The sequence below is a fragment of the Ostrinia furnacalis genome, unplaced genomic scaffold (genome assembly GCF_004193835.3).
Source record: "Ostrinia furnacalis isolate ACB-3 unplaced genomic scaffold, ASM419383v2 OfSCF4153, whole genome shotgun sequence".
NCBI classification, from domain to species: Eukaryota; Metazoa; Arthropoda; class Insecta; order Lepidoptera; family Crambidae; genus Ostrinia; species Ostrinia furnacalis.
Genome location: NW_021134392.1, coordinates 51,668 through 166,215, shown reverse-complemented (window position 1 = coordinate 166,215; position 114,548 = coordinate 51,668). Strand labels below are relative to the sequence as shown.

The following is a 114,548-nucleotide window of genomic DNA, read 5'->3' as shown; positions in this document are numbered from 1 at the left end:
AAGTTCATTGTTACTTTATCATTCAATAAGTAAACAAAATTCAATATTTGTACGGCGCTTTTTCTGATAAAATCGTTCGGGTTGTGTACGTTGAATGTGTTATCGCATATCGCTGTAATATGTCATGCCTATTTGATATTACCGAGGATTTATTGTATTTATTTAATTTAATAAGAAACAGCAACATATTAACAATATTATAGAGTCATTTTATGTAAATGTTATAGATGGTATTTTACATTAAAAAGTACTAGATTATTAAATTGAATTCAGATGTATAAATTAGTTGATATTGAAATGCCATGTCAAGAGCTCTACTAGTCAGCCATTGATAAGGATAAAAAGCTCTAGCTAGACGATGTAATTAATAAATTAATAGTTATGAATTCAAAAAGACTAAGAAAGTAGTTTTAATGCAAACCATATTAACTCTCATATGATATTAGCAATATTCTCCCATACAATATTAGTTTCATGTTTAGTTAGTTAGCAATTAGCAATAAATAAGGTAAATAGGTTTTATTAATTCAAATAACTTTCTTTTGCTTTCTACAATTTCGTATAATGTTAAGAATAAATGAATATAATAAGTAATTTACATAATCCTTTGTTATATCTTAGTATATTATGTATGTACCTAGTTCTAACATCGTGTGGTCTAGTTTTGCTACCAGTATTTTACATGCGTTTCTGCGGTTATGTTAATAGACCATGACACCTTTTGCATTGGCTTGAATTTCTATTACATTCATTAAGTATTCTAGTTTTTTTTTCATATAATAATAATATATAGAAATTGATATATTTTAACTGTCCTTATTCCTATTTGTGATACTGGCAGGTTGTGTCCATCAATCCAAATTGAAATGTGTCCCCATAACCAAATGATATACCAGTTTCTCTTATCGATTCTATATTAAAATTCAATAACTTACGTAGGTCCGGGCGTCATACAATGTTTTATGTATTTGGACCACCATCAAGGAGAGCTCCTTATTCCTAATGCAATAAGATCCCTTTTCTCGTGGAAATTGTGGTTTGTTTTCGCTGAAGAACTCAATTTTGTATGGATGCATAAAACCTGGGACAAACAAGGTTCCAGTCCAGTCCGTGTTTTCGTCTTCTCGAAGTCCCTCGGAACGTTTGACCCTGCCTCTTAAAATGGGAGTGTTCTCAATGAAAAAGTACGTAAACAATTTTATTTCATCAATTTAATATCTTCGGTCTACCACCTATTAAAACACCATGAATCAGTTTTGTTTTGTTCAAATAATCAACTAATTGATAGTAATTACGTGTAAAATTTGACTGATTTATTAATTCAATTCAAATTGAAAGCGTGTAAAATTAAATGCCATAAATTGTATTTTTCCTATTTTCTATAAATAAAGGCGTCATGCCTAATTCAATTGAAATTGAAAATATGATTATTTTTCAAATGAATTATTTTCTTCCTTATTTGATTTTATAATTTCTACTATGGTTAAAAATTCTAAAATAATATTTTTTCAGTATTCCTTAGCACTATTTTTTCCTTCTAAGAAAGAAAAAAAATCTTCCTTTAGCAGAAGCGAATTTTTCATTCGTTCTTTTTGAATCCTGTTTTTAATCAGCAGCCAGGGTTCGTATTTGTTCGCGAACATGAAATTTAATTAGAAACGTAGCCGAGATAACTCTTAAGAAGTCCGGAGTTATATAAATAATTTAAAGATTAAAGAGGAGTGTCTTGCACCTTTAAATTAGGTATTCTTACGAACAACGTGCAAGAAATACAGTGTTGAAATGAATTAATGAAGGTTTACGTAGAGTCTTATATGTTATTATTTTCATCACTAGCATAATATGATAGTCTACTGCTAGACATAGATTATTATGCTTCCCCCAGTGGCTCCAGTAAGCGTCATGCGGCTTGTCGCATCTAGATTCTGCCAGGGCTTTTCACAAGTCAAAATAAAATAATAAAAGATAGAAAATAAAATAATAAAAGCAAAAAATATATTAGAGTAAAAAAAATAATTAAAGACAAAAAGAAAATTATAGAAGATAGAAAAACAACAGATAATCTAGAGCAAAAATAGCAGACGTTATGAAAGATGTAAAAAGATGGTAAGATACATTATCCTGCTTTCGCCTCCGAGATTTATTTTACCATGTAGTACCCCTGTACGACAACCCAATCCGCACACAATATTCAGCGTAGTAGTATTAAAAAACAAAAGAGCGGGCAACCCCACCCCTACCACGCTGTGGGCTCGGTGTCCGAGCGGTCTCATTCCTTTGTGCGCACGCGCAACGACCGCACGCAGTATAAGAANACAACGAGCATAATTAGAAGTTTATCACCTTTTTATCATCATGAATAAGTGCAACTTATACTCATTGCAGGCTAATTTAGGTACCGATGACTGGCTCTGATAGATAAATACCATTTAATAGTAATCAGAAATAAATATTGTCTTTATGGCAGTAAATCTCTGATACTGTCATTAGATTTCTTAAAAGTTGTTTGTTACAGTCGTCATCATAATTTATCAGTTTCGTATCCGCTTTGTTATCAGATCGAGGCGGTGCGATGTGGCACCGGCCCACTGCCCGTGTCCAAAGTCACTTTGAACAGTGCGCGCTCAATGAAAGAATATCAATGAGTCCGAAACAATGAATGAATGAAACGAACTTGAAACTTATTAACGCGATAGTTAGCAGGACAGACTAGTCCAACTGCAATGAGTCGCGAACTTGTTTGCATCAATTGACACCGACCGTTTGTGGGGCCAAATTAGAACTATCGTGTTTGTTTGCGCATTATCGCGTCCATATCTCAATACGTATTGAAACTGTGTTAGTCAATTGTAGAGTCAACATTGATGTTATCTCGCTTGTTTGTGGCCTATATAGTAGTCTAGTTAAACTAGAGCGGCAGTAGTCCAAGAGACAGTTAATTTATTATACGCTCAATTCTCTTTGGATTAATTATTAATAATTTTAAATAAACTAAGCTCACATTTTTAGAAAATTAACTTTAAGAACAAAACAAAAACTAAGTTTAGCAATGGGAATTCCATGATTGACCTGTTAAAAAAAATGTAGAATGCTGGCTGCTCCCTGCCACTGCACGGGAACTTGGAACTTTAAAGGGAACAGAACGGAATGTTACCTTAGCGATGAGAATTCGATAATTCCATGATTGACATTCGATTTCACCGATGTAATATAGCTATAGCATAGAGCGCTGTCTTCTTCAGTGAATACCTTGAGATCGTTTTAAAGTGGCCATTATTTGCAGGTGACTTCGCCGAGTTCCACCGCGCGTACCCCGAGTGGTGCGCAGAGGCGGGCGCGCAGCACGTGCCGCATCTGCCGCTCATGGGGCTGAGGTCAGTACCAGAACACCATAGGGAATACAATGATATGAAAGAATACTATAGGGACTAGGGTACATGCACAAGAATACCATTAAACTTCGCGGAATTCCACCGCGCGTACCCTGCCGCTCATGGGGCTGAGGTTAGTACCAGAATACCATAGGGAGGATAGAATACCAATAATACCACAATGCGTATACTAGAATACCATAGGGAATACGATACATGTACAAGAATATCATAAAGCTTGCAGCGCAGCACGTATCACACCTGCAACTCATGGGGCTGAGGTCAGTACCAGAATACCATAGGGAATACGATGTGTATACCAGAATACCATAAAAAAGCAATGCATCTACAAGAATACCGTAGGAAAATACAATGTGTCTACAAGAACGCCACACAAAGTACAATGCCTCTTTCTTCAGCATGTCCTCCTGACTCATCTGAAAGAGCCTTCAATAATGTTATTGTATGGGTTGTAAAAATTAAGAACACAACCCTGATGGCAGATTTTATGACCCGTCAAAGGCGTTTAATGTGTCCCATAACTGTAGCACGGAATCATGTTTCTTTTGGGAATGTCCTCACCAATCTGAAAACCTTTACCCCTTAAACTAACACAGGAATCCGAGATAATAATGGCGTTATGTCCTAATTAAACACTTAACGACAGAATTGTAATTCTTGATAAAGAAGCACATTGTTAGGCAGAGTCGATACCCAATCGAATTAATTGCAAACGAGCAACATTACAATCCTGCTCTATGCTACTATTCTCTGTTATTTTCCCACGATAAATGCAATCCAGTTCTGTAGACACAGTCGTCTTTCTCAAGTGACTTCAGTGCTGCTTTTCTTTTCTAGTTTCTTTTCATTAAGGAATATTATGTACGAATACAAAGAGACATCGCAATAGACTACAAGGCACGTAACACAGATTTATCAATAAATGTGGTCTGTATTCTGCCAGTTGTGAGCGAATATGCTAACGAGGGATATCTCGCATATCATTATCACCACACAATGGGCTATCCATCCGCACAGCAATTTTTGTACAGCGATAAAACGGGTGATGTCATCGCTGACGACCTAGAGAGGTCATTCGGTTACATACACGTGAACATGTACACAACAGACGCGTCATTTCCTCAATAACTAGTCCTAGTAGCTCTGATTTGTTAAACGAATTGTTTTGTCTTACACGTGATTGTTTTCGAGCGTTGTTGACAAACTGTAGCTTGTTTAACTTCATTATGGTTGACAAAAGTACAAACCTAGTGGATGCTCTTTCTCAAGTACTACACGACACGTGTTCATTCAACACATTCTTTATTATACCGTCAATGTACCTTCTGTTCAGTGTCGAGTCGTGTCTAATGGTAATGAAGATATTCATCAACGTTTATTCATTGAAATGGCTTCCAATGGGTGCAGGCTGTCGTGAATAGTTCTTACTGGGAATAAATGTTCTTTTCCTATGTGTAGCAGTGGGCTTCTAATGCGATTATGGGTATTATAGGGATGATCAGTAGTAAATTAACTAGATCTATTAAATACCAACGTTAAAACGAAACCTCTAGCAACATTAATTACGTGAACGAGGAAACTCGCGCACGCGTGGGAATCCGATTTCTTGCGCGTGAGACGTTTCCCTTAATCACCTCGCGAACGACGGAAAAAGCCGCTGGGCGACCGAGCGATTCCGGCGCGACTGGATACCGATACCGGCTTTCTCAATGCGATCTTGTTGATGAGCTATTTAATTTACCTGCCCATGAGAAGCGCACGGTTGTTGGAAACTTGGAATAATGCAATGGACAGCTCAAGGCGCAATGCAGAATCACAAAACGAAAAAAAAAACTGACTAGATGAATTCAGATTAACATCTTTGTTTTCTTTGATTCCATATTCAGTGCAATGGGTTTTTTGGCAAAAACTGCTGTCAGTTTCTTTTTAACCTACCATTGGATTATGATTTAGTACATAATTCATTAGCTTTGATCTATCGTCGTCTATAAATTGACTTGCATTTAGTAACACGGACCTCATTCTCATTAGTGGCTACTGTGTTAGTGGTCTGATTTCGCTGGTGTCACATTTCAAAGCACTAATCTTGATAACAACGCGGATGTTTGAGCACTTAATTTGAGGATGTAGGCAGATCTTTTTTGGAATACTAAAATTAATGACACGGAAGTCAAGTGACTCATTGAGGCCAGTTCCCATCGGTGCCGGAATAAGCAGTTACTGGCGATTTACGATTATTTACCGATACATTCTTGTCTTGCGTCTCCATTCCGAGAATCTGTGGTGCGATTGTCTAAGGCAATCGTATTCATTTGACAGTTCATAACGTACGTTATGATGTGTCAAACGGCTAATTCTAATTGTGTAAGGAGTTCATAAAACGATAACGATATGATAACGATTTGATCGCTGATCACGGCTTGATTCATTAATATTTACTTTTTGAATCCGCAATACAAAATAAGACGTGACTCCTCTCAAATCTCAATCGTTTGTATATTTTCCGTACTTTGATCAGAACGTGTGGGTGCAAAAGTAAACTTAAAAACGTTTTCTCAGAATTCATGTTGTAATGAGTGGCGATGATGGCTGATGTTACTCATAGCATATAACAGGTTGGGTTGATGTAAGTGATTCTTGTTTTTGTTATGTGGAAAATGCCAGCGTTTTATACTAAGCGTTCTTGTGTGCGAGCACCATGTCATGTTCATGATACCAGCGCATGTCAATAGATGGGTAGCATGCTCACCGGCGCGTAGGTACAATACGTCAATGTCAAATAATATTTCGATTCTACGTCGCTACATTTGTTCAGCTGGTCTGGGTAGCTCAAACTCCGTTGGAAATTGTTCAAAATTGACCTCTATTCTCATTGGAATACCAATGCAGATGTTTGTTTAGTAGTTGTTAAGTACAACAATGAGGCTGTTCACGTGAATTAACATAACATGGCTAAAATTACTATACCTGTTAAATACCCAAGTATAGCGAACGCATTCTTTGAGAGTCTATTGTGTAAATTGTTTTTATAAAGCCAGAAGCATTATCAATTTAACAATAACAACTAATAACAGGCGTAATGCCGTAATTAATGCTGATACACTTCAACGATTGCTCGACACTTAGACGCATTATTAACTGTACCATGCAATCAGATCGAGGCAGGTAAAAGAGAGCGTAGGCAGTTGTTCCATGGGAATGAATATGAACTCGGTTGAGTTCGTAAGCAACAATGATCATTGATGAAACGCTCAGAAGCGAGCGGTTGACGCATTGCAGGCGGCAATCGGCACGTAAAAACCTTGGTTAATAAACTCATTCATCATTTGTGAGTGGCGCTGTGGCGTCGATGGAGTTAGCTAACCGAGTGTATTGCATTAGAGCGGCGGAACTAGGGTTGCGGAATAAGTATTTTTGAGGAATTCGAGTTCCGAATGCCTCTGCGGATCGTACAATCGAACATTAAACATAATCAGTAAAGCATGGCACAATTTGCACACCTATTACTTGAAATAATTATAAGTTACCTTACATTAAATCTAGTTTCCATGCATGAATACTTTGACTCAAATGGTTCAAAAACATACTATCCCATCAAAAACAATACTTGTCAAAAAAACCAAGTCTCGCAACTCAGTTGTTCTACGGTAAAAAGTTGTGAGATCCATGTAATAATACCAAGTCCAGGCCAGGAAATCTTTAACGTTTTACATAAATTATTGACTTGGCCATCGCACTAAATAATTTAATTTACACGTGTTTTCATGCGATGGCCAAGTCAATATATTTATGTAAAACGTTAAAGATTTCCTGGCCTGGACTTGGTATTACATGGATCTCACAACTTTTTACCGTAGAACAACTGAGTTGCGAGACTTGGTTTTTTTGACAAGTATTGTTTTTGATGGGATCTCATTTCTTTTTGTATTTTGTAGACAGCAGTTATGTATCTAGAAAACTGGACCGAAATTGAAAAATTTTACTCGACTTGGCGGTTGCACTACCGTGCCCCCAAATATTTTAGTTTTTCCTTGATTCATACACCAAACACTACTTATATTCCAAATTTGAAGCTTCTAGGTCTGCTAGAAGTGCCTTAGAATTTTGATGATCGGTGAGTCAGTCAGTGAGTCAGTGAGTGACAAAATTAAGTAACTTTGACCCGTTATAATTCTTAAACTACTGGTTCAAATTGAATGAAATTTTAAATATACCGTGTCTTTACAATGCCTGCATAGCTAATGAAAATTCAGCCTTCTAGTTTTATCCACAACGAAGTTACAGGCGGTCGAAAATGGCCTGAATTGCTTCGAGAAAAGGATGGTACGGCCGTGCCGCTTTTTTGCTCGACTTGGTGGGGGCACTGCCGTGCCCCCAGATTACCATTATCGCCGGTTTAGTTCTGTCAAGAGAGGACTTTAAAGAAATGAAACCCAGCTGTGGTTTGAGGACAAGTCCCTCAAATATCGAATTCAGTTCATCATCGTTGCTTAGCAACAATCGTGATCACTTTTGTAAAATATTCGAAAACGTCGCAAGTTCGCAACCCTGGTGATACCTATTGCGATTGCGACTCAATGAGGCGGCTCCATTCATGCCAGCGGGCCGCATGCGCATTTGCGCCGTTCACTACCGCTTGCGAATACGCCACTACCACCAGCAACCGCGAGGCGGCGCCACCGCTGCCACTATTTAGTCAATGAACTACGCTGCTACGATTCATTGCGAATGATAATACTTTCTGTAACATCATTCAGAAACCGCCAAGGCTGCTGACGTCGCTGTTGAAACAGCGCGTCTGCAAAAATAGCATTTATGATTAAGCGCACAGAACATATTGTCCAGCTCCACTATGAAGCTTCTCACTTTAACATTCATAAAATTAAATTTGTACGCTTAATCGACATTCACTTTGTTCTCAAACCATGTCTATTTAAACTTACCACCACAATATCTTTAATAAAATTAAATTACAAGATACAAAAGAAAAATGTGTATTCAATGAAACATCAAGAGCCGGTTAAAATGCTCAGAATACGGAACAAACCAGAAACCGTCAACGGGCGTAAATGTGTATTCATATAAATTACTCCAAATCGCACTAATTTGACTTTAGAGCAATTATAGTCTATCCAATATAGCTTGATTAGAATGACAGCTGCCATCAAAAGTAACGACATAACTTTGTAGTAGCGATCAATGAGAGCTAAATATTGGCGGACAAGAAATAATTCACGTCTGACCTACAAACAATATTTTCGACGACAATGCTTCCAATAAAAATGTTAATTTCGTGTAAATGCAGCGTTAAATTACACCAATAAGTAGTAATTCAAAATTATAAAAATCAAGCTACAGTATTAACGACGTCTCTACAAGGTTATCTCGAGTTACAAAAATGTTAGTGTTGGGACATATCGACAAATGTCATATTAAATTAAAACTATTTATTTATTTATTTATTTATTTATTTATTTATATTAGGAAGACCAGGGTTTACATAATTGATTATTTTACAGTTAATAACACTTAATTTTTTTAACATATTTAACAAATTTTTTTCTAACTAATTTTTTAACATGTTTAAATCAAGTTATACGTTTTTCTAAATGTTCACTATTAAAAACCAAAAAACATTTCATTCTTAAATAATCAAACATCGGAAATCAATCACCGGTAATTTTTTGGGTATTCATAGCACCGTTGCTCTAGAAGAGATGCCCACCGCCCTCTAGCGAGAGGAAAAAACCACTGAAGAACACTGATGATAATGACTACGACTTAGGTTGTACACCCTTGACATGAATTTTAAATTTTACTGTCTTTAAATTTAAATCATAATTGTCATTTTTATGAATAAAGATATGAAGAAAAATTGGGTGCATTTTTTTATATCATTTTTTCGAAAACTTATCGATACATCTATGTGAACCGTACGAAACATGCCCAGCACTAGTCACATTCGTTTGACAGCCGTCATTCTAATCAAGCTATATTGGATATGGCCGGCGCGCGCATTGTTTACATATCCGTCAGATTGACACTTTATAATTAAATTATGCCGTCTTGTGCCATTCCAACATGTAAGAATGCTACTGGAATTACGAAGAAAGTGCATGGGATCATGTTTTATCCGTAAGTAGCACATTTCCAATTCATTTTAATTAAATAATAATTTTCAAAAAAAATCACGGTTGTATTTTGTAAGTGTTGCCACAGGTCAACGGAATATTTTGCCCTACTTTTTTATATTGAATTACATTTGTCTATAAAAAATTCACGCGTTAATTTTGTTAGCGTTACCACAGAATAATGGAATATTTTCCCCATCCTTTTTGTTTTAATTAGTTTTTAGTGTAATTTCATCAATGACATGACAACCTGATTAATTAAATTATAAGTGCCACTTGTGGTCTAAACTGAATAAATATTTTTGATTTTGATTTGATTTTAATATATTGAATTAATTTATAATATTACTCCCTAATAATGAGGAGATAATAAATTACTATCGTGAATTTCATACTTTCCCATTTATTCAAAAGTAAGGCATTGGTATCAACAGATCAGCAGCAGCAATATTTGTATATTTAATAATAATTTTAAGCAATTAATTATTGCTTACATACTTACTCTGATTTTCTTTCAGGATACACAGCCAGAGTTGCCTCGCAATCAAATTCAAGTATTGGTGATGTTTTTGATTTGGATTCTGTTTTTGACTCCAAGAAAAGTTAAACTAAAAGCACTACTGCGCCGTAAACAAATGTTTTGTTGTCGATATGTTTACATAATAAAGAACCTTAAGTTTCTTTTTTGTTTTACTTGGCATTCTAAAATTTATATTCGACTTTTGTAATTGACTTTTAAATAACATATTATACCTACATGTAGTATATTACACTATTTAATAGAAATAAATAATCATCTACACTTAGTTACTTCGGAGTAAAAATTAAATTCATAGGTAGGTAGGTACTATCTATGCCTATGGCCAGTCATGTCGTCTCGTTCTATCGCAAAGAATCACCATTTGATAAGAGCGAGAGCAAAAACGGAAATGGATGGTTAACACTGTGGCCGTGTGTACTTATTTCACTTACTTATTTTTTACTTGTTTAACATCTCTTTAGAAAATTACATAATTTTACCCCAAAAATGGGGGTGTCACACGGCGCTAGTAACACTAAAGGGGGTAGAGGGGCGCGGGAGGGGAAGTATTTTGGACACAAGTTGCTGCGTAGAAATGTTATCGAACACTCCTTCTGGTTTGTTCTGTATTCTGAGTTAAAATGCAAAAATGAAGATTTTACCTTAACATTTAATTTGAATTCAACCTTGAGTTGAGGTCGGAAAGAAATGAAATATTTCAACCTTCCACGCTTGTTAAAGGGAACTTCAATTTATCTATTTTCTTTCCATTTAGCCTTGTTAATTAAGCGGTCTCACACATTGACCCTCGTTGCCGGCGCATAGTTTCTATCCCAGAGTTAAAAACAAGGGGCAGAGAGCCGCTTCCTGGCGCCTGCTAATCGCGTGACGGTTTCCTTTCACGATAACATATATAACTATAAATAGCAACATTGAAAATGGTGTAAATGTAATGACGCCCACGGCTGGGGCGGGCTGGCGAGGCGCGGGGCGGGCTGCGCCCACTCGGCTCTGCTACGATTACATCAATCAACAATTCTATTTTTAACGCGTATCCCATAAATGGAAACGCGGACCTACCCGGCCCGGCCATCCTCCGCGGAGGACGATACGGGGAAGTTGGAGCCATAAATCAACATAATTCACACTAACTTATTTATAGAAATGTGTTTTTGAACAAGTTTCAATTGTTATGATAAGCACAGCCCACGAGACAAGTCTGTTCGCTGTTGTTTCGGGATAATCAGCAAAGTTTCTCGTGTAGGTATAGCAATCACTGTACAAATCTTCAGCCCACTGCGTCTTTTCGCACTTAAATTAAATCTATAGTTCATTTCAAAATTGAATAGAAATTAAGCTAGTTTGCTTATCCGCCCCATTATGGTTGGAGTGAGACCTTTCTCCTCCAGTGGGTAGTACCTATTCTACCTATACAGGCTTGCTTTGCAATGTTTCAGTAATTAGGTGTAGTTATTTATAAAAGTGGCTCGTCGCTCCCTGAAGCTCGAAGCCTTGGCACGGTTGGCGCGGGTTAGCCCGGCCTCGCCGATCCAGATGGCCAACCCTCATTAAATTCGCATTACGACCACTGCCTCAGCTAACAGGCTGTGACATTTTCATCCATTTACCAGCACACACACTGTAACTGTAACAGCATTACAATGCCGTGATTCTTTGGAAAAATCAAAGGTCACAGATGTTTATCGAAAGCCGTTCGCTAACAAGGACTCGAAATCTAAGTTTAGCCCTTTTATGTTTGACAGAACAGGAGCCAGTCACGCAACTGGAGGACTTGTCGATCTGTAACGTGACGTCAGCGTGTACCTACGTCATTCGATGCTTGATGGCTTGAAGCCGCCACACACATTATTCTACTAATATCATAAATGCGAAAGTAATTCGCTATCTGTGAGATGGGTTTTGTTGTATCGATTAGATAAGAATAGATTGAACCTCCCAAACCTTTTGACAGGACATCCCTTTGTCACAAGAAGGAAAGGGGTGAAATTGGGAAAGAAATTTTGATAGGGTAGCCGGTCATCATCATCATCGGATCATCAACCGGCATATGAAAATTTTGAAGTGCTTTTGGCAAGGTGTTTTTTGATATGATAGAGAATATTAATTTTATTGTATGTACGCATAATCCGGTCTTTGATTAAACTTGATGTATTGTAGTTTGAAATTGCTGAAACATTTTGAAAGAAATGACAAGTAATTATTCTACGTAGACGAGGTCACAGGTACCAGCTATTGATATTTTAGGCAAACGCCGGCTCGCAGGTAAAATGAGGGTCTTGCTGAATTGTATTTTGATGTATTTTTAGACGACTTCCTTTATTAATTCAATTTGAAAGCTCATGTTAAATGTATATTTAGGAGTTTCATATTCCATATCATATTTTAAATTACAATGAGGGGTTCGTTGAAAGTATAATTCGTGGCGATGTTCATTTCGCTGGTAAACAGGTCGCGTCATAAGTCAGCTTTGAATAATTCGTTTTTGCTGTATGTAGCTTGGTAGCGATGAGTAAAAAAAATGATGAAACACAAGATCCTGGTTGTGGCAAGGAGGTTATTATCGCGGTGACGTCGCCGGCGCCGACGTCAAGCCGTCGCTTCGCGTGAGTTCATTCACGAATTTTATCCGTCCACGGTCACGGCCGCCGAATGTGTTTGCCTGCTTTATCTTATCAAACAACTCAATTCAAAGTTCATTTTCAAAATAAATGATAGCGACAACGACCCAACTTTTTAAAAATCAATGAGCGACTTGATGGAGATTATGGGATTATCCTGTAACAACGCCCATCTGAATTCCTGGGGACTGGGTCTGCGGGTGTCTATGCAGTAATTACTTACCATCAGGTGATCCGTCTGCTCGTTTGCCTCCTGTCATATTAATCATGTGAAGTGGAGAAATGTCTCCGTTAGAACAAGGCTAAGATGGGTTGACATATTGAAATAAAATTCTTAAATGAAACAATCTGTTTACTAGCTCATTATTCATGAAAGGATGCACGCACTTCCTCACCGACTTATCAACTCATTAAAAAAGTTACTAGTGTAAGCCACAAAGTAATGCGTATTTTTTCCTTCATGAAGGTAATATAATACGTGTACCTACTCATTAATATTCAAACGTCGCTAGTGAGGTTACTAAAAAAATAGAGCGTTGGTAATTCTACCACTTACTCTACCTTGCGTATTATATGCATCCGTAGGTGTGAGTGGCCTACGACCTCGACACACTTGCTAAAATACAATAACATTCTCATTAGACCGCGTGTCGTTATTTCTCGACGTGGAGCCATCAAATAACACAGCGCATTATAAACGTCCCTTTGTCCGAGTGGCTCGGCTCGTTAAAAGTCCTGCCAGGATGGGAACTAACGAGTCCGGCATTAAAAAACCGTCCCTTGCAGGCGGTCATTGGCAGCGGGTGGGTCGGGCCGCATTCCTGTGCGCCGGAGCACTCGCCTACACGCTCCACGCCTACCCGGCCGGCTCGCGGAGGCCCCGGCGCACGCCTCGCCGCATAGAGACCTCCTGTCACGACCACTCGGCCGGCTTGCACCGCTTCGTGGAGCCACCGGCCATACATACTTGACTCGTTCATTAATAACACGAGCGGCCGTGTCGCGGCTTCCGGCGCTCGCCGCCATACAAAATATGAATTGGATTCGCGCGAAGCCGTTGTCACCCACACAATGCTCGCCACAAGTAGCTCGGTACTCATTGTAGCGAACGCTCCCATTGTTTCAACGAAGAGGCGACATTTCTGTGAATGACGGTGTAATGTCACGCTAGGCTTACACTATCGGGGTTTGCGTAATGGGATCGGCTCACCCACATGAATCTAAAATCAAAGCGACTACTGTCGATGCCATTATCAGATCATTGGGTATGGCGTCGGTGCGTGGGCGAGCTCCCCTGAATGGACGTATCGGGCTCCCACGCGCCGCCCACGCACCACGGCCACGCTGCCTACTATGTATATGCCGGCTCGACATAGTACTTTATTATACATAGCTGCTCCCTGCCCGAGCCCACTCGCACGCCGAGTTAATTGTCTAGCTGACCATTTACTTGACACTGATCTAATTGCTTGCCATTCGGTAGGAGTCAGTCCACGTGTAGGTTTGCCTGACGATGACGAAATGACGATCCTTATTTGTGAGCTTTCCTATCTTGAACTGGTTAGCAGATTAGGAGCGGTGTTGTTTTGTTTCGCATATTGAATAGAAGATAAAATTTGCTTATCGTGTTTGCTAAACGGATTAAGAATTCGTTGTTTATAATTTTCAATATTAGCATGTCAAGATAGTGAGAATACGTCACAAGCTGTCATTACACGAGGCAGATAATAAATGAGTAGGACATTCTTCAAATCGACCCTTTTAGGTAGTTTTAATGCTCAAACAAAAGCACTTTAGACATATCCATCCACAAGGTGGCTGATGTTTCAGGTGTTTATTGACGATACCGAGGTGCGTGGGCGAGACATCGGCTGTGCGGCGACTTGACAGGAGCGTGCGCCTAATTTGATTGCTTTCAAAACAGCAAACTGAATGGCGGCGAGACGATTGAGAGGGCGAATTTGGAAAAGTGTCGCGTGGGATGAGACGCGTTGGAGCCTCTGGCGCGGGCGGCGCGGGGGGCGAGGAGAGAAGGACGCGTTGTGTGGGCGGCCATTGAGCCGCGGGGGCAGGTGAATGGTGAACCCCCGGCCTCTTCCCCCATTGAGCAGGCTGCGATCGATCGCCGCCTCCGCCCGGGCCGCGCCGACATTGAGCCCTAAGCCCCCGCACGGCGATACGGCTCGTGCACGAGCTTGCAGCCCTTTGATCATTTTTACAGATTAAGAACACTGAACGGCTATTATCGATGCTCATGAACTTATGTTGCCCATTGACATACTTTGGACTGTCTTCATACACTCGCAAACTATTTCGGGGCAACAGATATAAACTTGTTTCAGCGTATTCTTAAAAGATTATGATTATTACGTGGTAGTCTTGAGATCGCCTGCCTGATACATGATACGATACCTATAACATGAGATATACAAGCTTCTATGGCTATCTGCCTTTCAGAACTTCCATGATAGCCATTATAATTGCGTGGTCGTAATGAATGAAGCTATTACAACGGGCCACTTAATGGCTTCTATGAATAATTCGGGAGCCCAGTTGGCCGAAGACGACAATATGACGAGGGCATGTAGTAAATTAAGTTAGAGTCGGTTCCATCGGGCGTCCGCCGGGCCGGGCACGCCGTGGTCGCGTGATTGATACTAAACGCATTAGCTATGTGTTTAATGGCAGCGTTCGTTATTGGATTATCTTGTTCATTAGGTTTCGCCGGCAGCCGCGACACGCTCGGCCCGGAAGCGCCGGCTCTTGCGTAACGTAATTACGCTCAAACGCTGTGAACGGGCCCACATAATCGGCGCGTTCGACAAATTCAATCAACCCTTCGCGTTCGCTCTCAAGGTTTTGCTAGACTGCCACGAAAGTTCATTGATGTTTTTCAATGTCAATACTTGGGTGTCACATTCATTCCAAGAATAACTAACCTGTACAATTTGCTGAATATTATGGAAGGTTGGATGTGGCTTTGACCTTTAATATTAGGGTAGATTGAATAGCCCAGAGCACACAATGACACAAATATCATAGAAATGGAACCGAATGCTCACTGGAATCATTCAAATGTAGCTCATCGTTGTTGCCATTAGAATCTCTGTCAATTCTGATCGTAAAACTTTTGATGAAACAAATGTTGTACGAACTGTACATGAACGGAAACTGCATTTTAAGGCATTCTCAGTATCAAAAATAGAAAACAACAGCGAGAAGAGAGTAGAGGACCTTGACTTGAACAAGTTACGGTTACGCTATGTACTGACTGAGATGGCCTGTCGTTCACATCTCACATAACCACTGCAATTCCTGACGTATGACCAGGATTTATAGCTTGAACTGTCAATAAATATCCAACCAGTTAAGTTTGTCCCGCACCACGTGGCTAAAAAGTTTTACTCTAAACTTCCAGGTCGCTCCGCATCAGCGGGTCGGGCTGCGACGAGTCGCTGTCGTCGGGCTCGTCGTCGGAGTGCGACGAGGCACACACGCACGCGCCGCAGGAGTTTCCCATCGAGATCCTGCCCAACCTCTACCTCGGCAACTCCACCAACAGCGAGGACTGTGATGCGCTGGCCAGACACAACATAAAGGTGAGACAGGCACTTCTTTAACCTTCAGAAGACATTACAAAACTATTACTGGTGGTGGCGTATGCACTGGTAGCACCGTACAAACCTCTTAGAAACTGTATCGACATTGTTTGATTAAATATGAGGAACTTACCGAACTCTTCCCCCATTTTACCCCTCGTTCATATAAGATTAAGAAACTATTGTACTGGCGGTGATGCTTGGAGATTGACTAAATCTGTGGAATGGACTAATTGTGTGGAATTCTTTATTAGTTGATCATTGGACTAAGCATAATTTAATATGAATAGTAATAGAACTGGATATCCAAACCATGCGTGTTCCATCTTGACAGAAAAGTTGAATGTTCGGGTAAATCTGTGCATCCTTTTTTTCAAAAGCTTCTTACTCGCACCCGAGTAGATGGTGCTGAATTAATTCCATAGTTTCCGAATGGTGCTAATTGTAAAACATATTAATTCGATGCATGGGCAAGCAAATTTCTAAATATTGAATCTTGCGACTCGCGCCTGTCGAATAAAACTGGGTGTTGTAAAAACTTTTGCAATCTAACAAGTAAGAGAGCAAAGAACCTCTAAATTTCTTCAACAGGCTATCACGATTCTAGCGAAGGCAATAATTTGAAATTGTATTTTCTTAATTAACATGTCGTGGCCATGACAAGTGCATGTAAACTATTAACTAACGCTGACGTATCAATGGTTTACAACAACCTCTAGAATTAGCATTCTATTCATTCAGTTGGTTCCTTAATAGGTTTTTAATTGCCACAACCATGCTATTAACATACCTACGATACGTGTCTCAAGAGTCTAGTTACTAAAATTATGTATACGAGTTAGTTGATAGCCTATAATGTAATTGCAATATTACTCCCGAAGTAAATTAATTTTTTATACATGATCCAGACCTTTATTAAGAGTATGCTATTTTAATTGACTCACTAAAGCAATTTACGCAAACGTTTAAAGGTTATAAAATTTATTGAAATAATATCCTGTACGCAGAAATCCTCGTAAGATGAATCACTAAAGTGCTGACGCGAGTCCAAAGAATGCACTGAGGGAACGGTCCCTGGATTACAAAGAAATGTATCATACTCAGCCATTGCATCATTTCCGCGCAAATAACATGATCGCCGAACGCGATGACGGCATTAATAAGAATTATGTAATTTAATTCCGTTCACCAAATTGGTTTCTGTTGTATTAGTACGGGCTTACTTCATCCCGGATGACAGCTGAAACATTCGATATAACTCACTAACTCTTTTATAAAGTTTGTTAATATTAGGATTCTTGGAAGTACAAAATCTGTTCGAACTACGAGAGAATATTTTTCAGACGTTATTCGCACGATTTCTTGGTGGTTCTCCCGGCTAGGCGGGAGAATATGAGAACTGCCCGTAAAAATGTAAACTGATTTATCGCTGCGTCTAAACATGGTCCAGCATTCCCACACAAAGGCCCAATCAGAAGGCATATCGAACACAGCCCAGCATAACTAACAAACTTTTTGACGCGGAAAAAATGCTTTGCATACCGTTACCACTGCCGGGGAGCAGCATGGTGCTAGCACTGCTTCGTCCTGAAAAAGTTCTAGCAAAGCAAAGCGGCGTTCCATTACCCCGTCTGAGTATCCGTCCGAAGCCTTGGATTTTCGGGACTAACTATAGCCTATCCTTCTTGTATTTCCTTCAGTACGTGCTGAATGTGACGCCGGACTTGCCCAACACGTTCGAGGCGGAGGGCTGCGGCATCAACTACCTGAAGATCCCCATCGCCGACCACTGGAGTCAGAACCTCGCCGTGCACTTCCCGCAGGCCATACGCTTTATTGGTTAGTATGATCTTCGGAATTTTATAAAATGGCGTCTCTTGACCAAAAATGTTGGTTCCTTTAGGAGAGAATTGGACAATAGATAACATATTTTCAGTTTAGTGACATGACTTGATTAAGATTTGAACTGTTTTCAAGCTTATACAATAGAATGATATTTTGATTATATTCAATCATCGATATATCATTTTCTTCGTCCTAACTTAAACGTTACATTATAAAATGAATGAGGGCCACTTTAGTTTCTGTTACTCGCTAATAGTTAACCTGGTGCCAATAGGTGGAACGCCGAAGGGGTAGGAGAACTATCGCATTTTCTGTCTTGCTGCTGTGTATTTTGTGTTTCCCCTATACCACCAACTAGTTAGCATAATAGGTTTCATCTTTAGCACCGACGAGGACACCTCTCGCTCCCACCACTGCAACTCCTGTGTAGCCAGGATCTACAGCTTGACCGCCACAAAAACCCAACCAATGAAGGTCAAGTTTGTCCCGGGGGAAAGTTAAACTGTCATTGGACCCGCTACGAAATTAATCAGAAGAACAGATGAGTTCGAAATTGTATCGAAAATCATAAGTGTATTAATAATGACTTTGTCTTGCACAGAGGAGGCAATGTCAGCTCGCGTCGGCGTCCTAGTCCACTGCGTGGCGGGCGTGTCTCGCTCCGTTTCCGTAACGCTGGCGTACCTAATGCAGCGGCATCGTCTGAGCCTGCGCGACGCGTTTGAACTGGTGCGCGCACGCAAGACAGACATCGCGCCCAACTTCCACTTCATGCGGCAACTGCACTGCTTCGAGCGGGACCTCGGCCTCCACGAGCGCAGCGCCAGCCTGAGTAAGGTCTGCTACCTACCACCCGCACGGGGCAGCCTCTCTTGAGCGCTCATTCCGCACACTTATGATGGGAGTAACTAATAAGTGTTTGAAGAAAAACTTGTACCAAAACGCCTCATTATAGTTAGCGCTTTGTTTTGCACCAAGTACCTACAACCGCTAGTCAGGAAGTCAGGACAAAGTTCTTTTAAATAGCCATTCCTTTAAATTTAGATTTAATATCTAGATGGAAAAGAGAAAATAGACAGGCCGTATTTGGGGTACAGTCAGCGTCAAATAGTTATGTATCACGTACATAAAGTAGACAAAAAGTTGATAACACAACCTTATTTCAATTGTAACAAAGACGTGTTGCGAACTTTTTGGCTACTTTGGGCGTCACAAACTATTTGACGCTGACTGTACTATCGCCAACACTGTTAACTGCCCATTGAAAGTCATGTCATCTCGTTCTATCGCAAAGAATCGCTATTTGATTAGAGCGAGAGCAAAAACGGAAATGGATAGTTAACAGTGTGGGCGTGTGTACATGCAGAACTTATTAGTTATTCTTATGCTATTCTGCTTATTTTGTATTTGTGTTTAAAGTGTGCGTAAATGTTTAAACTGAATTAATTATTTGTTGTAAACTTGTAACATATTATTTGCTTTCTAACTTATTCTATCATAAAGAGAGGCTATCCCTACACGGCTTTTACATACATTTTACGCGTGTTCGAATCTTCGCGAGTGTTATAATTTTTTTTATTTATTATTAAAATAATGCCTTACTAAATGATGATTTTTCTAAATTAGCAAATCATGTAATTATGGTGTGTGATAGGCTGATAAAATTTTCGGGTTCAACTCCTGGCTCAAATAATTGTTTTTGGAATGTTTTGTAACTTTGAAATTTCGCCCTATTTACAAAAAGATACAGGATGAGCTGATCAATTCACTCGGAAGATTCGAGACCACACGCGTCCCTACGCTTTCTATACGTCTGTCTTCAGACGAATAGAAGCGATGTCTTGCGTGTACTAATGGTATTTTTGATCTTGAGCTAATCAATCCACTCGGAAGATTCGAGACCACACGCGTCCCTACGCTTTCTATACGTCTATCTTCAGACGAATAGAAGTTATGTTAAGCACGTACTATATGACTTTATTTGTTACTTAGGTGCTGGAGGAGCTGGGCGTTGCTGAGCTGCAGGCGGCGGAGTCGGGCGCGCCGGGCCCGGGCGCGGGCGCAGGGACGGCGGCGGGCGAGGCGGCGTGCGGGTGCGCGCGCGCGCCGGCCGGCGTGTCGCCCGACTCGGGCATCGAGTTCGACCGCTGGAGCGCCGCAAGGGACACGCCGCAATGACAGTTCTTCACGCCGCGAGAGCGCGCCGACGACTGAGCGGCGGCGACGCCCGCTGTGCGCCCGTCGCGATCTTAGCGCGTCAGCGGTGCGCTCCAGTAGCGGCGTAAGAGCGCTTGTAGACGTCCGTTTTTTTCACCGGATAACGGACCGTGTTTTTTGCCGGATTCGCGGTGGTGTATGAATTATAATGAATGTTTGTACATGCACCGGACAAATTGTTCGCCGGACCGATGTCCGGTGAAAAACGGACGTCTACAAGCGCTCTAAGGGGGGGCGGTGGGGGCGGTCCGCCCCGGGTGCCAAGCATCAGGGGGGGACACGAGTCACGCAGATTAGTACCTACTCACTACGAATCTGCGGTCTATGTCATATGAAACTTTCTTGAAACTGAAACTTTTTTGATAAGCGATTGTCTTCGAATCCCCAAAATCCTGGGGGGTACCAGGGGGTGCCTTAGGACTTATGACGGGGGGGAGGGGAGGGGGGGGGTGACCGCCCCGGGTGCCAACCCATGCTACGCCGCCACTGGTGCGCTCCAAACGCTCCGGATCCACTCTCCCGACGCTACGCTTTCGGTGCCACGGATTGTAACGCGCTCGGCGGGCGCGCTCCGATACCTATTTTTAAGTCAATTTTATAAGTTTGATATCGATAGATCGTAGTGGACCGTGGATGCGAGATATGAAAATGCATTCCCGACTGTATCTTCCGTTAAGTTATGCATTTTGTGTCCGTTCGAATTTATTTCAAGACTATTTTTATATGATGTATTTTTGTTGACGAGCGAATAATGATATTGTGTTGTCCGAATCTGTTTCCTCTGTGAGGACGAGGAGGCCGGCCCGGCCGAGTTTCATTGTGCCACATAATACGTTAAACTTAATCTGAGGCCTTTATTGTGGAACGACACTCAAAACTTGTGAGTATATGTAGATTCAAGCCTCTTGTTCGGTGCAATTTCAATGTTTAAACCGAACACAGGCTGGAATTCATCTTGAACGTTCTTTCATACTTGAGTGTCGTTTCATATACGGGCCTGAGTGTTTATAGGCATTTTTAGTAAAATATATGAGTTAATTGTTAAGCGCTAAATGATCGATGTAACATTTATGTATGTTTTACATTATTTCTCTAGTAACACAGGGCTTCTGACGATTCTTCCATTGTTGTTGATTATAAAAATGTATGTGAGTGCGAGATTGAGCGAATGAGTATGATAATGATAAGTATAGGTAAACGTATTTCTTCATATACACTAGTATCGACACGACCACTGCTGCCGCCGCGCGCCAGGCGACACAAATATTTTATTTTCAAAGTTATCGTATTGTCATAAGAAAATATTGTATAAACACTAGGAAATGTTAACTACAAAACTTATTTTTCTAATATTCTTCTGCAATCTTTGTTGTTTCATCAAAGACATATTATAACATAATAGTCAACTGTAAGTACCTTTGTAAAATTTGATTTTAAATGAAATGAAAGTTATTTGTATAAGAAATTCAAGATGAAAATGAGTATTTTTGTATGTAAGTATAAATGCAACTAGCGTACCTCTAATAATACAAAAGTGTCATCCGATAAACTTATTTACAAAAGCCCTCTGCGGGTAGTCATGCGATAAGTGATATTTTATTTAGCATTTTGTGATATTTCTATTGGCATTTATGATTTAAATGGCTTCCAAAACTATAATAGTATATATTAGTATACATTTCACAGTGTGTAAATGAAAATATATACGTCATATAAATGATACAAAAAACTATTTTAATTCTGATCACAATATTTTTGTCTTTTATTTTTATGTGTATAATATTTTCATTTACACAAGACAAAAATATATTGTTCCATCAACTTTGTGTGTACATAATGGCGAGCTTTAAAATATGTTAATTATGGAAGTAGTAATTGTTGCGTACTGTACATTTGTTATAGATTTAGGTATGTATGGTATCCAAAAATAATTTGTGTAAGAAAGTTGAGATTCATATTTTGACAATCGTTCTTTATATTTTAAGAATGAATATGGAATATGGTTAGTTTCTTGTATTATTCAATGTTTTTATTTCCTGTATTTCAATGTTCAGTGAGTGTATGGTTAAAATTAATGTTTTTATAAACTTAGTACAGCACTTGTTGGACAATTCATGAACATCTTCCATAACACGTTCACTTATCTAATGTTAATCAAGGTATCTCGAATATGTTCATTAATTAGGTAGTCACTCCAAATTACGTAAACGAGAAGTACATCTTGGTTGCACTTTAAAGTTTTATATTTATAGGCATAATGTAATATTATATTAATTGTAGTGCACAAATCCACTAATTCCCGACCGCGAGCCGCCGGCAGCGGCGCGCCGCGTCACTAATGTATTGTATTGTGTACATATTGTAACGGTTCTGGTTAATTGTAATGTAAAATACATGTTAACTGAAGATGTTGATAATGTTTTAGAAATCTTTTTAGTGCTTTTTCCTAAAGGTACCTAAAGCCACAAGGCACACGTAAATATTAACCTCAGAACAAATATAAACACTGTTAATTGAAAATTTAGTTTTCTTTCTTACCTATTCTTTACCTTTTTGCATACAATTATACAAAAATTGAGGAATTGAATTAAAAAGACACATTCGTAATGTTACTTTATTTATTTGCTCGAAAGATGAAGTACATTAATTAATGTTAATGATGATAAAATGAATCTGTGTATGTATGTAGGCTATTTCAATTACATTTCTAAAGATTACAATTTAAACTATATAACTAATTGTTCATTGAATTGTGATTATATACAATCTTAGCATAAAATAATTAATACTCCATTCTACAAATAAATCTCAATCTTTCGCTAATTGACTATCGTTGGGTCAATACTGAGAACATTAAATCATTCTCAGGAACTAAACTAAGCTACCTGAATAGGCCTCTTTACTCGTCATGATATATTCTTTAAATAAACATGTACATATACAAACAGGTGTACAAAACCGTAACATAATTATATGGATTTTACTACCTACATTATATACAATAATTGGTGCCATAGGTTGCAAATTAACTAAAACGAAACGGCCGATAGCCTGACCACCGGGTCGTGACCAGGCGACACATTCGTTCAGCTGCCAATTCATAAGAGATGATCTTCATACTTTGCCACAATGTATACGATTTTGGCACAAATATGTGCTTACATTTATGTAAAAAAAACTTACGTATTTATATACAACAAAGGCGTCACAATGAGTTATTGCTTTCTGTTGGTTCAAAATACAAACATTTAACATCAACATCGTGTTTTACACATAGACTTTACACTGGATGACTCGGAAGAGGATTAGGAATGCTTATAAAATGTAGAAATCGATATAGAATATTCTTTGGAATGTAACGAAGCTTCAGATATAAATATAAATTATGAATGATACGAGCAGCACAGTTTAGGAAACATCAAGGATATGTGAAATTATTCACTAAACATACAAAAGGCACCCACCAGCATGGCCTTCAATATTGGTCCATCGACAATAAATTATATTATTATTAAACATAATAATATCAGTAGGTATTTTAGTCATAATAATGTCATGGCACGTGTGTAAAAGTTTAATAAATCGATCTCGACGTGCCATTGCAACATTAAATATTATAAAACATGACAATCATTGTAAATATTATCTCTTGGGTATAACCAAATAATGGTCTGTAGATATAATCGAATCACAATAAAAGTTGCTCTAGCTGCTAAGGCGACATGATATAAAGGATGATGGGCACTTTTCTATGGAATCTGGGCGTAAAACCAACAGAAATGTAACTAGTATTATTTGTTAGGACTTAATATCAGAAATATATTTTCATATAAATAACTACCAAAAACTCCCGGGTTTGCTTGGAAATTGACATAATGTGTAATAGTAATAGGTGCTTTATTGCGCAAACAAAAAATATTATTAATTAATATACTTATCTACTTACATTTTAAATATATTAAGTTATTTAACCATTATTATGTCCAACAGTTCAGGAGTGGGGCCAAAAAATTGTATATTTAAACCGTGTTCTACATTATAAACGTAGGATCATACCCAGGTAGGTACCATTTAGAGAAATGACATGAACAGTCATGTTTCAATGGGATTTCTACCAGTTAAGTTGTAGAGTTGTCGCATAATCGATCACCGATCGATTATTAATCGATATTGCCAAATAACGATTTATCGATTAACAATTCGATTAATCGATTTTATTGATTAGTACCATCATTACTCATTTGATTGTTAATTCAATTCCTTATTTTCAGCAATATAATCGATTATTGCAATCGAATAATCGATTATGATTTATTCGGTATACATACTTACTAAATCGATAGTAAGATATGATACAATACTCTCAATATGATCGATAAAAGCAATCTAATTGACCTAATACTATTTTTATTACCCTAATGTAATGTGAAATATTATGGAAACTTTGCATATTCAACGACCTCTATCTCCGTATCCCCGCGTATTTCAGGATTGTTGTCATACTATGAAATGAAGTACTAGTATTAAGCTTTAATTTAGTATACTTTTTGTTTCTGTTGGTTTAACGCCCAATATGCCCATCATCCTTTATCTCCAAATTCATAAAAATATTATCGTTCGAATCAAAGACGCTTAAAAATATACATTTAAAATTGGTACTATGTTCGGTCGAAGGCAATCTTTTGGTCTCGGTACATACATTGATTCATAAAGCTCGATCCCTTTCGTTCGGGGTTCAAACGCAACCGTGATCTCTCGCGTCAGACGCGAGGCTCGCTGACGATAACAGCGAGACAAATGTTTCCTATATTTTTCGTAATTAATTTAATACTGTGATAATGTCGGGAGACTTCGTCGTCATCTACAATATTAATATCTTACGATTTCTATAATATTTTGAGTGATAATTTTACCATCATTAGTGATGTAGCGATTCGAGTTAAAATATGTCATACGTTGATCAGTGGACCGCATCGATGTCCCGCTGTGCGCGGGAAATCTTCACCTGGAACGAATAGACGTGAGTGATGAAACTGTAGTGGTAAGTTTCTTTACTTTAAAGTAATTAAAAAGTTAAGTTAATAATAATAATAATAAGCACATCGTGTTTTCCTTACAGTTCTGATAGGAATCGCAATGCGTGAAACGTTTGCAGAGTATTTACACCTCAGATCATAGAAAGAGAATAGATATGAAGTCGCGCGTAACTACAACGAGAACCAGTGTCCCCACATTTCCCCCACCACAGCTCCCACACACACATTCAACTGTGTAAAAACAAAGCGACTGAGAGTCTACGACAACATGTGCAACCGGCTTAAAAGTGCTGTGATTGGCCAGAAGGCGTGCCTTATGGCCAATCAATGGCCGCGTGACGTGACGCACACATAGAAAACGCTAGTGAGAGAACAAAGATAAAATGGAGTCGACAAGATATCGATACTTTAAATCGCTAGGGGCAAGGCTCGAAACTGGTTTCACAAAATGCTTATGTATGAAAACCTTTTTATTATTATACGTTATTATTAACTAATATCACGCATTTATTTTTTAATTATGGCGATCTGCGTACCGCATATTATGTTTATCAAAAATAATGCCTATATTAGGCTTTCAACTAGCTCTTATAGTAATTACATAGTTGACAGTTACTAATTACTTCTACTGTTATTATTTTTTTTGTAAAATCTTATAATCGCAAGTAACACATCATTTTTTTATTTAAAATTACAAAATAGAAAATTATAATTTACTTCTATTTATCGATAATAGGAAACCGCATTAGAACACGAGCACGGCACTATGTTACGACCGGCACATGCGGCCGTACTGTGTATTTTCACACGACAGTGGATATCGGAAGAAATTAAATACATTGCGCAGTAGTTGAGCATGACATAAAGTGGTTGCTAACTAAATCGTCAATGTACAAGCGTGTTAGAATTTTTATCACCACTGATATCGATATCGCAGTAACTGTTACGGCACTGAATTCGTTCGTGAAAATGTTTAGTTTTTTTTATTTATAAGCAAAATACCAATGGATTTGCAATACTTACATGTAGTAAATGACTCCATTGTTCCTGTAGTTCTTCGTTTCACTTGTTTTATTGCACGTAACGACGCATTATCCAAAATATCGGAGAACATTTCCTTAGTACGACTGAATCGCGACTAACCTAGCTACGCGGCCGATGTTCGTTTCTGGGCATATCGCGGAGACACGCGCCACGCCCCCGTTTCACATCTATTCCCTTCTATGATCTGAGATTTACACTAACTTCGGGTTTCTTGGTCCCGGAATATTCTCTTCCAGACTGTCACAAATCGGGATAATTTGATATCGATTTTAACTAATCAACACAGTTATTGAAAATAAAATAATGTCCAATACAAAATGCGAATATACCCCTGTACTCTAACTATGAAGGGGGTAGATAAAACATTATAGGTGCCATTGACCACTGGGGTGGTAAACGCCATCAATTAGTGTCAACCACCACCCCGGTGGCAAGCTCGAAGGGGGCAGATAAAACTGAATAGGTGCCATTTACCACCGGGGTGGCAAACGCCATCAATTAGTGCCAATCACCACCCCGGTGGCAAGCCCGAAGGGGGTAGATGGGAATAAAGGGTATTTTTTTAGAATACTCTTAAGTTATAGATCGTTTCATTCACGAAGACGTGCCCATCTTTTGCTAATGTTTGAGTGTTATCGGTACACGCTAAATTATTACCCATGAGACTCATGGCATGAGTGCACACACACTACAATAATGACGCTCGGATCAAATTCCCCGCGCTTCCCTCGACCAAAAATTGCTGGGGCGCGTTTTCGTGGACGAAACCATCTATACCCAGACAAAGTTCCGAATTAAGAGCCAGTGTAGGAGGTCGCATACATAGTACGCAGAAATGACAGCCGATGGGGCAGCAAGGTTCTGGAATGGAGGCCGCGTACCGGAAATCGCAGCATATGACGTCCACCCACAAGGTGGACCGATGACATCATAAAGGTAGCAGGGAAGCGCTGGACGCAGGCCGCTACCAATCGATCAACATGGAAATCATTGGGGGAAGTCTACGTTCAGCAGGGGACGTCCTATGGCTGAAATGATGATGATGATGATAGGAGGTCGGAGGGGCTTACCTTGTCCTTGGGCGTGGAGTGCTCGCCGGACTCGAGCGCGAACATCTTCATCTTCTCCTTGAAGGACAGCTGCTCCGGCACCGGCGCCGCGGGCGCGCGCGCCTGCTGCTCGGCCAGCCGCCGCGCGCGCGGATCTCTGTGATACAACGCGATACTGAGTATTGGAGTTGTAAAAGAATTTTGACACTATGCTTGTTTGACGTATCATTTTACTTTGAACATTTAAAAAAAAAATATTAGCAATTTGTATTGCCCAAATTACTAATAGTCCCGTTTAGCGCGTTCCTCGGATCTCGAGTCGGCCACTCTCGATCATATTATCTTTTATTTATTCTTATTTATAAAAGCGAAAGGTCACTGACTGATTGACTCATCACGAAATTTCAGAAACTATAAGTGCCTTAGAACACTGATGCTCACTAAGAACGGATTTTACGAAACTCGGGGTAAAACGGGATCCACGCGTACGAAGTCGCGGGCGGCCGTTAGTTTATGATATAAATAAGAGGTTCTGTAAATAAAGTCCACTTTTCACATTAATTTAAAGATTTGAATGACAAAAAACTACCTATCTAAAAAAATCTCCATAAAGCTTCGTAATAAGTTGTAGTAGTGCAACAAAACAACCTTTTCGGACTCTAATTCGAATGCATGGTAGTTAAGATTCAGCCTCACACGCGATCAGCCGGCGGGCAGCGATTGCGATCAGACTAAAGGTTTAATCAGGACCAATGCATTTAAGTCTGATCTCCATCCGGCTGATCGCGTTGGTTTGGCCGAACCTTTAAATCATTTGCATGCAAAATCATCATGCATTGATCGCCATCGCTGCACGCCGGCTGATCGTGTGTAATCGCGTTGGTTTGACTGAACCTTTGCGGTTACGCATTACCAGCTCGGTGAAGGTCGTTCTATAGTGGAGTCCTATACGATTTGATTTCTCTAGATAGTTTCTAAATTGGTATTCGGATCAGATGTAATGCGAATCTGCTCTAAAGGCTTACACAGACCAAACGCGGGTCAGAAGCAGTGCGGGTCAGTTGCAGCGCGGCTGCGGCACACTGAAGACAGCGCAGTTTCAAAGCAGTTACAACGCGGGCGGTTGTCAAGAATTTCAATATTCGAAAACCGTGAAACGCTCTGCTACCGCCCTGCGTCCGGTGTGTCATGCTAATATGGCCGCCATAGTAATACAACAGCGCGGGCCCGCGTTGGCGCCGCTTCTTTCCCGCACCCGCGCCGCCTCGTTTGCTGTTTGGCAGTTGCAGTGCGGCGCGGTTGGAGCGCGGGCCCGCGTTCAAATGGCAATGCCAGATTTTGTATGGAAGGTGGCGTCTTTTTTTTTTTCTTGCGCTGATACTGCTCCACACTGATGTCTGGAGCCTTTAATGGATGGTATTGTTTGTTTACACATACAATGTCACTATTTTGTTGCAATTTCTTACAAAATTGCGCGCAAAAAGCAAATCTAGTACGTAAAATCATCAAACTTCTAATGCTCGTAACTTAGTTCAGACTGAGTTTAGGAGGTATATAGGTACATGTCATAGTAAGTTTGGTTTATTACACTATTTTGTAATCAAAAAACAAGGTTTGGTCGATGGCCGCGCGAAAAAAAAAGACGCCAATTTCCGGCATTGTCTTTTGGTGTGACACGCTTCAAATAGTTTCTTGTATTATGACTTGCGCGGGCCCGCATTCAAACTGCGCTGCTACTGCCCCGCGTTTGGTCTGTGGAAGCCTTAAAAGTATAAGCGATCAAGCCTCACCTGTAGACCTCCTGCGCGCCGATGACGCCGGGCGTGTGGGCGGCGGGCGCGGGCGCGGCGGGCGACACGCCGCCTGCCAGCATGCTCTCCGCCTCCTCGATGAAACGCTGTGGAATGTGGATACGTGTTTTGTTTATTAATTTGAACCACAAACAGATTCACAATGTATTCTTACAAGCTAGTTTGATAGGTAGTGCTTATTATGAATCCGAAATCGCTAGTCACAATAGACATGTTGACACCACCAATCAATTAACGTACTTTTTAAAACTGTCAAAACGAAACTCTCCCATAGATTTTGTATGGCACCACAAGCAAGTGACGTCACTATTTTGTCAACTCAATCAAACTACTTTTTGTAATTTACAGGTAATTTAAAATTAATTAAGTTTTTAAGACCAGAATTAAGGGTCTTTTTAAAAAAGTTGTGGTTTCGAATTATTGGGGTATGGTGTCAAACTGTCTATTTTAAATTACATGTTTAACGGGGTGGAGCCTGTGTAGGTATCCAACGCATACTATAGTACTACTCGTACTAATACCATTATACAATGCAAAAGTTAGTGATGATGTCACTGTAATAGATGAGCAGCAACTACACACTATATTGATTTTGAGAAACTTGCATGAATAGACTTGTAACAATTAATATTATTGTACAAGTTGCGCAGCGAGATTTGAGGCTAAGGATTTGATCAACAAGTCATCATCATGTCAATATTTTTCTGCGCAATGTATCTGTATGTATACGCTCGTGACTAGTAGTAAAGCAATTACTGTGTCACTTACATTCGTTTTATTTACAAAGAGCAAAGTGGCTGTTTAATGTGTAGATATTACCAGGCCTGTTCATTTCCGCGAGTTTACATCGAAAACAAAACACGCACGATAGCCCACCTACAGGATACTATTCGACAAGGCCTCACACACGAGCGAACATTGACTCACGCACGCGTGTTCTTGTGTATGATGGAAGAAAATAAAGAAAATGGTGTACTAAATACTCTGCAGTATTTAACAGCCTAAATAATAATAAAAACACAGAATGTAATTTTTTAAGTTGCCTCAAGATACTGAGAGGTAAATATGTATAGTCTTTTTCACGTAAGATGATCCGTATGACGTTTCGAGTTTGAAAGTTATAGAGATGTCACATAACTAAACCATAGCGATTTATCTATCGATTTTTTTCTAAGAGTTAGTAAAACCTACTTTTAGAGAAATATTTTGTAATAGGTGGTATTTAACAAAAAACATGTTTTTTTAATTACAAATATTATTGTAACAATTTTTATTGATAATATTCAAATTCCATGGACTTCGTGTTCAAAAAAACAATTCCTAAAAAGTACTGATTCTATTTCTTTAAATTAAAAACTTTTAATTTATTTTCTATGCGTTTATTAAAGTCAACAAACGAAAAATATAGTTCATTTTTGTGATTTTTTAATAACTAAGTATTCACTGCAATCGATTAATGAACCGCGGAAATAATCGATTTTGTTATACAACAAATACCCCAGCACTAAATCTATTCCGAATGTTCGAAAAATTTTATAAAATCTTTAAGTGCAGTTCTCTTTCTTTTCAAAAATAAAGGAATGTTTTTTTCGAGTAAAATTTTCTATCTACAGTATTAAAAGTACTTTCCCTCCAGGTGGCATAACAAAATCCCACCCCGTATAATATCATTACTTACGTCGGGATCCTCCCTAATCTGTGAATGCGGCGTTTGCGGCGGGTCGAGCGGCGGCGGCGAGGTGGAGGGCGGCGCGGGCGCGGGCGGCGGGGACGCGGGCGCGGGCCGCTCGTGGAACGACACGCGCTTGTCGCGGCCCGCGCTCACTGGCGACCTACGGAAACAAAATTCAATTACGTATTTAGAAATCACTCACATTGTTTAGGAGGTAGACTGCGTTTTATTTATTCAAAAAAAAATCAAAATCAAAAGTATTTATTCAGTTTAGACCACAAGTGGCACTTATGAACGTCAAAATTATCATAAAAAATAATAAAAAAGAAAAGTTAACCCTTATGGGGCACTTTACATGTCTCCTTATCTTTTGGGCCCTACCAGCGCTTCGAGACAAACATATGGCAAGTGCTGAGAAGAAACGACGGAACAAACTCAGTCACCACTAATTGCCGGGAAATATCTAACGCTAAGAATAACCAAATTCGAGTACATCAAATATGTGCAGACTGAACTGACCACGCATCCTTGTCATCAATATAGTCTCGAACCTTGTAGTACCCTTTGGACATAAGGGTATTTTTTATATGTATCTTAAATTTGTTTATTGGTAATTCGACAAGGTTGTGTGGTATTTTGTTAAATATGGTAATACATTTCCCCAAGAATGAATTACCAATTTTATTACAATGTTATGTGCAAAGCACACTCCGCGCTATTTTGCTTTTTACATAATATTATTAAGTATCATGATTAGATCAATTAGTGTCCACTGAAGAAAGATAATATTTTTTATTCAACCAGTGGTAAATGAAGGACCTAACGCCTTAACGCTAAACGACATGAGTTTTATTTTCAAAAACTAAAAAATTGGTGGGAAACTTGATTCCATTAGGCCCAGAACAGACGGTGAAACGCAACTGCAACGAAACTGCAACTTTCTGATGATTCTTATGAATGAAACTGAAAGTTTCAAACTGGTCGCGTCATGTGTGGTCTCTCAACGGACGCTATGGCAGAAACTAAGATGTAACTGAAACCTTAGAGTTAAATTGAAAAGTTGTTAAATGAATTTATTTGGAAAAAAAAGCTATAAAGATAGAAATAAGAATTGAATACCAATAAAAAAAACTATCAGCCTTACTTATAAAAATCAACTAATCAACGTCTAAGCAACTAATTAACTAATGACTCGTTAACTTCTTAATCAGTAATTAAATATTTCTCACTTATAAACACTGCTTAAGCGTCACTTAACTAATCAACTGTTAATTAGAGATTTTCTTTTTTAAATCCACCTGAACCGAACTTCAGACCAGTTCTAATGCCAAAATGCCGAAAGCCAATGCTAAAATTAAGAATAATAAACGTCAAAGTTATGTCAAATGAAACGCTGTCTGTCAGTCAACTGTCAAGTCTACAACAACAAACAAAAGTACTGTAGCGACTATGTCCCACATACGCCATATTAAAATTATGTACCAATTATAATAATATACACTAGATAATTGTAATACTTCTTGTACAAACTTAAGATGTAAATGCTTTGTTAGTTTTTAGCGCAATTTTAAGGCATGGTAATTTTAGTTTCTCACGCACATGCACCCTTAGGAAGCCTTTAGGATTTTATTGTCGGAATGTTTAACTCAAGTCTTTTTAGTGTTTCGGGTTTCGCCGACGTAACATGTTGTGTATTATTAGTCCATTGAATTATTTTAACTGTGTAGGTATTAAGAAACACCAACCGTTGTAATGTCTATCTATTGTTTTCACTTTGTATTATGTTTGCGCCAACCTTTGCCATGTGTTTCATGCTATTTTTTGTGTGTATCTTCGCGCAGCGCAGCAACACAGCGCGTTGCATGGCACGTCACGCATCAGCTGTTAACTTTTTGATCCGCCATTTTGGTAATTAGGGCTTTAAACAAGGGTCCGACGCTGTTTAACTTGACAGTTATTTAAGCAGTCACTAAGACGTTGGTTAACACTAATTATCGTTTTTAAGTTAAGATATTATTTAATAGACCGTTAAACTGTGTCTTAATTTTAATAAACGTTTATAAGTAAGGCTGTATATGTTTAATTTTATAAAAATAATCTAAAGCCCGATCCGTGAGCACGAAGAATTTTGTCCAATGACCCCTAGCTACCCATCCTTATCGCTCGCGCGTAATTATGTTGCTATCGCGCTCGCACACTCACTGCGGGTGCCAGTCGCACAGTCGCGACAGCAATATAATTACGCGCGAGCGATAAGGATGGGTAGCTAGGGGTCATTGGACAAAATTCTTCGTGCTCACGGACCAGACTATACAAGATTCATTTGAAAAGAAAAAACTGAAATGGAACAAAACGATTGACAAAAATAACATGTTAAAATTGAATTAAAAACTATACTGACTGTGGCTGCGGCGGCAGCGGGTCGGCATGCTGCCTGGTGCGGCCCGCCATGACGGCGAAGGACGAGCCGCGGGCCGGCGGCGCGGGCGGCGCGGCGCCCGGCGACTGCGGGCCGGCGGCGGCCGCGGCGGGCACGATGTGAAGCGCCGACATACTCGCAGACATCTCGGTAGCGCGACGCTCTTCTGATGACGGCTGCGGCGGTTGGACATGCTGTAGTGATACAATCAATGTAAATACTTTTTACTTTAAGGTCTATGAAATAAAGGACTTCTTGACATTCAAATATGTATAAATGTAATTTTTGACATAGCTGACATAATTAATTTATTGGACATTTTATTATTGTAAAACTGTACTGTACTGTTGAAAATTGATATAATTATAATGACATTGTTTCTTTTTTATGTATTAATATTCAAACTTGCATGCTTCTTGATGTAGCAAAACATGTGGACTTATTTTATAGCTGTAACAACTGTATACCATGTTTTATGCAAATAAACAATTATTCTATTCTATTCTATGGTTCTGAACTGACTTTGATGTGTATCAAACTAAAGTCATGGTGAAAAAGAGTATACATTATATCAATGAGGGTTTTCGCGATTGAAAAATCCGCCAGATGGCGGGACGTGGATGTAGGGTCTGACTGCTGCGCGATTGGTGGATTTTGACATATCTGTCAATGTCATGTCAAAAATAACCAATCATGCAGCATTTGGACCTCGCTTCTACGTATTGCCATCTGGCGGATTTTTCAATCGCGAAAACCCTCATTAAAACATTTTCATATAAGTTTTCATAAAAGGATGAGTTTACAGTTGACAATACACTGATAGGTGTAGATATACAGTAATGCAAGATTTCTCTGGAAATATCTAGAGTAGATGTCGTGCCTTGGAAAGCTTAGGTTTGTGTATGGAAACACAGGACAAGGATTTACAAATAAAATATTATAGTGCAAAGGTTTAAAAAATACCCACTTATATGCGTAAAACTAGATCTAATTTTTGCTGTAGACAATAACAGAAATGGTCCTCAGGTCAAGGGAAAAAAAGTTGCCACTTAAGGAACTGCGCAATCTCCACATCATGCGAAATGTGGCACAGAACACACCGAAGTTTTTATTTTCCAAGCCATAGAGACCAAGACTATCATTGGGTCGCTGTGCCATCTTAGTAATTTTTAAAGAAAGTTACTTACCGCTTCCGTGGCATATCCATTTGACATATCAGTACGATTGGTCTTGAGTATTGATTTAGGCGGATGAGGGTGAACTCTCGGCTCGGGCGATGCCGCCTGAGGGGGCGCCGGCGACGGCTGGTGATGTTGGGGGGGCTGATGATGTTGTGGAGGTGGCTGATGATGTGGCTGGGGTGGCTGATGATGCTGTGGAGGGGGCTGGTGATGCTGTGAAGGGGGCTGATGGTGCTGATGCATTTGTTGAGGTGGCTGATGTAGTTGGTGGGACTGGGGCGGCTGGTGATGTAAAGGCGGAGAGAATGGCGGTTGAGGCCGGGCGGTAGGCTCAGGTGAGTCGCGGTCGTCGTCGGCGACGCCTTCTGTGTTGGCGTCCTCCTGTTATGTAAAAAAACGGAATTTATAGCTCGGGATTTAGATAGATAGACGTGTGTGCCTTAATTTGAAACTTTAAAAGACTATTGAATAATATGCTATATTATGGAAAATTGTTAAAACTTTACAAAGTTACTTTAACTTTTACAACGATCCGATAATTTGAAATAATTTGCTACAGTCCAGTTATGTGTGCATGGTTATCCAATAAATTCTAAACTATCGCTTACCTGGTCCTGCTGCGTGGCGCGGCGCTCGAAGTCTCGCTCGAGCTGCAACGCGCGAAGTTGTTGGTTCTGTACACTCGTGCGCGCCGCACCCAGAGACAGTAGCTGCGCGATTGTTGCGTCCCTGCGGATATACAGATTGTTTTATTTACATACTTTATAATGATAATATATGAGTGCACCTGCAATAAGATTAAAGTTAGGGATTTCGCCACTTAGTTATATCAGGCATACGGAAACTGCTCAAGTTAGATGGCGTTGTACGCTGTTGATTCGCGGTGGTAGTTATTGTTGACATAAAAACAAATGGTAGGCATAGCAATTTGTGTTTTACTATATAAAAAAAAGTAATTAGTAATTGTGCATAAAGGTTGTACAATAATGAAGATATTATTTTGATTTTGGCAGTTTGCTGCCAATTTGAGATTCGAGAAAGTTATTTCAATAAGCTACTTGACTTATTTATTCCTTACACAAGAATATTATTTAACTTGGCTTTCGTGACATTTTAAAGAGAACTGCGCGTCTTCTGGCAAGTTTGTATCAAGGCTCTCCATCTTGCTAGAGGGCGAGTGAGTAATTAGTTTTTGACCAATTGGACCGTAAATGACGGTCAGTCATATTAAAACACTTTAGTAATTTTCAACACTAGGCGACCGACGTCCGTTCGTTATTGCGGCACATTGCACACACCCCCGACTTTTGGATCTCGAGCGCTTCCCGAGATTTGACGTTCGTAGGAAAGCTCGGTTTCGTCTGTTTATATGAAGTTAAAATACTGTATGATAGTATTACCGTGGCTCCATCTTGCTATAGGGCGAATGATTGAAGTGGTTATTATCAGGGATGTTATGGATACGTAGTTTCGGTTATGGATACGGTTACGGATATAGGAATAATATTATACCGGTTTCGGATATTTTTTTATTTCAGATATCCGAAAGTTTCGGTTACGGTTACGGATGTCTGTGCTTTAGAATGCAATTTGCAATAGTTGTCTCACACGGTTCATTCATGGCCGCACACTTTACATCGAATAAAAAGTAATAAAAAAGAATTGATACTAGATGGCATTATAAAGGTAAATCAGGCTGTTATGCCTTTACTTAAAATTCTATACAAAAAACAATTTAAACTGCCTACATTCGAAACTATCCGAAACTTTTGTCTCCGAATCGATTACGGTTACGGTTTCGGATATTTTTTATTTCGGATATCCGAAAGTTTCGGTTACGGTTTATTATTATTGGTTTTTGGGCCTTTATTTGCGCCAACTCGACCAGGTTTGATCTATTGTGGCAGCCCTTGTCTTTAGAGTTCACTGCTTAGTCCCGTTGAGTCTATAAATTTTCAGATTCTTTGGAGAGTGATATCTGCTATCTCATCCGGGTGCATGATGTGTCGCCCGAGATGGATACTTCTTTTGCTCATAAGCGGGAAGCATGAGCAAAGAACATGCATGGCCGTTTCTTCTTCTGTATGGCAGAATCGGTTACGGTTACGGATATCCATAACATCCCTGGTTATTATTATGAAGCTCACCTCCTCGCCCTGTTGGCGGCGCGGCGCGCCTCGGCCTGGCGCTCGCGCTCCTCGCGCTGCCACGGGTTGTGCGCGGGCTGAGCGCGCGCGCCGCCGCCGCCGCCCGCCGGGTACACCGACACCGCCGGCGGCTCCAGCGCGCTCGCCACGTAGCGCTCTACACGACAAATCAAATATCACGAATTATTTTCAAGTCATTTAGGGATCTTTCAAATAAAACGTTTTGAGCCCGACTTTAGTCGACTGCACACCGAAAATTCGTTGCTAAAGCCGTAGAATTTTGTCCAATGAGCTACCCATCCTTATCGCTCGCGCGTAATTGCCGAAAACGAGCGCCCGCAGTGAATGTGCGAGCGCGACAGCAACATAATGAGGGCTATCGTTTTTATACTTAACAGTTGGCACCACTGGCGATTGACAGGACCTTACTCTACAGTGGCGCCATCTTGATGAGTGCAAATGCGATAGTCCTCCTACCACTTTAGCGCTCACAAGTTGGCGCCACTGTCTTCGCTACTAGCAAGTGACAGGACCTTACTCTACAGTGGCGCCAACTGGTGAGCGCTAAAACGATAGCCCTCATTACGCGCGAGCGATAAGGATGGGTAGCTTGGGGTCATTGGACTAAATTCTATGTGCTCGCAGACCAGACTATAGAAATGACAATAATTTACTGACGGCTAGGGTCTTTGGTACGGGGTCTTTCAAACGAAGGACTGACGTTTTCATCTTATTTGAAAAAGACCTTGGTTAGTCTCTACTGCAGGAACATGACCCTGTCCAATTTACCGGAAACAATTATTGTAGCATTTGACATCGAGAAAGCCCGATGTTTCATATTTCTCCCATATACGCCTTTTACAACACCCACAAGAAGACGAAGTTCATTCTGTATCTCATCATTCCGTTCAATCATTAAATATTTAGAGCATTTTTCCCGAGTTTAAGTTAACAAAATATTTACAAATGATATCGTGCTCATGAACTAAAATAATAAATAAACTGTACAAAAAAATCTCTTACCATCTTCTGGTTGGACAGTGCCGGTAGTTTGATTCTGCTGCATTTGTTGAAATTGTTCATCCAAATCGTTGTCTGATCTTCGAACGTTCTGCTAAAGAAAATAACAAGTTTTTAAATATGAACTTTTATGTTACTTTGAAATAAAATAACCAGTTCCACTTACTTGCGGTTTAGGAGCGACAGGCGGTTGCGACCTTTGCGGCGATGGAGGACCAGGCGGGTGCCAGTCGTATCTATCAAATCAGATCAGAAATATGAAAATTAATATAACATTCATTCGGTTCTTGGAAGACATTACTTCGACTTTTGTCACACAGTTGATCATCTTTTTCCACTTTCCGGTTCTACATAAAATATCAAATGTTCCAAATCCGATATTGATGTAGATTGCTACCACATTGACGCAATGTAATATTGCCGTAAAATTAAATGTTAATGTGGTGAAAATGGCGTATTACCTCGAAGGCTTGGCGTTCTGGTGTGGGTGCGGCGGCGGCGACTGCGGCTGCTGCGGCGCGCCTTGTAAGAGCTGCTGCTGGCTGCCCATCTGCTGGAAACAAACAATGTTATATGTGACGTCACTCATGTAAATGACAATCTTACTGCTAGTGATATTGGTTTTGACATTATGTCTATAGTCCGGTCGCCGAGTACGTAGAATTTTGTCCAATGACCCCAAGCGTTCGCACACTCACTGCTGCCGCCCGTCGCACAGTCGCGACAGCAATATAATTACGCGCGAGCGATAAGGATAGGTAGCTTGGAGTCATTGGACGAAATTCTTCGTGCTCGGCGACCAGACTTTAGTACCAAGCGTGCAAATCACTCGTTGACCGATGCTGATACGTCAAGGGGGAAAGTCGGAACTAATAACCCAGTATTGATAGTAGCGCCCTCCTCTCAATGTCATAGCTGGGACGGTTCAGTGTTGGACAACTATAAATACGACAGCATATTGTTACAGATAGCACTAGCTTTCGACACAATGATCTATTTTTATAATATTTGTGAAAATATTAAGACTTTTAAGCAATCAGAGCGAAGGTTAAGGCGCTTAAAGAACAGTAAGGTTGCGTTTCCACCAGAGATGTGCGAGGATGCGTAGCGAGGGATGTGTTTGAAAAGAACCAATAGTATCGCTTCATTTACCGAGGAGAAGCAGCCTAATGCCCTTTTTCACCATCAAACCCTAATTTTTAAGTGACCCCTATGGTAACACATAACAGGCATTTTGTTTTTATAGGGTCACTTAAAAATTAGGGATTGATGATGAAAACGGGCATAAAAATAAGAGCATATTTTTTTACATAAGTAAAAACGACGTAGACCGACGATCTGGTAAAGGTCGCGGGAAGAGCCTGGATGCGGGCAGCGCAGGACCGTTCATTGTGGAAAACCTTGGGGGAGGCCTTTGTCCAGCAGTGGACGTCATTTGGCTGAAAAAAGAAAAGTAAAAACATCTACCTGTTGATGGTTATGCTGGTTCATAGGATGTTGGTGACCAGGGTGCTGATTCTGGCCAAGATGCTGGTTCTGGGCGAGGTGTTGATGTGGGGCGGGCGAGTGCTGCAGCTGGCCAGGCTTGAGCGGCAACTGCGCCTGCATCCGCCTAGAAACTTCTTCCGACATCTCTGCTAGCTTCGCCGCGCGTACTGTCATTGTGTTTGGCACCTGGCCAAAGCAAGGTATTGTTTTGTATTAGATAAGAAATGGAAGTGAACCATGAAAATACACTAGGAAAACAATTAGGCTAAGAACTCATGGCGCGATTTTCACCCGCGCCCGCGGCGGTTGCGGGCCCGCAGCTTCTGTAGAATGCAGATACTTATGTAAAAACTAATGCACAAACTCACGACGCGGTTTTCGCCCGCAGCGGGCGCGGTTGTAATCGGGTCCCGCTCGGCGGTTTACGCCCGCGCGAAAACCGCCCGATCGACGGGCGACCATTCTGTACCATTAACTTAGCACGCGGAGTTCTTAGAATGACCGCTCCCGTGAGTTTTGAAATAAAACCGCAATTCCACAACCGCCGCAGGCGCGGGTGGAAATCGCGCCGTGAGTTCTTAACCTTAATGTTCCTTAACTGCTAGGGAAAGAGTTTAACATACCTGTTGGTGCAACGGTGACTCCGGAGCTTGCTCCGCGGCGGCGGCCGAGAAGTGCGCCGACTGGGGACGTTTGCTGCCCGTTGAACTACGCAGCGATGACCACCTATTAAATAAACGAAGTAAAGTTAGGAAAAGGATCAAAATATATTTTTAGCTGATTTCAATGTCAATCAAGCGTCAAAACTTTTTCGATACTCAATCGTTTATGGCTTTATTACATTAGCGTATTCACATTAGCGTATTCACATTAGGTATACACAATGTTGCCACAATGTTTGCCGTGAGGGTACGGGACTTATCCCACCACACTTTCCCACCACTGCAATTCTTGTATAGAATCTCAATGCAGATCCATGGACTCTAGCTTACAGCTTGATCTCCAATGAAGCCCCCAACCAGTGAAAGTAAGTCGAGTAGTTCTTGGGGATAGCTAACTGTCTTGGAATCAACAACGAATTTAAAATCAGAAGAATATAGGAGGAGTTCCGAAATATAATATCGACATCCCTCCGTTGCAAGGTGGGAGAAAATTACTGTAAAAATGGGTGTGATAAGTGAGTGATGTATTTTACCTGTCTTGTAGCGTGTGGTGGTGGGACGCGTGCACAGTGGATAAGTTCTGGTAGAAGCCACCGTCGTGCGGCGCCGATAAGTTGTGGCTGCTGCGCGACTTGTTGGCCCACGCGTTGGGCGACCCAGGGCCCGACGTTTGCGATGGGTTCAACGTTGCACTGCAATGCAAATTGTACTTTGTTATTATTTATTTTATCATCTTATTATATTAGCTGTATGCACATGATATAAATTATTTTACTGTGTGTGTGTGCTGCTGTGATACTAAACATCGGTGTAAGTTCAGACGAATGAATGAAGTGTGTCTCCAAAGCTTGATTTAGCTTTTTTCTGAGATTGCGGTAGGCAGAGTGTTTATTTTAACTTTGTTATAGTGTTACACTATTATTTAACCTACTTTTTCGGTAGGTTGAGTGTACCTGTGTTGTTGATTGTTCTCTCACCTTTGCAGCTGTGCTTTTGGTAGGAGGAGGAATAAAATTGTGATTTTACATGTATCACATTTTTTGTAAGTAAATTATGTTCTATTTTTTCACCAGTTGGAAGATGGAGTATTTTGTTACCTGTACCATAGGCACATAGTGTTTCAATACCTGTGTTATAGGTATGCGAAGTGTTATCTTACCTGTGCTGCAGGTATAGACGACGGCACGTCAAAGGATCAAACACTAGGATTCAGTCCAGGGATTGGGATACAGCTATTATAGGAGCGAATTTGCAATAAAAAGAAGAACGGTCATCTGTGACCCAGGCCCGACAGAAACGAGATATACCTCAGTTTTTTTGTCATGTCTTAATTAGTTAAATTATATATTTTTTATATTCGAAATCTATGTAGGTATAACAGTAAAATATTACCCTTTGTTTTTGTTCAGGCGTTATACAAAAACTAATACAAAATGCCTATTTATCACCAAAATTGGTAAATGTATGTACCTAAATGTCTATTACAGCTGCCATGGAATGTATCTAGGTGACCTGGAGATACAGCCGGATTATACAGGGTGGAAACGAGAAGTTACAAAATCCAAAAATTCAATGGTACCAGCTTCCATAATCTGTAACCTATTATTGGTACCATTTGAAAGAGCTCGTGAAGCACTTTCAGAATCAGTAACTAGTTTTTCGATATCTCGTATAGTTTAGAAATAATCGAGTGAGATCACTTATCGTTCCATGTGTATAACCACCCTGTATAATCCGGCTGTATCTCCAGGTCACCTAGATACATTCCATAGCAGCTGTAATAGACATTTAGATACATATATTTACCAATTTTGTTGATAAATAGGCATTTTGTATTAGTTTTTGTATAACGCCTGAACAAAAACAATGGGTAATATTTTGGTGTTATACATAGATTTCGAATATAAATAATATATAATTTAACTAATTAAGCCATGACAAAAACACTGAGGTATGTCTCGTTTCTGTCGGGTCTGGTTTTTTTTTGTATGGGGCGTGACCGTTCTTCTTTATTTGTCAGATATCGTCATAAATTATAGCCTATATGTTAATCTGGGTTATATAAACAATAATACTGTAGAGTTACAATAAAATCCATTCAGTAGTTTTTGCGTGAAAGAGTAACAAACATCCAGACATCCACACAAACCTTCACATTTATAATATTAGTGGGATATTAGTAGGATTATCAGAGTAAGTTGTTGCCTCAAATTTCGTTGAGCGACATATACATGAGTGTACTTCTCACCTGTGCTGCAGGTAGGCGGGGTGCGCGTGCGGCGGCTGGGCGGCGTGGTGCAGCGCAGGCGTGCTCTTGCTGGGCTTCACGGGCTCGGCCGCCAGCCGCGACGGTAAGTCCCGCTCCGATAAACGCCGCGCGCCGCCTACGCCCGGCGCGCTGCCTGCTCCTATACGATGGATAGGTTAGACTGGGTTTTGTTGTGGTTAAATATCTCAGGTACACTACTCGCGAATTCGGTTGAAGTTTGTTGAAAGTAGACACGCACTTTACTTCGCTTCGAGAAACGTCGCTTACGCCGTTATTCACAAACATTACTATGAGACAAAAGAAAATTTCAACGGGTTCATCCAGTGTCTAAGTAGCTCAGTTGGAAGAGCAGTCGCCCGGCAAGCGGAAGGTCGTGGGTTCAATTCCCGCCTTAGGCAGTTCAATTTTTCAATTTATTTATAATTTTCAAATTAGTTTGAGATGCGACTCCAAACGCTAAAAATTTAATAACTACATTACTATGAGGTCACACAGTGCGCACAGGGTGACACATGAACCAATCGCAGAGCTCTATTTAACGCTGTGCGTTCGATTTGCTGTCTTCAATTAAGCAAGCATCGTTTGTGAATACGGGCGTTAGCCTCGTCCGACTGTTGTCGGTATTGCGCCCGAGTCAAAGGCCCGAAGTGTTTTAGATTTAACGAAGTCTGGCTACACTACTCGGTTATTTTCGTTAAGTACCGAAGCGAGTGATGTATGTGAGGTATAAAACATACAAAATAATATTACATACTAACTTATTGTGCTAACATAAAACAATAAATAACTAATTACTACTAATATTACAAAAGCTTAAAATTAAATACTTAAGCTACGTTCTCAATTTTTTTTATGATTGTGCGACTTTTTTTAATGAAGCCCTCGCAGAAACCTTACAGTGTGTTACAGAGTTTCCCACAGCAATGAGAACGACTACGATAACCTAAAATAATACAGAGAAAGAAAAATAAAGAAGGATCTAAAACTATAAACAAAAAGAAATAGAAATAATAATTTGACTAATTTTCTTTATTAAAATAAATAATTATACAGGAAATAAAAATAGCCCCACTTGCACCTTAGTTTGTTATTGTCCAATTTCGTAAGGATTTGGGAAAAGTTTTAGGGCACAAGTGGAACTCTAACAAAATGACTAGAAAAGGCGTGACACATTCGCAAATAAAGTAACGAACTTTAGAAAAATACTGTAACTGTGCTGATAAAAAATAAAACGACGTCATGCCCGTAAATAAAAAGTGTGAGTGCGGTTGAACATACACAGATAACATCGCAAGTGCGGAACTATATCCAGAGTAAATACAAATGAGTAGGTCATCTTCATAGAAACGCACCGAGCGCGGTTTGTATGTAAGCGCGCCAATACGTATGCGGCGCGCACGCACACACTGACAAAATTCAGCGCACCTCACCGCTAATCCACGCTAAATTTAGTTAGAGTGTGCGTGCGCGCCGCATACGTATTGGCGCGCTCACATACAAACCGCGCTCGGGCGTTTCTATGAAGATGACCTACTCATTTGTATTTACTCTGCTATAACACACCTATATCATGCGTGGTGTGGGGTCTTACGCGAGGGGGGCGGGGGGCGCAGCGCCGGGCAGCTGTGGTGCAAGCTGCAGCCGACAAACGCGCTGCGGCCGCGAGCACTGCTGCTGATATTCGGACAGCTCTGCACCACCGTCGAGTACGACTCCCGCCGCGATTCTACCTTCGACACGTCGAGGAGAGACACCGACCCTTTTTCCGTCGTCCCCACCACTCTCGGCAATCGATTCTCCGAGCTGTCGCTCCGAACAGACTCTTTACTTGTTTTCACTTGTTCCGAGTTCACGCTAGACTGATTCGACTTCAGTTTGATGTTCTCGAGAGTTATCACCCGCGGCTTCTTGTCAATAATCTCGTTGAAAACGAAGCCAGTGCCCTCGGCGTGTTCTTCCGATGGCAAATTAGGCAGTTCGAACTCATTACCCTGAGCCAATGTGTCCTCGCTTCCTCGCGAGCCATACCTCGACCAGTCTTCTAGTTGGATAAGAATGCTCTTCACTTCATCGTCCGACATTTTCTCCCCTCTAGTGTCTGTGGTATCGGTTTTATTGGATTCATAGTGGATATCAGCTAAACTAGCACTACTTTGTATGTTATCTATAACTTTAAACGACTTTTCGATGCGACCGCTTAAGTTTGGACTAGATTGGCAGTTTCGTTTGTAATTCATGACGCTGTAGCTTAAATTAATATCGTTAAAGTGCTTCGTTAGAGCTTTGACTTTACCGAACGACGGCCTGTACTCGTCCGGCGATTTCCAGGATTTTCTATCGACGCAGTCGAGTATCTGTTTGGCACCAGTCTCGAGTGGCGTCTGCGCCGGGCTTTTGACTGGCGGAACATTCGACGTGTCACCGCAGGACTCGGACGTGGAGTAAGTGGACGGACCGTCGGTGTCTTCCGATTTGCTCGAAAACGACTTCGACATATTAAACAGAGCCCTTCTCAGTCTACAATGAATATTATTAAATTCCCTAGCTTCTCTTTTTACATCTAAGCTTAATTCTATTTTTCTCGGCGCGGGCGTCGGTATCGGTTTCTCTTCCAATGGAGAGGAGGGCGTTTGGCAAACGGCATCGGCGGTCTCCTTTTTCACCTCGTCGGGTTGGTCCAAGGACAGCGAAGGGAGTATTCGGCGAATTTTGGGCGTGGCGACTTCGGGAGGAGCGCCGTCGTTTTCGAAGATGACCGGTTCGGAGTTGGGTTCGTCAATGAAGGGGATCGGCTGCGTCTCCGGCTGCGGCGTGCGGCAGCAGTCGCAGGCGCTGACGCACTCGTCGACGCCGGTGCATCGCCCGCGGTAGTACTCGTGGTCCTTTGGGCGAGCGTTGAAGAGGTCTAGGGTGAGCTTCGTGTCGATGGGCCTCATCTGTGGGGGGAGGCAGATGGGTTCTCCACTCTCGCTGGACTGGTCGCAGGCGCAGGGCCGAGGAGGGGGCGGTGGCGGGGCGGGGACGGGCGGTGGTTCGTGGCTGTCGTACGTGGTGGTGTCGCTGCCGATGTTTTGCTCGTCGAAGTCCTCACACGTGAACGTGAACACTGGTATAGATCGCGGCGGACCCTCGCATTTGAGCTCGAGGGGGCAGCCGGGGGTGTCCGGTGATAAATCTTCTTGGAGCTGTTCAGTTTCCCTATCTAGGGTGATGATGAGGCGGGGTATGGAGCCGTGGTAGTGCGGGTAGCAGGGCTCGCTCTCGTCGGAGCTGGTCTCGCTGGACTCGTCGCGTAGGTGGCAGCGGTCGCCGCATGGCCGCCGGCCGTAGCCTGCAACGTCGACTGCGTTGTATTATTCCACTCCTAATACTTATTCAAATTCACAATAGCCATCAGATAAAAAGCAGAATAATAAAGCGAAATAAATTCAAACCGAAAATAAAATACTAACCATAACTGCAAATAAAACGAGGTAATTTTCTCGATCGTAGAACAAAAAAAAAACATAATTGCGGGGAGTAATTGTTTCGGCAGCAACAACACAAACAAAAGCTTGAAATTGTTGGAATGTAATTGACGTTGCACAAGACTCGAAGTCGTTAATAATGAAGTTGAACAGTTGCCGAGATAGTGTTTACAGAAAATTAAGCTAAGCCCTCCTAGCCTCTGTTTGGAGCTTTATTTTGAAATAAACCAATTTCGTAAAATGACAGTTAATTTTGAATTTCATTCAATAAGTATCGTTTATTACCGCCCATCAATTAGCCTACTCAATCCCATTCTTATCACCGATCATTCAACTGAAGCGTATTCTGACGCGCAAATATAATTGACACTAATGCCTTGATCACACGTACCGAGCAAACGGGCGAGACAGTGCTCTCGGCCGAGTACTCGGTGTGTATGAACATTACGCCGAGTGCTCGGCCGAGCGCTCGAGTATGTGACTCGCTCACCCAACTGTCTCGACCGAGTAAAAATTTTACTGTCTCGCCCGTTTATAATGCTTAATTCAATACAACATACATCTGTTTCCGCAATTTATTACACCGATCTTGTCGCGACAAGGAAAAATTTCCGTGCTTTTAAGCGATTTTGTGAAAAATATTATTGGCAGGTAGTTGCTAATTGCTCATAAGATAGGCCCCCTCAATTTAATTTATTGTCCGTGGTGCATAATCTTTTCTTAAAGGTTTTAAACCTTTGTTTGTCACCTGTCATCCGCTTTGCAATGGAGGGAAGTCGAACCTTAATTTCGAACTCCTCCTATGTTCTTCTGATTAATTTCGTTGCGGGTCCAATGACAGTTTAACTTTCCCCCGGGACAAACTTGACCTTCATTGGTTGGGTTTTTGTGACGGTCAAGCTGTAGATCCTGGCTACACAGGAGTTGCAGTGGTGGGAACGAGAGGTGGGAATAGTCCCGATGTCTCGCCCGTTTACTCGGTACGTGTGATCAAGGTTTATCGAGTGTTGTGCAAGCGCCGCGTAGGGCTGGGACACGTATTACGGGGCGACAACATCGAGTGTCGATATATCGTGCCTGCGGTGGCGAGCTCGGTGCGCGGCGAGGCGGGCCGCAGCAGCGCGGGGTGCGTGTTGGTGAACGTGCCCGAGTTGCGCCGCAGCCGGTGCTCGTACTGCACCTCCTCTGAGCGCACACCGATTAGCCGACAATTATTATTTATTGTCTGTTCTTTGATTATGTACTTAATTTAACTATAATATTTGCTGTCACTTAAAAGGTACATATCACGTGTTCATGAAACAGACGACTGATTTTAGATATATATAAGCATCCTGAAATATTAATCATCATAATATTCGCTTGGCATCGATAAAGAAGTATTATGTCTTATACAGACAACAGCACTATAAGTTAACCACATAGGCATCTTCTTAAGTTGTGATAAAGTACGGCCAACTAGCAGCGATACAAAAGGTCGATTGGACTGTCGAACTGACAATCTATTCTTTCTCTTCCCATCTTATGTATTTGTCGTAATGTCTCGTTCTCCCGCCAAAATATGTCAAAGTCAAACCCTTAGGCTGGGTTGCACCATCTTACTTTAACTTTGACAAACGTCAAAAATCTGTCAAATTCCATACAAAAAGCACCGGTTATCGTCATAGTTACCGTTAAAGATAGGTGGTGCAACCCACCCCTACTATTCCAAATGACCATGACATTGGGTTTGTTTACATTTGGTATCGCTTCTCGTTGGCCGTACTTTAGATGTTTCTTTACAACATACACGTCCGATGTGCGGTTGTCTATATTAGAACGAGGGGTCACATTACACGGGATTGTAGCGTCGCGGCGTCACAGCACTCACAGCAACGATGAAAGGTGTTGACGAGAATTCTTTTACAAGTAAAACACCGCAACGAAATGCTCGTCGCGCCGCTGCCGAAATATACTAAACAGATGTCCCTTTTAGTGCGCGTATCGTATGCTCGAATTTTTTGATACTCAATAAGGCAGGTTTTAGAATCGCGCTGACCGCTCGCTGATCGTCGGCGCTGACATATCAATATGTATGTATTGAGGGCTTTCGCGAATGAAAAATCCGCCAGATGGCGGGACGTGGATGTAGGGTCTGACTGCTGCGTGATTGGTGGATTTTAATATATCTGTCAATGTCATGTCAAAAATAAATATTTTTTTTTTTTATCCACAACGAGGAAGCTCTTAGCCTGAATCTCACCTGATGGTAAGTGATGATCAGGCCGAAGGTCGAAGCGAGCTTCACTCGGAATCCTCAACCACGGAGGAACTGGCTATCTTACCTCTAACTGCCGGAACACAACAATGCTCTTAACTTTGTTGTTATGGCGACAGACTTAGGTAAGATGGTGGTAGCTAGCCAGGCGGACTTAGAACAAGCCCTACCACCAACCAAACCGAACAGAAAAATCTGCCCCCACTGGGAATCGAACCCGGGACCTCTGTGTCTGAAGCAGGTGGTCTTACCACTAGACCACAGAGGCGGTTAATAGGACTCTTTTATAATGCGAACTGCTAGGGACTGGAATTCGTTGCCTGCTGCTGTCTTTCCCGAAAACTATAATCCGGGCCTCTTCAAGGCGAGAGTGAATAGGCACTTACAGGGCAGATATGTACCATCCTAGACTGCATCCCACTTAACATCAGGTGCGATTGTGGTCAAATACTTGCCTTGTTATGCATAAAAAAAAAAAACTACCAATCATGCAGCATTTGGACCTCGCGTCTACGTATTGCCATCTGACGGATTTTTCAATCGCAAAAACCCTCATTGAAGGGATTCCTGAGGGACGCTGATCGCTCGGCGCCGACGCTTCATACATTTCGGCTGTCAGCGCTGACGGTCAGCGTGATTCTAAAACCAGCCTAAGATTTGTTTCTACGGTTGACCCTATCGCGGCGGCACCTACCTTGCTTGTTGTAGGCGGGCTGGTGGAGCAGCGTGGCGAGCCCGTGTAGCACGGCGCCCTGCTTGGCCACCTCCAACGTCACCACCGGGCCCGTACGCATCAGGTATTCCGCCGCCTAAGGAAGAATAATTTATTTGAGACTAGCTGACCCGGCGAACTTTGTTCCGCCTTAATGGCAATAAATAACGGGATAAAAAGTATCCTATGTCCTTCTCCTGGCTCTAAACTACCTCCCTGACAATTTTCAGCTAAATCGGTTCAGCCGTTCTTGAGTTATAAGTGGAGTAACTAACACGACTTTCTTTTATAATATAGAAGATAGATTGTGCCATAATAGACAAAGACAATAGGTTTGTAAATAGCCACAAAACAGCATCGTTCGTTTGTTTCAACCAAATGACGCCTACAGCTGGATAAAAGCTACAACGACCGATGCGATGCTCACGTACAGGTGTTTCCCGCGACCTTCACTAATGAGGGCTATCGTTTTTATACTTAACAGTTGGCACCCCTGGCGATTGACAGGACCTTACTCTACAGTGGCGCCATCTTGATGAGTGCAAATGCGATAGTCCTCCTACCACTTTAGCGCTCGTTGGCGCCACTGTCTTCGCTACTAGCAAGTGACAGGACCTTACTCTACAGTGGCGCTAACTGGTGAGCGCTAAAACGATAGCCCTCATTGTCTGCTTACAGGTCAGTTAACTAAAGCTGGCACGATTAACACATTTACACATTGCGATTGTGTAGTGTCTGTGAATAAGCGCGCGGCGCACCCATTTTACTAGAAACTAACTCATCATTTATTTTTAAACATACTGTATAGTGAAATTGCGTAAGTGTGAGTACTGTGAACGTGCTTAGTTAACTGACCTGTACCCTGTTGAGAGCATATCTTCGGACATGTCAGCACCGTTCCATAACACGTTTATGGACGAAGTTTTTTATTAGATCTTCGAAATGTCAAACTTTAATTTGCATTTTAACTCGCTTAAAACAATATCTTATAGGACCTTGCTTGCTAGTACAGTCTTGTGGAGAGCTATGGCGCAATTTTTTTTTGTTAATTGATCGCTTACCTTCTCCTGGGTAATGCCGACAAGCGACTGCCCGTCGACCGACAGCAGTTGGTCTCCGGCCGCGAGTCTTCCGTCCGCCGCCGCCGCGCCGCCTGCCACCACTGATTTTATGTAGATGCCCAACTTGTTCTGACCGTAACCCTGCGGAATAAGGTTGAAAATTGAGACGATTTTGCCCGACTGAGCCTAGCGTCCAAAACTTTTCACTCGCTATCCAACTGTTTTTGAAACAATAACAACCTAAATAACATATTGCTTAATTGTACAGGGCGACTTCTAATAAGTAATATCCAAGGAATACTTGACACTGCGGCATTTTTATGTCTATGCCAACAGACTATATTTTTATTGCCAAATAGCTCTTATTACAACTGCATAAGATTCTGCAGTATTTAGCTTGACTTGATGTCATACACACAACATTAACAACAAATGATTTTTTTATGAAAGACAAGGCAGACATTTGACCGCAATCGCACCTGGTGTTAAGTGAGATGCAGTCTAGGATGGTACATAATAATATCTACATTTACGTAATGAAACATAACAAACCTTAGCAGCGACTATACTGAGTCCCATCCCAGCGGAGTTTTTATTCAGCTGTATAATATGCACCCTCGGGTCGGGCCTCGGTCTCGCGGGCGCGTGGCCTCCCATATACACGGTCCACACGCCAATCGCGTGCGGTTGGTGCGCCAGGCGACATAACCCTCCTCTTTGCAGTGGGGCAACGAACTCGGCGAGTCCAGGAGGCACACCGCGGACCACTTCTGCGCTGAATCCGTCACCCGGTATGAGGAGGCCCGTGCCTAGCCATACGCTTTCTTCTAAGCGGATCTAAAAAAGAAACACATTTTAAGTTCGAAAGTTATAGATCGTTTCATCCACGAAGACGCGCTCCACCATTCTACCGCTAATGTTTGAGTGTTATCGGTACATACATGCACTACAATAATGACGTTCGGATTACTCAAATCAAACTCCCGCAACCCGCGATTACCTCGACCAAAAATTGGTGGGGCGTGTCTTCGTGGATGAAATGATTTATATATTTTATCAATTCGTATAATAAATAAAATATTCAATTTTGTTTTTAACGAGGAACAAACTGTTGTGAATGAAATATTTTGGTGTAAACTTACCTCTCTGCCATCAGATCTGTGTAGTTCATCGGACAAGGCCCGGGCGTGCGCCACAGCTGCTTCCACTATGTCGGGCGAGGCCAGAGGCGTGAGCAGCGCTCGAACCTAAAGACGAATTATTTCATACAATTTTATTGCAAAATGCCTACAGAAAGTGCTTATGTCTTTGACAAACAGGAGTTTGACTACTCTGAGGTGTCGTTTAATAAAGTATGAATTAGATTATTGTATTACCTGGACGGAGTTGAGCTTGAAACAGGCTGAGAGCGCCGCCCGCACCTCGTCTGCCGTGCGGTACGTGCCTTGGACCAGCCGGGCTGTGACAAACAAAATCTCAATTAAAGAATGTCATCGCAAGTTATTTTATCGACAGTTAAAATCTATTCACTCGTACATGAAAGTCATGAGCGCGTCGACTTTTTTTCAGGCATCTTGAAGCCACGATAGCCGGACGGTGAAGGGGTCGGACTGGCCGACTCGTAATCCGGGGAATGCAGGTTCAGTCCCCGCATTGTGGTGAGCTCACTCGTGATACAAGCATATTTTAGCTTAGTACGAGGGGCTAACGGGACTATTAGTACCCGTCCCCTGCTGGTATACTGACCGGCCTGCATGGTGCGCGCCAGGTGGCAGTCGGCGGCGATCTCCAGCCCCTGGCGCTCGGCCCACGCGGCCAGCAGCGCGAACCGCGCCGACAGCGGCCGTCCCCTGCTGGTGTACTGACCGGCCTGCATGGTGCGCGCCAGGTGGCAGTCGGCGGCGATCTCCAGCCCCTGGCGCTCGGCCCACGCGGCCAGCAGCGCGAACCGCGCCGACAGCGGCCGTCCCCTGCTGGTGTACTGACCGGCCTGCATGGTGCGCGCCAGGTGGCAGTCGGCGGCGATCTCCAGCCCCTGGCGCTCGGCCCACGCGGCCAGCAGCGCGAACCGCGCCGACAGCGGCCGTCCCCTGCTGGTGTACTGACCGGCCTGCATGGTGCGCGCCAGGTGGCAGTCGGCGGCGATCTCCAGCCCCTGGCGCTCGGCCCACGCGGCCAGCAGCGCGAACCGCGCCGACAGCGGCCGTCCCCTGCTGGTGTACTGACCGGCCTGCATGGTGCGCGCCAGGTGGCAGTCGGCGGCGATCTCCAGCCCCTGGCGCTCGGCCCACGCGGCCAGCAGCGCGAACCGCGCCGACAGCGGCCGTCCCCTGCTGGTGTACTGACCGGCCTGCATGGTGCGCGCCAGGTGGCAGTCGGCGGCGATCTCCAGCCCCTGGCGCTCGGCCCACGCGGCCAGCAGCGCGAACCGCGCCGACAGCGCGCCGCCCCACCGCGCGCTGATGCTGCCCGCCTCCGTCACCAGCTGGGGAAACAAAAATCAAATGTAATAACAATATGTGCTGGAGCTGAAAAGAAATGGTGGAAGAAATTCAGTCACCTTTAATAGGAATGTTGGCAAAAGTTTACCAATTTAAGATATTATACAGTACGCTTCACAGGGAGTTGATAAGTTGGTTTCGGTGAAGATTGAATACTCATTAATCTACTGATCAGTGGTGTTACCAAAATTAAATCTCATGCGCTGCAAGGTGACCGATATACGTATGCGTATACGCTGCTATGCCTACAGAGACTGCATTTCTTTTAATCCTGGTTTAAACACGCGCGATAACCACGCGGTTTCTGGGTGGTTCTCTTCTCAGTAGCGATGCACTGAGGCGGTAACTAAAAAAAATAAATGTGCACGGTAGCCCGCTTGCAATCGAACATTCGCGCACGTACGCACGAACGTAACTACGGTAGCAGCGGCGAAGGAGCACCATGGTGGCGGCGATAGTTGGCAGCGCGGACGCAGTGCCTTGCTCGCAGGCGAATGCTCGCGAGCGTTACGTACCTTATTGAAGCACACTGCGTTGATGTAGTGGAACAGATGCGAGAACAGCTGGATCGTGAGCGCCGCGTTGACCCGACAGCGTCGCAGCAGGACCATAGCAGCCGCTAGAGTCTGCAGCGTGGGCGCAGTGGCTTCGGTCGAATCGGTAATGCTCGGACTACTGAGGGTCGCTAGAGCTCGGGATAACTCCTCTTGGAAACAGGTCACTAGGTTACTGGAAAGAAAAGGATGATTCAGAAATTAAAAATCAGGTACTATATTATGTTATTGTATTGTGTAAAGTTCACGGGTTGCTTACATTATAATATTATGCATGCTGTGGTTATCGTTTGTGTGGGAGCAGTTAGCTAGAGACCTTTGGCTTATTTTTTTTAATTGTGTATGATACTGTATCTCATGATGATAGCCCAATAAAATAAATAAATAAATGGCTGATAAGACAGTTTGGATTTAAAAAGTTTGAGGAAGCCAGGAGGTAAACACAAAACTAAGTTTAAGGTACTCAGGCGAAGGATACAAGGCGAAAGAAATTCCACAAACAAAAATGTATCAAGTCTCGTGGTTTCAAGAATTCACAATCTACACTAATATTATAAAGAGGAAAACTTTATTTGTTTGGTTGTAATGAATAGGCTCAAAAACTACTGGACCGTTTTTAAAAATTCTTTCACCATTCGAAAGCTACATTATCCACGAGTAACATAGGCAAAATTTTATTTTGGAAAAAAATAGGGTTCCGTAAAATATGTAGATAATGTGGTCCACGCGCGCGAAGCCGCGGGCGGAAAGCTAGTGATTTATAAATTCCTACACTTAGAATCGCAAGATATTATGAAAGAGTATTTACCTAAAGGCGTTTTGTACAGTTGTAGGGAGTAAATCCTGCGCTTGCGTTGAAAACGATGATATGTGTCGATCACATTTCAGGAAGTGAAGTAATTCACTGGCGTTCGCCATCCAGAAAGCTTGAGCTGCCGAATCGTTGCATCGTTGCTAGAAAAAAAGATATTTTTATAATACTTAGAAGTCTTTGAGCTCTTAAAACAAAACAATATCTTAAGAATAATAAATAGATTGGAATGTTATATAGGAATATCCAAAAAGACGGCTTTAAAACTACGGATGAATGTTAAAAGAATAGCTAATGAAAAAATATATTTACCTGTACAGTTTCGTGTATTAAAGTGGCCACGTGGTGCAGGAACGCAGTGAGCTTGTGCGCCCGCTCCGTGGGGGTTAACTCCGGCCGATAGTGGGTTGACGCACGATATCTACAGTGAAACAATAAATTAACTTTATTTATTTTTCTTTTTGATGTGAATCTATATATACAGGGTGTTTCTTGTAAGGTGTCAAGCCGAAGGCAGGTGATAGGTGAGGATTAGACCTATCGATTTCACCCCCATGTATGTTCTACGATTTTTCGTAGTTTAGAAGTTATCGTTAATTTTGAGATTTTTTCAAATTTTATGACCTAGTGGCTTAATTTTTTTTTAATCTTTTTTTTGGGTTAACTTTTCTCAGATTTCTTTTTTTTGACAGATTTCCTATTAGTTGCAGATATTTGAAAAAAATAATCACCTTTCTATCTTTGATGCAAGATACAAAATTTTTGCTAGAAACATAAAAAATATGCTTTTAGCAGAACATTCTAAAATTTTCAACTGAAATGTATGAGAAAAAAAAGAATTTCCATAGGTCCAAAATAATTTTAAAAACTGCGCAGTTTCCTAAACTTTCATAATAACACAAAAAAACATGTACTTAATAGGCCATTATTTTCTGTAATCGCTCCACTAAAGTGGTAAGTCGGAGATTCCGTTACATGTTTTTGACTTTCTTAGGACTAATTTTTTTTTCTCATACATTTCAGTTGAAAATTTTAGAATGTTTTGCTAAAAGCATATTTTTTATGTTTCTAGCAAAAATTTTGTATCTTGCATCAAAGATAGGAAGGTGATTATTTTTTTCAAATATCTGCAACTAATAGGGAATCTGTCAAAAAAAAGAAATCTGAGAAAAGTCAACCCAAAAAAAAGATTAAAAAAAAATTAAGCCACTAGGTCATAAAATTTGAAAAAATCTCAAAATTAACGATAACTTCTAAACTACGAAAAATCGTAGAACATACATGGGGGTGAAATCGATAGGTCTAGTTCTCACCTATCACCTGCCTTCGGCTTGACACCTTACAAGAAACACCCTGTATAAAAGAAAGTCGTGTTAGTTACTCCACTTATAACTCAAGAACGGCTGAACCGATTTAGCTGAAAATTGTCAGGGAGGTAGTTTAGAGCCAGGAGAAGGACATAGGATACTTTTTATCCCGTTCGAAATAAAAAAAAAAGTCTGCTTATTTATTGCCATTAAGGCGGAACAAAGTTCGCCGGGGCAGCTAGTGAACAATATAAAATGCATGGAGTAGCTTCTTAATTATGTAATAGATAAAGACTACGATTGAATATATCGTTCTACACTCACTAATCAAAGTTTCGAGTTACAAAAACTTCTGTGTGCGAACTTCTTTATTTAGTGATCATTATTTAATACAAGGACCTTGAGTATCTGAAGGACTATGTTATTTGTGTGCGTACAGTCACATGCAATATTTGTCAACAAAAGCAATTTCGTAAATAAGGGTCTCTCGACAACTTGGCCTCGAAACTCTGTTAAAAAGTATTTTTAGGCGAAAAGTTCTTGCAATAACCATAACTTTAACGAACCTTGCAGTACATAACTAATGATGAGACAAAAACTTATTAATGAAAAAAACTGTAGTTCATTCCAATTTATGGGCGATTTTTATCAAGCGAAGACTAAAAATCGGCTAGGCGTCTTTATAAATTACGTAAAAAGTAAAGGAAATTACGCATTAATATGGCTCGTTCGGTCGATGAAATGATATGTCCTCAGTGGATGAACTTATAAACCTTACATCTACAGTGGTCGAACAATTTTTTCTGTTGTCGTTGACACGTTTAGCGACCACTTGGCGCGACACACACTTCAGCTTCGGCCGTATAGGCCTTGATGTATCCGGGACCAGCTTTACTTTGGGAACATGACATCAAGATGCCATAAATATAGCTTTTCACCTATTACACATTATCACAAAATTAAAAGTAAAGATAGCTTTTGAACTATGCAACTTATACTATCGGCCACAGTGTTAACTATCCATTTCCGTTTTTGCTCTGGCTCTCATCAAATGGTGATTCTTTGCGATATTACAAGACGACATGACCGGCAATGGACAGTTAACACTTGCCGATAGTACATTACATACCTGGCGCATAGGTATAGTGTGTAGACGGGGGCGAGCTTAAAGGCTGGCGCGTGCGGGTCGAGCCTGGACACGACGGCGGCCAGAAACTGCGCCTGGCCCTGCTCCGGGAACTCCAGTACCGCTGGCAAGATGGCTTCCTGCCCCGGCCGTGTAGCGCTGCCCACTGACGCGCTCATCCTACAAGCGTTATGAACTAGTAAGAGAGGTGTCACTCGGGCGTTGACGTTGCGTTGCGGTGCCACAGCGGAGTCCCAACCAAAATTGTACGGGCGGGAGTGCAGTGGTTGTAAGGCACCGCTCCCGTGCCCGGGATATGCGGTCAGGAAGGAAACTAACTCCCAAGTGAGCCTAGAGCCCTATTCCCTAAGCCACTAAGTCCCTAGAGCCCTAGCCCTGCCTAACAGTCACTACGGAGCGGCACCGCAACGTTAAAACCCGTGTGGAGAGATCTAAGACAGTTTATAACAGTATAGATCGATCAAAGAAAGTTGAGGTGACCACACTCACACTGATGTTTTATCTTTCCCCTGGGACAAACTTGAAGTTGATCTTCACTGGTTGGGTTTTATTTGGCGGTCAAGTCGTAGATCCTGGCTACACAGAAGTTGCAGTGATGGGTACGAAAGATAGGAATAGTCCCGTCATACTGATGTAATATTTGAATTCAGAACATAAATCAGTCAGATTAAGAAGCGCGCCAAGCGAATACAGATACAAATCTATTTTTTATTGTCTTCTTTTGTTGATCGCCTCAACTCTTGCTGCGACACAGATTCTCAAGAACTGCATCGGTGTACAACTGTTACATAAGATTTTACTCATCCCAAGTTCATCCGTAAGTTTCAGTCGATGACAAGGTGAGTAAGATTAAGTACGAACTTGATATATGACATAAATATAATACGCTATCCTTTCTGCTCTCATACAGAATTGAAGTCTGGGTAAGTTTCATCAATCTTCATTATAAAAGTAAAAGTTGGCTATGAACTACGCTGTTATTTCAAAACTTTAACCTTTTCGGGTATGGTATCGAACGATAAAAACATTTTATTTCAAACAATTCAAACCAAACATTATTTCTGTGAAGTGTCACAAAACCTGCAGTAAAAAGGGCGCAAACTGTATTTAAAATTTTAGTCATGTGTTGGTGTGTTAAATATACAGAGTCAGTAACGAGCACTAATGAAAGATGGGTACAAAAAGCACACACAACAAAACGAATATACAGAAATAAACAAAAATGTGCAGAATACCTGTTGTCGTGTCCTGAGCCGCCGCTTTTCGCGCTGCAAATGCTTTTCGTCTCTACATTTCCGTCTAGATCGAAAGTGGTTTCGTAGTTGTCTTTGTACTGGGAGTTTGCGGTTCTGTTCGGAGTTGCATTTTGTTCCTGGTCGTTGTAGACCGAGCCACTCTGCTCGTCGGGCGCGTAATCGTCAACCGCGCCGATGACTTGTTGAGACATCATCAGCGACTCGCTGTCGAGCTTCAGCGTGTTGTTATTGTAGGGGCGTGACCCATCGTCGTCTCGGTACTGCCTCTGGCCGTTATCGTCCACGTACGGGCGGGGCGTCACGTCATCGTCGCGATACTGCCTCGAGCTGTCGTCGGCGTCGCGGTAGGGGCGCGGCGTCGTGTCGTTGTCGCGGTAGTACGTGTCCTGCGACACGGGGCTCATGGTCCGCGAGTAGTCGTCGGCGGTGTTCGCGTTGGCGTCGGCGTGCGGCTCGTGCGACGCGACCGACGTCGGCGACATCGCGCTGCTGCTGCCCGGCGACGTCGGGGATCTAACGGGGGTGACGTACACAAGCGGATGGTCGTGAGCCAGTGAGATAGTAACATGCAAAAGAAAACCACGATGATAGATGACGAACATAAAAACAACTTGAGTGATAATAGAAGCTCGAGCTGATAGTCTTATATCAGTTTCAGATAGTTAAATTATGTAGTTACATTACAAAAACATAAAATTGCTGGTGTAAGAATGGGCCTTCTAATCTGTAAACTAATAAACAAAATTGCTCTGTAAGGCTTTTGCTACAACACAACATTTATAGTGGTGGGTTACATTTAGCTTGCTTACCTGTCGTAGATCGAGCCGGAGCCGAAGTGCTGCGACTGCGAAAGGTTCCTGTTCAGGATGCTCTCCTGCATGGGGTCCACGAAGCGGAAAGTGGACACGCGCCCGAACTTAAGCAAGCATCCATGCTGCAAAACAAAATAGCGTTCAATTGAAGTGGCCGCGGGAGCACATCGAAATAATGCTAAAGCAAACAAAAATACAAGAGTTGCTCGCTAAGGACTTTTCTTTAAATATTTATGTAACCCTCGTACAGCGTTTCCATTATGTTCACGCTCCGTTTAGAAGCCCTCCAGGCTGTGGAATGGATGGGAATAAGCAAGCTGGTGAATATGTATTATTAATCTAAAACTGGGCGACAGTAAATAGCTGATGCACGTCTCGGGAGAATGCTAGCGAGCGGGATACTTTATTTCAAGTGGCGTGAAGTGATGGCAAATCAGACTCAATATTATTGCCGATTGTAGCGGTAAAAGTTTGAAGCTATTACTTTTTATACTTTTTTATGGTTAGTAAATAAAGTTAATTACGAGATAAAAAGGAACTAATTGGGGCTTTCCAAAACGGAAAGTAGACTCATATCGGACAAAGACAATTTGATCATATTTCCTGGTAGACTGATTTGGTCCTACATCCTTTTAAGTTTTCCTGACCCCTGATTAAAATGTTTGCTCGCCGCCGAAGATGCCTTTGCATCGATTGGTTTTAGATCCAACAAAGTGACGTAACCTAAATATCTGGGTCCACGTCGCTCGCGCGTGCACCACGTCCTCATTGGATCTTGCACTAAAGCTTCAACCACACCAACGCGTTCAAATCGCCATCGCCGGCGCGATCAAAGCCCAATGACAGGTCGCGCGACCCATGACAGTTCATATGACCTGTCATTTCACTTTGATCGCGCCGGCACGGTAATACTAGGCGATGGTGATCTGCACGCGTTAGTGTGGTTTAAGTGTTTCGTGTAACCGAAGCGTGGTGAGTCTTCCTGTGTTCCTGCTATTGATATTAACCTGCAGCCGCTGCGTGTGCGTGACGCGGCGGCCGTTGAGGTAGACGTGCGCGTCGGCGTGCAACGCAGTGCCGCGGCTGGATCGACGGCCCGTACAGCTGGAGGGCGGCGCCGTCGCCGGAGCCTGAGAGCGCTTGTAGACGTCCGTTTTTTCACCGGACGACGGACCGTCAAAAAACGGATATCCTTTGTTTGCTGTCAATTTTCTAGCCGGACCCATGTCCGATGCATGTGCACACGTCCATTATAAACTATACACCACCGCTAAATCCGGTGAAAAAATCTTGCCGTTGTCCGGTCAAAAAAACGGATTTCTACAAGCGGCCTGGTAGACACTGACCTGCAGCCGCTGCGTGTGCGAGACGCGGCGGCCGTTGAGGTAGACGTGCGCGTCGGCGTGCAGCGGCGTCACGGTGTACCCGCCGCCGTCCGCCGGCGCCACCACGCAGTGCCGCGGCTGGATCGACGGCCCGTACAGCTGGAGCGCGGCGCCGTCGCCGGAGCCTGAGAGCGCTTGTAGACGTCCGTTTTTTCACCGGACGACGGACCGTCAAAAAACGGATATCCTTTGTTTGCTGTCAATTTTCTAGCCGGACCCATGTCCGATGCATGTGCACACGTCCATTATAAACTATACACCACCGCTAAATCCGGTGAAAAAATCGGGCCGTTGTCCGGTCAAAAAAACGGATGTCTACAAGCGGCCTGATACACACTGACCTGCAGCCGCTGCGTGTGCGGGACGCGGCGGCCGTTGAGGTAGACGTGCGCGTCGGCGTGCAGCGGCGTCACGGTGTATCCGCCGCCGTCCGCCGGCGCCACCACGCAGTGCCGCGGCTGGATCGACGGCCCGTACAGCTGGAGAGCGGTGCCGTTGCCGGAGCCTGGTACACACTGACCTGCAGCCGCTGCGTGTGCGGGACGCGGCGGCCGTTGAGGTAGACGTGCGCGTCGGCGTGCAGCGGCGTCACGGTGTACCCGCCGCCGTCCGCCGGCGCCACCACGCAGTGCCGCGGCTGGATGGACGGCCCGTACAGCTGGAGAGCGGTGCCGTTGCCGGAGCCGATCTACAAGTTATGTGTTCATTGAATACAAACATTACTTAGGTAACGTAGGTATTAATGTCATGACCTAAACGTTTAGAGATTTGGATATGATTCTGAAAGTACACATTACTAGAAACAAAAACTTTTCGTGAGTATTTAACCTGATGTTCGAAAAGAAAAATAATTCTGTGATGTTCGGAAGGCCGTCGAGCAATAATACCAACCTGCTCCGGCGACTCGTAAAATCGAACATACGTTGCTTTACCCCATACGACAGAAGAATACCTATGATATTATAATTCATCGATACGAAATGTATGAACATTTAATATTTAGACCATCCAATTTTAATAGCAGCCTAACGCAAAATTAATTACAGAAAGGACGATCTACAATTCAAAATTAACTATCATTAGTCGGCTATTTCTGCTTATTGAAAAGTAAATTAATAATTACCAAATAATTACATGTTACCTATAGATATGGTAACATTGAATTTGTATACCCTCGATAATTTACAGGCCCAAAGCTCATTTAATCGATGGCCGCAGCCAAGGCCTAGGTGAACCAATAAAGTGCACATGACGTCGCATACCGTCCGAAGTGCGTCACTGCAGGCAGGTGAATTTTTTATGAGGCACAACTTCACAAGTGTTATTGGCATTTCCAGGTAGTATGACAGAGCATATTTAATGCACTAATCAATCAACTTTTTTTATTTCATAAATAAGTAATATTCACGGGAATCGGAAATAACTGGTTTGATGAATTTTTCAGTATACCAGACCATACATGCTTTTAAAAATATGATTTCCCAAGATATCTCGGGAAGTCAAAATGTCACAACAAGCTCTGATTTTCTGATATCGTGATGTAAAATGTTCCAAATTCCAAGCTTCAATACTCAATACTTTCAATACTGCTGGAACCTTGGGCAGTACCGTCTTTAATAGTCTTTGATATTCATCAAGAATAAATAAGCTTGGCTCACCGCCATCAGAGAAGCCTAGAGGTCGTGAGCTCATCATATAGATTATATTATAGATGATGCGCACGTACTGTGAAAAACCCCGCGCATTTCACATTACATGGGGCCGTATGTAATGTGCGAGCGATGCTTAATCAAAGAGCGCAGAAAAGACCGGACCAGGGCCGCAGGAAGGGCGCCGTCATAGATCAAATCGGGAGTATAAAAAGCAGTTACGGCAGTGCACCTACCTCAACCGTGGAAGACGTAGCGTGGGCAGGCCTCCCACTAGGTGGACCGACGATCTGGTGAAGGTCGCGGGAGGTACCTGGATGCAAGTGGCGCAGGTCCGGTCTTTGTGGAAATCCTTGGGGGAGGCCTTTGTCCAGCAATGGACGTCTTTCGGCTGAAACGACGATGACGACGACCTACCTCAACCACATCCGTGATGCGAAGCCGGCGGCCGTTTTCGAGCGTGGCTCCGTCCGGGGCAACCTCCACGAGCGCCGGCTCGGTGCCGGGCCGGCCGCCGCCGCCGACGCCGGCCGCCTTCTTCTTGCGCCGCCGCGGCTGCGCGTCCGCCGGCCGCCGCCGCACGTGGAACATGATGGAGCCTGCGGGACACGACATGTTTAGATACAACGAAAAACAAACGACAGTCGCTTATTATAAACAGCAACTATAGTCTGGTCTGTGAGCACGTAGAATTTTGTCCAATGACCCCAAGCTACCCATCCTTATTGCTCGCGCGTAATTATGTTGCTATCGCGCTCGCACACTCACTGCGGGTGCCAGTCGCACAGTCGCGACAGCAATATAATTACGCGCGAGCGATAAGGATGGGTAGCTAAGGGTCATTGGACAAAATTCTACATGCTCACGGACCGGGCTTTAGTGAACGAAAACATTTGGTGCAACAAATATATCACCAACAGGCACGTGATTAATTAATTTATTGAAATTAATGGAAACGAACATTGTTACGAAAACTACTCATAGACGTGTACGTACATCATCATTTGAGTTTTGAATATTAATGAATTGCCACTCTACTCTCGAACACTATTTGACCCGCTCGAAACATCAAATGTTTATGTCCAATATAACTTCGATCAAAGATATCGAATACGTTCATCAATAATTTCCCAGCAATACGGCATTTATAGAAATAGATTGACTTGAGTGGCATCTTTACGGAAAAGTTTGACAGTTGTGTAATATTGTGTAAGCCAAAAAAACGAAGGCAGGAAACGAGACTCCACTCTATAAATTAAAAAGTTTCAGATTGACATTATTATTTTTCCTCGGATGTTTTTTCTTTTTTACCACTCCAGCCAAAGTGATTCGAGAATAGATATGCCTGCCTTGCTAAATATACAGTAATAATAAAATATAAACATCGACACAAAGACAAGACAGCAAAACTAAATACAGGTAGGTAGGTAACTTCAAAACAAACTGCTCTACATCGAGTCCCACGGCACAATGTCTTAATGTGATTTGGGAACATTTTAGGAGCGCTACATTTAGTGACGTGTGGGGTTAAGTGCAGTGGAGGGCCCGCTCGGGTGTGGGGCGAGGGCGCGCCTGTAGTGTCAACATCATTAGCGTGTACATTGTCGCCCGCTCCGCCGCCGCTACGAGAGCCGCTACGGGCTACGGCTACAGCTTTCGTAGCGACTGCACAAACCTCCCCGTGTTCACACTAATTTTCTCACACAATTTCCGTAAGTTTATCTTGTTAAGTCGGGTGTGCTGTGATTAACGGCTGAGCGCACGTTAGCTTTGATCGGCGCGAGACTGAATAAATCAACTTCATTAATGTTGATATCTGAAACTCATTCATGTATTCATAAAAGTTTAATACAAACAAACGATCGATCATAACGGCATCGATATAGTATGTTTGTTCATGATACCATTTTTAGTATCGACTGCCTAAGCAAAAGAATAATTAACAAACAATGTACTTTATGGAGGCGGAGGCAAGTAATTGTTTAATCGCACATAAAAGCACGTTCAAAGCAAAGAATGCAGCATGGTTCAATGGAATGGCAAAATCAATAGGCACCATGCATTTAAAACATTAACTGCCTCTGCGGCTCACAATATTAGCCGAGCCGTCAGGACCTGAATAGACGTAGTTTCTCGATGAATACTTTATTATGTACTCAGATCCAATGGCATCTTGAGTGAAATCGGCGCGTGTCTTAACGAAAAGCTGTATTATGTACCTAAATCTTTACAACAACGGTATAATGCTCATAAAATGTATATCCATTTTATGAGTATTGGTTCGCATCCACACAAAATGGGAAAGATAATACTCAGAAAATGTAACGATGTGTCGTTTGTGAGTTTAGTACGGTATCGTTCTACAGTGTATCAATGTTTTATAGACAGAAAAACGCATAAAACGACGATTTCACAACGAAAAGCACACACCATTTAAATGTTTATTGTTTGAATTACCAAGCACGACTTCCTTTTTTTCGTTACGGAGACGCCAACTATAGGATCTGTTGAACAGCATGCTCGGAGATCGATTGTGACTTTGTCAGATCCATATCCTCAATGTTAGACCGTTTTGTGAGGAGATACGTGGTGTCAAACCATCGCGGTTTGATTTATATTGGGACACCACTCCATGACGTCAAAGTAGGCTGATGATGATGCCATGTGTCTTCTTTTGTAATAGTTCTGCATGCCACAAGCAATCCAGTGTCACGTGTTAATTTCCCCACAACTCTTTGATACATAGTACTTTAATTAAATAGGTTGCCCGAAAAAAATTTTTTCGAATTGTAGGCTAACGATCTTTAGTCACGCAATATCTTCCGTCAGGTTGTGTGTGGTATTAACAGAAATCTGTCAGGCTGTGTTAAATCCTAGATTATTTATTTGTTGTCATAAATACCATAAATATACGACTACATGTGTGTGTATAAGAATTAACTTTAATTAATATAAGATACATGTCAATGCCATAAAAGTAAAACAAAATAAAATTTATATCTTCTTGTGCCCTTTCTGCCAAAGAAGGGCCCACTCAATTTGAAATTTCTTCAAAGCCTAATCTCATGAAAGGACAAAATCAATTGTAAACTTTAATTAGAAAACTTTTCAATATTTCAAACTCACAAACCAGAATCGATTGTCAAATTATGTCATTCTTGGTTTAGATCACGCATGAAAAAATAAGCTACTAAAACTTTCCATAAAATGATACTGAAATAAAGTCAACCTAATAGGTACAAATGCAGTTAGTTCATTTAAATTGTTATAGTGATAATGCCATGTAAATCGACTACCATAGAATTAGTAATACCTGTGCTATAGCAGGTATTTGGGTGATACACGATTTTTGATGTTTTACAGTCACTATGATACGCACAATAAAATGCATGATATCAGAAAACTTTTAAATAAGTTTCACATGCTTGGAGATGTCCTGGTAAGTCGTTCTCTGGTGGTCGCGAGTTTCAAATATTTTTGCTGTCGCACTTCGGATGTATGCCGGCCATGTCCAGCGAAGAGCATTGCGAGGGCCGACACTAATTAATAGGTGTGTTGTAAAGAACAATGGCACTGCCTGCGACGGTGGGAGGCGTGCGGCCGCGCCTGCCCTGTCGTCGCGTGCTTGCGTGACCGCCAGACCTATAAAACCTCTACCTCTACGCGTACCTGTTGCTCCCTCACTAAACACAAACACATTTCGACATATCCGACAACACGATCGAACGATAATTACGTTAGCTAATTGTCCAGCCGAAATCAGTTTGAACGACATTAAAATTTTAAAACGAACTTAAACTACATTGTCTGAATGCCTACGACTGAAGTTACTTTAGCCTTAAGCATACGTAATCATGTGGAGTGACGCTATGCAGATACTGCATTGGCAAGGGCGACACATCGTAACTGGGACACAAGTAATAAAACCCGATAAACGTTGAGTTTCCTACTACATACGTCCGTATCAAATTCCCCTTTCATCTTTAAAAAGACTTCTCTAACAGCGAAATGGTATCAACGTTACGTATTCAAGAGCGGTAAGATAATAACCGTAGCGCCAATTCTTATAGCGACCGGTTTCCTGAACTGCCACTCTACATTTACAACAACTTCGTGTGAGCCCGGTAGCGATCACTTCAGATTGGGAAAACCTTATCCTCTGAAAGGTCACGCACGGGTTGATATGGATGAATCTTTCGTTACACTTAGTGTGAAATAGTCAATTTTCTCACAATATACCTTTGGTTGTCCTTGACCCTCATGCCCTCTGACATTTAATACTAAGAATAAACATTTAAATGACCACAGCTAGTTTTTTATATCTGTCATAGTCAAAGGACGATATGCAGTCTCTTCGCGGAATGACTGGTTTATCCTAGGTTTGACCAAGGCCTTCAGGCAAACCCCGAAGTGAATTCTTATTTCGGCCTTTGACTAAGTCAAACCTAGAAGTGCCTAAACTGTTCAGTCAAACGTCGAAACCTAAATAACCTGTATCGGGCTTTGCCTAGTCAATCCTAGAAACGACTGTCAGACTCAGTCAAAAGTTGACGGCTAATAGAAAACCGGCCAAGTGCGAGTCGGATTCGCTCACGAAGGGTTCCGTGCGACTCTGATGTTGTATGGGAGCCCCCCTTAAATAATTATTTTATTTTAATTTTATGATTTATTTTTTAAATAGATATGCAACTAAATNTGCATGGGAGTCTTTAAATATTTATTTTATTTTAATTTTATGATTTATTTTTAAAGTAGATAATATGCAACTAAATAATATGTGAATATTCAAGGGTTCACCTGTTTACGTCTTAATATCGGGCAGAAAACTTCAAAAAGTCACGTTTGCTGTAAAGAAGCCCCCCATGAAACATTTAATTTATAATTAAATTATTTATTTTTAAAGTGAATAAATAATAAAATATTTTGAGAATGATTCATGAGATAAGTACGAGCCTGGTAAANTTAATATCTGGCAGAAAACTTCAAAAAGTCACGTTTGCTGTAAAGAAGGGGGCTTCTTTACAGCAAAATGGGGGGCCATGAAACATTTAATTTATTATTGAATTATTTATTTTTAAAGTGAATAAATAATTAAATATTTTGAGAATGATTCATGAGATAAGTACGAGCCTGGTAACAGTCAAAATTCAGCGAAATCATAGTAATAAGGTCTCGTTTTAACTCTTTATCCTCTAAGGTACAGAACCCTAAAAATTAGTAATTTCAAGATCGGTCTAGAAACACTGATAAACAACCGCAGTAGTTTAGTTACTCGTACCTTCACCTAAAGAGATAGCTGCGCGTGTAAACAATAAGTTGGATATCAGAACATAATGAAGTATAGTTTACTTTAAAGTCTTAATTGAGGTTTGACTAGTCAAACCCCGATTTCATCAAATTGAGTTTCGACGTTTGCCTGACCAAATTAGTTACTCCTAGGTTTGACTAACATTCTTTAGTCAAAGGCCGAAATGTTTGGGCTTTGACTAAGACTTCTAGTCAGACCTGAGGATTGACTAGTTATACCTAGGAGTACCGGAACTTCGAGGTTTGACTATAACATATCCACCATACCACGCAAATTAGCTCGATAGAAAACTAAACTACGAACGCGAAATTGTTCTAAAACTTTCCTTCTCAAAAAGAGAGCAGCATTATTCGTCATTTCCAATACAAGGTCGACTAGTTTTAAAAACGTAGTAAAATAAATCAATAAACTTATAACGTACTCATACCTATGGGACTGACCACTGGGTAGTTTAGATATCATGTTATCTACAATATAAGGCATACCCTTCGAAGGGTAATCCAGCGGCAGCCTCGGAATAATAACATAAACGTATTGTGTATGCTAAGTTGAGTGTGTACATACATAGGGATGTCGGTGAGTGCACCCAGCGGTGGTATTCTGACGTGGAGGGCCACTCAACTCATCCGACGCGGCCGCCCGTTCCGTAACAAGTGAAATGCAGCGAGATAGCACTCGGAGCCGTAGCGCCTATCTATGTAAACAAAGCCGCTTTTGTCGATCACCCGGTTAGCACATAAACGTGGCTGACGTCACGGGCATTCAGGCGACTCTATTCAGCTCGGAACATCCCCGAAAGAATTATTTGGAGCAGAAAGAAAGTTTTCATACTATGGACTCGAATAGAGAACAATTGCAGCGCGAAGCTAGCTTCAAAATTAGCTGCGTGCTCGTGTTGGAGGTTTCGAAGTTTGTTCCGAACTAGTTACCTACGAAGTTTTATAACCTTTAAAACTTTTAGGTGAACTAAAAATAGACCATAAATTGAATTTCTCTAGTGTACATCTGCCTTGTAGTAGAGCGAAAATTGGGAAGTGTGTCATTTAAATGACAGCACTTAACTCTAGATGTTGTTAATACAAATCATAGAGAAACCTGAGCGAGTAGGTATTCAATGATAAAACAAGCTTTTAAGATTGCGTTACGTAAAATAATCATGAAGCTTCTAAAACAGTTTCATTCCATAGCTATAGGTTCTAAATGTACATGGTACTCATGAAGTAGTGGGTGCGCTAAGTAGCCGGGACAATGGGAAGGTCGATAAGTCCACATGTGTGCGTACACCATGTCATGTGGGTGCAGCGACTCGTACGAGCCGCAACACGGCACGCAACGACGCGCCGTTCGGCTCCGCGTCCTCAAACAATAGCCACGGTAAGATTGCCTAAGCAATCGTTTTGTTATTATTTACTTACTATACCCATTCAATAGACATCAACATTTGACATTACGTCACGCCTTGTTCAATTGTTTGATGACGTTCATCTCCAAACATCTTTTACATCTCCGTATCTATTCATGAATTTCAGCACTTCTACGAGATGAAATCTGTTAATTGAATTTTACCTTTGAAAAAGGTCCATCATTAAAATAGGGACGAATACGAACATATGTATTAAAGAAAACTTAAGGGAGTTAAATCGGGTTCGGCGGGGTATACTTTAGTATCCCAGTGAAATAAATAATTTCCCGGAGGAAACATTCGAAAGAATATACGCTACATTATACTGTAAGGCTTTTACCGTGACCTTTCCAATGTTGGTACGTGCTAGGCTTTCATATGATGATTTGATGCCTTTCGCTACAATAAAGAACGCCAATGATATAACAGGGATATCCAAATGTACGAAATATATTTCAGTTTTCGTTATGTATTTCTGGTTCAGAAATAAGTTAGATACTTGCGTGAATACAAACGGAATGTAAATAAACAGGCAGGTAAAAATTTATACATAAGAATACCTAGATTAGACCCAACAATACGGATTGGAAAGTTCAATCTCTATTAGCATTTTGCCTAGCATCGATACACTATCGAGAAAAACAGACGATTTCATCGGAAGAGTCTGTGTTTACATTATCATAAATTTGAATCGTTACCAAAACATCCTTTGATATTTAATTTATAAATAACGAATCGCTCCATTTTGTTGGGAGAGGGCTTTATCGCAGGCTTTATCTATGATCGAATATTGGACGCTCTTTTTTTAAAGGATATTTCAATAAAATTATTAATTTAGCTTACAATATTCGTGATATCATAATAATGGGTAATAATCATCGTGACCGTATTGATATGTATGAATTATGTGGATGAGGTGATGAGGATATGAAAACGAAATTTACCATACAATGCTCTTACTCAATGCATTGTTGTCAAGACATTCGGCGTCATGTTCGCGTAAAAACCCACTTCGAGGCTCAATACTTTCGAAAGGATGTTAAAAATGCAATAATGATTCATTCACAATAATGCATTTCTTTATTGCTTCATGTGATACATTTTAGTTGTGATTTTAGTGTTACATAAAAGTACCAATGTGAATCATTTTTTTACAAGAGTCAATTTACATTACATTCCTAAAACTGCGGTGATTTCCATAAGGTAGTAAGTGATCGCTTTTAGTGTACTATGTTCAAGTCACCAAATGAAAACACAACTTCGAAGTTGTGCTAATGTTTACGCTAGTTCCAGTCCAGTTGCTACAACGTTACAATTGTCAAACTTGACTCAACATTTTACTCTAAGCAAACTGGACAAACCACAGGTCAAGTAAACAGTGCTGTCAAAGCATAATCGGTGGCTCAACATCGACCGAGCCTAGTATTGATTGACAGGCGCGCGTGGAACCCACCTAAACATCAAAATAATAAAGGCAGTTCTTTACGAGCTGGTCGCCCGAGCCCTTTGCCGATCTCATTGCCGATACGACATATTCACGGCTAAACTCGATGCTGTTGAACTCTATAAGTATTATTTATGTTACTTAATAAGTGGCAGACTCATTTACTCACGAAAAACCAAAAGCTACCATAACGCAAGCATTCAGGTATCTGTCACTTCTAAATACGAAAACGATCAAACATGAAGAATAATGAGAATGAATTTCAAAATCTGTGGAATTTATATGGGTACGCGTCACTTAATGCGTGTGCAGATATTTAGCTGTACACCGAAGATACATTATACACGGGCTCGTGCATAATAAATAATGTCGACGCACAGGCACGGGACAAGAGACGAATGTAGGTATTCTTTACATCGACGACCTCGTGCCCCATTATATTATGTACATTTTCACATGAGCAATAATGAATACCACTTCCATTACGGGCCGAACTAATGATCCATATCTATTTGAAATGAAAAAACCTACTAAGTGTATTCGAAGTAGCTACGATTACATTCATCAATATCTTCACAAAATTACTTGTGGGATGAAAATTGACATACGAAAAACCTACCTAAAAGAAAGAAAACACTTCTTGTTAAAGTATATTGTAATTCCTATTTAATATTACATATTTTCCTTAGATTCTGATAGAAAAAGATAATTATCGAAAGTAAAAGATGAATAAAGCTCGCTAGAGAAAAGTAAAAAAAATGCAAGTATGGCTATGACTGATTTTAAAAACTTTGATATTATGACTCTGATGTACTAGGTACCTACTTATTCTATGAATAACTTGACCCAATAAAAACTTTTAATTACTGATTCTGACGTACTATTCGACGAATGCCCTGACCTATAATAAAAACTGAAATTCCGTTTCTGGCGTGGTATACAAGTACCAATCCAATTAAAATCTAATTAATATTATGAATGAGCCTCAATACTTATTAAGTTCAAAGGAATAAGTTTAAGCACTAAACTCCTAACTTCGAAGTGAATAATTTACGTTAATGGTGATTCATAGTCCAAAAGTTTTGTCGCCGAAGAGTTAATCGCACATTAATTTGTGGAGCTCAAGTTATATCCCCTAGCTTTACCGACTATTTGTGATCTGCGAAGACAAGAACAAGAACCCTTGCTTGTAAATGACTTCATATAGGGTTAATTTATACCAGGTCAGGGTGGATGTGTGAGTAAACAGGGTCGCAAGGTGGAGGCGAAGGGCCACCATCCATTACGGGCAGTTTGTTCCCGACTTGAGCACACAGGCCATCCGTCTCGGCATCTATTAGGTTATTGGGGCAGGTGCGACGGTAACTACGAAAGTACGAACCACCTTGACTTTTACACTACAATGTAACTACATTAGACGTGTGAACGAGTTTACCTTGCAAACTTTTTAAAAGTTGTATTAACGAGAATTGGCAAGAGCAAAAAATACTCTTATTTATATTACACTAAGTATGTTATTCATATGAATATGATCATGCACTTCCTAAATAAATCTTGACGGACGTGCAAGTAATTGAAAGCACGACCCACTTCAGCATTATGCTGCAGCAGAATAGTCATAATGCGCCTTCAAATTAGCGCTGCACAAAAATACAAAAGAAAATCAAGAGCTACCCAGCAATGTGGGAAACTTCAAAGAATAATAATACTGCCTAATGTAAATCGAAGTAGGAAATTAATGACTCGTTAAAGTTTTAATTGGGACTCGATAAGTTAACCTATTGGGAACCTATCGAAATATTGTCCATATTCATGGGAATTTTGTATACTATTTCGTGTTTATACTACTGAAAACTTTGTTTTAGTTCGTCTTTGATGAAGATTATTTTACACTTTATTGATAAATAAAAGAAGTTCTAAAGAAAATCCTTGAAAGTAAGGCAAGAAATATTGTTGTTTGGGAAGAATTTTAATATATTCATGTTTTCGCATGATATGCCGCAGATGTTTTACCACACATGTAGAGTTATAAACTTTGCGGAATTCAGGGAAAACGAGAACAGAAGACCAAAAGTTGGAGAACTTTCAAAACATTAGGGGACAGGATTACTTGGACTGGTAAAGACAAATATTGCGTTTGTCAGACTTATATAATTAATGTTTATACAAGAATGTAACAAAAGTCGTAATAGTTCCCTCGTGTGTGACGTGTAAATAGCACCACTCAACCTTAACTTTGCCTTTTTCTCGGCACGCACACTAGCACTCTCTTGTCGCTACTAACAAGCCGTCTTGAGGGACTACTCTCGATTCGAGATAATGCTAAAGGTCGAATTACTCGTAGACACATCACTTTATGGACCGACAGTAAAACTCCCCTATATCTTGACATTTCTTCGCCAAATAAACCGGTTAACTGTAACACAAAATAGTATAATATAACTGGCAACGACGTCGTAACACGATTTAGAAAGTTCCGAAGTTCCGTGTCGGCTTATGAATGAAATTACAGGCGAATGTCCAAACAAGTTTGCAACTTACGAACCGATCAAACCATCGATGGGGGAAATCCAGATAATTCTATTGAACAATAAACACTTTTTAAGTTTTGCAAAAGTTGAAACTTTCAAGGACGGTATTATGCATATCGATTCGGCGAAGCAACGGACATCGAACCGCGAAACGAGTTAAAAATACCGGCCAGTCGACCGGCATCTGCGGGCACACCGGTCAGACTACTCCTCGGAGCCACATGCGTTTGTTTACTATCGGGTTCGATCGGCAACGGCGTCGCCGGCGGCAGAGGTGGCCTCTGTCGACAGCCAAGCCGAATCGCGAGCTTTGGTGAAAAAGTTGTGTACGAGCCAACTTACGGCGAATGCCCCAATCCATGTCTGACACGCCGCGGAGCGTGCGGCGCGCGGCGCGGCGTCTGCCAGGCGACTGCCGCCTCCTGCGCCCGCTCTTCCCGCTCGTGTGTTCCCATTGTGCCTCGCGACGAGCATTATGTCCATCCACACCATTGCCAGAAGGACTTCACACGGAAATTGCACACATGCAGAAACAACATAACGAGCGGCTAATGGCTCTAACACACGCCGTCTACAATATCATTCGGACATCGTACCCAAACAGAATGATTATTATGCGACAATAGCACGCGACTTTAAGTTTACACGTAGTACAACTCGAGAAGTGTGGTTGAGAAACACTCCACACAACACAAAGTACGTAATTAAAGCAAGGAGCATATTTCTGTTGCACTTCAGTTCGGCAAGAGGTCGCAATTTACAACACTCAGGAGAGTTGTAAGCAAAATCTAGAGCGGGGGACGTATTCCACAATGCAAATCGTATAAATGTCCGGATCGTGAAACTGAAGCCTCATTAACGTCTCTATTTGGGCATAGTATAGGTAATTTGATTCGGATTAAGCCCAACAATATGTAAACTGATCTAAATTCATTTAAGTGTTTTCGATCTACCTTACAAAGGGATGTCCTCTTTGTAGAGGTCAATCTCGGGAAAGGAGACATTTACTATAACGGCCGCTCGAGGGTTTCATTTGACGACCGCCTTATCGTACAGTTCGCAACGACCCATTCATTTCCCGTTAGAAATTAGATTGAACTTTATAGTCCGCGTAAAAAGCTCTTGCACGTCACTCGTAACGAAGACTAATTGCCCCTACGATGCAAACAGAATATGACCTCTAGCCCCCCAATATTAGCGAGTTAATGAACACACTTAAAATATTGGTCAATGAGTCAAATGCTTCACTCTATCCCTAAAAGTTATTTCATTTGATGTAAGTAAATAAAAAATAACAGGGAAAAGGATCTCATAAATAATAGTTCCACTTTCAGTTGTTTGCTATGTGTTCTCGTTCTCATGGTTCAGGTTATAAAATATTTCGTGAAATGTTGTAAAAGCTTTATTTGACTTTATAATTTGTCTACGATAACCTGTTTGTTCTGCTTTCAATAAGGAAAAAAGAGAAAGGACCCAATTACTGGGTTAGGTAGAGCCCGGGTGAATTACGGAGACACAATGTGTGTCATCTTGATGGCCGAAAATAAGAGTGTTCTCTGCAATAAACATATGGCTGAGCTCTACGCTACGTATTCGTTATTTGCTATTTTTATATTGATAGAGTGACTTGTACTTTTTTCGTAATACAAAAAGGTGAATGAAAGTAAATAAATAAATTAGTTCCAATATTATTCCAATTTTCGCTTCTACAATAGTAAGGGAAAATACATTTTATATGTGAAAACGTAAGGACTTTCTTTAACTCCAGCACATAACCTCAGCGTTGAAACAAATCTAGCTACGTTTTATTTGTCAAACGTTTACGAACAGCCTTTACGATCCTAGAATCGGAATAACGACTGCCATTACGTACTAGCTTTAGTACACTGTATTCATATAAAATGTTTCTATGTCAAACACTGTTTGCGAATTATTGAGAAATGTGATTAAAAGCGTCTGATTGAATAATCCGTACGATTTATTACGTTTGTTCGGTAAAATGCCTCAATTATAAAAGCATATTTCATATAAAATACATAAGCCCCGACTTTAGGCACATTTAACCATCAGTTCTGAATGTCTGAGCGCTCGAATAAATCCGTCATTAAAAATTAGAGAGTCCGAGTCGGAAGCGACATGGTAACGAATTTATTACCTTCGATTTCAGACTGTTTTGGGTGAAATTCGGTAAATAGTGTTTTCCTATTTTGTAAGTTTCACGAGCTTTGGAGTATTAACATAAGTCCACCACACATTGTTCGTCATTGATTGCTATAGATTACAGGTTATGTTCTATCACGAAACGTTTGCGCTAACTAACACGAAAGCTTATCTCCGGTTACTGAACTAGTGTAAATGAACAGCTCGTTAAATCATTGTTAACATTCAAGTTGTGGAAGAAGGAGTGATGAAGTACCTACCCTATAATCTCATATCTATTGAATTTCCAGTGTTGGACGTAAACATTTACTCATTCTAGTAGCAAGAGGGGTTAAAATTCCATATTCAAGTTGCTGTAAAACTGAAAGTAAACTCTACCACGTTGTATTTTACCTATGCAAGTTCAACATTTAACAGTGGATTTGTTCAAACGAAATACGTTTACGTTGAAAATTCTGAGACTCCTTTATTTGACTTGTAAATTGCCGTGGCCCAACTTCTAACGAAGCTAACCCGCGCTGAAGGCAGTTCAAATTTAATATTGTACGAAGTCGATTGTTTACTTTACATTACTGGGTTACGTACGACAGAAGTCTGATATTATTTTATTGTAAGGAATACATAAATCACAATTAAAATAAAATCATATTACAACTCGCGTTGATTAAGAGATTATACTTGACTCGTGCAGATTAAAGCGTACCGCGCTTGCGGTTCTATATTGTTGTCTGGTAAAATGGTAATTTGCATGGAAATGTACTGTGTATAAATAATGTTTGGCTTACCCTCACATAAACTGGAATTAAAAACGTGTATGTGTACGAAATGTTTACTTTGGTTCAAAAATGTTTGCTACAATAGCGGGATTGTTCAGTGAAGTTTAATTTTCAGTCAATCAACCATCTGCGATGTAAATCAATGTGACGCTCCGCATACAGAGAGGGTTGATTTAATATGCTCTGTCCCACATTGAATGAGTTTAATCCCTTTCCCTGCCCAATCCCATCATCACATTTATCGATGGTCAGTATTAGGCACATAATATCATGAAAATAACACTATAGTACAAAATCAAAAAACAAAAATGAAGAATGACGAAATATTGAAAATTTCATTTCACTGAAAACTTAATTAATTCAAGCACTCGTGCTGTTGTTGGCATGCCCCTAGTTTGAAATTGGCAATTAGCGCGAATCAAAGAACAGAAATGGTTATTTTATAGAAGTTGTTCCTTTGAATTAATTTAATAAATTTTTGGATGGATAGAGAACGGTCTCACTGGAGTTAGTATTGAATTAGCAATTTGACTAACGAAGACGTAGCGTTGTCAATTAGTGGCGATATGTATGGCGGATCACAAACGCCTCTCTCCACCGGGAGGGAATGTCGATAATTTTAGTATAATATGGTAGTGAACAGACACATATAAATGAATGGTTTAATATTCATACAATCACAGGCATGTTAACAAAAATAGGCAGACATCACTCACTGACGCATTTTTATGGAATCGTTTGTTTGGAAATAAGCAGTAATTGCTAGTGCTGCTAATGTTGTCATTAACACAATGATATTGCATTTTCTTTTGCGCCTGTAAGTGCCTGTCGGTTTTTAGGGAATGGCAAAACAACGAAAGACTAGAATAGGAGCATTTTCTGTTAATTACTTTGTAACCACCATGTAAAAGCTTTATTTGTTTTACTAAAGAGTTTGTGCTTCAACAAAATTAGGATTATATGATAATAATGTGAAATCGTTCTACAATATGACGTTTTGAATCGTGTATTAACCTTAATCTTGTATTTTTCTTGAATTCTCCAATATCCTGAACAAAAGCTTTGATCGAAAATGTTAGACACAATAGAGTTGCATGAGAAATCGCAGCCGACGTTTCCATTTCAGTCTGTCCAGCCAAATAAAACTCTCTGTCAACATACAAGACACCCCAAGCTGTGGGAGGGACGGCACGCCCGATAACCACTGAAAGTGCAACCAATATTCTTGCTAGTTCCGTTCGCGTGCCGTACCACACTCACGGTTGGGGAAAACCGACCCTCAAGACACGGAACAAAAACTACTTTTGTCTTTTGAGCTTTGACACAAAAATTGTAGCCACTTTCCAATTTCCACTGCTTTATATGGAAAACTATTATGATTTCAGCTTGGTTTTTATAGTACTTGATACAATAAATTATTAACATGAATGTGCTCGCTTTTTAATATAATTGCAATTTATTAATTTGTATTGGAACTATGTTTTTGAAAGAAAATAACATATTTATTGCAAACGTTGAACAAGTTAATCATTCTGACTTAATCCAATAATTTAATTTAGTTTCACCATAGGTTTTACACTAAACAAAAACTCGTGTTCAATCACACCAATGGGTAAAAAGTAACAAATGCGATCTAAAGTGAAGCACGTGAATAAATACCAATTTACTCGCGTCTCAAAAACAACCAGATTATTAACGAGCGATATGATCAATGATAAATCCAATTGCTTATCTACTTCGTCTTGGGATGTCAATTGTGAAGGGTAGTAATCCCAATTCACGTCTAGTTGTCCGGTGGTGAAGCCCGCAGGGGGTTGTGAAGTGTGCAATATACGAGATGTTTTTTTCTATAGAAGCAGAAAGACAGGCAAGACTCGTAAGCCTTGCCTTAGCTAATATACTCGTATTATTCATTACGATGTTTTGGTTAATGTAATTTTAAATTAGAGATAATGTGAATCAATCACAGACTATAGCGTGGTGCCATCGTATGAAATGTTACTTTATTAAGAAGTGGCTTCGATATACCACTGCACACTTAATTAAGTTTTTAAGAACTTTCACCGGCCGAGACGTGTAACGAACACTTATCAACTTTCGAATAGCGCCGAAAACATTTTAGTGCAATTTCTCACGTATCAGTGTAAGATAGATCTGCTGGTATTGATTTCGGAAGGCCGCTTGATTCGTGGACGGTTATCTGATGCCGGTAAGTGAATGGCGGCCGCAGTAATTATCGTTGCACACACACACGGATCGGGCGACACGATTAGATCGATTTGAGTGCAACGGAGTCAACAAAGCCGTATGATTAGATTTGCGTGTTTCAATAACAAGCTCTACGAGCGTAGTGTGAAATTAAAAGATTATATCTATTTGTATCCAATAGTGTGCCTACTGTCTGTAAGTTTGTAACGGTGTTAGCTCAATATAATATAATTAAGGTCCGATTTGACCAAACTTTTATCCGAGAATAACTCCTGGTATAACTGGCACATTGACAGTTTCAGTATGGGAAATATGTCAAAACTGACGATTTATTCTGAGATTAATATTAACTTGTTTGGTCGAATCCACCCTAATAAATAAAATAAAAAATATACATCTAAGTATTTACCTAATATCTCTAGTAACATTATGAAGAAGTAATTTTGTAACCGCATTCAATTCTTTAAATGTATTCACTGTTACGTCTGAATATCAAGCATGGTGTAACTCGATACTCGATATATTCATGATTCGTAAGACCCCGGGGGATGTGCACTTGTATTTTCGTCACGAACCACAAACTACGCGCAGCGGAGCCGTGTGGCTTCATAAATCCCAACTAATCCCAACTAATATTATAAATGCGAAAGTAACTCTGTCTGTCTGTCTGTCTGTCTGTCTGTCTGTCTGTCTGTTACGCTTTCCCGCTTAAACCTCGCAACCGATTTTGATGAAATTTGGCATAGAGATAGTTTGAGTCCCGGGAAAGAACATAGGATAGTTTTTATCCCGGTTTTTGAAACAGGGACGCGCGCTATAAAGTTTTTCTGTGACAGACAAAATTCCACGCGGGCGAAGCCGCGGGCGGAAAGCTAGTTATGTTATAAAATTAAGGTGGGTCTCAAAAGTTTTGGTCACCGCAAAAGTTAAGGGTGTTTTCGTTTAACTTGCAACTGGACTGAACAAATAACACGAATTCGTAGAAAATACTATTTTTGTTGATATTAAATACCGAATACTAATCGATTCAAGGATGCAAGCGGAGCAGGACCGGTCTTTGTGGAAATCCTTGGGGGAGGCCGAGCTAGAGGACGTCCACTGCTGGACAAAGGTCCAGCAGTGGACGTCTTTCGGCTTAAACGAACGAACTAATCGATTCCACTAAATGCTTAACAAACCTACATACAATCATAATGAAACCTTAAAATATACGAGTGAAAATGAATAAGTTATAAAAATGTATGATTATTACGTACACAACCTTATAATTTAAAGAATGACTAAATTACTGAGTTTACGATTTACGATATAGATATTATCGAGAGCTGCTGCTGCTATTACCTGCGCTGAAACTAGCGTGGTTGATTACGTATTTTACAAAAAGTAAGAGCAATAATATGGCAAAGCGAATAACTCACGTAAAAGTTTTTATAATACTAGTAATAATACTAATATGATTTGTGGTATTTGGACAACAATAATTAAATTTTTAAAAAAATAAAACCGACTTCAAATGCTGAAACACAAAAAAAAAATTAAAAATATTGCGTATAAAAAAGTTCATCCCCAATTTTCCACCCTTGGGGGTGAAATATTTTCTTCAAATTCGCATGAAACCACCCTTTTGATAATACCTATTCAACAAAAAAATAATCGTTCAAATTGAGAACCTCCTCCTTTTTTGAAGTCGGTTGAAAACAAGCTAGTTTAGCGATTGTATTTGTCCTAAAACAAATTGTAGAGAACTAAGTAACTGGTAATGTTGTGTAAGTAAACTTCTAGTGTTACTATTTTATTTGATGTGCTTGAAAAAATCCTTGTAATTCGCCGAACAGTAAATATTAATGCCTCTCAGCGTTCAGTTAGTACATTTTACGAATAAACCACTGTACCGATTTAGATGAGGTACACAGTCTGAGACTTTTGGAAAATACAGGATAGTTCTTTTCTCTATTTTGTGGACACGTACGAACTACGATGTGTGTCTGAAATGCACGCTAGCCAGGGAGCGTAGTGTGAGTTTACGTCAAACGCATTCGATATCGACTAAAAAAGTAACATTGATGTATAACGGATTGTACAGCGCCCCTAGCAGAAACTTTGAAGAAGAAAATATCGAATGCCTTTGACGTAAACTCACACTTCGCCCCCAGATCGCATGAAAAGCTAGTATACCATTAAAAGTACTTACTATGGTGGGGGTGCGACATCACGATGGCTAACGGGCACTCGTCGTCATCCAGTATGTACTCCGAGTTGTCAGCAGTGTCCACCTGAGATAGAAAGGACATTATTAAAATTTCATTTATAAGACAAGACTATACAACTATGGGACTACAAGTTAGAAGACTAGGACAGGACATTGTGAAACTATAACACAAGTAACGTTTAAGTTAAAGAAAAAGTTTAAAAGAGTACTCGTTGGTCAGTCATAATTGTACCACCCTTTTACTTGATACTTTACTTTATAAAATACACCATATTTATAGATACAAAATACAATAATAGTCCAGTCATTTAAGCTTAAATTAGGTAAGAATCTCGGAATTAGAGATACCCAGCTGTAAGTCTGTAAATACTTGTATATTGACACCCTAAAAGTTGTCTCAAAACCTACATATGGTAGGGTGTAAGCAACTATTAAATTTTAAGGTCAAAGGTCACAAAAATCGGTTTTTTGCGCTTTTTTTAGAAATATCTCATTTCCTATGGGTTTTTTGCTATTTGTATTTATTATCAATATTGTAGAATACTAAATTCTCTACAAATTTTGTTTAAAAACTTTTTTTATACGGTGAACCGTTTTCGAGATAGAGGGCGGAGAGCGCGCGGTCACTGCATCACTTCAGGTCTACTTAAGCGGTTTAGATTTTTCATACAAAAGGATTTTCCCGCTAATTCCTGTGGGAATTTCGGGAATTCCTTGTTGTAACTAAGCTTTGAGTTTACTAAGGTACCTACATGCCAAATTTCAAGCGTCTAACTTCCGTTAAGCGTTTAGATTTTTCATACAAAAGGATTTTCCCGCTAATTCCTGTTCCCGTGGGAATTCCTAAGTATACTATAACCTGCCCAGGTGTATGAAGAATAATTGTACCAAGTTTCGTTAAAATCCGTCGAGTAGTTTTTGTTTCTATAAGGAACATACAGACGGACAGACAGACAGACAAAAATTTTACTGATTGCATTTTTGGCATCAGTATCGATCACTAATCACCCCCTGATAGTTATTTTGAAAATATATTTCATGTATAGAATTCTGTCCGTCTGTATGTTCCTTATAGAAACAAAAACTACTCGACGGATTTTAACGAAACTTGGTACAATTATTCTTCATACACCTGGGCAGGTTATAGTATACTTAGGAATTCCCACGGGAACAGGAATTAGCGGGAAAATCCTTTTGTATGAAAAATCTAAACGCTTAACGGAAGTTAGACGCTTGAAATTTGGCATGTAGGTACCTTAGTAAACTCAAAGCTTAGTTACAACAAGGAATTCCCGAAATTCCCACAGGAATTAGCGGGAAAATCCTTTTGTATGAAAAATCTAAACCGTTTAAGTAGACCTGTAGTGATGCAGTGACCGCGCGCTCTCCGCCATCTATCTCGAAAACGGTTCACCGTATAAAAAAAGTTTTTAAACAAAATTTGTAGAGAATTTAGTATTCTACAATATTGATAATAAATACAAATAGCAAAAAACCCACAGAAAAAGAGATATTTCTAAAAAAAGCGCAAAAAACCGATGTTTGTGACCGTTGACCTTGAAATTTAATAGTTGCTTACACCCTACCATATGTAGGTTTTGAGACAACTTTTAGGGTGTCAATATACACGTATTTACAGACTTACAGCTGGGTATCTCGAATTCCGAGGTGAACTTACTATAATGACTGGACTATAATTATACTAATTTATTTTGCAAAATTTTAAAATACACAGGCTATTTCTTATTACTTAAAAGTGAAGATCAATAAAATAATTGATTTTTATTTTAACATCATTTAGATATATTAGTGAACGATAAATGTTCTACGACTTAATCTAAATATATAAAAGGAGAAACTGACTGACTGACTGACAGATCAACGCACAGCCTAAACGGCTAAACGTAGGTACTTGAAATTTGGAAGGGACGTAGTTTAGGTACCGTAGAGGTGCACTAAGAAAGAAATTCCCGAAATTACCATGGGAACGGGAATTAGCGGAAAAATCCTTTTGTATGAAAAATCTAAACCGCTTAAGTTAGATGCTTGAAATTTGGTGTGCAGGTACCTTAGTAAATTTAAAGCTTAGGTACAACAGGATATCGTAAAATTCCCACGGGAACGGGAGTTACCGGGAAAAAACATATGTATGAAAAAATCTAAACTGCGTAAGATAGACGCTTGAAATTTGGCATGCAGGTACCTTAGTAAATTTAAAGCTTCGGTACAACAGGATATCGTAAAATTCCCACGGGAACGGGAGTTAGCGGGAAAAAACATATGTATGAAAAAATCTAAACTGCGTAAGATAGACGCTTGAAATTTGGCATGCAGGTACCTTAGTAAACTTAAAGCTTAGTTACAACAGGATATTACAAAATACCTACGGGAACGGGAGTTAGCGGGAAAAACATTTGTATGAAAAAAATCTAAACCGCTTAAGATAGATGAAGGGGGTAAAACGGGATCCACGCGTACGAAGTCGCCGGCGGCCGCTAACTATCTATATAATATCTATCTATATAAATAAAAATAAAAATGAATTGATGTTCGTTAGTCTGATTATAACTCGAGAACGACTGGGCCGATTGAGCTGTTTTTGGTTTTAAAATGTTTGTCGTAGTCCAGATCTAAACGATGAGTAAATACGCGCGCGATATTGTTTTTCTGTGACAGACAAAATTCCACGCGGGCGAAGCCGCGGGCGGAAAGCTAGTACCTACATAATTTACAAGCATTAATAGTTTTATTATAACTAATGAAGTGCAACAAATGGTGATAATAAGCTGTTTTACATTACATATTAGCACTTTCTTTTCTAATGAAATTGTGAGTTTGATTTATTATATCTTATAAATCTTATAATGTTATATTAAGGCCACGTTATGTGCACGCGGTGCTTAGTTTAGAGCTCTAGCAAAGCATATTTTAGAGGTTCCGAATTCACTGCTGAGATTACAATAACCTAATTTCTTTTGTTATATCTAATAATACCCGGAGACATTTTATAATATCCTTTGCAAGTCACTTAATTGCTTGAATTTATGTAAATGCGCACAGTATACTGCACGGTAGGAACGTTATGCCCCAAAAATAAAAACAGCTCGACCGAAGATGTAGGTATGTCTAATAAAAAATATTAATAACGTTCATTGCTGGATAATGCTTCCGCTCCTTATTTAATTACCAATCATAAATTTATTCAACTTGAGCATAGCTTCAACTCTGTGTTACTTTACAATTTACATTGATGTGATTGATCACAGGCTTCTAGTTTTAAGAGTCGTTTCAGTTGAGCTATCAATAAAGTCGTTTCTGTATTGACAAGACTATCTGTAACAGTTCCTCTTGCCAGCATAGCTTCTTAATAGAGAAGATATCTTCTCGACACTGCACAGGGCGACCTATGTCTCTCATACATTGACTTAGACGACTTCTGTCGCCTCATAGTATAGTGATGGATGGTATAGGTCGAGCAACGAGAGTTGAGGCCATCAACACAAGCAAATATTTGTATTTGTATACGCTGTCTGAGCTGACGTCTTGACGTCGAACTGACAAGTTCTTTCTGTCTTGCTTGCAGACATTTTGCAAGAGCGCGGTAGCTAATGTATTCAATATTTGAACTTGACTGTGTCGTTTGTGTTCTGTATTCAAATATTACATCAGTGTGAGTACGTGTTTGCCTCAAGTTTCGTTGAACAACCTATAACAACTGAGCCTGCACGATGCCACGGTAACAATATCATACAGTATTGTAACTTCATATAAACCGACAAAACGCGAGCTTTCCTTCAAATTTCAAATCTCGGGACGCGGTCGAGATGCAAAAGTCAGGGGTGTCGCGAATGTGCCGAACGGACGTCGATGGCCTAGTGTTGAACATGACTAAGGTGATTGAATTTGACTGATCGTCATTTACGGTTAAATTTGTCAAAAACTAGTCATTAACTGTCAAAAATGGTCATTTTCAGTTAGTTTGATTTGAAATGAAAATTATATTGTATAAAACCAGCTTTTGCCCACGACTTCGCCCGCCTGAAATTAAAGTAACAACAGGTCCATTAAGTAGGTACTCATTATGATTAGTAGATTCAAAATTATTTTAGTATTTATTTTAATAAAACTACTGATCACAAAACAACACGCATTTTTATCCTATTCCATTCAAACAAACAAAATACTTTTGTTTGTCTTAATAAAAAAAAAATATAATCACAAAACTAGATAGAAATTCTAAGTAGGCAGATGTAATTAGAATGGGTACTGTAGGTGAGCAGCCCTATCACATGTTGTCATACCGTGACGTACCGTGGGGCTGTTGACATTTATTTCAAAAATATGGCCGAGTTGGAATACTGTATAGATAGTATTACCGTGACGATGCAGCGTCGCCTACTAAAAGCCGCAGTCTTGTATGACACGTTGAGGCACAGTACGACCGGTGTACGACCTAGAGGCTGCTGTCGCCTCAACATTAGTTGAGCAAGCTATAACACAAGCGCACCTGCACGATGCAATAGTGCTGCGGGTCCTGGCGCGACAGCCCGTACTTGTCCAGCATCTCGCGCACCACGGCCGCCGCCGAGTCGCCCACGGAGAGTAGTAGTGTCTTGTACACGTCGGGACATAGCAACGACCCGTGTGTCTCACACGCCGACCTAGAGGCTCCTGTCGCCTCAACATCAGTTGAGCGAGCTATACACAAGCGCACCTGCACGATGCAGTAGTGCTGCGGGTCCTGGCGCGACAGCCCGTACTTGTCCAGCATCTCGCGCACCACGGCCGCCGCCGAGTCGCCCACGGAGAGCAGCAGTGTCTTGTACGGTACGTCAGGGCATAGGGATGATCCGTAGATCTTCAGGGTGCCGCCTGCAACAATAAAATATAGATTTCATTAAGTGATAATATCACTATTATCACTGGTTTGAGTTGCGAGTCTCTCGGTACTCAGCCTAGTTTCACAAAATGCACTGGGCCTAGTGGCACGCAAGAAATAGGTCACATAAGAGAGTTAGCCATGCACTTCTGCATGTTAATCTCTCGATAGATGGACAATTTGACCAAACTATTGAGTTATAAAACCAATTAGTGACTATTGACCTTAAAATTAGTATATTTGAAGTCGGTAAATAATATATTAGTATAATCGTAATATTAGTCAGTTGAGCTGACGAAAAAGTGACGTCTTAGCTTGTCTTTGCCACAAGAAAAATCTATGGGAGAGGCGTGTTTTGACAGTTCATTTTTTTTTTTTTTTTTTTTTATTGGAAAACACAACAGATTACATCATTTGGTTAGATTAATACTTAATTTACAATGGTGTTAAGCAAGATAGTAATCCTATAACGTGTTTCCACGGCATGCTAGTAATGAGAAGCAGACTTATAGGGTTAGTAAAAATTACTTATACTATTGATATTAATAATTAAATTAGGGTAAAAATAATAAAATTAGGGTCTAGGGATATTCTTGAGGACATAGTTCAACAACTCATCCGTCCGTTACACATTGGATCGTGCACCTAAATACCTGGCGGCTATTGACTAGTGTGTGAACTAGCCTATCGTTGTGTATTATGCCTCATTTAACCGCAAGTGTAGTGCGAGTGAGCTCACCGGTGTCGGGCCCACCGTCCTTGCTGCGGAACTGCTGCAGCTTGCGCTCGAGCTTCTGCTGGCGGCGCCGGCGCATCACCGCCTCCGGGTTGCTGATGCTGCGCGTGAATGACGTCTCCGGCAATTCTGCGGCCAAATACGAACGGGGACTTAGACTAGGCGCAGTCCACCGATTTTTAGTTGGCCGATAGTTGTGCCCGATTTAAATTGCATGAAGAATCGGAAAAATCGAATCGGTGTAATGTGCGCAATTCCATACATGCGCATACTGATCAACTGCCCGACTAAACTATCGGCCGACGAAAAATCAATGGTCGGCTTAACCACGAGTTTACGAACGTAGGAACGTCATCGCTATTGAGTGTATTAAAAATCTATGAAAATTTTAGTTTCTGAAAGTAACCGCTAGGAGCGCTGTCTGTATCAACTGTCATACATTTCATGACATTTTTTTACGCAGTCGCTAGCTAGCGAGCACATACCTAATTAATGTAAAATCATGATAAGCACACTGATATTAAGTGTTACGTCTACGGAGGCGTCGTTTCATAGACGTATATTCCGCCATTATAAACTTAGTGTACGCCTGCTTGCAGCTTACATACAAAACTATGAAACGCTGTCGTATTTTCATTAAGAACAAAGTTGTTCACTTTGTTCAGCGTTTTTGTGGCTAACGACATTTCTTTTCTGACTTGCATGACGTATTTGACCATGGTAGTGAATAATTGAAATAACTTCGTGATATAAGCAAAACAACTCTTTGATAAAAATATGTGTCAATTTACAGAAATGCTTGTCTGATTCTTTCACAATAAATAACTCTACATAATTTCAGAGGCCATTAAACTCATTATTTATTGCTTCGGAACACAAAAAGTGAAGGCGCGGGCATGTTTGTGTACGTACCTAATGAAATATCAATCAATCAAATCCAAATCAGATTACACTTTATTTACCTGTATAAAGCTTTTCGGCTACTGGTCGAGTTTCGTCGTTTGTGTCGGATTTTAATCTCGATAATTTTTCTTTCTTCTTTAGTTCCTTCTTCTCTCGTTTGGACAATTTCCGTTTGAAATTTTGGTCACCTTTTTCGTTGACCCCTGAGAGTGGAACCTGAGAAAAACAACAATAAATAAGATGAAATTTAAATTAATAACGAAAGTTTTTGTTAGTAGGTAAATATAAAATGCCCTTCGATAAGTTACAAACTATGTTGGGACCGACAAAATAATGGAGATTAATTCTTCTCGTCTCATGAGGTCCGAGGCGGCGTCGTAGTAAGTACGTCTGGGCTAGGCTGTATGTGTTGGGGCTTGTACTAAATCGTTGTGTGGCTCGAGCAAATAGTCGATGCCTTAGTGACGAGGAATCGAAGGGAATACTACAGGGATCCATTTTGGGACCCTATCCTATACGAGCGGTTTCCACTGCTTAAGGTATCGTACTAGACTTTACTAGAGAGTACCTCAGGGGTATATTTTGAGACTACTCCTGGGTACCTATCTCATTGATGCTAAGGCACTTGAATAGGATCACGGTCATCAGTATGCCGGTTGAGTTGCACGAGAAGTGACTTCTCTGGCTGCTCGAGGCATCATGGTAGGCACTTTAGGGAGTGCCACAAGAGTCCATATTGGGGATTATACTTTATGTTGCTGTGTTCTTACCGCATTGTTGCAATGGCACTTAGGAAACGCGGTGCTCACTATACCAGTTGAGCTGCAAGAAGAGCGGCTTCTCTTACCGCTCAGAAACATCGTCGTGGGCATCGTAAGGAGTACCTCAGGGGTCTACTTTGGGCCTATACTGTATGTTTCTAGATGCATACCTCATTGTTGCTAAGGCACTTGAGTAGGAACCGTCCTTCGCGGTCCTCAGTATGCCAGTTGAGCTGCACGAGCAGCGTCTTCTCTTGCCGCTCAGAAACATCGTCGTGGGCATCGTAAGAAGTATCTCAGGGGTCTATTTTGGGACCAATAGGCATCGTAAGAAGTACCTCAGGGGTCTATTTTGGGACCTATACTGTATGTTTTTAGATGCATACCTCATTGTTGCTAAGGCACTTGAGAAGGAACCGTCCTTCGCGGTCCTCAGTATGCCAGTTGAGCTGCACGAGCAGCGTCTTCTCTTGCCGCTCAGAAACATCGTCGTGGGCATCGTAAGAAGTATCTCAGGGGTCTATTTTGGGACCTATAGGCATCGTAAGAAGTACCTTAGGGGTCTACTTTGGGCCTATACTGTATGTTTTTAGATGCATACCTCATTGTTGCTAAGGCACTTGAGTAGGAAGCGTCCCTCGCGTTCCTAAGTATGCCAGTTGAGCTGCACGAGCAGCGGCTTCTCTTGCCGCTCCGAAATATCGTCGTGGGCATCGTAAGGAGTGCCTCAGGGGTCTATTTTGGGACCTATACTGTATGTTTCTAGATGCATACCTCATTGTTGCTAAGGCACTTGCGTAGGAACCGTCCTTCGCGGTCCTCAGTATGCCAGTTGAGCTGCACGAGCAGCGGCTTCTCTTGCCGCTCAGAAACATCGTCGTAGGCATCGTAAGAAGTACCTCAGGGGTCTATTTTGGGACCTATAGGCATCGTAAGAAGTACCTCAGGGGTCTATTTTGGGACCTATACTGTATGTTTTTAGATGCATACCTCATTGTTGCTAAGGCACTTGAGAAGGAACCGTCCTTCGCGGTCCTCAGTATGCCAGTTGAGCTGCACGAGCAGCGTCTTCTCTTGCCGCTCAGAAACATCGTCGTGGGCATCGTAAGAAGTATCTCAGGGGTCTATTTTGGGACCAATAGGCATCGTAAGAAGTACCTCAGGGGTCTATTTTGGGACCTATACTGTATGTTTTTAGATGCATACCTCATTGTTGCTAAGGCACTTGAGAAGGAACCGTCCTTCGCGGTCCTCAGTATGCCAGTTGAGCTGCACGAGCAGCGTCTTCTCTTGCCGCTCAGAAACATCGTCGTGGGCATCGTAAGAAGTATCTCAGGGGTCTATTTTGGGACCAATAGGCATCGTAAGAAGTACCTCAGGGGTCTATTTTGGGACCTATACTGTATGTTTTTAGATGCATACCTCATTGTTGCTAAGGCACTTGAGAAGGAACCGTCCTTCGCGGTCCTCAGTATGCCAGTTGAGCTGCACGAGCAGCGGCTTCTCTTGTCGCTCAGAAACATCGTCGTGGGCATTGTAAGGAGTGCCTCAGGGTCAGGGGTCTATTTTGGGACCAATACTGTATGTTTTAGATGCATACCTCATTGTTGCTAAGGCACTTGAGTAGGAATCGTCCCTCACGGTCCTCAGTATGCCAGTTGAGCTGCACGAGCACCGTCTTCTCTTGCCGCTCAGAAACATCGTCGTGGGCATCGTAAGAAGTATCTCAGGGGTCTATTTTGGGACCTATAGGCATCGTAAGAAGTACCTTAGGGGTCTACTTTGGGCCTATACTGTATGTTTTAGATGCATACCTCATTGTTGCTAAGGCACTTGAGTAGGAAGCGTCCCTCGCGTTCCTAAGTATGCCAGTTGAGCTGCACGAGCAGCGGCTTCTCTTGCCGCTCCGAAATATCGTCGTGGGCATCGTAAGGAGTGCCTCAGGGGTCTATTTTGGGACCTATACTGTATGTTTCTAGATGCATACCTCATTGTTGCTAAGGCACTTGCGTAGGAACCGTCCTTCGTGGTCCTCAGTATGCCAGTTGAGCTGCACGAGCAGCGGCTTCTCTTGCCGCTCAGAAACATCGTCGTAGGCATCGTAAGAAGTACCTCAGGGGTCTATTTTGGGACCTATAGGCATCGTAAGAAGTACCTCAGGGGTCTATTTTGGGACCTATACTGTAATGTTTTAGATGCATACCTCATTGTTGCTAAGGCACTTGAGTAGGAACCGTCCTTCGCGGTCCTCAGTATGCCAGTTGAGCTGCACGAGAAGCGGCTTCTCGTGAGGCTCGAGGCGGCGCTCGTCGTCGGGCCCGTGCGTCTCCCACAGAGAGTACGAGCCGAGAGACAGCATACGCATGTCTGGACGGAACTTTTCGATCAGCGTCTCTGTGTACAACATCAATTAAAATATTAAAAATAATACTAAATTACTTAATTAATAAAATTAGACCAATTGTCCGTTAATTAAACAATCACACGGAGATAAAGATAATGTAGGTCACTGAACCACCACTTAATTAATATTATCTATCATAAACATTCATAATGTTTTACCTAGTTGCATACTGAACTCGATAACCCATTGACATCGAGATACTAATGTCGAGAGTCAAAGTTTGTAAGAAATTATCAACTATCTAGGCTAATATGCGTGTACTCAATTCCTGGTGATAATTTTCGTCGTATACTTAACTGTATCCGTCCGTTTATGATGCAAGTTAAGAACAAGGTAATGACTTCTAATTACCAAGAAACCACACAGGCCGCGGGGTTAGGAAACAAATAACATACTGAATGACCAGCGGACATTTGAAAGTGCTACGTGCATAATTTTATTATGTACGTGCATAATTATTAATTTCCTTATAATTAATCATATCAGACTGTTGACATAATGTAAAGAAAAACTGAACAAGTTACAAGTCCGTACAGCGATGATGATTATATTTAGAAACAGCATTAAGCTTTGGGTTTGATGAAGAAATATACTATTACACGTTTCAGCTACCTAAGTAATTTTGGGCTTCACTCCGAAATTAACAACGACTATTTAGTTTCATGATTACGAATTATTACGCTATTTTACCTATGACATCGCTAACTGTGGCATCGGACGCGACACGGATGCATTTGGTGGCTATCTTCTGTCCGGAATCCTGAAAGTAGAAGCGCATGACCCCATGGAACTCCAAGTTCTGAAACAAAATAGTTCAAACATTATAAACTTACGCACGAAAGTTCATATAACTAGTAGAATAGAATATTATTTTATTTGACCATAGTAACAAGAAAGACACACATCCAGAGAGATGATGAACATTTCTCATGCAAAGAACTGCTAATGCGCCTTTAGCCAATAAAGCTCCGCTCAGCAAACCTTGAGACAGCCAGAGAGTCATGTCTCAAAACTGATTTTCAGTGGGAGCTAGTAGTAAAATAGTTTTTATTTAATGGTTAAGTATCGCTATCTTATAATGGTTGCATTATGCGCTACATTTACAATAAATAGTTCTATGATGATTCACAAATGATATTAAAATTTATGAATCATCGGATGTGGTTTAGTTTTGCAAATGTTCTATTTTAGCCCAACTCAATGCTAAAATAAGAACAAGATATCACACAAAAGGTTCAACAAAACAGGTAGACACAAAACGCTTATCATTTAGATAAGGAAATGCTAACAAAGGTTTATCTATGCTAAAATGTTTATACAGCGCTTTGCGTGACTCAAAACTTTCTTGAAAGGGAAATGTAATGTAAATCTGTTATTTTCAGTGGCCTTATCCCTCGCAATATTGTATCATGCCAATGAGCCAATCAAGAATACAATAACGTAGCGCGTATGAAATACAGATTTATAGATTCGTTAAAGAGATTTACGGTCTGCGCGGCGATATTTAAAAAGAAAATAACTTAGTGTTAGATTTTAATTATATTGCAAACATTAAACAAGATCCAAGGAAAGTTAGTTTCCCGTACGGCTAGCGCCAAGCGACGTTTAGTATGTACGTTAATTGCGTGTATCGAACGCATTTCCTGCGGACACTTGCTATTGACAGCTTATTATATCGGATGCATTTATCGGCAGAACATTATATGCTTGTACTGAAAGCATATGTAATATCTAATTATATGCAGATCGATCATCACAATTAAGTGAAAATGATAATAAATAAAAGATATGAAACGTTGAATACGCGTCTAATTAATTACGATTTTAGATAAATGAATAATCTTAGCTGGTATTGGTCATGTGCAATATTATATTTGATTGACACGCAAATAACTATTAATATTAATTAGATATTTTTCTTACAATTCTATCTTGAGTAATAGTATAATATTTAAAAAATAATAGAATCAAATGACGCTAGCTGAAACGTAGATAAATAACTTGAAATTCGGACATTCTGTAGCTCAGTGGTTAAACCAGAGCATTCGGAAAGTCGTCGGTTCCTATTCCACCTGAGAATGGTTGAAATGAATTTGAGAAAACTAATTACAACTATCTCTATGATACAAAAAATCCGATCTTCGGTATATGATTTTCTACTATAACATCCAACGGGTTTTACTCTCTACTTCCGTTGAAGCTCAGCTATGTACTCGCAAGACTATTGTGTGTCATTAGTCAACACATTACACAATGACCGTGAGATAACATGTTCCATTGACTAGCTCATCATCGTGAGTGTATATTGGTATATTATCAAGTTTATCACTAACTGTGATCCAATCACAATTCAAAGAGATTCATGAATAACAAATTCAATTCATAATTTATGTAGAGATTTAAACAGGTGTATTTTAAAAACCTTGTTTTATATTTCTTTATCTACGTCAATTACACGATCAGAAAATAGATTGTGAGATTGTAACGATAGCGAAATTGTTATCTTATTTCAGTTGCATTATCTGCAATGAATTTGTGATATTTCGACTGGGCTACAAATGGTAGACATTCTTTTATCTATGTACACTTTCAAAAGTTTAAATTAATTGTAACTGTGGAAACTTTGCTGATTTCTGTCCTATTTTTTGTGTGATTATTTGTCTGTATATCAAAATTGTTTGTTTCCCTAATATAAATAAATAAATAAAACTGTGGAACTGTTTTATAATTTATGTGACTTTTTCTACCAATAATTTTAGGCGCGTACTAAAATAACCGAATATTGGCTGTGACAAAGTAAATGACACGCAAGAGGCGCTGCCAGCCGAAGCTGGTGAGGCAATAGAACAAACTAGTAAATGTCGTTACCTCGTTCGGTTCGCTGAGTTCGAACAGATCGAGCCGGTTGGCGTTCCACTGCTGGATCATGTTTCGGAGCGCCTCGCGGTCCAGCATGCGCTTGTCGGCCGCGTCCATCGTGTCACCTCATCCAGTCCTCCTGGAAACAAATAAACAAAACTATTAGCAACTAGCGGTCATCCGCGACTTCGTACGAATGAATCCCGTTTTACTTCCTAGGGGTTGAATTTTACAAAATCCCGTCTTAGTGAGCACTGAGCACCTACGACTTCTAGCACTTGTAGTTTCTGAGATTTCGTGAGGAGTGAGTGAGTCAGTCAATCCTTTCGCGTTTATTGATATAGATGAAATTAACACTGGGTATAAAATAACAAAAAGAACACCATAAGGCCTTTGGCGTGTATCGACATTGCGAGGAATGCGAGGATGCTCGATATTTAAGTAAAAAGTGGAGAAGAACACGCGTCTCCACACCGCAATTTCGATACTACCTTTAGGTCCTGAAAAGTACATATTTAGATTTTGAAAATAGAGGAAACTTTTCAGATGCAGCATAATATCGAAATTTTCGATACAAAAGCATCACATACATATTTGTTCTAATTACAATGAAAGTCGTTGTTCATAAAAATTAAATACTTATTGCAAGATTAAGGGCATGCTCAATTTTATAACCCTTTTGATTACACAAATGAATCCGCCTACGCGACCCTTGCTTAGCCCGTAGTATGCCCTTCAATTCAGTTTTTCTTAGGACATGAGCAACAATAATTTATAACTTGTTTAATATTGTTATGTTCAAATGACCAATCACAAACATCCTAATTTTATTCGTCGTATCGTGTGAATCAGTGAATCCACTATAGCTAACTATAGTGTACCTCAGCTTCAGTCAATATAATAACCATTTATTATAGCTGTTTAACCTTGATATATCGTGTGGTATTGTAGAACTAGTTTAATTCCATTATAATGCTATAGGTAGATCCCGACCCACTTTTGATTCAGCCTGCGAAAATGGTACGAGAACATTACTTATTCAATTAATCGAGGTCAGGCGAAGCGAGCTTTGAAAAGGTCGAAGATATTATTACATTTTACATTATTCTTTAAAGTGTTTACTTATTTATATGATTGACTAGCTTTCCGCCCGCGGCTTCGCCCGCGTGGAATTTTGTCTGTCACAGAAAAACAATGTCGCGCGCGTATTTGCTCACCGTTTAGACCTACCCTGGACTACGACAAACATTTTAAAGCCAAAATCAGCTCAATCGGCCCAGCCGTTCTCGAGTTTTAATCAGACTAACGAACATCAATTCATTTTTAGGGTTCCGTAGCCAAAATGGCAAAAACGGAACCCTTATAGTTTCGTCATGTCCGTCTGTCCGTCTGTCCGTCTGTCACAGCCGATTTACTCGGAAACTATAAGTACTACAGTGATGAAATTTGATGGGAATATGTGTTGTATGAACCGCTACAAAATTATGACACTAAATAGTAAAAAAAAGAATTGGGGGTGGGGCCCCCCATACATGTAACTGAGGGATGAAAATTTTTTTTTCGATGTACATACCCGTGTGGGGTATCAATGGAAAGGTCTTTTAAAATGATATAAAGTTTTCTAAAAAACATTTTTCTTAAAGTGAACGGTTTTTGAGATATCAGCTCTCAAAGTCGTAAAAAGTATGTCCCCCCCCCTCTATTTTTATAACTACGGGGTATAAAATTCTAAAAAAAATAGAGGTGATGCATGCTAATTAACTCTTTCAACGATTTTTGGTTTGATCAAAGTATCTCTTATAGTTTTTGAGATAGGTTGATTTAACTGTAATTTTGGTTAAGTTATTGTGCTTACACTGAAAACGATGGCTGAACCTTATAAGATAGATCAAAAAATATACTACAGTATTGTACACCTTTTAAAATCCGCGATGATATAAAATCTTTATAATGTAGGTACTTTTTACGAGAAATATTAGCTTATTCAAGCAATACGCCATTAATCCTTATCCAGTAATGTACCTTAAATACATTGTGCATTTGATAAAGTTTAATATTACAAATGTGATTGTTGAGTAATAATAGGTTAAACATATCCATCGAACCAATATTTTTAAAACGCGTTAATCCTATAGATTATTATTACATCGATTCAAGAAGATCGGTCGCTCGCTGCGCTGCAGCGCGTGAGTTGCGGGGCGTGGTCTCGCGCGGGAGCGGGGATAAGATAGCTAACCGCGTCGACCCGAACGGGCAGACACGTGAGGGCAGACGTCGTTGTCACTTGTGCGCGCTAAGAGAATTTCATCGTTCCCATTTACTTCTTTCGCAAGTCGAATTTGGCGTTGAGACTTTTTAATATTGAATTGTACCTATTATAAAAAATAAGTAAGTAGGTATACTGGTTTAATAGGTGCTATTAAACCGGTCACGTACTAATAAATCCCCCAATAATATAAATTCCTTTGTTTTTGGTGCAAATTTTAGTGTTTCGTAGCAGGTTTTTAAAATTTCTAAAGCTTATTGTATATCATCTAACAATGGATACTTTAGATAATACGTTTTCCTACATTCTGAATTATAATAACTATATCGAAGATGATGTGGTTCGCGCATTTCATGAAAAGTTACTTCGGTGCACATCATTTAGACCGCGTGAGCTAGAATTATTTCAACACCCTGAACTGATTGAACCTGTACCTAAAAATGAGACGCACCTTCAAGTAATTTATGACGGTGACGTGGGATTAGTGGGGCACTGGAGTTGTATTTATTACATTAATGGAATACTGCGTGTGTACGATAGTCTTGTTGGTGTTCTAGGAAAATCGCAAAAAATATATGTAAAAGCCTTGTTTCCGTATCTATCGGAGTCATGTATTCAGTTTCCAAGTGTTCAGCGACAACCGAATACTATTGATTGTGGTTTGTTTGCCATTGCTTTTGCCACCTCTTTAGCTCGGAATATTTATAAATACATATATAAAATTAATATTCATACATAAAAGTACAAGGCAAAATATCGGGAGAGTTTAGTCTCCATTCACCAGGTGTATAAATTGACATAATAGGTTTATTATATTTGCTGCTACGGAACCCTTTGTGCGCGAGCCCGACTCGCACTTGGCCGGTTTTATTTATATAGATTACAGAATCATCAAATAATTTTAGATTAATCTTCATTAACATAATTAAAAGTGTTGCAACAAAGTTATTAAATCACGATTTTTTATACCCATTTGCAACATTTTGTTAAATGTCAACTGCACATCTCAGTCATGACATGATATATCCAGTGAATGACACATCATTTAGTATTAGGCCAATCTATTTGATCTGAAGCAATAGAGCTAAAGAGCACAATTGTTTCTTATTGGATGTAATTTCCAAAGCATAGTCATTCATGGTGTTCAAGTATTTTCTAAATGAAAAATGCAAGTTTATTAATAACTAGCTTTCCGCCCGCGGCTTCGCCCGCGTGGAATTTTGTCTGTCACAGAAAAACTTTATCGCGCGCGTCCCTGTTTCAAAAACCGGGATAAAAACTATCCTATGTTCTTTCCCGGGACTCAAACTATCTCTATGCCAAATTTCATCAAAATCGGTAGCGAGGTTTAAGCGGGAAAGCGTAACAGACAGACAGACAGACAGACAGACAGACAGACAGACAGACAGACAGACAGACAGAGTTACTTTCGCATTTATAATATTAGTTGGGATGACTAAATGCTATGACGCAGACCAGCCCATACATTGGTATCGGTATCTGCAGTATAATTTAGATAACGTTTAGATAGTGCGGTAAATAATTTGTTATCATTTTAACTACTCGGTTCGAGTGTGGAATAAGTAAATAAATAATAATAAATGACGTCTACGTTTTGTACCCTAAAAGGGCCTACATGTATATTTAACTGCCAGGTGATCGAATGTCAGTGCGATCGGGTTTCATTGATATCTATCGGCTTAATTAAATTAATGTGTTACAAACAAGTGTATTCAAATGACGGTGGTATGAAAATAAAATATATTTTGTTTGTTATGTTTTAGCTCAATTTGAATATCCTTAGCTTTACCTACTTTCCTTCGTTTTCATTGCATCCGTAAAGCAAGTACTTGGAGATACCACCGCCTTTACAAAACAACGGAGAGGTGAAACATCGTGAAACTGTTGAATCAAACAACGGCTATAGCAACCGTTTGTAGATGCTAATCAAAGAAGGAGGTCACGCAGCTTGAGGTATTATCAGATACTTTCAATTACGGACCAAACTGACTGGGATTTAATTACCGCGATCGGTTTTAATTAAATATTTGGCACGGTTCGTGAGAGCAAATAAAATGTGCCATCGAGTCTTAGTTAAACTGTTGTTACCGACTGTTCTGGCACTTTTTATTATAGAATTAATCGACTTTAACTAAGAAATTAGCAATTTATTTCTAGGATGTAAACAGGTGTACGATGCAGATTAATGTACAAAATGTACATGTATTGACTACATTCAACATTAGCGTTCCCGATTTTTTTTCCATGTATTTCGTCATGAGCTCCGTAATATACAATAAATAACATTAATAATTTTTCTACATATTATTAACATTGTCAATTTTATAAAATATCGAAAGTGGGCGTTTCTGGCATACATCATGCGCCGGCGCACCTACGCGTGCACGCGTCCGTATTTATAACGTAAACATATGGCCCGCGCCACGGCACTGAAACAACCCAAACACCAACGCCCGTTAATTCCTCACTTTTTAATGTTTCCTGTAAACATCGGCGAATTTATGGTCAACTAATCGATTGCACTAAATATAACCCGTCATCAATAATTCAAGCAAACCTATGCTACTCCACTTATCTGATCGATATTTAAACCAGTTAACCTGCTTGTTGTGAATATGATAAACGTGCCGACATGATAAGAAACTAATAAAATACTACTGCAGTAAATACATAGCAAAGTGCAAACATTAAGCAAACGTAATCAATATTGTACTGAACCGCACAAACATTTCGAACAATTTCTCTCATGCAAGCTTACTAAGCTTTATTTAGGACGGCATAATATGGTATCATTCCTCAACATCGACGCACTCGGCGCTCTGCATTCCATGCATGCTCTCTGGTACCTACCTAGTACAGCGTACGTTTCGCGTTACTGAGAAACGTGTTCCTATTTCAATTTTCATCCGAAACCAGTTTATTAGTGTTAGCCGTCGGAAACCGAAACAGCCGTCAGCGTTGTTATGGTTGGGCTCGCTTCCGCTATGCGAGTAGCTGCTGCGACTCATGAGCCACATACAGCCTTGGCCAAAAGTATTGAGCACCCATGATATTTATTAATTTTGAAGGAATTATACATGTGTCGGAATCAAAACAGTTTTTAACAGTTTTATATTGTTTATTAACAACAAAAAATTAATACTTTGTTGGACCACCCTTTGCTTTAATTACTGCAGAAGTTATTTTTGGTAAAGATTGTACTAATTTATTACAATCGTCACATGTTAAAGCGTTCCACTCTTCCCGCAAGCGACGTTTTAGGTCTTCTTTTGTTTTTATTCAATGGCGCCGGACCTTGCCCTTCAATAGACCCCACAAATGCTCGATGGGGTTCAGGTCTGGTGACTGGGCAGACCATTCAAGCAGCTCGATGTTATTGTCACTAAACCAAGCCATCGTTTGTGACAAGGTGCGTTATCCTGCTGGAATTTGACGCTTTCCATGTTGGTGTCACCAAAAAGTGTTGTAAACTAGGGCAGAAGTGCGGATTCAAGAACGTTTTTGTACTTTGTAGAGTCCATGCGTCCTTCACACACAAACATTTCCCCAACTCCTGCGGCGCTCATGCACCCCCAGACCATCACACTGCCGCCGCCATGTTTGACGGTAGGTACCTTACACTCCGGGGTAAATTCTTCGTCTACTCGACGACGGACAAATGTCACACCAGGTGTGCCAACAATCTGTAAAGTACGAAATTTTGTTAAGTGTTTTTCGGTCCAATATTTATTTTTACAAATATAGTTTTATAATATTATTGTCGCATATTGTTATTACATGATATTGGCTAACTTACCTCAAAGTTTGATTCATCTGACCACACAATATTTTTCCAATCTTCCTCGGTAAAAGTTTGGTATTTTAAAGCCTACTCGTAACGAGCTGTTTTGGTCTTTACTGAGAGCCATGGCTTCTTTCTGGCTATATAGCCCTTAAGCCCAGCTTCTTGGAGTCTTCTGCGAGTTGTTCTTGCAGAAATCGGCGTATTAATTTCAGCTGATAACTCAGCAGCGAGGTCGGAAGAAGTTTTTTTATGATTTTTCAAAGACTAACAATACTACAGTATCATAGCTAAACATCTCGAAACGTGTTTTATTGCACGTTGTGCCGTGAGTTTATGTTTCAAAACCTGTCAAAGAAAGGTTTTTATCAAATATCTTTGAGTATCTTTTATAGTTATCATGTATAAGCAGTATTTAGGGGGTGCTCAATACTTTTGGCCAAGGCTGTACACTTGGGCATGAACGAGGAACTGCGAACCGTTCAAAACACGGATCGTTGACTCGTAAAAATAAACACGCAGCTCTAACCGTAACATAGGCGCATGATATTTTTGCCGCCAGGAATGCAACTGAACAATCCTAACAAATTCTGTGTAATTACTGCCGAGCGCACCCAGACTAGCTAATTTGTCGATCACCATACAAGGCCGGCATCTATGCAAAACAGATAATGTGCATCATAGTCAACTATTTTAATACGACGTTCATCATATTAGATCCTAAAATAAATATGAAGGAGTTGTCAATCGTGGCGGAACTTCACGGTTGGACGCCGACCTTGCCCCTTCCTGTGCTGAGCGCACCAAACGATCTCGCAGAACAGGCTATTTTAGATACTACACAGACAGATATATCTTGCTTGACATCATTATAACGGTTCTAAGATATAAGAACTTCATCATTTTATTTATTACATAATTTTACATGATTACAAATTGCAAATGATGATGAGATTGATTCTATTGGAACTTTTCGAAGTAAAAGTGTAAGTATGTATCCTGGCAGTACAAGAGCTGCAGAGTGGTAAGAAAAGTACTGTCGATTCACAAAAAAACTATTGATCGATTCGACTCTACTCCCAATTTCCTCAAATACCTCTTTGATACAGATTTACAAATCTGGCTGACTGTATGGCACTCCCAAATCTTTTGTTGGGAATTATTTAAGTACAACATACATGCCATTATACTAAAAAGTGCTGCATTAATTTGAAATTTGTTTTGGTAGAGTCATAACTAAATTATGCTAAATTCCAGAAGCAAGAAATCTTTGCAGCATCAGCAGTACAATGAAGTTTTAAAAACACCAAACAGATGACGAAATGTAGAGTAAGTGTATAGAATGCACCACATTATAATGAGCACTACATGTCAGGTTCCAGAGGAAATTAATTGTAGGGAATTACTTTGGCCTTATCCCATTTGATATGCGAGTTTTATACATACAACCATTCAAGTATATGATAATGCAGCGATTTTACTGCAATATGTTGGCGAATGAGAGTACATACCTACATACTTCACTGTCATTCACAGAGTCCGGTACATGCCAATACCAAGAGACTAACACGCTGAATCCAAATAATAAACACTACCCAGTTTCTATTGAACAGGTTAATTCCGTTTAAGTGCAGCGTGGGAAAGCATGAGTTAAAATAATGATATGGGTGCAAAAAGTGTGAGCCGAGCACCGACCCCTACGGCAAGTGCATAGGGGCGTAACAAGTGGACCTATCCGCGACCCCACACTAGCGCGCCCTTTCCGCTTCAAGTGCCCTTTAATAATTTATTAGCATACACTTATCCCACTTATTCCAAGGCAACCGCTGAAAAAATCTTGGAATGCGACATCTGCTCTGCAATATTCTTAGCATTCGGTTTGTGTAACGAAATTATCTTGGATACACATTGTACCATACTTAGTAATTGATAGAGTCCACCCCTACCATGTAAACTTGTGTAATTTTGTTTTGTAAACGATTTCAAGGCAACATTTCTGTTGACATGTCCAATTTATCCATCTGTTACATTGAATAAACACTACCTGCCCAAAGTAAATGGATTCTATTCATCGTGATATTTTTGTAACGGGACCCAAGTAACCTGCCGGGCACGCATCGTGTGCTACACGACGCGGATGTGACATTAATATAATCGCGTGCTCAACTACCTAAGTCAAGTTACGGGAATCGTGAAACTCATGTGTGCGGGTCGGTTGATTATCGCGACTCGTAGCCGAGACTGCAGGCCTGAGAACTTGTCTCCCTTGTGTGACGCTCCCATGTCTGTTATGTAATGCGACTGTACTGTTATAGTCTGTCACGCAATACTAATTGACGGCGTATACTCATCTTTACATCGATGCTCCGTCTCAGCTCACTCCTTATCTCGGAGACAGCTTATATTTTAAAACCGGCTTTTGTATCAACGGTGCCCTCATTTGTAGACGGACAACGAGTTTTTAGATCACCTTTATCAATATGGGAAGGGTGATGTCAGGCGACCAATGATATTTTGCTACATTACTGCATTTTTGGCAGAAAAATATTTTCGAAATTTGTCACTACAGTAATAACTACTAACCTGATTGCTAATCGTGAGATCAAAATTTAGTTTAATTGGAATGATACGTATGACTCAAGTTTAAATGAAGACTTTAATGCAATGCATGTAGAGCCATACCATAGATGCATATGCATAACTAAGGAGTTCGCATCGTATTAATAGGTGGAATGCCAAGGCACCAACCTATAGGCGTAATATGACTCACATTGAAGGCACGCGAGACTCGGCGTCGACCACCGAGCTCCACCCTGAACTTCACTTACCGTGTGCATTTTTTGCTTCTCTTAAATACCCTTGGTTTGAATGAACACTCAAAGGTTTTTAATGACCATACCTAACGAACAATTTTTCGGTTTTAAGCAAGATCATGAGGCTAATAATTGACTGTGGTATTTCGCAACCACAATAATTTGCAATACTCTGCGGGATTATAACGAGTTGCAAATAACTGCACCTGCCTGCTGTTGACCCGCGCATTCCATTCAAACTGGACGTGACATAACGCGAGGAATCAAATTACAATGGAGCGCTCAGACGAATATGTATTTTGTAGACCGTATTATTTTGAATGGGATCGGAGAACGGATGGAATTTGAGAAACAAAATGTCTCCAAGATGTTATTAGCAATAGATTTAGAGAGCTGGTCGTCGGCGAAGTGATAGTAGGGCAATGTTAGTAGTCGGGTTTCGTTCCGGTGCGTCAGAGAGAGGACGAAACATTGGCACTCGGCCGATCGCACAACTGCGGGTGCCACGCTGTCACGTCTCTCAGACTGGGCTTCGGCGAAGAGAAAAGTGTGACGCACTAACTTCATCGGTATTTGCGCTCGGACGGATGACCGTGACAGGACGGCGCGTTCGCTCTCAACGAAAACGGGACCTCAAAGCTCGCAGTTCAGCTGCCGAGTTTTGCGACTCCTAATGTAGAGTCGCTATTTGCTGGAAAGGGGCTACGGGAGCTCGCAATTCTACTGCGGAATTTCGCGACTCCTAATGTAGTCGTTATTTGATAGATAGGCTACGGGACCTCAAAGCTCGCCAATTAAAAATTCGCCATTCAGCTGATAAGTTTTGCGACTCCCAATGTAGTCATTACTTGACAGAAAAAGGCCATGGGAATTCAAAACTCTCAATTCAGCTGCTGAGTTTTGCGAATCCCAATGTAGTCATTACTTGACAGAAAAAAAATAAAACCGACTCCAAAAAACCTACACTAAAACGTAGAAAAATAATTACTAATTACCTACTTATTTATTAGGGCGAATTATTAATATTTATGTAGGTATACCATGATTGATACTTAGTCATTACTTGACAGAAAAAGGCTACGGGAACTCAAAACTGTCAATTCAGCTGCTGAGTTTTGCGACTCCCAATGTAGAGTCATTACTTGACAGAAAAAGGCTACGGGAACTCAAAACTGTCAATTCAGCTGCTGAGTTTTGCGAATCCCAATGTAGGGTCGTTACTTGATAGAAAAGGGCTACGGGAACTCAAAACTCTCAATTCAGCTGCTGAGTTTTGCGAATCCCAATGTAGTCATTACTTGACAGAAAAAGGCTACGGGAACTCAAAACTGTCAATTCAGCTGCTGAGTTATGCGACTCCCAATTAGAGGTGGGCGCCGATATAGAATTAGCCGGCGGCGGCGCGCCGACTTTTTGCCTTCGGCGGCGGCGGCGTCGGCGGCGTGACCTTGACCTTTGACCTTGACTCATTATTTCTTTTAAAAAATCTGTTGGTTTAGAGTCTGTCGTCAAGACTATAATCAGGTGATTTGAAATTGGTTGGGGTTTAACGAGGTAGAGCCACTGCTCCGTCTTCTAGTAAATTAGCATAACAGCTCTCTTGATCATCTTATCTTATCTTGTTCAGGGCCGTGCATGAGCGCAGTCCACGTCGACCTATTGGGATCTTTTGTGTTCATACCTTTATTCCCCTCTCATCCGAAACAATCTTATCAATAAAGTGAATCAAGTGCTTGGGTGAGAGGGACCTATAGTCTTCTGGTGCCGGATATGCCGACCCCAGGAAACCCATCCTAGTTCTCGCTAGCGCATCGCATTCGCACAGTAGGTATTTTATGGACTTTGCATGTTATCCACATGTCGTTAAGCCCATCTTGTGGAGCATATAGTTCGTAGTGTAGTGTCCTGTTAACGCACCCGTGATCACACGGGCTTGCCTTCTGTTTCCATTGAATATCGAGTTTTTACCATGATTGCATGTTTCGCTTTAGAAATAATTTAGAGTGGCTCATACCGTTGGGCTTACTCATTCAGCTCTATGCCTCCTAGCTATACAATTGCCTCATGACCATGTGTGCGGTGCTTATAGATATGGGCACTATCGGCTCTGGACCAATACGTATCACCTCTGAGCCTTGTCTCGCTAGACTGTCGGCTCTCTCATTGCCTTCGATTCCTGTATGTCGAGGTACCCACATTAGGGTCACCCTGTTGTGCCTTCCAAGTTTATTTAGTGCCAAGATTGCCTCAGAATGAGTCTAGATCCAACCCTCACTGAGGCAATGGCTTTGAGTGCTGCCTGACTGTCACTTAGGATGAAAATGTCGCGCTTTTTATGCACCTGTTTTATATTCCTTAGTGCACACATGATTATAACATAGGTTTCAGCTTGAAATACTGTTGCAAACTCCCCTAAACTTTTACTGTGCTCTGATCGTTTGGAGTAGACGCCCGTTCCCGATCCTGAGTCCATCTTGGAGCCGTCAACTATTATACTGACCAAACTCTTATGGTTCCCTTTTCCAGACTTCCCTTGTTGGTATAGACTTACTATACTTTAAAATATTTGCTAGGCTGCATTGTATCACATCCCATGTTCATTATTGCATCTAATTGATGGTCGCAAATTCTCAAATGTAAGTGTACCAATACTACCAATGCGCCGATGAAAGTACCCTTAGCAGATATTTCGGAGCCCTTTTTGGAGGTATGTCCTTTTCCATAAGGCTTTTCCATGTCATCATACGGTCCAGGTCTTTAACAGGGATGTTATGGATATCCGCAACCGTAACCGAAACTTTCAGATATCCAAAACAAATAAGTATCCGCAACCGTAACCGAAACCGGTATAATACACTCGCGAGCAAAAGTATGGAATCACTTACATGATGTTGTTTCCACGCGATCTTGTGTACTAACGAATTTGTTAGTAACAAAAAAGTGGCACCATTTTAAAGATTAAACTTTAATCTTTAAACTGATACCAAATTCATTTAAATCACACCAGTATTTAAAAAGATATCCCGGCTGATGTGAAGAAGTAACGAAAAAGACATGTATGAACTGTTTGATACGTCGCGAGTTGCGGCCTATTTACCCCCTATAAAACACGCGTTTTCGGATTTTTGCTTTCACACGTTGATTCATACACATCTCCGCTTCTTTTGACACTTTACCTGGGATTCTACACCTTCAGAAGCAGCACAAATCCTTGCACTATTGCAAGAAGGGCTCAGCCAGCGGGCTGTCGCACGTCAGCGCCACATAAGCCAGTCCTGGGTTTCGAAAGTTTCAAGACGCTTTCGGGAGACTGGTGGCTTTATCCCGAGACCAAGTTCTGAACAGCGCCGGCGCACATCGCAGAGGGAAGACCGTTTTTTCATGTCAACCTCTCTATGAAATCGTCATTTGACTGGAATCGACGTCCAGTAAGAGCTCAGAAATGTTCGTAGGATAGCTGTTAGCGAGTAGACAGTTTGTCTAAGACATAAGCAATAGAATTTAACTCCAAAAAGGCCTGCCATAGGCTCAAAACTGACGGCAGGTCACCGATAAGCACGCTTTCAATTTGCTCGTACACATCTCGATGTTAAGTCGAGCAAGCCACCCCCATAAGCCACTGTTTCAGCGAACCAGCACTGCACAAATCGCTCCTCAGGCCGCCTATAAACCCGACCTCTTCGACTGCTGCCCTGCAAACACAGTTTGCATTCATCGGAGAACAGAACTCGCCTCCATTACTCGCCTTCCCATCGAGATGTGTACGAGCAAATTGAAAGGGTGCTTATCGGTGACCTGCCGTCAGTTTCGAGCCTGTGGCAGGCCTTTTTGGAGTCAAATTCTATTGCTTATATCTTAGACGAACTGTCCACTCGCTAACAGCTATCTTACGAACATTTTTGAGCTCTTGATGGACATCGGTTACAGTCAAATGATGAGTTCATAGAGAGGTTGACATGAAAAAACGGTCTTCCCTCTGCGATGTGCGCCGGCGCTGTTCAGAACTTGGTGTCGGAATAAAGCCACTAGTCTCCCGAAAGCGTCTTGAAACTTTCGAAACCCAGGACTGGCTTATGTGGCGCTGACGTGCGACAGCCCGCTGGCTGAGCCTTTCTTGCAATAGTGCAACGATTTGTGCTGCTTCTGAAGGTGTAGAATCCCAGGTAAATTTACGCCACTTGGTCAGCCAAGCATTAGTCGCATATAGCTGAGTTTGCAACAGTCTAGGCTAGTGGCTTTAAGATCACTGTTACATCTGAGGAAGGCCACAGTTGTTTCTGGTGACTGGGCTACTTTACTAGTAGATATGTTGTGGAGGACCGGACCAATTACGGAGTACTGGGATACTCAAGCTCTGCAGCTATAAAAAGATCTTGTCACAGATTGACTTGAAACTGTCTGTCTATCCATCAGCAGGTAGTAGTAGTGTGGAAGGTGTTTTTTAATTTAATAGTGATCCTATAAACTAAACCCGGTCAAAGCCCTAACGAAAGCAGTCATACAGTGTTATTTATTTTCCAAACATTATCTTATTGTACGACAATACACTCTGTGTACCTATTTGTTATGGTTGGTATGGTTTCTGCCAAAATTGATAGTCGAGTATATTATATTACATGGGTCATACTTATGTAAGGGGATAAACGTCCAAGCATGGTCCTTTCCCACAATTTTGACAATACAAGTGTCAGGATAATAGAGCAATAGGATGAGACTTTGTTAGGCGGCTTTCCAGCCTTATGGATAATTTTCCAAAGTTAAGGAACTTGCGAGGTTCTCACTCAGTGTGTCGGCCGTTCGGTGTAGTGGTTCATAGCACTCATAATCTATGCCGGAGGTCGCGGATTCGATTCCCGCACAGTACAAACATTTGTAAAAAAACCAAATAGTCAGTGCAGTATAGAAGTCGGCGCGCCGACAGCCGATCGTCGGCGGCGGCGGCGTGAAAAAATTCGCGGCGGCGGCGGCGCGCCGGCGTGGCGCCCACCTCTACTCCCAATGTAGAGTCGTATTTGATAGAAAGGGGCTAATATAAGGGACCCTCAAAGCTCGCAATTCAGCTGCTGAGGTTTGCGACTCAATGTAGAGTCGTTACTTGATAGAAAAGGGCTACGGAATCTCAAAGCTCGCCATTCAGCTGATAAGTTTCGCTACTCCCAATGTACAGTCGTTATTTGATAGAAAGGGGCTAAACGGGCAACAGAGCAGTCCGACACATTATATCGACCACGGGCACGTACGAGGGTCGGGCGGAGCCTGGTACCGAGTGCTCCATGCAATTGGAACCGTTTCACCTCACGCAGGTTCCCTTCAATGTTAAGCCTGACACGGAAAATGTCCTTTGGCCTGATTTCGGTTACAGCTTACATTACAATGTTGTTTTCTTTTCAGAATATTTATGGTGGCATCATGAAATATTTATTACTTGGATAACCCTATCATTGTTTTGCAATCAAAATAGCAAAGAGCAAAAATAAAAAAGATAATCATGGACAATACTGGTCTTACGCCATTTGGCCTGCACAAAGCGAGATGTTGTTACAGGCCATTGTTTCCCAAATTAGTATTGCAGCTCGTAAGTGTTAAATAATACGTAATTTCGTTATTTCAATATAGAGTACCCTCTTACGTTTTGATGGGTATAACGAAATTTTCACACATTGTGTTGTGTTGGCATTGTTGTATTTAACGGAGTTTCAAGCAGCGTATCATTTTTAAATGAATGCCGGCTACGAGGGCTTCTTTACAAGCGTATCCGTAAATGTATTACACACATTTCATAAGCCAAACGGCACGGAAACGCATGGTCAAAGAGAAAACAAACAAAAACGTGCCGACATCGGTTTCCATTCATAAATGTTGGCTCATTGTCGACGTTTCACTAGGCAAATATTCGTTTTATGTAATGTGTAAGTGTGTGTTGTGTGTGCCTAAGTCGGAGTCTGATGCGTGCTCCACTTGCAGCCTAATTGAATTAGAAGCAATCGGCTCCGATGACGCGGTATACTGCGCCAATGCTGGTGCCGCCCCCTTAGTGTCGCCCTACGGTCATTGTTCCTCCTTACCACTTGTGATTATGAGAATTCTTAATTAAGAACATCTTGCTTCAGGTGTCCCTGTTTTGATCATGAGTTTCTCTGATAACTTTGAAATTGACAGGTTGTATTGCTTCTCAGAATGAAATTGTAGAGATATTAATATATATTAAGAGTATCTAACATCCAATTATCTTTGAGATGAAATAGGAATATGGTATTGTATTGTAGACTACTGTGCAATATACATAGGGCCTATAGTATATGATATGTCCACCATACCACCAACCAAGCGAAAATTATAGTTGCTGGTCCATAATTGACTCTACCTACAAAATTACACTGTGTTTTCCGTTGGAATTTGTAACTTTTACCATTTGTGGAATTCCACTTCATAAGTACATTTTATTTGTGGTAGAAAACTTGGCCGCGCCTACATAACAAGTACGAGCGTGACAAAAGTTGACAAAAACTTTCACTGATTATGGTGGGCTCTCTATTGGTTGGGACTGGAACTTTAAGTAGTTCTATAATTAATAGTCTACTGACCTATTCAAGATTATCAGTAGCATAATATACATCAATTTTAATGTTTTAATGAGACTTAAGTTTCAGCTACATAAATTGGGAACCAATACTGCTTGGAAATAGGATAATATCCGCACTGAGACCTGAGCCAGAGATCACCCGCCTTCCGGCGTCACGGGCGTTACCCTTGCGGTGAGCAACATGATCCGCAGAAACAAACGAAAGCACCAGGCAAAAACTGGTTGTAGCAAATACCTGTGCGAGACAGAATCGAGAAAGTTTAGACGACAGAGAACTGGTCAGTCATTCACAGTTGGGCAGTAAAAATTGTGATTAATATCCCAACTAATATTATAAATGCGAAAGTAACTCTGTCTGTCTGTCTGTCTGTCTGTCTGTCTGTCTGTCTGTCTGTCTGTTACGCTTTCCCGCTTAAACCTCGCAACCGATTTTGATGAAATTTGGCATAGAGATAGTTTGAGTCCCGGGAAAGAACATAGGATAGTTTTTATCCCGGTTTTTGAAACAGGGACGCGCGCGATAAAGTTTTTCTGTGACAGACAAAATTCCACGCGGGCGAAGCCGCGGGCGGAAAGCTAGTGTTAAAATAAACACAAATGTTGCATTTCTACTCACTGAATCGGTGTCTGCTTATCCATGGAAGTTGCAGATATTTTTCACAGTCATTGTCATTGTGGAAGACATAAAGCTACCCAATAGTAAAAAGTTCTACGTCCAAAACTGCATTGAAGTCTATTGATTGATACATAATTATTTTTACACAAAATACACATAAGCGCACCTACATAACGTTATATTTTTAAATAAGTTTGTGTGATGGATTCAAATTCCGTTTAACTAGCTTGAACATGAATAACGTAGAGCGAAATTTGAGTTTGGTACGTATCACGGGAATTGCATCCGCGGACTGACAAGACGTTGAGCTGAGGCTGTCTCGGTAAGCTGTTAATATTGAAGGTACAGAGTACACAGGTGGAAATCTTAGCGAGGCAAGTGTCCGCCGCGAGCGCTGTGTTGATAAAGCGGCCTCTATGGTGAAACCGCCGTGAGAAAGTAAAAAGACGCAATCAGCGAGTGAAAAGCGCACGGGAACCGAGGTCGGGCACTGCCGCCTTAATAGACTACTTAAAAATTCAGGACCAAGGCCTGAATGACCCACTCGCACAGCTAAGATATCCTTTACATCTCGATGATTGTCTGACCTTACTAGAACATTAATATCGCAGGAATAATGTATTAAATATCAATATTCAGCTGAGAAACCAGTGTTTTTTTCTATCCAAGTACCAGTACCTTCGCAGCATTAATGGGAAGCGATTATTCATAATTTCATACATACATAATCAATTAAAAAGAACTATAAAATACATACCTGAGTTGGAATAATCAGTACAGCCAATGTTTTTGCAAATGCGTGTTTAAGTCATCTGAAACAATACACATTTCATGTATAAGTGGAAGCTGAGAATCACATTCAAGAACAGTCAAGACAGACGTTTTAACGTTTAGTTAATCAAGCTTAGAAGTTTAGTAATGTTAAAAGATGCTAAAAATTGGTACCTGAGACTGGTCGCAATCATTGTATTGAGTCAACTCACCGCGTGCAATCTGTGACTCATTGAGGCAACGACCGGGTGGTAGGTTCTACGGGCCAAATTGCTATTCTACAAGATAACGGCACGGAAGGACGGTGATTTTTAACTATATGAACTTCGTTGAAACGTCTATGGTTTCTACAACGAGTATACTTGATGCAAATCATTAAAAACTGACAACTTCCGTGACGATAAGAATAAAATGCACGGAGTTATGCGGTGTTAGTAGGTAGAACCACTAAATCCCGTACGTGCAGGAATTGACAAAATGAAACCTTACAATACAATACGGCGTACATAATAAAAAGGCGCATATAATAACACAGGTAAACTCTACGCACTCGCCGAGTTTCCAGTGTAACCTATGACAGACACACAAGACGGTGAATCTAATTAGATTGTAAGTCGCGTATCCATTCAATACGATCCATACTCCATGGCTTCTTATGGTAAATGACAATGGATATTATTGTTACACGGACACGACATGCACGACTCATTTAAGGTTGTAAAGACTATCGATTTTGCTCTATTCCGACTGCGGAAAATTTAGATTTCTTTACTAGTTTAGGAATAAATCGATACCAAATTTTTTTACTAATTTAGGTAGAGGTACATTTACGTCATGCGTTGATAGGTGTTCTAGGCTTCTGGGCCTATGAATTAAAAAGAAGATTAGAGATGGTAAACAAATGCGGAAATCGTGGGTTCGAATCCCACACTGGGGCACATGTTTGGGTGAAGAGATCAGTCAAAAAATTCAGTCGACTCTACATAGTCACCATATTACAAGTTTTGCTTAGTTTTGAGTTCGATAAACGTTGTGAATATTAATATGTAATTGAATTAGAAATTTCCATACCTTCCATACCATTTAATGGATGTTTCTACATTATTAGGGTATGAAAACAACGTCAAAATGATGAAAATTTCAGGCTCGCTTTATTTATTCATTCAATCATTTATGAAAATTTCATCATTTTGACGTTGTTTTCATACCCTAATAATGTAGAAATAAATAACTTTAAATAACTGGAACGAAAATACAATTCTCAACAAAGCAAAAACTTTCTGCAAACACAAGCATTACATTGTCGCGTGCGCGAACGCAACGAATGCACTACCGGAACGTATTGTCACTACACTGACTTGACACCTGACGCGGAGCAGAGGCTATGCGAATAGTAATACCCCGAAAGGGGCTAATATTTGTGCTAATATGAAGTAGGTCGGTTGATAAAAAATATTGAACGCGGTTCCAAATGAGGAACCGTGTGGCGTCTTACCACTCTATACTTCTTCTTTCTATGTGATGATATGTGATTTGGTATGACATACATATGGACCTCGAATGACTGTGGGAAATGTTTTGCGCATCCACTGGCCGTTGGGGACGACCCCTACCCACATAGGGTCTACTCAGTACCCACTAAAACCCAACGGTATCTACCGGAGCCTCTCAGGCTTTCTGGCTTCGACGGTTTCTACAGTTGCTTTTTATAGAGGTTTTCACCAGTACAACAGGAACCCTAGCCCGCCGTAGCGGGTTAGGGTTCCTCTATGCCGCTGCTCAGTCAGCTCTGCTGATCAGAGGAGTAGGCTGAGGCGCGCAAATGCCCCATCAGTCACCTGTACGGGTTTTTAAAGATATCCCCTGCATCGTGGGCTCGGGAAATGCTACTCAATTGTGGGTTACGGGTTGCCTGACAGGCCCGCCGAGTTGACGAGACCTGTAGACCTAGGATGCGCGCCGCGATAAGCGGTTATCACGCTATTTTGTCGATTTTGCCAATACATTGTGACGTCGAAAAGAATACTATAACTATATCACGGCGCTCATCCTAGCCCGGCTGCTGCGTTTAGGTTTCTGTCTGTGCCGGTAAACCAATACCTCTAATGACAGGGAGCGTTCCCCTATCCGCAACCCGGGTACGTGCCCTATGGAAAAGACCCAAAACTGCACACGGAAAGGTCGTAGCGCCTGACCTGATTCAAAGTACGACCTATTATGTACGCACGTCTACTCGCGGTTACACCACTACGAAGTACGAATATGTGTCAATGTATTTGGTTTCTTGTTTACGTCACATTAACACTAGCCCCCTTATTAATAAAAAGTTACACCTAAGATGAACTCTGGATTATACTTGTGGTTAACTTCAGTTACCACAATTTAACACTGCTTACTACGTGGAAATAAAGTCCAGGACCTTGTAAGGCGAATATACTTTGCTGTTAGTAGGCTATTTACCACCCCCTCCCCCTGATCTTAGTAAATTAATTTAGTAGGACAATCAAATCCACACTTAGCCTCTTGATTGGGCCATTGTTCGTATTGTAGCTGAGAATACTAAGGCCCAAAACACACGGTGTTCTGGGCCTAATTCATGAGCTATTCTATGCCCTGAAAAAGAACTAGATACGCCAATGGATATCTTATATCATTACTAGCTCTCCTAGCTCTCCGCCCGCGGCTTCACCCGCATGGAATTTTGTCTGCCACAGAAAAACTTTATCACGCGCGTCCCTGTTTCAAAAAAAGAGGTAAAAACTATCCTATGTCCTTTCCCGGGAATCAAACTATCTCTATGCCAAATTTCATCAAAATCGGTTCAGTGGTTTAGGCGTGAAAGCAAGACAGACAGACAGAGTTACTTTCGCATTTATAATATTAATAGATAGTATAGATAATATCATCTGGTCATTTCTGGTCTCCATGGAAGTAGCACAAAAATCTCTAATCGCACTAATATTATAAAGGCGAAAGTTTCTGAGTGTGTATGTTTGTTACTTCTTCACATCTAAGCAATATTAATAAAATTTGGTATGGAATACATAGGCTACGTTTTACTGTGGGTAACACCGTGGGGAACAGCTAGTTTATCACACTACTACACATAAATCTGACTTGTCTGTGATGGATGTACGTTCATACTGTTGATGAAAAAGTAATCACAATCATCAAAAAACTAAATCTAGTGAGTTTTAAGTTTCTAAACATAACAGTGGGCTAGGTTAGGTTAGATTGTAATCTATGATACGATAACAAATACCTGTTTATTTGTTTCGGGTGTTACTTCGCCAAAGTAACAAGAAAACACGCTTTAAACTTGTTGATTATCAATTTTTTTGGGATTATGTATGACGCAATCTACCAGTACCATGATAAATAAATACCCTCAAATCATATAGTGGCAAAACGGTTTACAGTTTGATAGTTTTTTTTTAAATTGTCTTACCAATAATTAGATAGAAAATGATCATTCAGACAGTTGACTTAAGTATAGACTTTAAAGACTAATAACTTAAAAATTACTTGTTTCTCCCAGATCTTTTTTGTTGCATAATATAATTTGGAATATTTACTTTGGGGTCATCCATAAAGTACGTCACACGTAAAGAGGGGGGGAGGGGGTCGACAAAGTGTGACATGGTGTGACAAAGGGTGGGAGGGGTCCTAAGTTTCGTGACATCACATTTCAATTGTTTCAAATATTTGATATAATGTTGATTTCATAAAAAAAGTACTTAATTTAAATGGAAATAAAACTAATATCGGAACTGCTGTTAATTTAATAATTTTTCGATGTGAAATTGCAAAACATGTGACGTCACACTAGGGAGGGGGGTGTCTCAGAAATGTGACCACCTGTGACAAGGACGGAGGGGAGGGTAAAAAAATCATTAAATTCGTGTGACGTACTTTATGGATGGCCCCTTTCAAAATTCATCAGATTAAATGCGGAAAGAACATATTTAGTTTTTCACCCTCGGTAACATTTGTCATGGAATGACCCATATTATGATAATTAATCAACCAATCATTGACTTTTCAAACATTTATTCAACAATATATTAAGTCCAGGATATGTAAAGATGTTAAATTATTGAGAACTAATACAATATTACAATATAATGCAGAAATTATTTTAGATTCCTTGATTTAACACTTCGGTGGACAGTACAGGTTAAGAATTACTTCCCAATACGACACTACTTATTCACATACATTGCCTATGTGAGTAGTGTCAATGTAAAATGAGTAAAAAATATGACGTCTTTAGGCATTCTGTCATATCATCCTTTACTACCTGAACGCCTGTGGACATTACTGTCCATCAATGTGTTAAGTGTATCTTTTGTTTTGGACATAGATCTACAAATATCTGATCTTCGAGGTTCTTTAGGTAAGGTTTTCACAAAAATAAATTCTGATCCAATATATAACCTAGCCAACCTAGGCCAAAATACATGAATTTTATGTCTTGATATGGACATTTGTCAGAATGGTGGTTAAATCTGTATATAAATTATTGAATAGTTTATAATCTCACTATTTACCTCTTTAGTAACAAATAACTAACTTTAATTAGATTTGTACTTAGCCATACTTCAAACAAGGAACTTAAATCAAACTTTGTTTTAAGTTTTTTACAAGCATATACTTAGTGGTTATGGGATGTGATGTTTTTCTACAGGTGGGCATCTTATTCAATGAATATTTTACTACAGTAAAACAAAAAACACATTCTGATTATTGTAGAACACAAAATACTTAGTTCAGCAGTGTGATGAAATGATTATTGGCAGAGCAGTAAGAAAAAAAACAATTTAGGGACAAACCTTGGTAAGAGTTAACGTCTTCATCCTGAAGAATTTTACATTAGCACGATACACTGGTTGTAAAGTCGTAGCAAATTCACTAATAAAAACGGCAGATGAAAAACATCTTCACATGTAAACTTTGAATTTGTCAAAAACTTGAAGGCACTAACGTTATCACATTTCAAAGTTCAGTAGAAGTTACACTAAGTCTGGAAGAGAAAATGAAACCACTGAAGAACATTAAGTAATAAAGCACAAAAACAAATAATTATCGCATGTGTCGGTATTTCAGCGAAAAGTAATCACAAAACACGAATGACGCAGACAAAAATAAACTTCATGAAACAAGTGTTGCACAGCGCAACACAACCACAAACGCGACGATGGCGTGCGTGTACGTACTCTTTCTTTAGTGATGTAAAGACATCATGTGATATTAAATTAGGTATTAAGTTATTTTAGCAAAGTGGTATTATTCATAAACATAATTCACATGTAATGGAGATTAAAACAGTGTGAGTCTTTCAGTCTTGATAAAGTGCACATATGAAAATAGGTGAAACTAGACCTATTTACCTAAATATCTGAGATTTAAAAAAAATATACAGGGTGTTAGGTAAATGGGTATATGAGCCGACACTAGCCCATGTTAACATGGTCATATAAATGGTATGGTGAAGTCAGAAATTTGATATCATGATTTTATTTTTTTTAATTTTCATACAAAATAAATTTTATAAAATCCGATTTGTATGAAAATTTAAATAATTTAAATGAAGATATACATTTTCTGACTTCACCATACCATTTATGTGACCATGTTAACATGGGCTAGTGTCGGCTCATATACCCATTTACCTAACACCCTGTATACAACGTGTTAATGAAAAAGCGCAAAACCAAATTATTTTTATTAAAAAAAGAATTATGTAAATTATTAAAATTAGTTGGTAATTAAAACGATAAACTTCCCTGCCCATATTTTGTCCCTATGTCAGACATAGATTCTCTAGTCCTCCACCTAGACATGTGCGATGTGGAAGTCATTGGGGGAGGCCTATGTTCAGCAGTGGACGTCCTGTGGCTGAAATGATGATGATGATGAGGAGGAGGTGCAAATTCGGTATCACGGTAATGTCGGTAATGGACGTACCTTCCTAGTATTTTCATTGTCACATGAGATATTTATTATAGCTAAAATCGAAGGTCGATTTCGAAGTTCAAGTGTTGGTTACACTACTTT

General features: G+C 40.6%; 2 protein-coding genes across 10 annotated transcripts; one reads left to right on the top strand and one right to left on the bottom strand.

The window, feature by feature from the left end:
* The first annotated feature begins 2,086 nt into the window (after window positions 1-2,086).
* Window positions 2,087-22,863, top strand: LOC114358917 (Mitogen-activated protein kinase phosphatase 3). The gene is made up of 6 exons (XM_028313089.1): window positions 2,087-2,106; window positions 3,243-3,374; window positions 16,101-16,281; window positions 17,982-18,120; window positions 18,728-18,963; window positions 20,119-22,863. Exons 1-6 carry the CDS (start codon window positions 2,087-2,089, stop codon window positions 20,302-20,304), a joined length of 894 nt encoding a protein of 297 aa, XP_028168890.1. The 3' UTR covers window positions 20,305-22,863.
* A 235-nt stretch (window positions 22,864-23,098) lies between these two features.
* Window positions 23,099-113,698, bottom strand: cno (adherens junction formation factor afadin). Of its 9 annotated transcripts, none has more exons than XM_028313106.1 (40): window positions 113,324-113,698; window positions 108,478-108,532; window positions 91,650-91,779; window positions 89,472-89,580; window positions 88,581-88,771; window positions 85,676-85,832; window positions 84,717-84,842; window positions 83,813-83,970; window positions 79,081-79,162; window positions 61,478-61,659; window positions 59,932-60,099; window positions 58,024-58,148; window positions 57,194-57,727; window positions 55,941-56,117; window positions 53,817-53,925; window positions 53,502-53,647; window positions 52,655-52,868; window positions 52,025-52,123; window positions 51,385-51,904; window positions 51,015-51,097; window positions 50,781-50,885; window positions 50,191-50,475; window positions 49,639-49,779; window positions 48,560-48,674; window positions 42,121-42,280; window positions 40,406-40,564; window positions 39,834-39,936; window positions 39,190-39,396; window positions 38,184-38,275; window positions 37,889-37,958; window positions 37,726-37,816; window positions 36,703-36,859; window positions 35,164-35,284; window positions 34,562-34,936; window positions 33,357-33,568; window positions 30,962-31,115; window positions 29,263-29,369; window positions 27,494-27,629; window positions 24,930-25,348; window positions 23,099-24,075 (listed from the first exon to the last, which is right to left on the bottom strand). In XM_028313106.1, exons 3-39 carry the CDS (start codon window positions 91,755-91,757, stop codon window positions 25,304-25,306), a joined length of 6,123 nt encoding a protein of 2,040 aa, XP_028168907.1. In that variant the 5' UTR covers window positions 91,758-91,779; window positions 108,478-108,532; window positions 113,324-113,698; the 3' UTR covers window positions 23,099-24,075; window positions 24,930-25,303. The 9 variants fall into 9 exon arrangements, with proteins under 9 accessions (XP_028168907.1, XP_028168909.1, XP_028168908.1 ...); XM_028313108.1 differs by having other exon boundaries at window positions 37,726-37,813; XM_028313107.1 differs by having other exon boundaries at window positions 38,184-38,272.
* Between the last annotated feature and the right edge of the window lie 850 nt (window positions 113,699-114,548).

What these genes read in the sequence shown, in the direction of transcription:
- LOC114358917 (XM_028313089.1), top strand. Translation starts at nt 2,087, where the DNA reads ATGAAAGATGTAAAAAGATG. An exon ending in TGGCCAGACACAACATAAAG is followed by an intron (nt 16,282 to 17,981) that starts GTGAGACAGGCA and finishes TATTTCCTTCAG; the next exon opens with TACGTGCTGAATGTGACGCC. An exon ending in GCAGGCCATACGCTTTATTG is followed by an intron (nt 18,121 to 18,727) that starts GTTAGTATGATC and finishes TGTCTTGCACAG; the next exon opens with AGGAGGCAATGTCAGCTCGC.
- cno (XM_028313106.1), bottom strand. Translation starts at nt 91,757, where the DNA reads ATGGACGCGGCCGACAAGCGCATGCTGGACCGCGAGGCGCTCCGAAAC. An exon ending in ACACTATACCTATGCGCCAG is followed by an intron (nt 53,926 to 55,940) that starts GTATGTAATGTA and finishes GTTTCACTGTAG; the next exon opens with ATATCGTGCGTCAACCCACT. An exon ending in ACCAGCATAACCATCAACAG is followed by an intron (nt 38,276 to 39,189) that starts GTAGATGTTTTT and finishes GTTTGTTTCCAG; the next exon opens with CAGATGGGCAGCCAGCAGCA.